Genomic DNA, 143772 nt, shown 5'->3' with positions numbered 1-143772 from the left:
CTAGTTGGGAACTAGGTTAAGTTCAAGGTGGGTTAGCTGGAGCTAAACACTTGGCACAAATGAAGTTCTAGTGGGACTAGGCAAACCTAGTTCGGAATTAGGTTAAGTCTAACGTTGGTTAGCTAGGAGCTAAACACATGGCATAAGTGAAGTCATAGCGGGACTAGACAAATCTAGTTAGGAACTAGGTAAAGTCTAAGGTGGGTTAGCTGGGAGCTAAACCCTTGGCACAAGTGAAGTACTAGTGAGACTAGACAAACCTAGTTGGCAACTAGGTTAAGTCCAATGCGACTATACCTAGGAGCTAAACACTTGATACAAGTGAAGTCCTAGTGGGACTAGGCAAACCTAGTTGGGAAATATGTTAAGTTTAAGGTGGATTAGCTGAGAGCTAAACACTTAGCATGAGAGAAGTCGTAGTTGGGAACTAGGCAATGAAAAGTCCCAACAAATCATGAAAGGCCTTGGGTTGGGCAAAGGAACCCTAAAACTAGGATTATAGTTGGGCAATCGATTCGGTAATCGACTGATCCATATCAAATCGATTGAGAGTTTTTCCTCGCAAAATAGACGGATTCTAGATCGATTAGGTAATCAATTAAGACAAAAGCCAATCGATCTGATCGATTAGAAGATGTTATTCACGAAATAGAAGCGTTCTGGATTGATTAGGTAATCGATCTAGCCTGAAGCCAATCAATTGGGAGAAACTCGCGAGCGAATAGTAGCTTCCTAGATTGATCGGGTAATCGATTGAGAAGGTTCTTCTTTGCAAGTAGAAGCACTCTTAATCGATTAAGAAGTTGCTTAATCTATCATGGTCATGGCTTAATCGATTGGGAGATTTCGTGAGAGAAGAGTAGGCTTCTGAATCGATTAGGTGATCAATTAAGAAGCTGCTTAATTGATTAAGGCTATGACTTAATCGATTGAGGAAGAGGGGAAAAGAGTTGTTGTGAGGTTTAGATGACTGGATTTGATTTGATCTAGCGTGGAAATCGATTGGGGGTAAAGTCAATCAATTGGGAACCCTAAATCAGTGCGATATAAAGGATTTCGTAAAAATTCAAATCACTCTTCTTCTTTTCCAGTTCTTGAGGTTTTGGAAGAGAAGTGTTATTGCATTTTCCAAGCATCAAGAGGCAGTCCAAATGCAACAAGAGATCAAGAGCAAGGTTTTCATTATTGTATTTACTTCCTTATTCGTGTTGTATCGTTGTTGCATTCTCTCATTGTATTTCTTATGTTGAGATTGTACGAGACTTCTCCTCCAAAAAGGAGATTTTCATAGTGCATCTGTGAGTGAGGAAAGGGAACCCTTGGATTAGTCATCTCAAGGAAGTGAAGATTAAGTAAAATCCAATGAGTTAGCATTGCTTTAAGTTTCTACTATAACAAATCATCCACAAAGCGATCGGAGCTAATCATCCACTCCCAAAGTATCCTAACTAGAAGTAGTCCTGTAAAACATTTGCTCGAGGAAGATGTGCCAATATCTAAATGGGATTGCATTGAGAAAATATTCCACATGTTGGTTTGGTGTTGATATATATATACATATATATATATATATAGAGAGAGAGAGTCAGTATTCAAAACTATCAAGGACAGATCCTCTGGTTCGTAAATTGCGGAACAAAGGATGGTTCATTTTTTTAGACCCTTGATTTGGATGGACCCCACCTATTTAAAGATGAGATCCATCCAAATACGACCTGAGGTTTACCCTGTCATGCACCTATGGCCTGTATACCTGCATAAATCTCCCTCCATATCCGTATGGCCGGCACTAGGAGGGCTGTTAAGGTAGCGAATCTACCTTTTTAAAAATTCATAAATATCATCATCTAATATTATCACAACTCAAATAATCACAACTATTTCTAAATATTCAAAATAATTTTAAAGTTATAATTTTATCTCAAAGTTGTGTAATTTCAAAACTTATAATAATAAATCAACAAATAAACAATATTAACGTGATATATGAGTTAAAATTGAACTAAATCAAATAGATTAAATTCTCACTCGAGACTACCGTAAATCAAACATATATAATGAACCGTAATTAATCAAACTTAATTAATTAATTTTCAATATCAATAAATAATTATTTATCAATTTTTACTCTAAATTGATTGTTGTACCTACGACAATCTCTTTGAATGAGAACATCGAAAGATTTAAAAATAAGAAAAACTATGATTCACATTAGTCTAGGCAATACCAGAGTTGTCAGTTCTCACCTTTGGCTCTCCAACAGTGGATGACAGAAGATGGCGGAATTAGCAATGCTTGTTGTGATAAAAAAACAAACAACAATATTTGTTGTTTGTTGGAACATAAGGGAGAAGAAATGAAATAGAAAGCTACTAAGATAGAAATATGAAGGAAGGAGAACCTTTTATTTTCCTCTTTGCTTATGGCCTCAGCTAGTTTTGACGGGCTTCGACGATGACTCTGACTAGCTCTAGCGCTTGTTGTTGGGTTCTGTTGTTGACGGAGAAAAGAAGACTGTAACTAGGACCGCTACTATTGATAAGAGGAGAGGGAAAAGATGCAGACCGCTACTATTGATAAGAGGAGAGGGAAAAGATGCAGTTTAGTGGTTAAATAAGAAAGAGCAGGAGGGAAGAAGAAGAAGAAGAAGAAGAAGAAGAAGAGAAGAGAAGAGAAGGGCATGTCAGGTGAAGCTGCCGAAGGTGAAAGAGGGCGACATGTAGCGGTGGGAGCTAGGTACTTGGAGGCAAAAAAAAAACAAGAAGAAGAAGAAATTGAAGATTTTTTTAAAATACCCTTAATTCATTTTAAATCAATAGAATCAGTTTAACTTATCATTTAGTTCATAGCCAAATCAATTCCGATTTGAATCAATGTACTCTTTATCTCTAAATCTACCCGTTGGATTTAATTCACACCTAATCCAATTTAAATTTAACACTGTCATTTTATGTAATGGCATAGTTAGGATCTTCAACTGTCTTGTGTTATTGTTGTTATGTGACTGTGCTTTCTATGGTGTGCTGCTCTTTGACGTGTCGAACAACAAATAAAAAAAAATCTTTTTTGAATTTGGACTCAATATATTAGTCTAAAAATTGTTCGGCTATTGGATTTGAGCTCAATATATAAACCTAAAAATTGTTGGATGCTGAGTTGCACCGGACTAAAAGCATAAAAATTATTAGACCGCTGGATTTGAGCTCAATATATAAGCTTAAAAATTATTAGGTGGCTACGCTGCACTTGGCTGGAGCTCGGTGAAGCCCAGCCCTAGATACATCATTGATTTCATGTTCAATAATTCAATACATCTATATTTTATTTATTTATTTTTTATTCAAGATCTTTTATAGTATTTAATTATTTACCGAAATCAAAAACTAATAATTTTTTTTTTTTGAAAAAGTAGGTGGGCCTGGAGCCCACCCTAGCCAAAGGATGGCTCCACCCTTATATATAACCTACGAACCTTCCGCTATGAACTTATGCAATATCAATTTTTTTAATTATTTGTTTTAATTTGCATTTTAGTCATTTAGGGTTTTACCTTTAGGTGTTGAGTTATGATATTAAATATAAAAAATTTGAAAATTTTTTAGGTCCACACGAGGTGTGTGACATAAGGTCATATTTCAGTGACTGAGACGACTAAGGGCATCTGTTCTAAGCACCTCGAGTCATCTCAGTCATGAAAATGGGTTGGGTTATAGCGTGCGTGAGTGCGTGTGTGTGTTCCGGGCGTCCACGACGAATGACCACTGTGGGCACCTCGTCTACGGTGAACAAGCATCGTGGTCACCTCTCACAATGTGTGAAACGCTATCTTTGTTATTTATTTTTTTACGCTCCTAGTTATGCTAATAAGCTTTTGCCTTTAGGGTTTAGAGATTATGTTATAGTATTAATTATAGAAGTTGAGAAATGGACGAAATAAAAGAGGACTTGGAAAAGAAATTTCATGGGATTTCTTAAGAGCATCTCGTCGTATTTAAACCTTCTCTATCTTACCGTAGCATAACATCTCCTTATATGGGAGAACTCACTGAGCTGTCCTGAGGAGCCAAGGTCATTCGCTATCGACAAATTAGAGTATATTGAAAGTATTTTAAATAGTATTGATAAAGTCTATTTTCAATGTTTAGAATTGATTGAGCATACCATACCGAACTCATGTTGGACACAAACAATCTGTTGTCGGAGATTTTAGGGACTTAGCTGAATTTAAAATTACACAGAATTTAAATTCAACTTACAGTTGAGTTGACCTGAGCAGATGATCTCAGGCTGCCAGCAGAGGCTGGTTTTTATCCAAGTTCCATTCTCACAGTGACTGAGTGAGCAGAGCGTCCGAGCAGTGAGGTCGGTCGGACGAGGCAGACAGGCCGAGCAGGAGTGGTCGGTCGGACGAGACAGACAGGCAGAGCAGGAGAGGCCAGTTGGACGAGGCAGATTGGCTGAGTAGTGTAGACAGGTCGGGCTATCAGAGAGGCTGACCGGGTCGAGCAGATAGACTGGGCGACAGACAGGCTGGTCAAAGCAGATAGGTCGGCCGGGTCAAGCAGACGGGTCGAGCTGTCAAAGAGGTCACCCGGGTCAAGCGAACAGGTCGGACTGTCGGCCGGGTCAAGCAGACAGGTCGGACTGTTGGCCGGGTCAAGCAGGCAGGCTGAGTGAAGCAGATAGGTCGGCCTGTCAGAGAGATTGGTCGACCGGGCGAGCTGACAGACTGGGCAAAGATCCCGAACGGGCAGAGAAGTCTGTCGGTCGGATGAAGAGACCGACCAGGCGAGTTGACCGAGGCCTGCGAGTCGCAGTTTCCTTGAAACAGATTCACCCACCTCCGGCTGTGCTTCGAGGCTTACAAGGGTCATCTGTTTCCCAGGATACAACGGTCGACCGTGAATCCGACCAAGCACAGGTGGTCACGACGAGCTGAGTGGTACCCGAATGCTAAGACAAGTACTCTGCCGAGCAGGAGTTGCACGACAGAGGAGGAGGGAGAAAAATGGAGAGCCTTTCCTTTGCTTGTTGTGTCTTTTGCCTATGATCGGAGCTGCATCCATTTCACAGCAGCAAAAGATCTACGTGGCAAAATGTTAGGTGTTCCATTTGGGCAAATTTTTGCCCTGACCGATCCAGCATTCGTGTGCGCAGGTCGAGCTTGAGTCAACTTAGTTTAGTGCAAATCCGGGCCCTGTATTTGTACCCCCCCTGCGCACCCACGCGTGAGAGAGAGCCTCTCCCCATGCATTTGTTCACAACCTCAATGTATGTCAATCAATATAAACCAACAAAATTATCTTGAAACTTCCAATGTGGGACTAAAGTCTCATTCACAATGGAGCCTCTTTTCTCTTCCATTTCTTCTCCATTCACTTATTCAACAATCCCTCACATGAATGGATATAGGGTAAGTGATAGCATTCAACAATTGAATCAAGTATAGGATAGACAAGTTTTACTCTTTGAACCTTCCCTTGTGATTATTTGGTTGCTTACTGGCTGATAGTAGACACGATGTCCTTGAACTATATTGTCGTCTGTGTAAGCAGTGACAAATCTCACCCAAGACTCTCCCTGATACAACTCAGTTCTCATGAGTGTGTTCGTTTTTGGCCATGAACACGCCTGGTTCTGTGAGAAGCTCTAAGAATTGTGCCTCCAATTCTCTTCGAAGTAGCCCCACTTCTTTCTCATATAGGTGATCCCTTAAGAGTTGCCATTTACTCTTTTTGATCATTAAAAGTCCATTGGCTTACCCTGGTCTAGTCACTGTTTCATTGGGCTATCCCCCTACAGTGTATCTAGTCAATGCAGATTAGTTGTCCCTTTGAACCTAGTTCTTGGGATCTCCAGTCAGCATAGGTTGGGTGTCCTCTACACTGATCGCTTACAACGACATCAAGCTCATTCCTCTTGATGAGCTTGCAACTAACTCTCGATTTAATCCCTTGGTTAGCGGATCCGCTAGGTTATCTTTTGACTTCACATAGTCAACAGTGATAACTCCCGTTGAGAGTAGTTGTCTAATGGTATTATCTCTACGACGTATATATCTAGACTTACCATTATACAGATGACTTTGTGCCCGACCAATTGCTGATTGACTATCACAATGTATGCAAATCGCTGGCACAGGTTTCGGCCATTGTGGAATATCTTCTAAGAATTACCGTAGCCATTCAGCCTCTTCACCACATTTGTCAAGAGCTACAAACTCAGATTCCATCGTGGATCTAGTTATTACGGTTTCCTTAGAAGATTTCGAGGAAATGGCTGCACCTGCTAGAGTGAAGACATATCCACTTATAGACTTAGAGTATTTTATATCAGATATCCAACTTGCATAGCTGTATCTTTATTCACAGCAGGATATCTTGTATAGTATAGTCCATATTCACGAGTATACCTCAAGTACCTCAGTACTCTTGTTATCCCTTTCCAGTGCTCAACATTGGGATTATTCGTGTATCTACTCAGTTTGCTAACTACGTAGGCCAAGTCTGGTCGTGTACAGCTCATCAAGTACATCAGACTTCCAATCACTCGAGAGTACTCTATCTGCGAGATACTTTCGCCTCGATTTTTTGATAGATGTTGACTCATATCTATCGGCGTTCGTGCCAACGCAGTATCACCCTTGGTGAATTTCTCAAGAATATTGTCCACATAATGTGACTAACTAAGAACAAGTCCTTCTGTCGTTCTAAGAATTTTGATTCCTAAAATCATATCAGTTAGGCCCATGTCTTTCATGTCAAATCTTGAGTTCAACATATCTTTAGTAGATTTGATTATCTTATCATTACTCCAAATGATAAGTATGTCATCTACATAGAGGCATAAGATGACATAGTCACTTTCTGTGGCTCTCATGTAGACATATTTATCACATTCATTGATCTTGAATCCATATTCCTTCATGGCATTATCGAATTTCTCATACCATTGTTTTGGTGCTTGTTTCAAGCCATATAATGACTTCACCAATCTACAGATCTTATTTTTCTGTCCTGACACAGAAATCCCCTCAGGTTGGTTCATGTAGATTTCCTCTTCTAAATTTCCGTTTAGAAAGGTTGTTTTTACATCCATTTGATGTATTTCAAGATTCCATAGAGCGGCAATAGCCAACAATACTCTAATGAAAGTTATTCTCGACACCGGAGAGTATGTATCGAAGTAATCAAGGTCTTCTCGTTGTCGGTATCCTTTGATTACTAATCTGGCCTTGTATTTATCGATTGTGCCATCTGAATTCATTTTCTTCTTGAAGATCTACTTGCAACCTAGTGGTTTACTTCTCGGAGGAAGATCCACAAGTTCCCAAGTGTGATTTTGCAAGATAGATTTTATCTCAGATGCAATTGCCTCTTTCCTGTGATGTCCATCAGAAGAACCTACAGCTTCTGAGTAACTTCGGGGCTCACTCTCCAACATGAAAGTGATAAAATCCAATTCATAGAATTTTTCTACCTGAGCTCTTTTGCTCGGTCTAGGCTCAATCTCCACGGGGTCCTCGTCATCATCATCTTCTTCTTCGCATTGTGTTTCGTTTGCCCATTTTGAGGAGCTAGCATCCTCTCGGGTCTTATACGAAAATATATGCTCGAAGAACGAGGCATTTCTCGATTTGATTATTGAGTTCTTATGTATCTTTGGTATGTGTGACTCATACACACAAAATCTATACATAGTGTTGTTTTGTCCATATCCAATAAATATGCAATCAACAGTCTTTGGTCCTATCTTAATCCTTTTCGGATCAGACACCAATACTATGGCAAGACACCCTCACATTCGTAAATATTTGTACGACAATTGTCTTCCATTCCGCAACTCATAAGGGCTCTTATCTATTTTCTTCCGGGACACCTTATTTAAAAGGTAATTAGCTGTTAACATAGCTTCCCCCCACATGGACTCTGGTAATCCAAAGCTCAATAGAAGAGCATTCATCATCTCCTTTAGAGTTTGATTTTTTCGCTCAGCAACTCCGTTTTGCTGAGGAGTATAAGGAGCTGTTGTTTCGTGTCTGATCCCATGTTCAGCACACAACTCAGCGAACGGTGACACATATTCACCGCCTCGATCACTTCGAACCACCTTAATTTTCCTATTAAGTTGGTTTTCAACCTCATTCTTATAGAGAGCAAATTTCTCTATAGCTTTATCCTTACTTTTGAGAAGATACATATAGCAAAATTTTGTGTTATCATCTACAAAAGTGATGAAGTATTTATTACCATCACGTGTTGGCATACCTTTTAGGTCACACGCATCAGTGTGATTAGGTCAAGTGATTCATTACTTCTTTCAATATGTTAAAAGGATGACCTTGTCATTTTCACTTCAACACAAATCTCACACTTGTGTTTTGGGTCAAGGTGGAATGTAGGTATGCTTTGCATATTAATTAATCTACGCAATACATCGTAGTTAACATGTCCTAGTCTACCATGCCACAAATACGAAGACTCAAGCATATAAGTGGAAGAGCTTTCAGTTTTATTTATCTTAGGCCTAATCACGATTATATTGAGCTTAAACAATCCATCAGATATATAGCCCCTTCCTACAAACACTCCATTCTTGGACAATACAACTTTGTCCGACTCAAAGATAATGTGAAAGTCATGCTTGCTTAACTGTTATCAGGACACTAGATTCTTTCGAATCTCCGGAACATAAAGCACATTGTTCAGAGTGAGATTCTTGCCTGAGGTCATCTTCAGCACCACCTTTCCTTGGCCCATGATGTCCGAGGTTGCTGAGTTCCCCATGAATAGTTTGTCTCCTGTGACTTCTTCGAAGTTGTGGAGCAGCTCCTTGTTGCAGCACACATGTCTGGTGGCTCCAATATCTATCCACCATTGCCGCGGATTTGAATCGATCAAGTTCAACTCAGAGACCACAACGCAGAGGTCGTCCATTTCTGGTCCCTCATTCAGGTTGGCCTCTTGCTTCTTCTTCGACTTTCTACACTCCGAAGATTTGTGACACACTTTGTCACAGTTGAAGCACTTCCCAGATAACTTCTTCTTGCTGATGCCTCCTCTGGGTCTTATCTTGGAAGACTTGGGGTTCTTCTGTTTCGAGCTTTGACCATGCTCGACCACGTTGGCTTTCACAGTAGCCTGAAAGACCAGTTTCCTCTCTAAACTCTTGTTGTCTTCTTCTATGTGAAGTCGAACAATGAGTTCCTCCACATTCATCTCCTTCCGCTTGTGCTTCAGGTAGTTCTTAAAGTCCTTCCAGCCGGGAGGCAACTTCTCAATGATAGCAACCATCTAGAAGGTTTCACTCAGAAACATCCCTTCTAAGTGGATCTCATGCAAGATCACTGGACTTGGCTGATCACCGTCTTGGAGTCAACCATCTTGTAGTCCAGGAATCAACCCACGATAAACTTTTTTGCCCCTGCATCCTCCGTCTTGTATTTCTTGTCCAGGGACTCCCATAACTCCTTAGTCGTTCTCTTCATGCTATACACAACATACAGCGAGTCGGTAAGGCAGTTGAGGATGTAATTTCGGCAAAGGAACTCAGAATGAGTTCATGCCTTTACTGTACTGATGGTCTGTGCATTAGCATCCTCAGCTTGCTTGGGAGGGTCCTCGGTCAAGAACCGAGCCAGATTGAGCATGGTCAAGTAGAAGAGCATCCTTCTGCTGCCACCTCTTGAAGTTCAGTCCACTAAACTTCTCTGGCTTTTCCTCGTGGTTCATTGGCACAGTTCCAATCAGGGCGGAGGGGGCCTACACGTGTTGAGTCTGTTGCACCTCAACATTTCATTCCGTGGTCATCTCAACAGAATCGAGTCTGTTTCAAGATTGCTGGACACAAATAATCTGTTGCCGGAGATTTTAGGGACTTAGCTGAATTTAAAATTATACAGAATTTAAATTCAACTTACAGTTGAGTTGACCTGAGCAGATGATCTCAGGCTGCCAGCAGGGGCTGGTTTTTATTCAAGTTCCAATCTCACAGTGACTGAGTGAGCAGAGCGTCCGAGCAGTGAGGCCGGTCGGACGAGGCAGACTGACCGAGTAGTGCAGACAGGTCGGGTTGTTAGAGAGGCTGGCCGAGTCGAGTAGACAGACCGGGCGGCAGACAGGCTGGTCGAAGCAGATAGGTCAGCTAGGTCGAGCAGACAGGTCGGGCTGAAAGAGAGACTGGCCAACCGGGCGAGCTGACAAACCGGGCGAAGATCCTGAACGGGCAGAGAAGTCTGTCGGTCGGATGAAGAGACCGACCGGGCGAGCTGACCGAGGCCTGCAAGTCGTAGTTTCCTTGAAACAGATTCGCCCACCTCCGGCTGTGCTTCGAGACTTACAAGGGTCGTCTGTTTCCCAAGATACAACGGTCGACCGTGAATCCGACCAAGCACTGGTGGTCACGGCGAGCTGAGTGGTATCCGAATGCTACGACAACCACTCCGCCGAGCAAGAGCTGCACGACAGAGGAGGAGGGAGAAAAATGGAGAGTCTTTGCTTTGCTTGCTGTGTCTTCTGCCTATGATCGGAGCCTCTTTATATAGGAGCTCGAATCAATGGCCAGAGTTAATGATCTTAATGGTCATTATTAGTCGAGCAGTAAAACGACCACCGTTTCACTCATTATTATTCGACCGGTTTTATTCTGCATTAATCCCAAATTTAATGCATCCGTTTCACAACGGGCGAGCTGACAGACCGGGCGAAGATCCTGAACGGGCAGAGAAGTTTGTCGGTCGGATGAAGAGACCGACCGGGCGAGCTGACCGAGGCCTGCAAGTCGTAGTTTCCTTGAAACAGATTCACCCACCTCCGACTGTGCTTCGAGGCTTACAAGAGTCGTCTGTTTCCCAGGATACAACGGTCGACCGTGAATTCGACCAAGCACTGGTGGTCATGGCGAGCTGAGTGGTATCCGAATGCTACGACAAGCACTCCGCCGAGCAGGAGGGAAAAAAATGGAGAGTCTTTGCTTTGCTTGTTGTGTCTTCTGCCTATGATCGGAGCCTCTTTATATAGGAGCTCGAATCAATGGACAGAGTTAATATCTTAATGGTCATTATTAGTCAAGCAGTGAAACGACCACCGTTTCACTCATTATTACTCGACCGGTTTTATTCCGCATTAATCTCGAATTTAATGCATCCGTTTCACAAACGTGAAAGATTCAACTTGATTCAATGCAAATCCGGGCCCTAGATTTGCACCCCACCTGCGTGAGAGAAAGTCTCTTCCCATGCATTTGTTCACAACCTCAATGTATGTGAATCAATATAAACCAACAAAATTATCTTGAAACTTCCAATGTGGGACTAAAGTACCATTCACAATGAAACCTCTTTCCTCTTCCATTTCTTCTGCATTCACTTATTCAACAACTCAAACTACTTAGCCTATTCATTTTATTATTTTTAGTCCTACCGAATTTAAACTACTTAGCCATCAAATATTCATTTTAGCCGCTATTCATTTTGAGCCATACCAAACTCAAACTACTTAACCTATGAATTTGGACTCAAACTACTTAGCCTATGGACGCCTATTCATTTTATTATTTTTAGTCCTACCGAATTCAAACTACTTAGCCATCAAATATTCATTTTAGCCGCCTATTCATTTTGAGCCATACCAAACTCAAACTACTTAACCTATGATTTTGGACTCAAACTACTTAGCCTATGGATTTGATTCATTTAATGTGGGGAATTTGGTACCTTTGTTTATCAAGTGTCTAATTTTATTGGTTGGGTTTTAAGGTTCATTTAATCATGTTGTGGACTTATTCTTATTCCCTTCCAAAGTAGTATAATGAATCTATTCCTCTTTAAGGATGGACGTTACATCTTTTTTGTAATTGTGGTCATGCCTTTCTTACTCTTTAAGGATGAGCGTTCTTAGACAGTTTAACTATAATTAGTTTGTTGGATGAGCATTCTTAGACAACTTTTTATGAGTTTTTGATTTCTTTGATAAAATCTCTCATCATGGGTTCCATTTTAGAGGCTTCAACCGTGCTATTTGATTTTATCACTTCACTTCATTATAAGATTATGTATAATCTCAATAGAGGATCCTTCTATTAAATAACATTTTATCATGCTACATTTATTAAACAGTATTTTATCATGCTACATTTTGAAATGTACAGTGGCCTCTAGTCGGATTACTTGGTTGGCAAAAACTATTTTTTTTTATCCACTCGGGGTGGCTAAAATAACTCTTTCCTTCTACCGATCCCAGTTCGGCTACTATTACCTTGCCTTCGAAAATGCGATTAAATAAAGAGCGGTTATGTGCTAAATCGATGAAACTCCCACAAAGAAATTTCCAAATCTAACTCATATCAATATGTTTATCCCAACTAGGAGTTGTTCCAAATAGACATGGAAAAAGAGTAAGCCAAGACTTTCACAAGAAAGCTGGACTTGGTGAGTCAAACTAAAACCCCCTTGCAGCTACTACCAAAGGTCTATTGTGTCCACAAAGGCTATTTTCTGGCTTCGAATAGCTCTTTCTTGTGCAATTTAAGAAGGGCTGCTAGACCTTTTTAAGACAAAGCACATATCGGTCTAACTCTCAAGAAAGTATATATATATATATATATATATAGCCTGAAACTTATTCTATCTATTTTTTTTTTTTAAATATCAATATTTTAACTATTGCTAATTTAGTTCTAGTGCTATTTCTGGTATTATTATAGCTCTCTATCTATTACATTACTATTGCAAATTTGTTATGCATTTATCTTCAAAAGCGGAAAAAACTAAAAGATAACTTTGTTCTCGCCACCAGCAGAAGGTATCTTATGTTGCACAATTACCATAACCTTATATTGAGATTTCGGTATATTAAAATTTTGATATGATTTCAATATATAATTTTTTATTGAAATTTTCGGTACAATATACGATTTCGTATGAAAAATTTGGTATGTCATATCAAACTAGTCTTAATGAAGACAAGAACAAAAGCATAGAGAGTGCGGATTGCGGGCGAACACAAATAAGCTAATCCTAAGAAGACAATTTTGTTATTAAATTATTTATATTAGAATTTAAATATGTTATTTGAAATTATATGAATGTTACAGGCTAAAAGGTGAATTTATACACCCAAAGCTCAAGGAAAGAATCCAAGTTTTAGTAGCAAGTCAAAAAAACAAGAGTATAAGCCTACTTATACGGTCATTTGCAACTCTTGCAGAGGGTATATTTTATTTGTTATTACATTTCTTTTATGCTCAGTATATAAACAATAATGAATTGTTATAATTTTACTGTTTTTAAAGTCTTCAAATCTAAGAGAGAGAGTTTCGATGTTATTATGATATTTCTTAGCTTGTCCAGACTTTTGGTGATGGTCTTACAAATATTTCAAAAGTGTTTGCCTTTATTTTTGTTCAATGGAATTACATCAATATATGATTTAATTTGTTTCGAAATCTCAAACTTAGAAGGTATGTTGTGAGATTAAAGCCAAGAATATTCTTGTAATATATATTTTTCCCTTTCAATTTTCTACTGTTTTCTTCTCCACTCTTATGAAAACTTACTTCTTTTATTATGTATAAGCAACGGTTTATGTTGAAAAGCCCACTCTTTTTTTTTTTTTTAAATCTATTTTTATTTATGTATTGTGTGCACTATTACTATGATATTTAGTTATTTTTACATTTAAATTTAACGTAAAAAAAATTATTTTATCTATTTTAAAAAAAAATACACCAATATTTTAACTATTAAAAATTAAGTTCTAGTATTATTTCTAAGATTATGATAGCTATATCTATTACATTTCTATTGAAAGATATCCTTGTTATCGCAAAAGGTATATTATGTCATATAATAATATAACTTTATATTGAGATTTTGGTATATTAAAATTTTAGTATAATATCGATATATAATTTTTATAGTAAAATTTTTAGTATGATATATAATTTCATATAAAAATAATTTTGATATATCATACCGAATAACCTAATGAAGATAAGAACAAAAGCACAAAGAGTTATGATGAAGACAAAGAAGTTAATCCTAGAAGTTGATTTTGTTACTTAAATTATTTATATTAGAACTTAAATATGTTTTTTAAAATTATATGAATGCAGGTTAATAGGAAAATTTATACATCTAAAGGTTGGGGAAAGAAACCAAGCTTTCATTGTAAGTAAAACAAGCAAGAGGGTAAGTCTACTTATACCATTTGCAGCTCTTGCAGAAGGTAAGTTTTATTTATTATTACATATTTTTTATGCTCAGTCTATAAATAATAATCAATTATCATAATTTAGTTGCTTTTAAAGTCTTCATACCTAAGGGAAGATTTTCGATGTCATTTAAATTTCTTGTACGCACTTTTAGTGATTGTCGTACAAAAATTCCATATTTCTGGGATTATTGTAACTTTATCTATTATATTATTATTGAAAATTTGTTTGTACATTTATCTTGAGAAAGAACTGAAAGATAGCTTTGTTCTTGCTAAGGTATATTATGTCTTATAGTCATCATAACTTTATATTGAAATTACATTAGCAACTGTCAAACAGTATTTTTATGTTTTTTTCATTCTCAAACTTAGAATAAAATGGATTTTTATTTTATTTGAATATTGTTTCACTAATGAATTGTGATGGATCCACATGGGTTGTTGAAGATGTAAGCTTGCACTTGTGTTATTTGGGGCGGTTGCGCTTATTGTTGGATTTAATCTCTTAAGTCGGGCTTAATTATAATTTATATAAGCGAATACAATTCGAACTCGTTAAAAAGTGATCTAACTTATATTTATTGGATTATTGGATACGAGTTTAATGTGTAGAACCCTTTAATCGGATTTGTTATCATCTATAAACTGATAACAGATCGAAGTGGCTATATAAGGAAGATGCCCCCAAGGATTTAGGGTATCTTTAAGACGTCTCTTTGTTCCCCATTGACGAAGAGGATTCGACACCGTCACCCCTAATCCCCTTAGAAAATCTTCTCCCCTTTGTAATCACGTGATTTTAAAAAACTTGTCTTTTTCTTCTTTTAAAAATAAAGTTCGCGCAGTGAAAAAAAATAGAAACAAGAAAGCATAAGAACTCAAGCGGTTTTACTTGGTTCGGAGCCTTCGGTTACTTCTACTCCAAGATCTAGGTCTCACAGACCTATCAATAAGTAATCCACTAATGACTTCTTCCGGAACCATCGAAAGAGGGTCTCGAGTATAAAAAGATGAGAATAAGTGTAACAAGCTACACTTTCCTTTTAAACAATATTTAAGTACAAAATCAAACTTATGTTACCCAACACTTATAGATGATTGGATTAGACTCGGTGCTGGTCTACTCCTCAGTAGTAGTCGGGCGCAGCAGCGTCATAGCAGAATAGCAGCACGATTGGAGCTTTGAACGGATGCGCAAAGGCCTATAGAAGAGTTGTGAAGGAGTTATGTTGAAGCATTGGGTGAGTTACCAAGTATCCTGTCCTCCATGACTTATTTAATTTTTCTCTCATATATCATTATGTATCCTATCAATCTTCAACTACTTAATTTTTTTTTAGATATTTTCTAAATATATTATCTAAATATCAAATTTTAAATTTGAATCTAATCGGGCTCAGTTAAATTGATCAATTTTAATTCAGGAATAATTGCATGTATACTCTCCCAACAAATGATTTGGAAAAATAATGCTCCGGAAAAGTGAGCCCACCACGAGTGGCCCAAAAAATAGGGACCGGATCCTTTGGTCCCCTTGTCATGGTCCGCTTCTGGACCGGAACAAGGAGATTGGTAGAAAATAATGGTCCCTATCTGTTAATAGGGCTGTAAATGAGCCGAGCCAAGTCAAGATTTGAGGTGTTCAAGCTTGTTTGATAAGATAACCGAGCCGAGTCGAGCCGAGCTTAAAATGAACTAAACTTTTGAAATGAGTGTTCAAGCTTGGCTTGATTTATTTTTTATGAGATTGGGCTTGTTTGAAGCTTGGCTTGAGTTTGGTTCGTTTAGATGTTATCAAGCTCTCAATTCAAGCTTGGCTTGAGCTTGGTTCGAGCTTGGCTTGAGCTTGGTTCATTTAGATGTTATCAAGCTCTCAATTCAAGCTTGTTTGAAACTTTTAATTCTTTGGTTATTAAGATTGGTAATTTAAATTTATTTATTTATTTTATTTTATTTTATTATTTATTTAGCAAATTGAAAAGAGTTTTATTAATAAATATGGTTCGTGAACATTGTTCACGAACGTTGTTCACGAACGTTAACGAGCTGAACGCATATGTGTTCAAGCTTGTTTGTTTAGCTTAACGAGTTGTTCAAGCTTGTTTGCTTAATTAATCTTATGTATATTGAACGAACATAAACAAGCTCTTATCAAGTCGAACACCAAATTTGTTCATGAACACTTGATTTATTTACAGCCCTATCTGTTAATAGGTAGAGGTTAATTGTCCTCCACCAATATAAAGACTGGACCATAAATTAATTCAACGTTTATGGACAAGAAGATCCCCCCTCCTCCAAATGTACCCATTGTTATTCCCGTGACGTGACCAGCGGTGAACGCAGTGCCATGTGACTATATCATTTTATCTGCTCTTATCTTGTCTCGTCTCTTTTGCATCGCTTTTCTATTATACAGTTCGCTTCGGCCATGTCTTTCCTTGTAAGTTCTGTAACTTTTTTTCGTCTCTTCAATCATCCAAAAATTTATTGTTGTTCCTCATTTTATCTGCAACAATTTGACGTCTTTTTAAAGATTTCTCCTTCATCTACCATCCAAATGATTTTTAATTGAATAGAGAAAAACCTCTTTGACAAATCGGTGTTTGATCTCTCCCCATTTAGTGCCTAAACTCTGACCTTTTTTATTTTACATCAAGGTCAATGTTTCTACAGAATCTCCTAGCGCACAGCGGTTGAAATTACAATTTTAATTGATTGAATGTGACTTGCCCTTATCTCAATGAAATTTCGAACTATCATACTATACGAATATCAGACTGTGCCCGGGGTGCTTCTGCTCCTTTTGTTAATATATATAAAAGCTCACAGGAGTTTGTACGAGAAAGATCATTCAGAGCATGCTTTTCAGCAATTTTAATTCAGCGTAAGTTTCCTTATTCACATAAAGGTTATTGTTTAGAGTTTCACAATTTAAAAAAAAAATAATAGCACTCACAAAAAGGACATTATAATGTGCTATATTTGACTCATTCGAACACAAAAAAGGGTAGTCTGGTGTATGAAGCTCTCGCTATGTGAGATTCTGGGGAAAGATCCATTGTATGCAGTCTTAAATACTTACTTTTTGCAAGAGATTATTTTCAGGATTTGAACCCGTGACATTTTGGTCATAAAATAATAACTTTACCGTGGAAAAAAATCATTGACCAATTTACCTTGACTTTCTTCACAAAGTGAAGAGATTCTTCAAATGTGATAGGTTTCCATCTTGACAATAATGAGTTGAAATACAAAACAAAATTGGATTCCCTTGTAAACCCAAGTGATGCGGTGAATAAGGTGTTGGGTGCTACTTGGAATTCCGTTCTGCTTTTCTTATATAAAAATTTGTACAAGCACAAAACTTTCCTAACAACCTATGTGTTCCTCATGAGTTAAACTTGAATTGGAAACGGAACTTAACATTTTTACTTCAAGTTCAACTCATGTGTTCTTCAGTAGTTAAAACTTAGATTGCAAACGATACTTAACATTATTAATTCAAGTTCATCCCATGTTACAGAAGTTGATTAAATATCTATTTCAAGGATTGACTTCCAGGTTAAATATGGCGAGACACTCGGCCTTCTTGGGTATGAGATCATCCACCACTTTCTAAACAAAACCTTTCAAAAAAATTAGATATTTAAACTTCTTACAATAACCCTAGGTTTAACTACAGAAACCTCAATAAAAGCACAATATTAAAACACTAAATCGAAACACAAAAAACGAAACACGAAATCGCTAGCCTCTTATGTTGGTATTTCAAGATTCATACAAAGAAAAACTAGTTTCGCTGTGAAATTAAGAACTAATTATACCTTTCTTTGTAAACAAAGACCTCTTGATCTTCTGCTGTATTCCTCTCCTCCTCTTGGACGTCGTGTGGACGACGATCTACCAAGATGAAATCCACTCGAACCACTTCTTCTCCTCCAAGAAATTCCGGCCACCAAGGAATGCCAAAATAGGAAACTTTCTTCTCTTCTTCTTCCTCTCAAGCAATCGGTCACCAAGTGCTCCTTCTTTTCTTTTAAGTTTTGGCCACCAAGAAGAGATGAGTGCCGACCTTAGTGTAGGTGCAGCGGAGGCCGACAAGAGGGGGGGTGAATTGCTGAAAAACAAAAAATAAACTATACCCTCCTCGTGCTTTCAACTCAATTAGTACAATAGTAAATAAAGCAGTAAAGTAATAAAGCAGTAAACAGAAAAGAAACAGGAATTTAACCTGATTACAACCAAGGAGATTGTTAATCCAGGACAATGAGAAGCGCACTAAAAAGAATCTCCTTTACTGAAGGCGGAGAAGCCTTTTACACTTTGGAAGCTTAGAACTATTGCTAGGAATGACTACACAATTGATTGCTTGAGTTGTTGTTTAATTCCTAACTCCAGGGGCCTTTAAATAGCCTCTGAAAATTCTATCCCGAGGGTCCAAGGCGCCTCCAACAAGGTCCAAGGCGCCTCCAGCTCGGTGAGTGGATAGAATTCTATCCGGTGCTCGAACGGTCATTCTGACCTAGCTCAAGGCGCCTTCAACAAGCAATGAAGGTGCCTTCAATGTTGAAGGCGCCTTCAATGCATGTTTAAGGTGCCTTCAAGTTCCTTCTACAGTAACTTCCTGCTACAGTAATTTCCAGCCTCTTTTGACTCCTTTTCTTCTTCGCTTTGGCTTCCGAAGCTCCGTTCTTTTGGGTGATTGCGGCCAACCGAAATAGGGCTCACTCGAACCCAATTCCCGGCCTTCTCCTCGAGCAGTCTTCCTCCCCGGCTTAACATCCCTCGAACGCCGTGCACGTTCTTCTCGTCCACCGGTGTACTCTTCCGCAGCTCTCTCGTCCTTCGGACGCACCGAGCCCGTCGGCTCCCTTCCCGTGCCGTCCTTCTCACTAGCTGCATCTTTCGCTCGACTTCCTGCGCTCCTAAGCTCCTGCACACTCAGACACAGGGATCAAACACAAAGCAGGACCTAACCAACTTGGTTGATCACATCAAAACACCATGGGGTCCAACAATCTCCCCCTTTTTGATGTGCATCAACCCAAGTTCAAGTTAGGGAAAGAATAGACATAAAAAGTAATTTTAAAGAAAAATTACTAAACTAACCAGTTAAGCATAACTTTTACAATAAATAAAATTGCAACACATTTAAAAAAGGTTAAAATTTAATTTTCCTAACTCCCCTTTCCTAACTCCCCCTAAACTTGTACCTTTCTCTCCCCCTTTGATCACAGCAAAAATGGGGTAATACAAATGATTTTTACTATTTTTCAGAGAAAGAAAAAAAAAATTCTAAGGATACAAAGAATTTCTAAGTAAACTAAATTTTTGGAATTTTCTAAAGAAAAATTTACAAGTCAAAAAGCAAATTAAGTTTTTAGAATTTTTCAGGAAAAAATTTCTAAGTTGGAATTTTCAAAAAAAAAGTTTCTAAGTAAAAGTAATTTTTTTTTGTTTATTTTATAATTTAAAAAAAATGTTTGATAACCTTTTAAAGCATTATTTAATTCTAGTTTAAATGCTTTTTTTAGAAAGTTTAATTAAACCTTTCATTTCTATATTTGGCTTCTAGTTGGTGGCGATGCACTAGACCTTCTTGGTTATTGGAGCAACAACCACCTTCTAGTAAAAGACGCATAAGGAAAATCAATGTTTAATTTTCTCTCTTGAAGCTTTTAATTTTAAAAGATTAATTTAACACAGATTTTGGAACCTAATAAAGGTTCCTTCCTACAGGGTTATTCAAAAATCTAGGGGGTACATAGTTTCTTGGTACTTTTCTAAGTTGACCCTGATGGTTTCTAATGTACCAATTTAATTTTCCATAAATTCTAATTTTTGAATTCGAAAATTTCTTTAAGCATGCATCATTTTTCAATTTCATTTTTTAATTTTATATTTTCTAATTTCAAAATTTCATTTTCCTTTTCAAATTTATCTAACTCTTTAGAAAGTGCTTTAATAAATTTAAAAGACTGAGTCGGGGTTAGATTGCGTACCTTACTTACCTGACTCGATGATGCTCCCCCTTCACGGCTGCTTTCTTCTTCTGATGTTCCTCCCCCTTCATCGATGCTCATCTCTGAGCTAGACGTTTCTTCTAGCTGATGGTTGGCCATCAGTGCTAGTCCCGAGAATTCTTCGACTTCTGATTCGGAGGACGACGAATCATCCCACGTGGCCTTTAGGTTGTGTTTGGGTCGAGCTGACTTCTTGCTCCTTTCCTTATCCTTCTGTTTGCTCTTCAATTTTGGGCAGTCCTCCTTGATGTGCCCTTCTTCGTTACAATTGTAGCAACGGACTATTCTTCTCTTTTGATGACGTTTACTTGACTGCGATCTAAATTTGTTTGATTTAAAAAACTTATTAAAACGTCTTACCATTAATGCATCTTCGTTTTCGTCGATCGTCGCTTCGGAGTCAGGATCGTCCTTTTCAGCTCGTAGGGCAATGTTGAGGTTCGACTTCTCTACTAGAGTTTCTGCAAGTCGAGATTCGTGAAGTTCGAAGGTTGAAAACAATTGTTCTAATGTACTTACCTCGAAGTCCTTAGAGATGTAGTAAGCATCTACTAAGGAGGCCCACTCAGGAGTTCTCGGGAAGGCGTTGAGCGCGTATCGGATTGAGTCCCTGTTCGTTACTTCTTCTCCAAGATTGTTGAGTTGAGTGATCATCTCTTTGATCCTCGCTTGGAGTTGCGCTACCTTCTCGCTTTGGTTCATTCGGAGGTTCGTCAACTGGGTCCGGAGGATGTCGCGCCTTGCTAGCTTTGCTTCGGAGGTACCTTCGTGAAGCTCCAAGAATTTTTCCCAAAGATCTTTCGCAGAGTCGTAGCTTCCGATCCGATTTACCTCCTGAGGCGGCAGAACGCTGAGCAGGTGGAACTCAGCTTTTCCGTTGGCGACGAAATTTGCTTGCTCCTTTTTTGTCCAAGTGTTTTCCTCCTTATCTTTTGGAACTGCATAGCCATATTTTATTATTAAAAGAATGTCAAATTCGGTTTTAAAAAATACCTCCATTTTGCGCTTCCATGTGGCGAAGTCTCCGTCGAACTTCGGGGGATGGATGTTCGCTCCGGCCATCGTCTTGATCGTAGTGCTTCAGTTGACGGTTAGTCCTTCTGAGGCGATCAGGCTCTGATACCAATTGTAGATGCAGCGGAGGCCGGCAAGAGGGGGGTGAATTGCTGAAAAACAAAAAATAAACTATACCCTCCTCGTGCTTTCAACTCAATTAGTGCAATAGTAAATAAATCAGTAAAGTAATAAAGCAGTAAATAGAAAAGAAACAGGAATTTAACCTGGTTACAACCAAGGAGGTTGTTAATCCAGGGCAATGAGAAGCGCACTAAAAAGAATCTCCTTTACTGAAGGCGGAGAAGTCTTTTACACTTTGGAAGCTTAGAACTATTACTAGGAATGGCTACACAATTGATTACTTGAGTTGTTGTTTAATTCCTAGCTCCAGGGGCCTTTAAATAGCCTCTGGAAATTCTATCCCGAGGGTCCAAGGCGCCTCCAACAAGGTCCAAGGCGCCTCCTTCTCGGTGAGTGGATAGAATTCTATCTGGTGCTCGAACGATCATTCTGACCTGGCTCAAGGCGCCTTCAACAAGCAATGAAGGCGCCTTCAATGTTGAAGGCGCCTTCAATGCATGTTTAAGGCGCCTTCAAGTTCCTGCTACAGTAACTTCCTGCTACAGTAATTTCCAACCTCTGTTAACTCCTTTTCTTCTTCGCTTTGGCTTCCGAAGCTCCGTTCTTTTGGGTGATTGCGGCCAACCGAAATAGGGCTCACCCGAACCCAATTCCCTGCCTTCTGCTCGAGCAGTCTTCCTCCCTGGCTTAACATCCCTCGAACGCCACGCACGTTCTTCTCGCCCACCGGTGTACTCTTCCGCAGCTCTCTCGTCCTTCGGACGCACCGAGCCCGTCGGCTCCCTTCCCGTGTCGTCCTTCTCGCTAGCTGCGTCTTTCGCTCAACTTCCTGCGCTCCTGCACACTCAGACACAGGGATCAAACACAAAGCAGGACCTAACCAACTTGGTTGATCACATCAAAACACCACGGGGCCCAACACTTAGAAAGAATAAAGGGAGAGAAGAATATGTGTGCCGTCGGCCTTAGGGAAGAAAACAAGGTGAATGGGAGAAGATGAGAGAGCCGACCACATAAGGAGAAGAAGAGGAATAGGTACGAGCCCTAAGGGAGCCAGGGAATTATGGAGATGTATGTCCCATAAGGCACCTTCTACCTTTCTTTTATAATCCTTGTTCATGACAAAAAAGAAAATTTTAATAATAATTAAAATCTCTCTCTTTTAAATTTCCTATTGTGATGGCTACAAAAGGAAAGTTTTAAAATTAATCTCTCTCTTTTAAACATTGTAGATAGGGGGTAGCCCGGTGCACGAAGCTCCCACCATGCGGGGTCCCGGGGAAAGATCCATTGTACGCAGCCTTATCCTGCTTTTTGCAAGAGGCTGTTTCCAGGATTTGAACCCGTGACCTTATGGTCACATGGCAACAACTTTACCGTTGCGCCAAGATTCCCCTTCCTTTTAAACATTACAGATGACTACAAAAAAGGAAAGATTAAAATTAAAATTTCTCTTTTAAATCATGGTTACAAAAAAAGGAAAATTTTATCAAAATTAAAATATCTCTTTTAAACATTATAGATGACTACAAAAAAGGAAATATTTTAATAAAATTAAAATATCTCTTTTAATCCTTTGTAGATAACTATAAAAGGAAAGATTTTAAAATTTAAAACTCTCTTTTAAAACCATGTGGATGACTATAAAAGGAAAAATTTTAACAAATGAAATCTCTCTTTTTAACTCTATGTGGTCGGCCCCTTGCTTGGACACTAAGCAAGGCTTGGCCGGCCACTACTTGGGCTCCAAGCTAATACTTGGCCGGCCCCCTTGCACCAAGCAAGGATGTGTCCGACCGATTACTTGGGTAAGAAGTGGACTTGGTGGATATAAGGCTTTATAGAGGCTACAACATGGACCGAGAGGAGGAATTGGTTTTAGTCTCCCGATGAGCTTGAGCTTCCTGTGTTCGACCCGAACACCCAACTCAAGTTCATCAATAATAACTCATACCACTAAAAAGTTATTATTGAACTACCTCACCAATCTCATATTACATTATGGGCTCCTTCTTATCATGAGTGTGTTAGTCTCCCTGTGTTTAAGATATCGAATGTCTATTAATTAAATGAGTTACTGACAACTCACTTAATTAATATCTAGTTCCAAGAGTAGTACCACTCAACTTTATTGTCATGTTGAACTAAGTTCACCTGCAGGGTTTACATGACAATCCTTATAAGCTTCTCAAGGGGACATCATCAACCTAGATTACTAGGACACAGTTTCCTTCTATAATCAACAACACACCATATAAATAATATTATTTCTCAACTTATCGGGCCTATTGATTTAACGAAATAAATCTCATCCATTGATAAATTAAAGAAATAAATACTAAGTATATGTGCTTGTTATTATATCAGGATTAAGAGTACGTACATCCATAATAACAGAGGTTCTGTTCTTTTATGTAGTCAGTATAAAAAGAAATAACCTCAAATGATCCTGTTCAATACACACATAGTGTACTAGTGTAATTTTATAGTCAAGACAAACTAATACCAAATTACACTACAACCATTCTAATATTTTGTCCCAATCCATCTTGGTCGTGAGCTACTATTTATAATTTATAAGGAACTGACAACATGATCTTCTGTGTGACACCACACACAATGTTATCTACAATATAAATTAAATGGACAACTGCATTTAACTAAATGCAGACATTTGACCAATGTGATTTTTATTTCAAAATAAATGTTCATACAAAAAGCTAGGCTTTTAGTATACATCCTAACATAAGGTAGGGTCTTAGAGTGGGGTTAAAGTAAAGAAAGACGGTTGATGTGGTGATCAAAGTCAAGAAAGAGTTAACACTCAGGCTAGCATGGTTGCATGACTTAGCGGAGTAGTTCAGCCAACCGGACCTTTTAACCGATTGGATCATGAGTCCCCTCGGCTCGATGGAATCTCGAGTCATCTTAGTATAATTCGGAATTGAGTCCTTGAGGAGGTCGAGTCCTCAAAGGCGTCAAGTCCTTAGGATGGTAAACACTCCTTGTCCGACCCGACCTCGTGCGAGAGTGAGGTCCGACCAAACGTTAGAAGAGACTTGGCCAGCCTACCATCAAAGCGTACTAGTGGTCCATCAACCCAACGGCCTAATTTTTTTTTTTAAACATTTTATGTAACTATTGTTAGAGCATCAAGGGAATATGTCATGTGCAATCCATACTGATATGGTGATAAAGATGAGCCCTCCAAAAAGTGGGTCAAAGTAGGAAAGACCAACAGACATGGAGGTCAAAGTCAAACGGTAAAAGTCACATAGTCGGACGAACCTGAAACTGCTGACTATGCAAGGTTGGTTGAGCGGTCCTTGCAAACGGCCTCACAACGCCGATCGGATGTGAAGGGCAAAGAATGGACCACCCGAGCGGTCATCCTTCGTAATTCGCAAATGAAGTTTGGAGCTAAGTACTAATTTACCTGGTTCACCACCCTAGCCGATCGAACTTATGGGCCGATCGAACCTGGGAGCCGATCAGACATACTACGCCTCCTTAGTAAAATGAGGGTCAAGTAAAGAACGAGTTCTTGATTGCATTCTGTAAGGCCGAGCAGGCAATATCCCAACTAAGTGGTGGCCGGTCGGCCTACAGCTGGACCTACATACTCTTTTGGAAGTTTGTCTAAAAAAAGACAGAGAATATCCTACCATCAAATTGTCCTTTAGAAGTTTCTAGACTGTCAAAACATAGAGATTTGCGTTATCGTTTAATGAAAGGTGTTAAGAGTATTTTATAGCACGTCCTTTCTTAGGAAAACTTGAGAAAATGTGTTAATACTTTGAGATACATGCATAATGCAATAAGGACACTATAAAAGGGGTATTCCTTCTACAGGCGAAAGTATGCAATGCTACATTTTGACACACGCTCTTTACTACAGTATTCTTTGACTGTTCTCTTATCTTAATCGGATCATTGATTTGAGTGTCGGAGGGTCAATGTCGAGGACCCCTTCCCTAGCTTAACACTAACTCTCGCTGTATTGCAAGACAACGTAGAGTTTTCATTTAGTCAACAACAAAGTCGCGTCGCCAGCTCATCAGCTTCACCGATTTAGAACAAGATCACGTACGGTGGAAGGTTCCACCCTGTAAACACAGAGGTGGTGGACATAATTCGAGAAAGACCGCAATGTGCCAGATTGGTTGGTCCTATTCTAGAAATGCATCGATCTTTGTATAGAGAGGAAAGGAGTACTATATAAGGGATCTCCTCCTACAGGTACAGATAAACTTCGCTATCAGAGTTTACTGTTCTTCATTCTCTTTTTCAGCTCTCTGTCTAACTTTAGCATCGATATGCTTGCGTCAAGACCCCTTCCTAGTCCGGTGACTAACATTTTCTTCTCTCAATTCTTCTTTTTGACACACAGGATCGATCGTAGCACCAAGTTCCTCCTTCTCGGAGTCTTCACGCAGTCAACATCAAAGCCACCTAGTTAATACGCCTTCTTCCTCGATATCAGACAGGATCACCAAACTTCATCTCAAACAGATAGCTGCTGCAATAGAAAAAAAAAATTTGACAAAATTGATCATCACCCAACACTAGAAGGATCAAAGAACGAAAGGCCCGATCAAATTTGACCAGAGCAGACGAGAGAACATGCATACTCGATCATCAACAATTTCAACTTCATTGGGGCTCATCAAGAGTTTAATTCTTGGACAAAGAACGAGTAGGCATTATTCACTTTCTCTTGAAAAGAGCTCACATTCAATCCATTAAAATTGTCATTTCAACAGCTGTACACTAGGAGATTCCAATGGTGCTATTTACAAACTCTAGTTTGCTCTTCAAGTTGTCTGCATGAACGTTTGCATCTTCCAACAATTCAGACGTCTGACGGGATAGCGGTGAGTTCTCCTTGTCATCTTCCCTAAAACAATAAGAAGATTTATTCAGAGTAAATATCTTATCATACTGCTTATAACGAAAAACTGCAGCAATGTAACAAAGAGGGATATGTCAAATGATAAATGAAAGCACCAAGGCTAGTGGCTTGAACCTTGATTGCTGCAGTGTCGACGAACCGAGTGTCTCGAGAACAGGTATTGGATCTGTTAGTCTAGTTTTGATTGAACGGCATTGGATTCTTTCAACCTCAATTTCACCAACAGAATTCTTAGTTTTATCGTTGCAATGGTGATCCAACAACACTTGAAACTGAACCTATGCAGCCATATGCAATGTTTCAATGAAGATATGTCAAGTATGGTATATCAAGAATATGAAACTATCCAGTAGTGGATTTACCTGAGACTTTGTCCATAGAGGAAACGGTGCCTCATGCACATGCAACTCAAATTCAGATATGTACGAGTGATGAGCTTCCTTCGCAATCAGCATGGGATTAAAATCTGTCCCAACAGAAGAAGGATACACACTGGTTCCTCTCTTCATCCCTTTTCGTGAAAATTTACCATACTCTCTATCACCATGCTCACCAAATATATCAGAGTCGTCGCATCTATCTCTCATGTTTTTCTTATGACGAATGTCCCATTTCTGAAGTGCATCGACAACTAAATCAGCATCAGGTTCTGCTGATAGTTTGGTGTCAAAATCCTCCTTGCTTTTGGGACGTAATCCATATTGTATAATGGATCCGGAAAAGTACACGAGCAGGTAGTGCTTTGTCCGCAGTGAGCTGATATTATTATGAAGACGAGTTGCTTTGCAATGGTGGAAAACAGAAGCAATGGCCCCAAGTGTTGGATTAACCTTTCCTGTAGCAGATGCTGCAACACAGCTAACAGCATTCTTTAATCCAGGATTTCCATTCTTTATTCTGCTTACAGCTGATAATGTTACAGGGCTTCCACATAAAGAGGGGTTCTGTTCACAAAACTTTGAAGATAAAGAGACAGACTGTTTTGTTTTCGTTGCCAGAGATATTCCACTGCTGGAATTTGCAAAATCCCTCCTAGTGAACCTAATATTTGCAGCTCCTGAAGAACCAGTCGCAAATAGGTGACTAGTTCCCCTCGATGAGCTGATCATGATCCAGTTGCTGTCATCACTAAAACTGATGTCTTGTATAACCTAATGTAAAAAGGTGCATGAACTCAAGAAATCAAATTCAGCATATGCAATGAAGAGAAGAAGGCGATAACAATGTTTCACTACCGCATTAGTAATGCCTCGCCGTAACTTGTAGAGATGGATGCAAACTCCATTAGCATATGACTCCCCTGAGCTTGCATGCAGAGTAGGTATCACACGGAACACATTGATATTATGTCCATGAATGGAAGCAGTCGCTAGCAAAGTCCCACTGGGATCAAAGGATAATGCAGAAATAGGACTCCTATGTGCCATGAACTGCACTATCACTGATTTAGAAACAATATCACGAACTATAACCTGTTTGATTCAAATGAAAGAAAACACAAATTACACACTATTTCAGTGTGTCTTTCGATATGAACAATCATAAAGGATTCAAACTGAAAGAACATTCAAACAGAACCATACCATCCCACCCTGTTCCACCTCTGCAGGATCCCTATGCAGGTCGTCATCCCTTTCTAAGTAGGAGTTTCCATTCACTGTTGGAATGTTATTCACACCCATTAATTCTAAGTAATACTTGGAAACTGTTCTGTATCCAATATCTCCGAGAGTCACCAAACCAGCGGCGAGCATCTTACTAGATTCTCTTGCAAAATTTGTAACCGGACTATCATCTGAATAAGCTACTGTGGCAGGATTAATATCTTGATGGCTAATATGGCAATCACTTGAATTCGCAATTGGAGTTCCACTATGAGCTAACCATCTGGTTCCAACTGCAATTGGTCCATATCCTACAGTTCCAGCACCAAGACGATCTGAAACCACATGATGAGTAAGGATACTATATTCTGTCTCCAGAGTGAGAGCATTTAAACAATGGATCTGCATGTAAAATTGATGCTTAATAAACCTCTTGATTGAAAATAACAAAAGTTAAGGTGATCATCCCTACCTGTGAAGCTTGAGAAACAACAATAATTCGAGGACTGCACCTGACAGAGAAAATGGTTGATCTGAACTTCAAGGTATGGACGTACTCATGGGTCCTCAGGGAATAGAAGTGAACAAAAGTCAGCAAGAAACTGTCATTGCTCGGTTCCTGACCAAAACCACCAGCATAACCATTGAAAGGTGGATCATACCCATCATAATTGTTAGAATTTGCAGAAACATTTGAATTTCCGACTACAATCAGCAACGGCCGGTGATCTGCAAACTTATCGATTATCCCCTTAGATTCAATTGGATTCTTTTGCATTTGCAGAAAGGTTGCAGAAACATCATATCTTGATACTAACTGACTTATGTCATCTGAATGCTCAACATCCCAAACCTGGAAACCCGACCTGTAACCTAGCAAGAGAATTTGCCTGATATCACCTTCACACTCCAGTTTGTCAAAACCAGCCCAAAGCACCTATGTTATGAGCAATAAAATCTTAGTACAGACATATTCAATCAAATAAATATGCAGCATAGGTCAGATGGGAAATTGACTCATTATTTTGGGCATCAATTAATGGCACTCCAATTCCAATGTGGAACTAGTCAGGCCTTACAATGTAGGCTATGATATCTCTTCCTCAGAAACCAATTTTGAGCTGAGTATATTCACTTTTGTCTCTTTTTTTTTCCAAAAAATGAAGATTAACAGGTTAAAAAGTCTGTATGTGTTTACCTGATCATGAGCAGAGTGATCTTGAGAGTTGGCTATCGAAGAGACGATGGATGCCCCAGTCTTGCAGACACTGGATGCAAGATTGGAAGCACCAGAAGACACAATTTTCGACAAAGACCGAACTGAAAATGACCCATTGCTTCTGCCATTTTGGTGATCCCTTAGCATACTTTCAGGCGATCAAGAACCCAGATGCTCCAGCCTTGCAATAGCTTCCTATCACAACCAAAGCTGATCCTTTCTTCCCTTTTTTAGTCAACAAGAAACAACACGCTAACCGCAACTAGTGCACAAGACCTTCATGTTTTCCTCAAAAGAGAATCATATAATCAATTGAAAGGAATCAAGACCGTGTCTTTAATTTATACACAAACATGATTCCCGTGCGGAAAAGGGGAAGCCTGCTAAAAAAAACGCAGCTTTCTCTGAATCACCGGAAGCGATCGCCTGAAACACTGCAGGCGAATGGAAGGGAAATGGAAATCTTATCTTTCTTCTTAAGGCGAGACGAGGAAGACGAAGAGGCGGAGAAAGAATCGCTTCGTAAACACATAACCAAACATAATGAGCTGCACGCTCACGTCTCCCTCCTGACTACCGCTCCTATTTAATTTCAATTAAATTAATTACTATGATAGAAACTTATTAAGAATAATATTCCTCATACGTCTAAAACGGGCGATGCTAATGAAAATACTACTTTTCAACAAATGGGAATAAATTAAAAGTAAAATGAGTTATTGGTGCACCTTGTTCTTTTGATCTCGAGAAACAAAACAGCGTCTTTTTCTGTGCGTTGAATTGTTGGTTTTTTAGTGCCGTAGTGAATTGCTGACCTTGGGAAGATAAATAGGCAGGAATCGGAAGGTTGACTCAGAGATGTCGTCACCGTGTCGAGAACGTGAAGATTAAGGAGGTGGATTTTTGGAATCTACTCCGAGATTCGTTCGCACTCCGCTAGGATTGGCATTGTGCCAACCACCGACAATGCATCCGCCGTTCAGGGCTTGGTGTCCGTCATCGCCGATCATCACGGCAGGCATATCAGGGGAATATTTCTTTATGCGACACGGAAATAGAAGGAAAAAAAATCTTATCAAAAAAGTATTTATATGGAATATTTTTATATCTTTCCTTGTCATCCTTCATTGAAAAACAAACAATCTTATCAAGAATTAAATGAAAAATCATTATAATTCCTGAATATTATATTTGAAAGTGTTAATTCGGAAAAACTCTGTCGTGGAGGTGACGCTGCCAGGCCATTATGTCTCTCTTGCCTTTTAACTGCTCACTGCAAGCTAACTGCCCACAAAATGCTCAAAAGGTTGATGTTTGTCTTATAAATAGGAGTGGGTAAAAGTTGGATTAAATCGATCCAATTTAAATTTTTGATTTGGTTTATTCATAAATTTGATTTTTTTTTTCAAAAAATTGATTAATTTGGTTCAGATTTAAATTTAATTTTTTTTTTATTTATTGAAAATTCGGCTCGGTTCGGTTCGATTTGTTTGAAAAAAAAAAAAATTGGTTCAGTTCGATTCGGCTAATTTAGTTCGATATGATTCGGTTAGATTCAATTTTAATCGAATACTCATCCCTAATTACAAATTTATTGGCTTTCAAATAGTTGTTGGATTGATATGGACAATTCAGAAACAAAGACTTAATTATTTGTCAGTCGCTCAAAGGACCTTAAATCTTTTACCAACAGAAGTTGCATCACTGACCTAAAATGGTTGATTTGCTTGATTAGAAATCTTTGGAGTCCTGATCTATTTTTTTAAGATCAATCCATAATTGACACTCAAAGCAAGTCGAGTCTCAAAATTGTACAGTAATCAGATGAAAAAAAATATTAGAAGCCTTGTTTATTGTTTTCCCAAATAAGAAAAAAATGAGATACTCTGGTTTTCCTCCTTTTTTCTATTTTGAAGCTGGAAGATAAAACTGTCTGTGAAACTTTGCTTTGCTTTACGATCATTTCCATGGTTTCAGAATTGAGAACGCAATTAGAGCAGCAACTAATATAAAGATGATTATAACTATTATCATGCACTTTCTTGATTTCTTTGAAAGGTTTTTCGCAATCCGCAGAGCATCTGTACCAGATTGCACGTGGTTCATCGCGTTGGATACCTGTAGAGTTGGCATTGTGATTATATAAACAGTGTGCCAAGATCAGGATGATACAAAAACTAATTCTATCCATGGCCTGAATAAATGAAGACAAACCTGAGACTCAATGTTATCTAGGATCTCTCCCTGTGCCTCCACCAATACAGCCATGTCCATAAACACCTATGTGCCAAAAGAAAACGAAAAGAAAAAAGAAGAAATCTTATGGGCAGCTTATTTGAATTTTCTGCAATTTATTCGTTTATTCTGAAACAATTACCTGATGCAAATCTAGTAGTTTTTTCTCTATCTCCTTCACAGCATCATGCCTCTCTTGGATCTCCTCTATTGTGCCAATTACCTGGAGAACAAATTCATAATATTCTGAACAACTAAAAAACTTACCTGTAAGTTAATGTTCTTGTTCATAGTTAGTACTCAATAGAGAACTCAACATACTTGCCCTCTTCCCATTTCTTGAATTGCCTTCTGAAATATTTGCTCACTATTTCCGGTTTCAATTAGGTGATCAATCACCTACATAGGCATGAGAAGCTCAGTCTAAGTCTATATATCCAGCATGATTATTTTCCAATAGCATATAGCGATGATGCTTACCTCGTCAGTTGGTCGAGTTCCAGTTACTGCCAAATTTAGAAAAATTCAGAAATATTAAATCTATGTATGTACTTTTGTCGGAAAAGAAGAAAGAATGAAACCTGTGAACACCCCTCTTTCAACAGCCTCTCTATAGTCATTCTGGATAGTTTGCCTCAAAATCTGCTAGAAATTACTTTAATCAAATATTCTACACACTAGTAGCCAACCTCAAATTGTATGTTAATACAAGTACCTGGAAGTCATTCATTATATCCTTCAATTTCTTCTTAAGTGCACTGGAGTTGGACATCAATGATTACAATGAGAGAAAACATTAGTCATGGATTTTTATTTTCATATCTAAAACACATCAATTTAAGTTGTGTGTATAAATATCATCATATGCATCTTGTTAAAACATACTTAGTCAATGCCATCCTCGATCGATCTACACCGGTTCCCTTTTCACATCCGGGCTTATTTCTGTTGGTTAAGTTCTAGAGAATGGAACCAATAAGATTGTTATCATAATCTTTTCAAATGATGCTTGTAAAGACAGATGACACAGAGCTATCTGCATCAATAATTTTTTAAAGAATAATACATCTCTGTCGATATCTTGTAATTTGTGTTTTATTTTGTGGGCAATCTTTCCAACTTCATTGACATCCTTCTCCATTTGCTGTTTAATCTCTGAAAGAGTAAGTTTAATTCATAGCTGATCTGTAGTTGATAACAAACAATTAGATATATAAATAAACTTGCTCGCTACCTTTCATCGCAAATGCTCTAGTGGCACCCTTGGACTTTTCATTTGATTCCTGGTTCATTTGATTGATTAATATTAGTTAACAAGTCTTTCTTTTACTGATGAATACATTATACAGCAATTTTAATTACTGAAACACAGGGTGATATTACAGTTACTGAAACCATAAAGACCTGATGGTTTTACCTGAAGCTTGTGAAGATGATTGGAGATCTTGTCTATCATCTTCTCAATTTCTGATACCTAATAATAAAAAAGAACAAGCAAGATGACAAAAAAGTTGGAAATAAATACATAGAAACTCAATTGTAGTATTTATAGATATCAAAATACCTCTTTTTTGAAAAAGGAAGAAAAATCTCAAAACCCAAGTTTAGTGTTTTAAATAATTATTACCTGATCAAAAAAATCATCCATTCCATAATCTGGTGCACTTTTGAGTTTACCAGACTGGTTTCCTAGCTCAATATCGCTCTCCATGAGAGAGTCCTTTCTGAAGGAGTCCTCCTTCAGTTTCAATGAAAGATAATGAAGCACCAAAAACTAATGCAAACATTTTTTTAGCTAGCTCTAAAAGGGGAAAACGAAGGTCTTCTTCTCTATAAGAAAGAGATGAGTACCTTGAGAAGGTCATTCATTTTATGATTTTCAGCTGAAACGATCAAAAAAGAAGGAAAACAATTGAAGGATGTCCTTTATAAAGAGGATGATATAATGCTGGCCTAAGAATGAGCATGAATGGAAGAAGACAAAGGATCAAGCTTGCCATGGCGTTGAAATACATTGCTTAGACTTTGTGATCTTCGCCAACTGAGAAGTGACAAGTTTCTTAGGATCAAGAGTTTTTTATTTGTAGACATTTGAATGCTTCTGAAAATAGTACTCGGAGCTGGCACAACACAAAAAACATGATAGCATTGTGAACAGAGAAAGCAAAAGACAACTCCTGCAAATGGATTAGGTGCAATACGACATTATCGTTGGTAGAAAAAGGCTATACACTGCAGGAAACATCCAAGAATCCTTATGCCAGCTACTGGAATTTTCACATCCGCTACTATACAGTCTGGCCTATGAATGACCTTGATCTTATCGTTGGAGAAGAATGTAAAGAGTTTTGTTTTTGGCAGTTCAGTGTATTCTCACATGACTTATTTTAATGTAAAATTTAGTTTTAAATTTAATTAGATGAGTATGCTATTAATTTACAGAGTTCATTCTATCATAAAACGATTAGGCATTTAAAAGAAAAAAAAAGAAGCCATCTTCTTAATATTTAGATAAATCATTGTATTTATCTGAGAGATATTGATAGCATTCTAATTTCAATAAGTATTTTACATGACTCAGCAAATGATACTTCGATTTAAACACACTTGCTCAATTGAGGACTGATGACATAAGTTTAATTTATAACGGTGAGTTATTATCAATTTGGCCATAAGAGTTTTAATTATGATAAATTCTATAAACTAATAAATCAAATCTCTTTATTTGGATCACTCGTGAAAGTTTTAAAATAGTTACTTTTCAATAATTACTAAGGCTTCTATTTTCTGAAAATAAAAAAAAAATATTACATAAAAATAATCAAATACTTTTTTATCTTTCGTCTCTTCTAATTTGAAATTACAATTGGAAAAGCGAAATTACGAAACTACTTGTGCAAGTATTGTTTAATATTAACTTTTTTTTAAGTATTAAATACTATGGGTAGATTATACATCATACTATTTTATTACGAATATGTCCTCTTTATTAATTAATTAATTAATTTAAAGATTTATTCGTAATTTCTAGAAACGTATCAATGGATCTAGAGTTCCACATTCAGCTGTTGTGTATTATTTAAAAATTTTCTCATTAATCAATCAATGATCTAAAATTTGAGACTCAGTTACTGTATTATTAGAATTTTTCTCATTAATCATTTAAAAATCTAAATTTTTTTGTAAGTCCACATCTTAGAATTGATAACACTGAAGAATAAAGAAGCTTCTATAGATATCTTGGGTCGGCGATGTTAGAAATTAAAGTACACTTTTCTCGACTTTTTGGCTAAGATTAAGTATGATACTTTTCTAGGATTCTCGAACGTCACCCTAGCATTGTACTATTGTATGGGTTTGACACATTCTTACTCAATTTACTATATATTATAAAAAATTAAATTAATTTTATATGAATAAGAGTTTGTTATTCGTACACGTTAATGTATTATATTATACACACAAGTAAGGACGAAGCCACATATAACTTTGGTATTAAGGGGGAAGCCATGTATAAATTTAGTGGGAGCTATGTATAAATTTAGTGGGATAGTTATCCCACCTCAATTTTTTATTTCTTTCCTAGGATCCATTGCCCATATATATATATATATATATATATATATATATATATATATATATATATATATATATATATATATATATATATATATATATATATATATATATATATTATTCCTATTTTATTTCGGACCGCCCTCGTGGCAAAGTCCGCGTCACGAGCTGAGAAAACGCGAAAACGTTGCCACTATTCCACTTAAGCCCTAACGCGCATTCCTCCTCGACTTTCTTCTCTTCCCGCTGCCGCCGCCGCCCTCAGCTTCTCTCCCTCGCGTCGCGGGTTTTGCCCTAACGCGCCAAGTTCTGTGAGGTTTCCTTCTCGTCGAGCCGCCGCCCTCTACTGATCCTCCCTCGCGGCTGCTGCTCTCGGCCTTGCGTCGAGAAGACTTCGACGCCCCACTTGCCGCAGCCATCCTCGTCCAGCAGCTGTCGGCCTATCTAGGGTTTCCGTCTCTCAACGCAACCAATTTCTTTGCAGGTACAACCAGCAGCTGTCTCAAATCACAGATTCTGCAATTATGTTATCGTTTCTCATTTAAATTATTGTAGCAGTGTCCGCACCAGATTGATACTCCACTTTAATTGAACTTGAAGTTTTGTTCCTCTAAGCTGAATCTGTGATTTGTTATGTTATATTTTGCAATATACAGTTTTTCTGTTGAACTGTGGCCAAGTCTTCATGTTTTGTAAAGTTGAGTTAAAGCAAATTTAAGTTGAACACAATAATCCATCGACAGATGCTCATCATCGTCCAACTCGAACCTTAGATTTCTTCAATCATTCAGAGGCTCATGCAATCAGCGCTAGCTAGCAAAGTGATTTATTTTCTATGGCCTACTACACATCACGATAGATTGATTGATTGCTGTCTGAGAAGCTGAGGAAGTGCGATAAGTAGCAGTAGCATTACTAATGATCATGTCATTTCAAGCACTGAAGGTCAACTTAAATGGTTGCCTCTCTGTTTCAAGTGGATTGAATATCTTTATATTTTGTTTGAATTTAATTTACTCTTTGTTTCTACAAGAGAGCAGAGGTGTATATATATACAGTCTCAATTTGTTTAAGTTTGACATCAGTTGACAAGTTGTTTAGCTAACAGAGTTTTCACTAATCTTTGAGATACAATACAAGTCTTTCTATAGTTATATTCTTGTAGCGCTTTAAGTTGCAATCAATTCTTTGGAATGCTCCAGATATTGTCACTTGAATACCATCTATATTTTTCATTACTTATGCAAACTGCTATTGTTTAACTTAATTTTGTGAAATTTTAATTTTAGGTTGTTATTGAATGGCATCATCAAGTAACAGTACCATCAACCAAACGCAATATGAAACTGTACGTTGTAGGGATTGCGGATTAATAGCATTTGTGCTAGTCTCTAGATCGATCAAGAACCCAGGAAGACTATATTATGGATGTAGGCAGCATGGATGGTTAAAGTGGGTGAGGTCCGATACTGGACTAAATGTAGACACCAATGATATACATTGTAGGATGTTGCCAAGAGCGGAGTCAAGATTTGGAAGTGAACACATTGTTTATCCTGGACGTAATATGAGAAATTGGAATGTACCACTTATGGTTTGGATATTAGTCATAGTCAATTTATTTCTTTTGGCTATATACTTGTTTTGTTTGTTGGTTGGTCTAGTTAAGTAGTGCTAGTGTTGTAATGTGATAAAGAAATGTAATGATGGATGATGACATTTGAATATTTTTTTTTTAATTTTTGGATGGATTTTGTAAGTTGTAATGAATCAATTGTTTTGAGTAGTTCTATACATATTTACTTTTTTGAATTGTTGTACTCCGTCTTTGATGCTACATATTTAGTTATGAATTGCTCTATATAATTTTAGCTCTAAATGGGCTGCCAAATTGGATTGGTCTTTGTTCTTAAAATGAGCAGAACATTATGCTGCAGTTGGTTGTAGCAATTATCTAAACTTTTTTGAATTGTTGTATTCTGTCTTTGATGCTATATATTTAGTTATGAATTGCTCTATACAATTTTAGCTCTAAATGGGTTGTCTGGTCTCTGTTCTTAAAATGAGCAGAACATATGCTGCAGTTGGTTGCAGCAATTATCTTAACTTTTTTGAATTGTTGTATTCTGTCTTTGATGCTACATATTTAGTTATGAATTGCTCTATACAATTTTAGCTCTAAATGGGCTGTCGATTTGGATTGGTCTCTGTTCTTAAAATGAGCAGAACATTATGCTCCAGCTGGTTGCAGCAATTATCTAAACTTTTGGTCTTTTCCTTTTACATGGATGGGAAATACTTCTGCTTCTGATTGCTTTTGATTCGCAGTTGTTTTTATTTCTCAAAACATGATAAATTATATAATTGATGTCTGATCGGTCGTGAAGACCGATCAGGGTATGGCCTGATCGGTGTGCAGACCGATCAGGGCTTAATGAGTTGTTTTTATTTCTCAAAACATGATAAATTATATAATTGATGTCTGATCGGTCGTGAAGACTGATCAGGGTATGGCCTGATCGGTCTGCAGACCGATCAGGGCTTAATGAGTTGTTTTTATTTCTCAAAACATGATAAATTATATAATTGATGTCTGATCGGTCGTGAAGACCGATCAGGGTATGGCCTGATCGGTCTGCAGACCGATTAGGGCTTAATGAGTGCGGTTCCTCGCACTCCCACCTGATCGGTCCCAAGACCGATCAGGATATGGCCTGATCGGTCCTACAGACCGATCAGAGTGCATATGGATCGGTCCACAGACCGATCCCCTGCCTTTTTCCTTCTCGCGACATCATCCCGATCAGATTACACTCAGTAGGCTACTGAGTGTTTCCTGATCGGTCTACAGACCGATCAGATTACACTCAGTGTGCTACTGAGTGTTTCCTGATAGGTCACCAGACCGATCAGTAAACCTAGTTTCACCAGATCGGTCTGTGCACCGATCAGACAATCAAAGTCTCACTGGATCGGTCTGTTGACCGATCCAACGCCTATGTGATAATAGGATTGATCCTGAGAACGAGCTACCGAGCCCTCTCTGACTTCGTCCGGTCCAGAGAACGAGCTACCGAGCCCTCTCTGACCTAGTCCGGAGAACGAGCTACCGAGTCCTCTAAGTGTATTATAAGACAGTAATAAAGAAATAAAGGACAAACAAGACATGCAAGTGAACAGCATATTAATAGCCGATAGAAAATGAAGCATAATAAAGAGCAAGCAAATATAAAACTGAGTAGCATAAATACATGAGTAGCTACCGAGCCCTCTCTGCTAGATTGAAGCTTATTGATGAAACTATTACTAGTTTCAGCCTGTGCTACATCTAAAAAAAAAAGAATAGAAATGACTAATAGTGTACAGATATATCTCAGTGTCATCTTATGTGCAAGGCACATACAAGAAATCAATGAGAGATATAGGCAGAATTAAAGAAAAAATATGTAGCATCAAAGACACATCAAACACAATGCCATAAGAGTTGTCAGGATTTTCATTTCCATGAACTGCATCCAGCATCCACAAGTAAATAGTTTTGGATGTCAGATAATACATAAATTAGGAATACAACTCCTACTCAATTACCAAAGTACATAGTTTTTGATGTCAGATAATACATCCATTAGGAATACAGTTCCTACTCAATTACCAAACTGTCATCTTCTGTGCCTCTTACAAACTTTTTCAAGCACTTGAACACCACGCTGAAAAGAGTAAGCGAATAGTTTCCAACCAAGATATCCACGCAGCAAAATATCAGCCTAATTGGATAAACAATATAAACAGTATATGAATGATAAAAAATATGATACCACAACATAAAATAAAAATTAAAGCAGTATGTGAATCAGATTAACAATATAAGAAATAAATAATATGACATCCATGTAGTTAAATTTGTTTGATCTATAAAATTAAGAAGTTGATCTTTGTGAGGTTATTTTATGCAATAATATGATGTTTAGGATTGTAAAATATAACAAAATATATCATTCACTACTCTTCTAATTGTTTGTGTACATTTTGTGTACTGTGCTACAATCACATAATCACTCAAAGCTATGAAATCTGGTTTATGCGCACAGCAAGTAAAAAACTAGCAAGTATCAAATCTCAAAATTTTAAACCCACACTAAAATACCTATTTGTATTTTCTTTAATTCTCAAAGGATGATAAACATTCTCTACACAGAGTACTTTTCAATAAAGTGCAGAGCAATGTATACTAATATCATAACACTAAACATATAATAAACACAATAAACCAATCAAACATACCAACAAAGCAAATAGATGAATACCAACCATAGTTAACATCCTAATGCATGTTATTAGAACCTGTAACAATAAAAGTAATTATTAATTCCATTTTCTCAATAAAACACTATAATTCAACAGAATTTTTTTTGTCATACCAGATATAGATGCCAAATCTGGTTCATATATATCGTCAACGCTGTTGTGACAATTATCTTGAGTTGACCTGATAATTAACACATTGTCATATTTATAAAATATAATAAAATTAATCTGTTCTTGCAATTTGTTCCTATAATATAATTGCAGAATTAATCGACACTTACCCTTGCTGTAAATTTGGACAATTACGCTTGTCATGTGACACTCCTCGATGCCCACATCCATGACATAGCCTGGAATTTGAGGTTGATTTCTCCTTCGCTGATTTCAATCTCTTCCCACATCCCTTTGTTCTAACTAAAGAAGGATCAATAATACCAATACCCTCATCCATGGATTTATTCCTTTGACTTCTATCACTACATGCTCTACTAATGTTCAACTCTTGAATTTTATTATAGATACAATCAAATTGTTCATCCAAAAAGGTTGTCCCCTCGTTAGTCAAAGATGCATCATCAATTAATACTGAAGCTTTATAGGATAACCTTGAATGTCTCGACATCAAAAACCTTTCTGGATCTGGATCATCGATGACATTTTGCTCACCCAAACCATATACTGCTCCAACTTTTGCATCTCTTGTCCATCGCTTAAGTATATATGTATCGGGCAAATGAAACACTTGGTTGATACGAAAAAAAGCTAACATATGCCTGCATGGAATGCCCTCGAACTCGAATTTTGTGCAACTACACGATATGTAATCTCTTTGTTTATCATGCGTGAGCACCCTTGATTTGGAGGAAGAAAAACTTTGAAATTTCATCACATGGTAAACCACTGAATCAACACCTGTAAATGCATGTTGCACGTAATAACCATGACTCTCGGTCATCTCACTTTGAAATTCAAGCCATTTCTTTTTTGTGTACACCTTAACCATTTGAGTTTCCATTGGCCAGTTTGTATTAATCTTAGGATGCTCATTCATATCAATATGGTCTGCAACCAACTCATTATGTCTTTGGTGTCTTAGTGCTCTATTAAAACGGGTGATAAAATCCATCAATGAGTTCTTATTTGAGACATATCTCTTGAAAAATGCATGTGAGCCTTCGGATCTTTGACTACTTGACATTCCAGCACAAAATATATGGCTAAAATATATTGGCACCCATCTGTGTCGCAGTTCATACATCAAAGACAACCAATCATTATTCCCTAAGTTAGCACACTTGATAGCTTCTTCCCATGACTTTTCAAAATCATCAGGTGTTGTAGAATTTGCAATGACATTCTTTATGTTTTGATAGTGGTTTCGGAAAGTCAAAGGGTCCAATTTATCTGGGAATTTATTCAATATATGCCACAAACAATATCGATGTACTGTTTGAGGGAAAATCTATGCAATAGCTTTTGTCATAGCAGGATCCTGATCAGTGATGATAATGTTTGGTGCACCCTTTGGCATAGCTTCTAAGAACTTTGTAAGCAACCAAGCAAATGAATCAGTTTTCTCATCACTAAGAAATGCACAGCCAAAAAGAATTGTTTGATGATGATGATTAACTCCTACAAATGGTGCCAAAATCAAGTCATATCTGTTGGTGTTATATGTTGTATCAAATACCACTACATCACCAAATACACTGTATGCTCTTCTTGATACATGATCAGCCCAAAAGCACCTACTAAATCTGTTATCTGAATCAGTCTGGTAATCAAAGAAAAAAGCCGAATTCTTCTCTTGCTCAGATGTAAAAAACTCGATGAGTGTTTCAGCATCAATACCCTTTTGTTCATCCCTTAGATTTCTTTCAAAGTTTCTAATATCTCTTTCTGTGCAACCTACACCCTCAGGTCCTCCATACTCTATCTCTAATAATCTCATTTGTTGACAAGTTGGCACATTTGCCTCTGAAAATTGTTGAGTTAAAGCTTTCTTTGCAGCAGAAACATTACGATGTGAGCGTAGCAAATGCACCTTTGATGGAGTTGCAAGTGGATGATTATGGGTTTCTACAAAATTACTGACAACCCAATTAGGTCCAGTTTGTTTCTTGACAAATGCAATATTTGACTTACATCCCGTTCTAACTGACCCACGTGCTCTTTCCCTTGTCAGTTGATCAACTTTTGCATGTTTATTCCACCGCATTAGATCTGTATGCCCTTCTTTAAAGCATACAATTTGTTTCCATGTTACTTCATTTGTTATTTTATTTTTCTTGCTCGTGTGCATCCTTGAACTAAATCCGGCTTCTCTTGCGTATTGGTTGTAGAATGAATATGCATCCTCTAGTGATGAGAATTCCATTCCAATTTGTGGTTTTCGATCTTCTGAAACTTGGGGAATGTATTCCTGATCATCAACTCTAATTTCTTCCATTTCTAGGCGCCATCACATTATAATTGACAAAATATAATTAGATAAAAACCATAATTAAAACCTCATTATTATTTACATAAGTAATGGAAAATATATATGGTATTCAAGTGACAATATATGGAGCATTCTAAAGTTTTGATTGCAACTTAAAGCACTACAGAAACCATAAATAAACAATTAGGTGCAGACTTCTTTATAATATCACGCATAAGGGTAGTGTGAAGCTAACTAATTTAGTAGACATTATAGGAGAATGTCTAGTTATAATTCCTATGCCTGTTGAGTTATTTGGCCAATGTGACTAAGAACAGAAATGTTACATCAAAACAGAAACCATCAAAACTTATAAAAACATTGATCATGCACACTGATATTGTTAATTGATCTTATAAATTCTTCCCATTTGATAATTCCTATGCCTGTTAAATTCAACAGAAAAACTGTATATTGCAAAATATAACATAACAAATCACAGATTCAGCTTAGAGGAACAAAACTTCAAGTTCAATTAAAGTGGAGTATCAATCTGGTGCGGACACTGCTACAATAATTTAAATGAGAAACGATAACATAATTGCAGAATCTGTGATTTGAGACAGCTGCTGGTTGTACCTGCAAAGAAATTGGTTGCGTTGAGAGACGGAAACCCTAGATAGGCCGACAGCTGCTGGACGAGGATGGCTGCGGCAAGTGGGGCGTCGAAGTCTTCTCGACGCAAGGCCGAGAGCAGCAGCCGCGAGGGAGGATCAGTAGAGGGCGGCGGCCGAGAGCAGCACCCGCGAGGGAGGATCAGTAGAGGGCGGCGGCCGAGAGCAGCACCCGCGAGGGAGGATCAGTAGAGGGCGGCGGCTCGACGAGAAGGAAACCTCACAGAACTTGGCGCGTTAGGGCAAAACCCGCGACGCGAGGGAGAGAAGCTGAGGGCGACGGCGGCGGCGGCGAGAAGAAAGGCCACGGCGAGAAGAAAGGCGAGGGCAAAACCAACGACGCAGAGGGAGAGGAATTGAGCGCGGCGGCAGCGGGAAGAGAAGAAAGTCGAGGAGGAATGCGCGTTAGGGCTTAAGTGGAATAGTGGCAACGTTTTCGCGTTTTCTCAGCTCGTGACGCGGACTTTGCCACGAGGGCGGTCCGCACAGTTCCGCAAGTTTTGTTCCGCAGCGGAACAAAACTGTATATATATATATATATATATATATATATATAATAAAAAAAAAAATGGTGTGAGACGTGTACAAATCGTAATGACGTTAAAATAACAGTTTGCTTCTCGTCCTTGTGCCAATTTTGAAGCCATGTTGTTGCTGCAGTTATCCACCCACCTTCCTCTCTCTGCCCCCCAAAAGTTCTTTCCAAACCAGTGTAGAATTCTGTATAAAGATCTTTGAATATAAACTCTTCGCATTGCTCGCACAAGAAACACAATAATAGACCATCCCTAAAGAAGCACAATGCGAACCAGGGTGAGAGGGCTATTCAGAGGGTTCAAGCATATATCAAAGATCTTTGGTAAATACCTTCACTTCTTTGTTCTTTTTTTAAAAAAAAAAAGAAAAAAAACTTTTATGTTTTATTTTTTCTTCTTCTTCTTGTCCGGTAGTTGTTAAGGAAGATGAAATGGAGATCGGGCATCCAACAGATGTCAAACATGTCGCACATATTGGCTGGGATAGAGACTCTGTCCATTCTCCAAGTTGGGTATGAAAAATAGATATTCCAATCTGAGTTCTGAATGTGATCATGATCTTTGCCGTGATGAAATGCAGATGAAAAGGTTCGATTCCCCGTCGGATTTCTCTTCTCCCAGCAATGTTGGGCAATCTAGGAGATCATCTTTGGCTTCTCGAGGTACATTCTTCAATCATTCATCGTCAGCAGCTAGCAGAAGATTGCAATATGACTGAAAGTGTCGTACGTGTATTACGTTGTGCCAGGATTGGATCGACCGAGAAGCATTCAAACATCGTTTCGATCAACTAGTAGCTCTGAAACCGACGACAATTCTACGACTCCAAAGAAGATGAAGAGGAGAAGACACAGAGCTGCATCCTCCTCGTCTTCATTAACACATGCACATTCGAAAAGGTCTTCAAGACTGAAAGCTCCATATGTAGCTTCATTGGGAGATGATCATGAAGCACAAGACCAGCTTCGTGGAGTTTAAATGGTCATTGGATTCTGAATGCAAATATATTTGCGTGAAAGCTCATATCATACGTACAATTTCGACAGCAATTTCTTCAATAATTCCTTTTTCTGACAGCAATTTAGACGGTTGATGTGTGCTAACGCTTGTGTATCTATATTTGCTTTGGAGCCAGGCAGCCAGCATTAGGAGATCATTAATGTAAATGTAATGGATCTATATTTTTTAGGATTTTATTATAAATAATTATAAACTTTAATTGATTGAATAATTTGATAGATAATAAATGAGTCTCCTAATTTTATAATAAAATGAAAAATAGCCTTTATTATAAAAGTGTGGTAGTTGATTAATTTTTGCCCTGTTATTAAAATATAGACATATAAATCATAAATCATAAATCATAGTAATAGTTGACATTCAAATGGGATAAATTTGATTCTATTAGTAAGGGTAGTATCTGAATCCCACTTATTAGTTGCCATGTGTATACCAATTAATAATTGATATGATTTATTCAAATTTTAATATTTTTAAAAATAGTAAATTATACCCAAAACTATTATATCAAAAATATGATGTGATATTCATAAAATAAAATCCCTTAAGTCATTTATATATCAAATTCTATTTATCTGTAGGAAACAAGGTTAGCATATAATGATTAAAGGAGTAATATACATCAAATATCCATAGACAAGATTAATATGCATGCATCAAATATCCATAAATTCATAGGCACAATTAGAGAGTCCATAGGCTTGCTAACCATCCAAAGTGAAGGTTTATCCTACAGGTAGTCTACTAACATGGACAAAGGAATTAAACAAAGCCCTCTATTCTTCAGCAATGAATATTTTTCATTTGTCCCCTCAGTCAAATTGAACTCTTCTTCAGCTTCTTTCAGCCTCTCGTCATTCATGACCTAAAACACCAACTCATTTAAATCGAACTAGAAAAGACATCTAAATTACCTATTTAATTTGAAAATTGGAGGAGAAAAAAACCTGAGGTATGCCTTTGTGAAGAAGGCTCTGATAATCCTTCTTGGTTGGATTAGTAGTCAAGAAACTCTCAGTAATCTGTTTGAAGATTAAAAGAATATATATTTCTTACATAAAAATGATTATAATCCTAGTAAATAAATAGTCAAATTTAGGTTCTATAACCTTGGGGCTATTAACAGGTGAGCTAGCAGTGTCTTCCAAAGAATCATCATCCATTATTAATCTTTTCCTCCTCTTAGGAATCAGTTTTGTGTAGTCCTCTGGCACATCAACTTTAGCAGACGGTTGTTGCTGCCGTGCAAGAAAAGTGGATGGAGCAGCATCATAAATGGTGGAGAGGGTGACAACACTGGAGCAGTTGCACCCAGAAGCTTCTGCTGCAACTTGTGATTTCTCCTCTGATGCCATGAAGTCCTCCAAGTACATGGTCCAGCCGCTCTCCTCTGAGCCATCCATGGAGCAGGAGAAGGAGTTGCTCATAGATGAGTTGATTGATTCCTCCATATCTCGTATGGTGGAAGTTGAATGGCCTTGTGGAATTGATTTATATGTATCAAAAAGGAAGACAAGACAGAGATATTGAAAGAGTAAAAGCTGGGTAGCTTGAAAACAAAAAGTTGGATTGTGACGGGAAGAAGAGAAATCATGGATGGCTGGGCATCACCGCACTGTCAGAATCATTCTTTTTTCCTTATATTTAACACACAATCTATCATTATTGATTACTGCTGATTGATTCTCAACAGTTTTTACAGTTATTTCCAGGGCTTAGTTGGCTGCACGTCTTCTAAAATCTAGATAAACTTCTATAGAAAAAACCATCAACATCACACTTATAATTGGAATTCATTTATAAGATTTTCTCCATGATTTCCTTCTAGATCTGCTTTTTTTTTCCAAAAATAAAGAGAAGGTTCTTATAAATCATCAATAATGCACCTGCAGGCCTGCCCACAAACTACAAAACTTTTCCTAAAATAAAATTCTCTGTTCCACTTCTTTTCCGATTGACTTGATACCATAGAAATAAAGAATGCAGGTAGATAAAATTTGATAGTGAAACATCAACTGTTCTTGTTTTTTAGTTTCAGTTTCAGACCCTCATAATCTTAGCCTTGAATGATCAATGATCCTCCATGATACTGAAAGGTGCTATGGACATGGAGGTGGGTCTTCCCACATGGGGTCTGCAATTAGATTGCAACCAACAAATGCTCGTGAACCGGTTGACACAACTTGATGCCCTATGTACGCCCCTACAACGATGGATTCTGAGCCTACTACACAATTTATTCTGAAAAGGACCTCTATGCTTTTGGTGAGCGCGAACCCCACACTCCCATGTTCCTCTACCCATCAGCATTCATGCACTCAAGAAATTTTGCGCCGGTGTTTTACAAAATTCTTGTCTGATTCATGAAAAGTTTTATGATTTTTCATTGTGGGTGTTGAAGATTGAGGTGGCCCTAGCTAATAAAAGGGAAACTGTGCATGAGTGTAGTAACTATCGTTGATTATTGGAGAACAAAAAACCAGAGGATGCATTTATGGCGACCTAGAATCCGATAGCTTGTCACCATGATGGAACTTGTCGACAGCGTCGCTTCTTTTTTTTCCTTATCTGCGGAAGATTGGATCAGACCTCCTTACACAGTGAATTATCATAAACAATAGTATTTCCCATCTTGACATGGATAGTGAGGTGAGGTATTAGGAGGATGTGGTCTGCTTCACTTTCTAATGAAAAAAAGGAATCAATTGAATTTGGATTTTTAAATTTATCGCTGATTTAGATATTTTTTTTATTGGAATCTCAGTAGCTTTTAACTTGATAGGCGCTTAATCGGTTCATTGTTTTATCTTCAGTTTCTTTTTTACTTCATTAATTTTATCTTAGTTCTGGATCATACATGCCCAATGACTGGAATTTGATGATGTTATATACTCGAATTGCTTCTGCTTAGGTAAGCATGTTTGTCACGCTGAATAATAATTATCAGATTATTAGGATAAAAAAATATAGCACATCAAAACTTTGGTGTTATCCTTTATCATGCATGACGATAGATTCATAGAAGTTAGAAGATAAATTAATTTCCCTTTAATTTTATAGCAGTGGTGCAGATGTATGTGGACCTACATATTCTATAATTCTTAAAATACTATTCAATTCCAGTTTAGATTAGTTCTTACCTAACATTTACAATATTTATCATGGGTTGTATGCCATGAAGCCAATGTGTGTGCGGATAAACTAGCAAAATACAATTTAATCCAATTGTTATAATTGTTTTTTGGATGAAACTCCTCGAGAGCATAAGCCTTTTCTTTGCTCCATGATTCAAGTTCTAAGACTCAAAAGCCTAGCAATGCACTTGATATATGTAGCAAATCAATCAAAATGCAGAAAACAATTGTAGATGCAAAACATCCCATCCCATCTCACTATTCCACATCATTCAGCTCATCTTCCCTGCTCGAGAAGGAATAGCTTTCTTGGTGAATATGATCATCTAATTCTGACTCTTTCTCTTCAAGATGTCTAGTATCTTCCACTATCACAGAGCTGGCAATTGGTTCAGCTTCAGGTGTTGTTGGTTCTTCAGGGCCATTGGTCCTTGGATTAGCCAGGTACTCGAGAGCAATGACCACATCACTGATGAGAGGCCTTATGCTTGCCTCCTCTTGCAGGCACATTGCAGCCACAGCAAGAGCTTGATACAGGCCCTTTATGGGGTACTTCCCCTCCAGCCGAGGATCAGCCACTGCCACGAATTTCCTCTTGTCCTTGAACAGTGGCTCTGCCTGTGCACATGCCAATACAAAGGCCTGATCATCAAGTACTGAGATCAAGTTGAAACAACAGGACTAGTAGACGTACCCAATGGACCAAGTTCTGCTCACGCGTCGGTTTGGTCGTGTCGATAGCTCTCCTTCCAGTAATCAGCTCCAAGAATACAACTCCAAAACTGTACACATCCGACATCGTTGTTAACTGGCCTGTCAATGCATACTCCGGAGCACAATACCCATAGGTCCCCATCACTCTGGTGGACACATGAGTCTTGTCTCCGGTCGGACCAAGCTTAGCAAGGCCGAAGTCGGACAACTTTGGGTTGTAGTCGTCGTCGAGAAGGATGTTCGATGCCTTAAAATCTCTGTAAATCACTGGTGGGTTTGCAATCTCGTGCAAGTATTGCAGTCCTTTGGCTGCACCAGCTGCAATTTTCATCCTTGTGAGCCAGTCCAATGGCTTACTATCTGGTGCCAAATCTGGAAGTTTCATAAACCAAGAGAAAGATATGAAATAGGAGATTTCAAGGCATGGAATCTGAATTTGAAATGGGATATAATACAGCACAAACCTAGTAGATGATCCTCCAATGAACCTAACGGCATGCACTCATACACTAAGATCCTTTGTTCTCCATCAGCACAGTAGCCAAGCAACTTAACAAGGTTTGGATGGTGTAACAAGCTCAGCATGAAGACCTCAACCAGGAATTCCCTGTTGCCTTGGAATCCATTTCTGTCAAGTTGCTTCACTGCTACAATCTGAGATGGCAATTGTGAATTTGAGTCACTCAAAAGCTATGAATCTTGTGCAAAATTATGAAGAGGTTTTGAAGTTGGCGTTACTTCGTTGCTGCCTTTGAGTTGCCCTTTGTACACCCTCCCAAATCCACCTTCACCCAGTAGGTTTTCCGAGTCGAAGTTCTTCGTGGCAGCTGCCATTTCGCGAAATGTGAAGACACGGGCGGCGATCTTCTCACTGCCTATGCGTAGCATCTCGGCTGCAAGTTTTTGCCTCCCGTCATCTGTGATGATCAGAGAATATCTTCGCATAAATATATGTACATACTTGAAAATTAATGGAAATTAGGACTTGCCTGATTTGAATGACATCTTGTTAACCAGAGAAACCAGATTGTGCCCTTTTCTCAGCGCCTTCTTCTTCCTCCAAAATCTCTTTTTCCTCAACGTCGTCCTCTCCTCCATCGTTGGCTTCTTCATCTCATCCTTTGACAAGCACAAACAATCCGCCATTCTTTTGTTTCCTTCCTTTCGACCTCGACTAACTTAGCGACCTCACCAACCTTAAAGCTCTCGAGAAGCTGATCGATATCCCCACTCAGGAAAAAGAAAGAATAGGAGAAATGACCAAAAAATAAATACGATATCTTGGATATGATGGAGACATGGTTTTTGGAATGATGGTTGGGAGATGGATTGAGCTACGTTTTGCACCAAGAGATGAATTGAAAGGGAGAAATATAATTAAGTTGATGCAAATTTGAACTCTGATGGCATTATGCCAAACAATCTCAGCACTCCGTCCGTTAAAAGAATCAGAGTTTGTGTGTGTGTGTTTTATATTTATATCTGAGAGTGGTGCCCAACACATGCGATGCAAAGGCCAGAGCAGGAACTTCATGAGCAGCACTTCTAGATCATGCAAGGGTGTAAGATATTACATGAGATCGTCTTTGAATCGAAAAAAGTTCAACTAACTGAAATCCAAACAAGTTCAAGTACCTGATCGGTATTATAAAATGAGAGGTAATTGTCTCTTACTGGGGAAAACACTTGAATTAAAGTGGGACTTCTTTTTAGAAAAGGAAAAACAACTATGGTAGGAGGGACAATTGCGGTTGATGGATGAGGCACTGTCCCGATTCCGCGTTTGATGGATGAAGCGAGGACAATTGTGACTACTTGAGTCGCTTAACTTCTCGTTCCTTCTCGTGTTTCACTTCTTGGATGAATCGTCTTCTTGCTTGCGTCTTTGAACCAATTTGTCACATTGTTTCCAGCTACACTAAGGATGAGAAGTCAAGCGTCTTTGCACCGTGATCCTGCCCGAAAGCATGGCCGAGAAACGGCCGCTCCTAACCGAAAGACTCTTCATTGTCGTACGTGTCATAAGGAGCATCAACAATCGAGCAAGTGAAAGGACAGCCAGGATCTGGACCGTAATTTGCGGTCTAAGGATGAATCATTATATCCATTGTCACACCCACGATCGGGACCGATCGGGGTTGATATCGATATTGCTTTCAACTCAAAGTTTGAAGGCAATAAGTCTTAGTAGTATAGTAATTATCACATAAAATTAATTTTTATATACTTAATACAAAAGTATATTTTCACTACTTAACAAATTAAATTATATCCTCCTAACTAAATTAAGAAATTCGTAGCTGCAATATATTTCTAGTCCTCAGCTTGTTCTCTATCCTCGTTTTCATTCTCGACGCCCCTTTCATCTTTATTTGTAATGGGTTGTAAGGGGGTGAGTGATTTGGGAATCACTCAGCAAGTGGGGATACCACACAAATACTAAAATTCTTGAGAGACAATAGTAAAATAACAGAATTTAGACACAGATGTTCGCGTTGACACTTAAATTGGATCATGTTTCGCATGACTTAACTGATATTAGCCCTCTAGAATTATCTCTCCTAGAGGAGAGGTCGGAGATCAAAAATATCACAAAAGTCAAAAATCAGATGTCAGACATGTTCAGAATACGTATTCCTATCATTTAGTTCATGATCAACCTAGTACCTAAAATTACGAAAATAACAAAAATCAATAATCAGAAATGTTCAGAAGTAAAACAAATTAATTACAGGGAATAAAAGACCATTGCCTTAAAAAAATTACAGAATTTACGTAATAGGTCTACTTACCCTTTACTTTGAAGTTGCTATAGTGATGATCTCTTCTTCCTTGCACAACACGAATCTACCGAGGTTCCCGTCTTCTCTTACAATCCAACCTTCCCTCCGATAGTGTGAGGTTATTTATAATGGTGGGGGTGAAAATTTAGTCCTCCACTAACCCCACTACTTCCACCTTCCATTATTCCATCACTCCATTGTAGTGGTGGGGGTGAGGATTTCATTCTCTACTAATTTCATTATTTTCACCTTCCATTATTTGGTCGGTCTTTACATTGATGATGATGGATCTCATCTATTTAATAGGTGGGATCCATCCTTATCAAATTTGTATGGTTCAAACAGTAAATTACGGTCAAGAGGATATATGCTGATGAAAGGATGCCGGCGTAGATCCCTTTTGATAGATTTACTATTTATTTATCACATTTCCAAAAAATAGGACAGGACATAAAGATGCTAATAATATCAAATAATGTATTGGATGGTAGCTTTGTCAATTTACTAAGGGTTTACAGGGTGAAATCCTTTTGATTAAAAATATCTGTATGATTTTGATATAATGGGATGCCTTTTTTATTTTTACCTTATTTATTAATATCTAAATATTTAACTAGTTATTTAACGTTAATCAATATGAATCATGAAATATTTAAGAAGTAATAAATAAATATAAAGATTTTAATTAAAAGAGAAAAATCAGTTACAATATGATCGGATTGTATTCAGTTATAAATTTTGACTCGTTTGTTAAATGAGTTGGCTTCCAATTCAAATAAAATGGATCTTGAGTTAACAAAGATATATAAGATCGATTTATAACCCATCAATTTAAATTGTTCTATCAATGAACGGTTGACTAAGAATGTTAAAAAAAATTACTATGTCAACTAAAAAAATGTCTTATGCTTTAAGAAAGAATAGTAATGCAAAGGAAGGAATCCAAAGGTAACATGACAATTATTAATATATTATAATCAAGGAAAAAGTATAAACTGAAACTTTCCAGGAGAAGCAAGGAAAAAAAATCAGTTTGACGTTTATGAGAAGCTTCACGCGTCTAAAAAGCATCTATATAAAGCTATCAATTTAGATTATCGTACTAAAAGCAAACCGTTTGATGTGTGTAGATAGCCATACCGATATTTATCTCATGTGGCACAGGATAAGTTCAACTTGATGAAATTCAATTATAATTTCATTTTTTGGCTGGATTAAAAGATGGTAGCGTAGAATTGGAGATGCATTCATAGCTTTTGTAAATTACAGCTTAGAGCTACATATCCAAAACAGAGCAAAACTCTGAATAAAGAAATGAGATGAGTATAAGACGTACGGGATATATGCTACTTAAAATGCTCAATTGTACAACAAATCTTCCCAGTTCAATATCAATACCTGAAGTGGTATATGCATACTTCTGTTCAACAGGGCCTTTCGAGAATATATTCTTCATAATTATAGTTGCTTTTTTCAGAGACCTTTACCAAACGTATTAATCAGCATGAATTGGCTAAACGTACCAACAATTAAAGTTGCAAGGCACGTATTAATCAAGAAAAGAAAACAAAGAGCAATAAATTACTGGTAAAAATGTTCATATTGTGATGGATTGTGCATCCAATTGTGTTTCGGATGGTTTTGAGTTCCACTGCATAGTTTTTATGTGTTCAACTTAGTGATCAGTATTCCACTAAATTTAAAAAAAAAAATCTAAACACTAAAAAGTTTATATGTATCTTTGCACTATATTTCTTCCTGATTTATACATATTCACAAAACACTTGCTAAAATGGAGAAAACGATGAGCCACATATAATCACACAACAGATCTCATTCTACTCCGCTACTTCCGGTATGCTCTGTAGCTTCGGCCTCCAATGCCTCTCGACCTCGCCTAAGCCGGCGAGAACTTGCAGCAGCGGCAAGCCCTCCGCCTCCACCTGCTTCAGCAGCTCCTCCAGTTGCTTCTTGCTGATCTTGATCCTGATCTCCGTCGACTTCGCCGCGGCATTCACCTGCTCCTCAATGTCAACTGTCGCCGCTCCCTCTTGATGCTTTCTTGAGAGCTTGCGCGTCGCGAATCCCCAGTCGTCGTCGCCGTCGCCGTCGTCTACCCACGTCACCGGCTTCTGCAAACCGATGCAATTGCCCATCTCTCAATTCTTTTTCGTTTCGTGTTCTCCGGGGCTCGAACTGAATGGACAGCGTCTGAAGGGATAAGAACGACGGAAAGGCGGTGAATTTATAGGCGAAATAGCAGTGGGCGGAGAAGGTAAGAGAAGGTGGGGGGCGCCATCGGAAATGGTCAAACTGATCGGGAAATGGAAGGACCAAACAGAGGACTGGGTCGTCGAGCGCCAAGTCAGCGTCGACGGACGAATAGGCAGTCGGGGGCCCGCGGCGCGGAAACCGACCGACAAGGTGTGAACGGGCCGCGGGAAGGAATCTAGTGGTTGGATCGTTAAATGGCCCATGTGAACGGGAAATTTGAGCGGTATCTAAATTATTATTGTTACTAATAATGATCGATGAAGACTTCCTTCCTAATCACGCGCTCCGTATGTTGCGTCGTCGCTTTCCTGTTTGCTTTCGAAACGGAGTTGGATTTTTGTTGGTTCGATTAAGATCCAACGGGGCTGAGTTGGATGTCATCATGTTTTTATTTAATTTTCTATTTTTATTAGGTTGAAAAAAATCAATTAAATTTGCCGAATAACGTTTTTGCCATTGAACCGATTCTACCAGGATATTTAAATTGCGCATTTCATATTTAAAAAGAAAGAGGCATACTTTTTAATAATTTTAAAAAGTAATTGTTCTCTTTTAAATTTAATAAATAATTTCCTTTTCTCCCCACGCCATCTTTAATTTATCTGCCGAAATCAAGTTGACAGTAAGTCAATACGAAGAACAACACTCTACGGAAGAAAGTATTTTTTTTATCATTGATTTTGTCCGAGAGGAGATCGATATTAGAGATATGATGTTTCTACTGATTTCTTATGATCTGAACTTTACTCCCGCCTATAATATAAGTAGTGTCAGTGTCGAGTCAGGGAAAGAGTCTCCGGCGATGACCTTCCGACACTTAAGTCAGTCTCCAGTGAAGCAAGAAGTAACGAGACATGTAGCGCAACAGTAAAAATCGCATATAAAACATACGAGCACGAATCCTCTAGTCCGTAAATTACGGACCAGGGGATGATCCACTTTTTTAGAACTTTGATTTGGATGGACCCCACCTACTTAAAAGTGGGATTCATCCAAATCAAGAGTCCTCATGTAGTGTACCATCTCATGGTCCGCAATTTGCGGACCAGAGGATCCCTACTGGAAGCATACCTCCGCGGATGCTTAGACCCCCCTTTATATAGAGCCCCGAAAGCGCGCGTGTATGCTTCCCCCAGGCGAGCACGCATTACAAAGCTTCTCCTGAAAAGATATGTCAGTAAAATGTCCCTGACACAGTACCTTAACGGGCCGAGCATATCTCTGAAGTGATAATGAAAGCTCTTGTCGTATGATCTTCTATCTGACCATGCCGCCTGTTAGCGGCACTAGCTCCCAAAAGGATATCAAAAGATATCCTGCTGTGTTTGTTGCTTGGACAAGCGAAGTGGTTGCTCGGCCGGAATTCTGCTATTCTTGCGCTGTTTACTGTCACGCTGTGCGGGATATTCGTTCAACTGAAAGTTCACTGTCGCGTCGAGCGTACTAGCCACTCGGCTGAAAGTCCACTGTCCAAGTGTCGTCTGTTGTCGGGCCGAGCGGGATAGTCGCTCGACAGGAAGCCCACTGTCCATATGCTCTATTGCTAGGCCGAGTGGGATAGTCGCTCAACACGCAGTTCACTGTCGACGTGTTCATCTGATGTCGAGTCTGCTGTTAAGCAAAGCGAAGGAGCCGTTCGGCTCAGCTTCTGCACGTCCCTTGAGCGTCTGTTTGATTATTTCATATGTCGAAGACGATCAGTCGATGCTTGAGCCCCAGTCGGAGTATGCCTTGTCCGACCAACTAACACCATCCACCTATTGATCATCTTGACTTTGACCTCCACCGTGATAACAGGATGGGACCCTCATCATCACCGCATCACAGATATATCTAGTCTTACCCTCAATTAATTCCGAAGACTGACAATTACTTTTGTATGTTCATTGGGAAAATTTGAAAGTCTTATGGGTCATGGTGTCATGATAAGATATTTAAATTATCACTAATTTAAACTCTAGCTATGACCTATTTATATATAAGAATTTTTTTCTCTGGTGAAAGGCGTAATCAAAAAATACTACTAGACTTCTGCATTGGGAAAAATTTAGAAAGAAGCATGAACGATAGGTTTTTTATTTCCGTAAAAGTAAAATATAATAAAATTGGAATAATTTAGCACTGTAGCTGGGATTTTATTAATTATTGAATAATTAATTTCAGAGACGGATAGCCTTCCTCCTTATATCTATCCTTCTAAATTTAGAAGAGCAATAGATTTTTCGTCCCACTGTAAGAAAATGCAATATAGTACATTTGTAATTGGGATTTAAAATGCTTAGGTAAATTATTGAATAATTTGTCATTGTAGCTAGGAATTTTATAATGCAGTTATACAGGTACATCTGCGCACTGAGATTTGAAATGTTCGAGTAAATTACCGAATAATTTGTCACTACCAGAGAGGTCAATGGAAGAAAGTATTGGCTCCTTGTAGAGGATCATAAAACCGACCATATAACTCTTTCTTCGAAATGGTACGATAGTTAAAGTATAAAATATTATTATATGAAATTTTAGCGTCGAAATTTGACGCATTCAAATACTCTCTTATATCTTGACCATTTACACTAATGATTAATAGTCATCTATTATTTATCTCTTTTATATTGATTTAGGGATAGATTGAAATGAATATAGGATAAATAAATCATCTTTTTATCCGATAAAGCTGACCATATAGAATCATTGGGATTGAGAGGGTAGATTCTATCTTATAGTACCGTATGAAAGAAAGTATTGGATGTCTGTCAAATAGCTTAATAGGGGGCCGCACTGAATCTGTCGTGATAAGTAAGTTGTCGGATCTAGGTCAAGTTCAGAAATGAAAAATGTTTTTCTTATATCATGCTAAATAAGAGGAAAATTATAAGTTTTGATATTTATTCTAAAGAACGCCATGATTTTATATATTGTCGACAGGTTTTTATATAATGTTTTACCTTGAACAAATATCACGCTGTGATGATGTTTAATGGTGAAGGTGTCAAGATGGTGATACGGAGAATATGGGAGGGTCTTTTAGTGGGGTCCAAGAGGTGGCTCGGATCGATGACTCCTTTTCTATCGGTCGTATCGATCGGATGATTTTCTATGAGTTCAATTTTGGACTTGGACTAGACTCACTCCGACTCTGCTCCCCCTCTCTTAATTACTCTATCGATCGGATAATTCTCTATAAGTTTTATTTTAGGCTCGGACAGGACTCACTTAGGGCTTTGCTCCCCCTCTCCCGGTCGGCCCTACCAATCAAACGGCTTTCTATGAGTCTCATTCCTGGTTCGAACTGGGCTCGCTCGGGACTGTGCTCCCCCTCTCTCAATTGGCTCTGCCGATTAGACAGGTCTCCATGAGTCTCATTCATGATTTGAGACTCGCTTGGGGCTCTACTCCCCCTCTCCCGATCGACCCTACCGATCGGACAACTCTCTATGAGCTTCATTCATTTCCGGTTCGGATCAGACTCGATTGGGCTCTACTCCCCCTCTCCCGATCGACCCTATCGATCTAACGGCTCTCTATGAGCAACATTCCTGACTCAGACCCAACTCGCTTGGGGCTCTACTCCTCCTCTCCTGATCGGCTTTGCCAATCGACGACTCTATGAGCCTCATTCCCAGCTTGGACGGAACTCACTTGAGACTCTACTCCCTCTCTCCCGATCGACCCTACCAATCGAATGACTCTCTATGAGCCTCATTCCCGGCTCAGATCGGACTTGCTCGGGGCTCTACTCTCTCTCTCTTGATCGGCTTTGCCGGTTGGACAACTCTCTAAGAGCCTCATTCTCGGCTAGGACCGGGCTCGGTCGGGGCTCTGCTCCCCCTCTCCAAATTGCTCTGCCGGTCAGACAACTCTCTATGAGCTCCATTTCTGGTTCGGACCGGACTCGCTCGAGGCTCCGTTCCCCCTCTCCAAGTCAGTCAAATGGCTCTCTATAAGCCTCATTCCCAATTCAGATCGGACTCACTCGGACTGTGCTCCCCCTCTCTCATCAGCCCTGCCGATCGGACGACTTTCTATGAGCCCCATTCTCGGTTCGAACGGACTTGCTCGGGGGCTATGCTCCCCCTCTCCCGATCGATGGACGACTTTCTATGAGCCTCATTCCCGGCTTGGATCGGACTTGATTGGGGTTCTGCTCCCCCTCTCCCGATCGGCCTTATCGATGGGACGACTCTCTATGAGCCTCATTCCCTACTCGGACTGAACTCGTTCAGGGCTCTACTCCCCCTCTCCTGATCGACTTTACTGATCAGATGACTCCCTGTGAGCCTCATTCCCTGTTCGGATGGGACTCGCACGGGGCTCTACTCCCCCTCTCCCGATCGGCCCTACCAATCAGATGGCTCTCTATGAGCCTCATTCCTGGCTCAAGCCGGACTCGCTCGGGGCTCTGCTCTCTCTCTCTCTCCCGATTGACTTTGTCGATTGGACAACTCTATGTGAGTCTCATTCTCAGTTAGGACTTGACTCGCTTGAGGCTCTACTCCCCCTCTCCCGATCAGCCTTGTCGATCGGACGACTCTCTATGAGCCCCATTCCTAACTTGGACCGAACTTACTCGGGGCTTTGCTCACTCTCTCATGATTGGCCATGCTGATCAAATGACTCTCTATGAGCCTCATTCTCAGATTGGACCGGACTCACTTGTAGCTCTGCTCCCCCTCTCTCGATCAGCCCAATCGATCGGACAGGTTATAAAGGGATCAACATGGGCTTGTTAAATCCCCCATGAAATTCTATCCCCTTTGGGGGTTGTTGCTACAACCCATTTAGGTTACATATATAAATAGACTCTATGAGAAGCACATCTTTTACCTAACGCCCCAACAGCTCAAATAACCCTTAGTCCTAAAACCTATTTTTCGCCATTAATACAATACGTGGGTTTGTTAGAGTGAGAAAATCATATCAATATGCATATATGCAATATATGACACATACTCTCCCCACGCCTATGATGTGACTGCTACATACTGTATAACATGGTGATAGGACAAAATGACTTATAGCAAGATAATGCCTTATTAAATGCGGAGGTTTTGAGAGACATTATAAAAGGGGTCCTTAGCTGGTGTAGGTACGCGCAAATATCTACATACTTGTCTTTATTTGTTTGTTTTTGCCTCACTACTGTTTCTTACTTGATCGTCAGAGTAGTTGTGTCAATGACCCTTCCCTGATTTGCTTACTAATGATATTTTTCTCTTTTTTATCGATTGTCCGTAGATCATGGAGGTTCCATAGGCAAATGTTTCATAGAGTTCTCAGAACAAGTCAACTTTCACGCCAGATCACGAATAGCCCATCATTGGACCCTTCTAGACAGGATCAGGTGGCATGATTAATGCTAATTAATGATGAATCGATCACTAGAAAATAAGCAAAGGGCTCTACGATTTTTGAGAATCTGTCAAATTACAAAAAGCTTAATAAAAAAACTTGAATTAAATTTTTTCTCACGGAGTCCCTAATTAATGATTAAAATTATACTTTTTATTTCTTTTATATAAATATATATTTTTTTAATAATATGGTTAGTAAATTATTTTTTTAAAAATTAAATGCATTCATAAATTAAAAAATATACAAATAATTATAATTAAATTAACTAAATATTAAATAAAATTTTAAAAATTAATTAAACTAAAAATCTAAGTTAATTAATATATTAATTATAAATTATAAATTAAATTAAAGATCATATAATTAATTAAAATATTAAATAAAAATTATATATAAATATTAAATAAAAAATAATAAACAAAAATATGTAATTTGTAATGTACTTAAAAAAAAAATTGTATAGAGATTTTTAAATTGCGGAGAGAATAGTAAAATTTTATATTTTTTTAGATGACATTTGATGTGGCAGGAACTAAAAAAAAAAAAAATCTCAGAGCTCAGATGCCCGAAGAAGCTTCCTTCGACTTGATTAGTGATCTCAGAACAACGATAATTTCCATTAACGCTGGCTTCCATGAGGCACGCACGAATTCAACACACCAGTTCAAGCTTATTCTGCGACACCAAGAAGATAGAAATAGATATTGATGTGGATACATCATGATCGCCGTCGAATCAGTAATGCTCGAAATTGAGTTTTTTTTTTTGGTTTTGATTGGATCAAAGTGGAGTTGACTTTTTATCAAGATTGCCCATATAATTTTAAACGTTTTCAAAACAAACCGCCATGTACAAGGACGGGAGGATCCTTGAACCAGCCAAAATGACATTCCATTTGTGTTTCCTGAAAAATGATCGAAGGCACGCATGCCGGCCACCTCCGTCGAGGCGAGTTGAAGAGCGAGCTGGTGCAGCATGCCGGCCACCTTCGTGTTGACACTGTAGGCAAAGGTAATTTATGGGCTGCTCCGCACCGAGCTGCAAATTTAGCTCAAAATTTAAGTTCTATTAACTGATAAGTTGTATTCATAAAAGTTAAATAACTAGAAAAAATGATTTAATAAATCATGTGAAAAAACACACCACTGCAATGGGTGTCAAAAAGATAGCAACGCATGAAAGAAATGATCTTCAAAATAGTAGATTTAGGCCTCAGGCGTTTGCCATAGGTGGAACTTCACAGAAAGGGAAGGAACACTGATGGTCTCTATCTGATGATAAACCCTTGAAGAATGTTTCATGTGCAGAAATTATTTGATTGAAAATTCAAATTACATATTGTTGCAGTTGTATACACCCTAAATATTTGTCCACAACACTTCCATAAAGAGAATAAACATTCTATGACAAGCTGAAAACAGAGACATACTACAAGATCAAAGAGTTCGTTACTGAGTAATACTTGGCAGTATAGCATGATCAATGTCATATGTTTGGAACTTGGAACCAATACCGATCCAAAACAAAACTGAAAGCTCTTCGATCTTTCTTGACTATGGCAGCAATGCAGAGAAATCTTTCAGTGCCCCGGACTCTTGGATTTCTCCACCAGAACAATCCTTCCATTCCACTCAGATTGATCAAGAGCGCGTATTGCAGCATCGGCATCTTCATCCTTTTCCAAGGATAAAAATCCAAAGCCACGAGAATCCCCGGATCTGTACATTTAGCTATAAATTTTAGAAGCAGAAATATGGAGAGAAAAATGGAGCGGAAAGAGAGATCAACTGAAAAAGGTATGAAGTTTGGAATTCAAATTTATCAAAAATTAAACAAATATGTACTGCCACAATTACAACCTAACGGAAACATTTGCAAGACAAAAATCAAAGAAAACTTAACAAATAACCTAATTTCACTCAGAATCGAAGAATTGATACAGTTTAATTGATAGAGTCAATTGCATAAAAGACAATAGGAGGATCAATGATTTAAATTAATACAGTCAGTGGGACTGAAATTTTTCAGCAAGTTGCTTATAGGTTCCTCTGACAATTTGCTAATCGCGAATTGTTACTTGGAAGAGGGAAGTAGGAGACCAAGGAAATAGTGTAAGTGAGAAACCAGAGTTATATTATCTCTCTTCCAGCGACCTCCATTTTTCTTATTTACTTGGATGAACCATAATGAAGTAATGCTACTTAATTTGCTATGTTGATCAGAGGTTCTTCTGCCTGTTTTAGGCAAATGAAAAATGTGAAGGAATAAAATTTCTCTTAACCCTTTCTTCCCAAGTAAAAAATGGATCTTGTTCTATTTCCATTCATTCCTTTCCTTCCAACACAAACTGTATGCAAGTGACTAAATAGAATTAGAGTTTGTAAACCATTAAAAAAAGTGAACCTTGTAATCTGACTTCCTAATCATCTGGCAGCGATACATTGATTTGCCTACACAGTATAACACAGTGTCTAAAATAAATTTTTAAAAAATCTTGACTTTTAGCATCATTTAGGATCAACAAACGAAACTGAATCTTAAGGGCAACAGTTCATCCATGAAAAGAAAGCATCAATTAGGCGGTCCATACACCCTACCTCAAAAGCTGTCTGAATGAAAAAAATGATACCAATCAGTAAAGAGAATGTTTGCAATCACTGGAGTATGACAACTAAAAGGTTTGAGAAGTAAAACAATTAAGGAAGCTATTCCAAGGAATGAAGAACAATCTAATGAGGATCACCAAATAAAACAACACCAGTCACCTACACCAAATGGAAGATAAGCCTTTTAGATATTTGATATAGAATGTTAGTTCTGCTATTACTCTGTAATTAGTTGTAGATGTAGAATTTTTGGCAAGCAGGCATAGCCTAATGAATGTGGGTACAAAGAAGGAATTTGCTAGTTTTTGACAGTCACATATAGATCAGGATAGAGTTGGAATTTCATTGTATAGAATTATGCTGGATAGGGAAAGGGGGCAAGCATGTGTATATTTATGAACAAAAATTTACGTCATATCATTCTTTTTTGAGAGGAACTGAAGCAGTGGTCATACAATGATACAAATAGGTCATTTAATAATAGAAAATATCAAGTAATGACACTAAATTCAAGCATAAATTGTACACTACAGGAACAGGGAAATCTAACCCAGGCAAACAATAGTAGCTGTCTTGTATGTTTCACTATCAACAGAAAAGAAAAGGATGATCTTAGTAGCTAGTTGGGAACATAATGACATCAAGCAATCTCTAGAAATGAACTAAATAACCTCAACTTAAACAGGTAGTCTATATTACTCATCCTCCAAATATATAAATGTTTGATATTTCAGATAAAATTGACTGATAAAGTTGAATACTCAGGTAATATAATAAATAGGCCAAATTGAGCCAGTTCATGTGATCCATTAGCACAACACTACAACAGCATAAAAATACCATGGCAGTGAGTAATTACAAGTAATGAGGTGTTCATTGAATTATAAAATTCACCTTTTATCCCGAACAATCCGAACATCTGTTACACGTCCATACCTAGAAAATTTCTTTTCCAAATCTCTTTCAGTGGTAACATAGCTAAAACCTGCAACAAATAAATTCCTCCCGGGCTTACCCACTCCAGTGTTGCGGTTAGTTGGTGGTGACCATGGCCTTTTGGATGACCAATGACGAGAATGATTACTAGGTGGAGGAGATCTATACCTTGGAGAATGCCGTCTCCTATTCAATAAAGAAATAAATAACTAATTACTAAATAATAAACCTATAATTATAATTCAACAAGGTGGGAAATTAATGAAATCATAATTAATAGGAAAAGAATGAATGGTCAAAATGTAGAAAAGCTTCTAAAGTCTTGTGTGATTGTCATATCCCTGTAAGGCAATTTTTTTTTCTTACAAAACTGTGGCATTGTTTGCCATACTTTATGTGTCAAAGTGTTAAATTGTTGGGAAATAATACGTGCAAAAATTAAATATAAGAGTGATGAATATGCTAAGATGGATGCATGGGATTAAAATTAAGAACAATTTATTTTGGGAAACAAAATAATTTCGAGAGCAATTTTGCAACCATAATAGTTGATAAAATGATGAAAAATAGGTTCAGATGGTGTGAATATGTTCAAAGATAATTGATATATTTCATAGTTAGAATGGAATTTATTATTAGAGTTGAAGAGGGGGTAAAGTGCAACCAAAGACAACATTGTAAAGCAAAACTATTTCCTCGATATAAATAGTACAGGTGATATTACTTGCTTAATGGAGGGGTAAGATTTATGTAGACACCCTAAATTACAATGATGTTGAATAAGCCTTTGAGTAGAATACAGAAGAGTGACAAAGATCCAATCTGCCTTGATTAATCATTAAGTTCAATACTGACTAGCACAATCAAAAAGATTGCGGGAAAAAAGCAATCAGCAACTGAAGAATAAATTTTTTAAATACCATTTTATCAGTCCATTACAAGTTGAGGCATGCTAATCCAACCGGACTTAAATTATAATAAAAGTTGTTTTCTCATAGTTTTCACCACTCTATAACTTGCTACTCTAACTATGAACCTTTATAAGGAATGCACATTTACATAGATGCTTCAACTAAAATTGAAAAACAAACTCACCTTGGAGACCTTCTATGATGATCCCTTGAATAGGGAGATCTGGAGCGAGATCTACCATGGTGATCTCTCCTGTATCCAGAAGCAGAAGTATCTTTCCGCCTAACAGGTGACCGAGATGTTGGCCTCTCCTTCCTATGTGGAGATTCCCGGCTTCGAGGTGAAGCTGATGTCCTTTTTCTTGGAGAAGAATCTCTGTGATGAGCTTCTTTATATGTTGCTCTTCCTCGAGAAGATTTAAGTCTTGGAGGAGGAGATACACTATCTTGAGAATCTCTCTTTCGCTTCACAGAGTGCTTTTCAGAAGGTGTATGTTTGGGGGAACGAGCTAATTTTTGCTCATTGACCTTGGTTGGTAGGTGCTCTCCTACTGCCAATGGATTGGGGTTGGCAGATTTTTCTGTATGGACAGATAATTCCCTCTCTACTGAAGATGGTTGTGAGCTTCTATCAGTTGGCAGAGATTGCACGACAAAACTATCGCTAAGGGGTTCTCTGTCATCCAAGTTTGCAACACCAACTATATGATCATCTTCTTTCTCAGCCATACTGTTACAGGCATTTCCACCTTTGATTACATCATTATCAAACTCAGGCTTTTCAGATTGAGAGTTGAAATCATTCTCAATAGGCAAATGAGATGAATCTACTACTGTCCTTTCGTCTTTCACTATTTGATCAGCCTCAACATCATGAAGATCACCAGAATGACTGTTATCACTAGCTCCTTGTTCCTCATCATGGCATTCATGATCCCCAACATTTGAGGTCCGTTCCTCAAAGCTATGACTATTCTTTTCAACATTTTCATTAGAAACGCACTCAACTTGTGAATGGTCATCAGACTCAAATGGCAAATGATGCTCACCTGGTTCTTCATTTTTGTTTATGTGAGATGATGAATTTGCCAAGTTTGGTATGGAAGTAGGTGATTGCAGTCCTTCACTAACAACAGCAACAGGAAGTACAGGGGAACTAAGCTTCTCTTGATCTGCAAAAGCTTGCATCCCTTCTTGTTCTCCATCAGCTTCATTAAAACTGTTCACCTTCTCTTCGTCTTTATTTCCATATGAGCTATCATTCAACTCCTCTTTGAATGGGACCCCATCCTCAATGTTAAGAGAATCCACATCCATTCTTCCCAGTATGTGTGCTGAGAAGATAAATGGGTTACAAGATATTTTACCAAAATGAAAACACAAAAAGAGATTATATGATTGTCTCTAAGTTTCAGTACACAAACAGAATGCTTCAGATAGAGAAGAACAAAATCTAAGAAAAATAGGCAAAAGTAAACAAGTATTTAAGATATACAGAAGTGTTTTACGTAACAGACTAAAGTCCACAAGTGAACAAGTAGATTCCACTTTTTATTAGAATCAAATACAAATTCAAAAAAATCAGACCCTCACTATTCTTTTAGTGTATGAACGAAAAGTCCCAAAAATTATAGTCTGACTTTCCAAAGCAAGGAAAGAGAAATTAAATACACACACATACAAATGTGTAAAGATCTTATGAAACCATGGCTCTTAGTTTGGCCGGCTGCAATAAATCATGTCAAACCTCAACTAAAAAAACATAGTATAGTTGTTGTAACATCAAAATATACTTTTTAAGATATGGTTAAAATAAAGGTTAACATTGCATCTCTATCCAATCATTCAAAAAATAAGAGACCATTGCATTAAGAGTTTGGGTCAAACACTACTAAAGGATAGAGATGCTATTATGCCCCAAACTCGTACTTTGACTATGGGTAAACAACTATAAGTAGCAGATCATGGCATCATGCAACCAAAACAAAAGATCGTCCATCCATTCAGTGAAGATATTCACAAATTCTTTCCATTCTAAAATTATGGAAAACTTAAACTGGAAAAATATGTACCAATTGTTAACATACTTGGAATAATTTCCCTAGAAAACAATCAGGTATGCTGGTAGGAACAGGGGGAAAAACTACAAACCAGTTGAACGAACTGACCATCCAAAATTACAAGCAAAACCGATCGCTACACGAAAAAGGAACAAAGCCATTTGCCCAACACGCAATATAATGTAACTTGCCCTCACTTGCAGCGAATCAACCCAATTGATAAAGCAAACAAAATGCCTCCAAAAAAAAATATACAATCAGGATGCCAAGAGTACAAATAACAAAAATGATCAAAAGGAAGCCTCCGATGCTTAAAATGGCGAACCAAATCGCAAGCTAGATTCAAAAATGGGGTGAAGTGCCATGAAAGTTCTCTACAAAACACAGAGAAATGGTACCCTCGATCGATCGTCTGGTAATTGAGATCGCTTTGGGGATTTCCAAATACCTCGACTCCAAACGCCAAAAGCCGCTGCTCCAGAAGAGGGAGAGGAATGGCGTAAAATTAAGAAAAAAAAGGCAGCGAGACAACATGGGGGATCCAGACACCACCACTAGAAACGATGGACCTTTAACTCGCCCACCATCTAACGGCCACCACTTTCCATCTAGGAGATCTCCTGAAGGTAACGTATGGCCTACCCACTCACAGAGAGTGACGGTATCTTGTGAAAACTAATTTGGGCTTTCTCTAGCTCATGCACCTTCGTCAAAGGGCCGGGCCGGGCCGGGCCGCAAACGAGGTGTGCAAATGAAACTTTCTCTGTACGTAAGAAATATTTTATAAAAAAATTTAATTGATTTTATAACCTAATATATATATATATATATATATATATATATATATATATATATATATATATATATATATATATATATATATAATTTTACTGTTATTTTTTCTTCTTTTTTAGCAATACAATAGTAATTGTTGCGTGTAAATGAGGAAATAGATAATTATCTTTTAGATATCTATTTTATTTTATTTTATTTTTTCATATTTTTTCTTGGAGGAAATTCAAGCATTTTTTTTATCTAAAACATAAATTTTATCATAGGAATATTAACAAGCTGTTAATGAATATTTGTTCACGAATCGAATCCAATGATTTCTAGAAAGACCCGAAACCGCTCCGATAAAGATATTTTTTAATTGTACATTAACCATATTTCAAATTAAAATCCAATGGTTTCTAGAAAGTCCCGTGACACGTTACGGACCCGACGCCCGTTCGAAGTTGCAACCTATAAAATCCCACCCCTCGACTTTCCGCTCGCCCACTCACACTCGAGGCAGATCGATCGGCGTATGGAGATTGAAGAGGAAGTCGCAGAGACGGTGGAGGAGTCGCAGGTCAATCTCCTATCGGAGCATTATTTTCTCTGTTCATCATTGGATCATTTGATTTCTTCTCGGACAATGGATTTATCTTTCGATGCATATGCTTTTTGGTCGCGTTTTGGATCGAGATCGTAGGAAAACCCCAACATATCATTTGATTCAGTTTTCTGGGACAATGCGATCAGGATATGCTACCGGGGAATCCTAATCGTATGGTTATTTAACCTTATTGTTCCAACCTATAAAATCTCACCACTAGCCTTCCCGCTCGCTCACTCACACTCGAGGGCAGATCGATCGGCGTATGGGGATGGAAGAGGAAGTCGCAGACGGTGGAGGAGTCGCAGGTCAATCTCCTATCGGTGCAGTATTTTCTCTGTTCATCATAGGATCATTCGATTTCTTCTAGGACGTCGCGAAAACCCCAACATATCCTCTGTTTCAGTTTTCTGGGAAAATGCGATCAGGATATGCTACCGATGAATCATAATATTATGTTTATAAACCCTTTTTTTTGTTTGTTTTAACACATCAATCCCTTTCGTACATGAAGACCTTCCATGAAGTTTAATATTTGGTGTTTTATCAACACACTTACCTGAACAAATTTGAATGTTTTTATTTTGCTGTATTCGCTAAAGTACATTTTATGCAGGTCTATATGGCTTGCGTCGTACATGGACGTCGGTGAGCAATTAATTTAACATGTTTGGTGGTTTCCGTATATTTGACATGGCGATGGGCCCATTATCAATATCAATGAACGATTACATGTAGTTGTTTTCATCATCATAAAGTCGTGTTCTCTAATTAGGGTTTGCTATTTGATCTCAGCTCTCCATGAGCAACATTCAACACTAGATCGCTAGTGATGTGTGGATCATTTTTGTTTATGCAACTCATACTTCATTTCATGGTTAATTTATTTAAAATAATTTCTGATTTTTTTTTGTGTCACTCTGTATTTTATGACGCTTGTACCAGTATTCTTGAAGGACCATTATATTAAAAAAACTTAGTTGTTTTTTAATAAGTTGATATCCACCTCGTTGTTTTGTAATCATTGGTTCATATTCTTATTTAGGCCTCTTGAATTAGATAATGTTACAGGGTCACTACAAGGATTTAGTATCACTGCTACCTTTTGTTGGATGCATGTACCAAGTTTGGAAGATTTTAATAAACATTTATACTGATGCTGATTATGGAGGCTGGATCATGTAGATATTTCAGTTTTGTTATGTGATGAAAGGCTCATTTTCAACTTTAACTGAAAATGAGTAGGTTTATTGGTCAAACATACCATCTGCCATCAGTTGTTGAGAGTCTACCAAATGACATTATGTCCCGCTTATGGCTAGAATTTATTGAAATCTTAAACACATTAATCAACTTTTTTTCTCTACAAATGTATCTACTATAGGTGGATTATTATTTTTTGAAGTAGGATGGAGAAATATTTCTGCCTTGTCAAATTCAGATATATTGGCAACATATGATTCTGGTGAACCTTGCTACTTGTTTTCTAATCCTTCCTTGGTTGCATATTTGCATTCCATTTGAAGACTATGGTTTTGGCATGTCAATGGACTCTTTGTCTGGAGTTCTATCCCATAGTTTATGCTCTGGTTTTTGTGTTTTGATATTGTGTCTGCTCTATTCGGCACATTTGTCTTGCTGAAAATGTACCCTGTACTGTGTTATCTCATTTTTTATTTTTGAAACTGCTTGATTTGGTACTCTTCAGTGTTCATGAGTACTCCAGCCATCTGGAATAATTATTCTTCTCTATTGATGACTTACATTGTCTTGTTTTAAGAGTTGGAGTGGCATATTATGATTCATGCACAAACCAACTTTTTGTTGTTGAGTTCTGGGAAGATGGGAGTGGAGATTTTCCTCTGGTTGACCTAGGTAAGTGGTTTTTTTTTGTTCTTGCCACTGAAAGCATGCAAGTTATTCCTACCTGATAACTTCCTTGCTTTGTTGCTGATCTAGTGAAGTATCAGGCAAAACCGTTGGTCATATATGCAAGTACTAAGACGGATGAACCATTCTTTGGTGCTTTACAAAGAACTGGTATGTAGATGAAAATAAACAATTAAAATTTACTCCACTCGTTTTTACTGGAACTGCTCGACATTCTACAGTTTCTAACTTAACCTTTGAGGTGAAGCTTGTACGAAGTTCAATTTTTAGCTATGAGCAAGCATGGCACAGGTACGCATATTCCCAAACAGTTATGAAGAAGTATGCTATTTGTTTCTCGGTCTTGCTTTCGATCTAATTCATCTGTCGTAGAACATGTTTATGCACTATTCTACACCTATGCCCTTACAAATTGTTCCATATCACTATTTTGAAATCCCTTAATCCTTTATATGGTCTGTAGTTGGAGAGTTGCTCAACACTTTTTTTAGTGTTGTCTTGATTGAAAATTTTCAGCATGACTAGAATTCTCCATTTCAACCTTTTTGGCTGGGTTAGATGAATTTTCTAATATTTGAAAGATCAATATTAGTTCTTCAACTCTCCACTTTTGCAGCCATTTCATAAATCATAATATTCAATCTGCTAACTCATTATAGAATCATTGAGGTTGACAAATGGGGTGGTGAATAGTGATTTTCAAAATTAATTGGATCAAGTTAAAATACGCAATGGAAAATAAAAGACGCAAGTAATAAAACAAGAGCTAAGTGACATGCGTGTTTAATGTGGTATGAAACCTTCAGGTTCTTATCCCACGATCTATTAATCCATTAGGTGGATCGTTCCTCGAAAATGTCATTATCTTTTCTCCTTTCTAAAATAAACTTAGAGGCGGAGAAACCTTTCTATAACAAATATTTGACACAATATTAAATAATAAGTAAAGCACAATAACCAAATATAAATAAATCTAGACATGCTATATAGATAATTAAATAAATAAACAAGATTACTAAACTATTGCTTCATTGCCTAGAGAAAAGCTTTCTAGACGAACATAATGTAGCTTTTGAGTGTATCGAGCTCTTGTAAAATGAATTATGAGAGATGGACTTGATGAATGAATGAATTCTGATGTTCACTATCGAGGGCCTTTTATACTAGTTTTAGGGTTGCCCGAAATCATTTTTCGGTCAACTGATCCACAATTTATCCGGTGTTTGTTCATCGGCAATTATGTGATTTCTAATCGCACGGAACTATTTGTAGTCAACCAAAAGCCTTCCATGCCATTTTTCAATCCAGATTTGTTCTACTAGTTAGCTTATGGTTGCCCGAACGTATCCACATCAATTGATTGAATTCTATCATCTGCCACATCATCTCATCAAAGTTTATCCTCTACCATGTTAACATTTGATTGAGTTTGTGCTCATTCAAACGTCTGGTCATCCAAACTTAACTTGTGGCCGCTCAATCTTATGGTCAAAAAAGCTTTTTAGTCTCCTAAAAAGCTATATATATCAGTCACACATACGAAGCATGACTCGTTTGTTAATGAGGTACTTAACCAAACTTATCTTAGAAAGACAAGTGTTACTCACACATACTTTTATACATACACGCACACACACACACACACAGACACATACAAAGCATGACTCGTTTGTTAATGAGGTACTTAACCAAACTTATCTTAGAAAGACAAGTGTTACTCACACATACTTTTATATACACATACTTTTATATATATATAAAAGTATGTGTGAGTAACACTTGTCTTTCTAAGATAAGTTTGGTTAAGTACCTCATTAACAAACGAGTCATGGTTAGTATGTGTGACTCATTGGGACTTCTCCAATCAATTATTATTAGTTTTTTTGTTATACATCAAAATCTTGGTTTAATAAGTTGGTGCTCCTTGCACTAATGATCTCCCCTTTTTATAAATTATTTTTTTTAACAATTTTCAAAATAATTTTGCAAAACATTTTTTCATGATTTACAATTTTTTTTAAAAACAAATTTTCAAAATATATTTTAAAATTTTCTGAGTAATATTTGAAAACAATTTTTCAAAACATTTCTGAAAATGATTTTATAAATCATTTTTGAAATTTTTGAAAGTAATTTTTCAAAACACATGTAGAAAATTTTCCATATAGTTTTGAAAGATATTTTTGAAAATTTTCAAAGTAATTTTAAAAATATTTTCAAAATAATTTTTCAAAACAATTTCAGATAATTTTTGAAATAAATTTTCAAAATATTTTGGAATAAATTTCTCAAAGCAATTTTCTAAATAATTTTTTAAAATTATTTTCCAAAATTTACAAAGTTTTTTTTTGAAAAACAATTTTCACAAAATTTCAAAAATAAATTTTTAAAAATTTTCCTGTAGTTTTTTAAAACAATTTTTGAAATTTTTTGAAATAATTTTAAAAATAATTTAAAATATTTTAGAAAAGTTGCAAAGTAATTTTTGAAAATTTTACATGTAGTTTTTAAAAATAGTTTTTGAAAATTTTTTAAAGGGTTTTTCAAAAAAATTAAAACATTTTTTAAATGATTTTCAAAAAATTTAAAACATTTTTTAAATGATTTTCAAAAAATTTCAAAGTAATTTTGGAAAATTTTAAAATAATTTTCAAAATATATATAAGTATGTGGTAACCAATACTTAACATCGAGTCTTGCTAACCCATCTGAACTTTCTCCGCCAGATGTTGGTTCATCAACCTATCTGGAATCTCTGCTAAAAATCTAGTTTGTCAACCAATTTGGACTTTCCTTGCCAAATGTTTGGTTCGTCGACCATCCATACTTCATCTATTATATATCTAGTCCATCGACCCATCTTGACTTTCCATACCAAATGTTTAGTCCGTCGACCATCTGGATTTCACACCAAGACTTTTTTTGCTTGGCGCTCGATCTCTTTGTCCCATTGGGATTTCTCCTGTTAACTTTATCTGCACATTTGACACATTCTACATCTAGTGCCTAGCTTTAAACTCTTTGTTATATATCAAAATACGGATTTGATCTTGCACGAACACTTATGAGGGTTGTATCTTGTTGGGGGTTCATTTTTTCTGTTTTTTTTTTAAATTTAGATGTTAAACCATACATTTAATGCTAATGTTGTTTCTGTATGCCCTGGTAGATAGATAGATATAGTAATATTTCATAGTACAATTTTGTCTGATTCTTTGTAATTCAAAGGTATCTTGTCGGTTCATTCCTTTTGCTTTCTTCTTGTTTTCTTTTCGAATTTGGATGCTAAAACAGACATTTAATGATAATGTTGTTACTGTATGCCCTGATATATATAGTTATAGTTCACACAATTTTGTCTGATTTTTTGTAATTCATAGGTATTTTGTTTGTTCATTCTTTCTGCTTTCTTCTTGTTTTATTTTCTAATTTGGATGCTTAACCTGACATTTGATGCTAATGTTGCTACTGTATACCCTGATGTTGGATATAGTTATATTTCATAATACGGTTTTGTCTGATTTTTTGTGATTCATAGGTTATCCTTTTTTTCCATATTTGAATGGACAGCAGGATAGGTGCAGCCTTGTTTTGTTTTATCTTAATTTGAGATTGCAGATTGGTTTATCTGAGAGTTGCTGGCATGGATGATGGCCTTAGCATCAAAGAAAGAATATGCTTTGTAAGAACCCTAATGACATGCAACTTTCCATGTGAGGAATATCTAATCAGGGTAGCAATCATGTTTTAAATGGTACATTAGGGAATTTCTGTTCCTATTCTTTGAAGATGCTAATCAAGAAGCTTATTCGTCATTGGAAGATTGCTATATCTATGAGAGCTATGGTTCATATATGTTGGCTCTTGCTATCTAAAAACATTGGTTGAAAATTGGATTTTCATTACCAGGTGTATTTATAGTACTATATCTTAGGCAACTCATTTCGTGCACTAGTGGAGATGCAAGGCAGGAGAAAGAATGGATAAGATAATTGCTAATATATTCTAGTTTTATAGAGGCCCAGTCTCTCTTGCAGATGTCTACATGCTAGGCTCGTAGTAGAATTTCAAAATTTATTACTGTTGTTTTTTTGCTAAAATAATGGGCGGCATGAACAGATAGTTCCCACGTCAAATCAATTTAATAACAAAGTCAACTGAGGAGCATACATCATGCACAGCAAAATTTGCAGCACAACTAACTCCTCTCTTGCTAACAAACTCCTCCGATACTGCCTATGCAGAAACAGAACTTAAGATCAGCTGGCATGAATAAGTTTCTCGAGCTGCCTAACTTACAAGAGGACTTTATGGCTTTACCTATGAGTCTCTCCACTCCCTCTTGTGGATAACCCAGCACCTTTCAGAAGCCACGACAATTTCAATTGTACTCGATCTATCTTACAAAAAAAAACTCTTTACATTTGCTTCCTTTTGATCTATTCTCTTAAGACATCACCAAATTCATAATCCCTCAATTTTTCTCTTGGCCATTCACTCCATCCTTCCAGTTTCTAGACAATCTTGAGATCATTTGAACAATGTTTCCCCATATTTGTTCCCACATGCTTTCTTTAAGATATTATTTGTACATTTCTGCAATGCCCTTTTTACTGAAATATGATATTTCTTTTCCTCTGTTACATTCAGGTAGTATGATTCCAAATGAAATTTTTGGTCGTGCTCACTAATATCTTGCAGATTTAATATATTCTTCTGTGTTGATTGCTTCAAAGAATTGTTAATTTTTGTTGTTAATCATCTGGAGAATTTTGTTTTCTTATTTGTAGCTTAACTCCATGATGGACCTTGGGAGTGAGGTTCAAGTTCGTGCTGGTGGGGGTCTTCTTGCCATACTAGAGAATGAGAGGCTTGTAGATACATTTCAGCAGAATGAATGTGGTTACTCATCAATAATTATTGATTGTGTGTCTCAAATCTCATTTTATCCTTCTTATTTAAGATTTACATTGTTACACTTATATATTATCCAATGCCTACAATCCTTTCTGTTGTTAAGGCAATTATTCTGCTTTCTGTGTTCAATTTTCGCAACCAAGGAAAATATGACCGTCATTTCTTACATCAAAACACAGAAACAAATTTCTCAAACTTGATGCAGCTGCTCATGATGCATTGCAAATTTTTCAAATTGACAAGCACCCAAGTCACATGGGAATCGGTAGAGCAAAGGAAGGGTAGACACTTTGCTTGTCAAATTCATATAGTAGATATTTTCTTTAGATAATTTACTTCTCTGGTGCAGGTTTTCAGTTTTCGGAATGTTTAATAAGGTATGAGAAGTCTGTTACTTTAGAAATCCAGAATCTTAACTAATGTTATTTTTCTATTCAGTGTGTTACACCAATGGGAAGGCGTCTTTTGAGGCAAGTCCACGAAATCTACTGTCAGAATATTATAATAAGCATCTGAAATAAAATCTAAAAGCTCTGACAATGCTCTATTGTTTGCATTAGGGCATGGTTCTTGAGGCCTATTCTTGACCTTGACATTTTGAACAATCGCCTGGATACAGTATCCTTCCTTTTACAAGTTTGGCATTTTTATTAGCTTCACCACACGTCACATGTTCCGGTAACTGTATTTCATCAAATGGATAAGATATCATTTTTTCTTTGCTGCGAGGAAGTGATGTCTGCATTGCATGAGACACTGAAGACTGTAAGAGATGTTCCCCACATGCTTAAGGTGGATTTTAGTGCCATGCCATTAGGCATGTGCTTGATCTGTGATTGTTATCGTATTTGAGATTATATTTCATGTTCTTACTCTGACCCTAAAGAAGAGCAGGGTTCTGCATTGAAAAAATCCATGTGTGATCTCTGTTAGTTGGCAAATCAGTCATAAAGTCAACATTAAAGACTGTTGTTTAAAAATTGTTTTCTTGTGTGTTTCCTTTTCCCCTCACCTGTTTTTAGGTATGGGGTGATCCTGTTGCATCCTAGAATTCTGGTTAAGCATGAAAGATGAAGTGTTCCTTGATTATTGCAAATGGATTTTAATATGCATGCCCTTGATGATTAAAATGGTCAGCTATCCTAGAGACGGTTGGTTTTCTTTTGATGGAAAAGGATGCTTAGCAGGGATCTTAATTTTAGTGACATCGCTTATCAAAGATTAGCTTTCAGTTCTTGTGATTCTGCTTTACTTTAAGTAACTTTTTGAAAAATCAGCATATACCAATTCATCAAAATTTACACCGATTGTTACTGCTTTTATCACATGTTAGGTCTTTAATCTTGCTGATACCCATAGGTTTTCTAATCCCTCCCATTATTCTACATTCTCTCCAAGTGACAATACGCTGTTTTACATGTCAAAGCTATTAGCTGAAATGAGTGCATGGAATTGATGTTTACACTAAATGACAATATTTAATTGTGCAAAATGTGACTGTTTTGTCTTTCTTTTATGAAGAAATTCAACTCACCTAGCTCTTCATTCACAACCACTGACTGGAATGCATTTTTAAAGGTAACATAATTTTTTTTTCATTATGCTAATTATTTACTTTTTATTCAATTGTTAACTGAAAATTACACGTTATAAATTTTCTATGTTGGACTTCATAAATTTTTTTTTTATCAAGAACTACTTGCATAGTGGAAATGGTTTCTTCAATTAAATTCCTTTGATGGATTTCAAGTGTCTACAAGAAGTGACCAATAGCCAATTACTTATTTTTAATAGTATAATATGGGTACTAGGCAAATATTCAGTATGAGATATTTACTAGGTGATATTTTTAAGTAGATTGATTGTTCATGGAAGTGCTTAATTACAAATGACATGATGTGCTCGACCAAGGAGTTTAATTCATGATCATCCAAATAATTCATTACAAAGGGTGCAAGGGTATTAAATAGGGGCGCAACAGGAAAAATCCAAACCCAAAAGTTTCATAGAAAAATTGAATTAATTTTGTTGGTTTAACTCAGGCCTATATTTTAGGGTTATGAGTTTTTGGTTATTCTAGATTCCAGGACCAAAGAATATCTAAATTATTCTTTATATCCGTATGAGATAAGATATATAATTTCAAGTGTCAATATCAATTTGAAGGTCAAAACATATTGTTTGTACTTGCAGTAAACATATGTGGTTTTGGTTGAGATGGACTTATATGTACAAGCCATGGTTTCAATTGATATTGATCGTCATAATCAATATGTACTGATCCGGCGGTAAGAATGGGGGACCCACAGATGGGGTCCCGTCCGAGCGGAACCAGAGATTAACCAGCCAAAGGTTTGGGTTTCCGACGCCAAAGCAGGAGAACCGGATAGAATGGCCGAGTGGAGGTGTTCGCTCGGCCGGAATCGTGGCGAGGGAACAGTGGTTAGCCGAGCGGCCTATTCGCTCGGCTCGGGATATGGTATGTCAGCAAAGGCATGATGATTAGACTGTACGCAAGAGGGCACTATTAAAGGCCCCACCATCACGTCACGGAAAGGTTGATACAGTAGCAGTATGGTCTTATGGATGCCCTTCTGACAGGCCCACACCTAGGCATGGTCGAAAGCAGGTGATTGCTTCGATTGGTGTGCCCAGGCTCCTTCGAGAGGTCTATATAAGGCCTCCACTTCTTCAACCGGAGGTTCGCTGGAGCACTCGAGGATCCAGCAGGGAGCGCCACATCCCCAGCGTCCGTTGACTCCTGGTTCGGACAGGATCAAGTGATCCGGCGGTAAGAATGGGGGACCCACAGATGGGGTCCCGTCCGAGCGGAACCAGAGATTACCCAGCCAAAGGTTTGGATTTCCGACGCCAAAGCAGGAGAACCGGAGCCGAGTGGCCGAGTGTCCGCTCGTAGAGATAGAATCGGCCGAGGTGTCCGCTCGGCCGGAATCGGCGAGGAGCGATGGTTAAGCGGCTGTTCCTTCGGCTCGGGATATGGTATGTCAGCAAATGTACGCAAGAGGGCACTATTAAAGGCCCCACCATCACGTCACGGAAAGGTTGATCTGATGCGATGTGGTCTTATGGATGCCTTCCGCGAGCCCACAGCGTAGTGAAAGCGGTGATTGCTTGATTGGTGTGCCGAGCTCCTTGAGAGGTCTATAAGGCCTCCACTTCTTCAACCGGAGGAGTCTACATTTTCTAAGCCACTTTCTTATTCCTTCGCCTAACTTGGGCCGGGACACCCCCGGCACCCCGGCTCGGTTTTGTTGCAGTTCGCGAGCACTCGAGGATCCAGCAGGGAGCGCCACCCCCGTCTGACTCTGGTTGGACAGGATCAATTTGGCGCCGTCTGTGGGAGCGCTCCTGCCGGCGAAGCAATGGACGGCGGGCGACCTCACGTGGCGCTCTCCCGGGAGAAACTCGGCCTTTCTTGAGGCAAGAGCGGCTAAGCTCGTGGAGCAACGAAGCGAAGGCTCAGCTGAGCGGATATCCGGCCCGGGAGGAACGAGGCATTAAAAATGGGGGTCCGACCGGAATTCAAGTGGGAGCAACGCCTGCCCCGATATCGGTCCGACGAGGAAGCCTTGATGAGTTTCGACAAGTATATATATTCTTCTCACTCCACGGGTATTCGGGAGTCAAGAAATTGGGTCAGATCCCCTGCTGGTCGGCAGGTCAGTTCTTCAATTATTTCTGTTGCTCATAAATTTGTAGTTTCTTGAGTAAAAAATCCCGTGCCGCTCGGCTGGGAGTAAATAAACCGAGCCCCGAGCTCGATGGGAAGCCCGTGCCGCTCGGCCGGGAGTATGTTAGTCGAGCCCAAGGTTCGATGGGAAGCCCGTGCCGCTCGGCCGGGAGTATGTTAGTCGAGCCCGAGGCTCGATAGGAAAACCCCGTGCCGCTCGGCCGGGAGTAAATAAACCGAGCCAAAGGCTCGATGGGAAGCCTGTGCCGCTCGGCCAGGATCATATTAACCGAGCCCCGAGCTCGATGGGAAGACCCCGTGCCGCTCGGCCGGGAGTATGTGAGCAAAGGCTCGATGGGAAGAGCCCGTGCCGCTCGGTGGGTGTGATAGCCGGCAGGCTCGATGGGAAGACCCCGTGCCGCTCGGTAGGGTGTGTGCGAGCCAAGGCTCGATGGGGCTAGCCTGGCTCGGTAGGAGTATAAGTCGAGCCAAGGCTCGGGACCAAGGCCCGTGCCGCTCGTGGGAGGTAATTATCAGGCAGGCTCGATGGAGGCCCCGAGCTCGGTGGGAGTATAGTATCCGAAGGCCCGTCTTGCTCGGTAGGAGTAAATTATCAGCCAGCTCGGCGGCAAGGCCCAGAGCTCGGTAGGAGGTATAGTATCAAGGCCCCGTGCCGCTCGGTAGGAGGTATCAGAGCCAAGCTCGGACGAAGGCCCAAGTGCTCGCCAGAAGGTATAGTATCCGAGGCCCGTGCTTGCTCGGCGGTAATTATCGAGACCGGCTCGACGAGGCCCAGCTGCTCGGTAGGTATAGTATCCGAAGGCCCGTCTTGCTCGTAGGAGGTAAATTATCCGAGCCAAGCGATCGACGGCGAAGGCCATGCTCGGTAGGAGGTATATTATGAGCCAAAGGCTCGATTCAAGACCACTGCCGTTCGGCGGTAACGTTATCCAATGGGCTTAAAAGCTCGACGAGCTCCGTCGTTAAAGATCGAGCCGGCCCGGCGGCTATAAATATCCGGCGAGCTCCGTCGTTAAAGATCGAGAGCCGTACCGGCGTCTATAAATATCCGCGCCGACGAGCCCGTCGTTAAAAATCGAGGGACGGTCCGGCGTCTATAAACCCTCGTAGAAACCGGGAGACGGTCCGCGTCTATAAACCCTCCGGGGAAACCGGGAGACGGCGTCATAAATCCCGGCGAAGACCGGCGTTAAACCCGGCGATGAGCCCGTCGTTAAAAATCGAGGGACGGTCCGGCGTCTATAAACCTACCGAGAAACCGGGAGACGGTCCGGTCTATAAACCCTCCGACGGGAAACCGGCGAGCCCGACATTATAAATCGACCGACGAGCACCGTCGTTAAAGATCGAGAGCCGCGCCAGACGGGAATAGCACACGAGCCTCGTCGTTAAAGATCGAGAGCCGACCGGCTATAAATATCCGCCGACGAGCTCGGTCGTTAAAGATCGAGAGGCGGTCCGGCGCTATAAACCCGGAAACCGGGAGACGGTCCGGCATCTATAAACCCTCGTGGAAACCGAGAGGGCGTCTATAAATCCGAGCAAAGATCGACAAGCTCCGACGTTAAAAATCGAGAGCGAGCGTCTATAAAACCGAGCCGCCGAGCACCATCGTTAAAAATCGAGAGTCGGTCCGGCGACTATAAATACCCCGGGCGGACGAGCGAATATCAGAGAATAAGAAACCGCGGAAACCACAAGTATTAAAACGTTTAGGCCCGCTCGGGCGTTGGTCCTTCGATACTTGGCGTTTGTTGACTTCACACAGGCTAGATACGTGCAGAGCGAGTAGGCCCTCCCGCTCGGACTTTGTTTAATGGGTTAAGCTGATCGGCCGCGTAACGGAGAACACTTAGAGCATGACTGACTCTAAACATAAACGTCAAGCAAACAGAAGAATATTATGGATAATGATCAGGAAGACACAAGCAAAGACATAATTGCATTAAAGGGAAAGCATGCCGGACGGCAAGTACAAAAAGTTGCGCTGGGCGTAAGAAACGCAAAAACATGATAGAGACGAGGAACACTCTTCACTCGGGGTCTTCGAAGTTGAAGAAACCGTCCGGAATGTCGTCTATCATGGCCGCCAGATCGGAGGCGGGAATGTGCATTTCCGCAGGAAGGTGGCCACCCTTCTTCAAGTAGGCCATAGTGACCTTAACGGCCTCGGCAAAGGTTGAAGAGACGCTGCCGCCAAATCTCGTGCCGAACCTCTCCGAGCGGAGGTAATCTTGACGTGCAGCAGCCAGACGACTCGGCTCCCCTTCCTTGTACTTTCTGAGCGCCGCTCGGGAGGCAATCAGTGAATCTTGAAGAACTTTCTGGTCCACCTCCGCTTTAGTGCGTTCAGCTGAGCGCCCATCCGTTCGGCGATTAGTTGGGCTTCGGCTCCTTAGATCGCGATCTGGGCTCGGACTTCAACTTTCATCTTGTCCGGATCGCGATCGCCCGCTTCTTCCATCTTGGCGCGCACGTCTTCGTCGCTTCTTCACCAAGCCTTGTCGAGCCACCTCTGTGGCAGTCGGCGACGTTCTTGTTCGGCCTCATGAGCTTGTTTCTCCGCTCGTAGATGGACCCCGAGACTTGAGTTTTCCATGAGACCCTCCATCGGCGGTGGTGGCTAGTGGCGATTGCTCACCCAATCTTGTAAGGAAATAATAAAATCAGGAACCGACCTACCGATAGCTGCTGCGTGTGGTTATCGCCGATGCTTGGGCGTCGTGAGGCCACCGAATCTGGCATCCTCGAAAGTTTGGCGGCGGACCCGTCAGGTTATTTCGTGAGCGGGGCTTGATGGCGATCGGCGAACAATAAATATTCCTCGATGGGAATCGAAGGGTAGTCTTGATGGTTGGGTGGCCGGCCGGCACTTCCTCGGCCGCAGTCGCCTCCCCTATGGTTGAAGTTTCGCCCAACCGTCGTAGCGACGACGAGTCCGTGGAGGAGAGCCAGAGGGCTGTGCGGTGGGCGAGGCCACGGGGGTCCTGATCTGCGACGGCGTGCTATCTGGAGAAGCGATCTCGATCGGCGCTGTGGTTCGCCCTCTGGGGTCGTGGAAGGTGGAGCCTCTTCGACGTTCCGCGAACTTCCATGGTGAATCCGGCACTGGGGACTCCGCTCGGGTGAGCGGAGAAACAGGATCCGCCTCAACCTCCGGTTGAGCGGATTGGGTAACTTTCTGTTCTGGTAATGCATCCCCCTCTCCTGCGTCTGGGCGGTCAGGATAAGACCCGCTCGGCGAGTTCTTTTGTAGCACTCAATTTCCACGGCCTTGATTTCGGATGATCGGTAGCCTTGGGCGCTTGCACTTCAGTGCGGTGGAAGAAATTAAAATCGTTAGACAAAAAAGGAAGGGAGTAAAGAGTCCTTACCCACGCGGTATTGGCCCGAACAGGAGATAATCCAAAATGTACAACACCCCTTGAGAAGCAATCGGTCGATTTTGTCATCGACCGGAAGCAATTTGCGTGAAGGTAGGCGATCGTTCAATTTGAGCTCATTTGGGTCGGCACAGTGGTCTGCCATTTGGTTCGGAATGCTGGCCGCTCGGGAAGTCGTATATAGAAGAAGAACTCCCTCCAGTGCTTGTTGGAGGTCGGCATGTTCTCAAAAAATTTGAAGCCTATTCTACTTTGGAAAATAAAAGTACCCAACTCGGATTGTTTGGGGTAGAAGAAGTAGTGGAATATTTTGGGGTCAAGTGGGATACTGTGCAGCCTAAAGAGGACGACCACCCCGCTCAGTAGCCTAAAGGAATTCGGCACAAGTTGGCCGAGCGGGATGCGGAAATAATTACAAACTTCCAAAATAAATGGATGGGTAGGAAATCTAAGGCCACCCTGGAATTGGTCCAGAAAAAAACAAATGGTACCGATCGGCGGGTTATGGGGCCGGTCGGTCGGGCCGGCTACAACTATTTCATGGTCGTTCGGGATCCCGTAGGTCCTAACAACGCGCCGGGCGCGCTCCTCATCGAACCTACTCTCCATACTCATATACCACGGACCGTGAACCTCGGTAGCGGGTGCGAAGTGCTCGATGACTAAAGAAGGAAGGAAGCCTAGCAATACTGGAAACAAGGGGCGAGAGAGAAGAAGCTTCTGAGGGAAGATCAAAGGAAAGAATCCCGGAACTCGAAACCGGAAAGCAAGCTTGAGGTGTCGGAGTAAGCTAGCAGGCGGCTGACCGGGAGGGCAGTGATGAAGCAGTGCGGCGTGAAGGCGAAGCGAGGGCTTTATACAACGAGACCACTCGACCTCGTCCGGTCGGGATGCAGGGCAGAGGCAGGTCGTCATCTAGCCGCTCATTTCAAAACAAAGGCGTCCATCGTGCGGGCGTCACCACCAATGAGGCGGCCACGTGGCGCTCGTCACCGAGCGCGATTAATGCGCCCGTACATGCGTGCTTGGCAATGAAAAGACTTGCGCGATTTTGAGAGGATTTAGACAAGCAAACATCCGTTGGGCCGGGAGACGGTCCGGCGGCTAAATTTGGCATGAGGGCCGAGCGGCTCAAGGGATATCAGGCGATAAGCACCCGCTCGGACACACAGTCCGGTCGGTCGGACTCGCCTCCTTCGACTAGACTTGAAGGGGAAGTGATGATCCGTGGTAAGAATGGGGATCCGGATGGGGTCCGTCCGCGGAACGAGATTACCCGACCAAGGTTTGGGTTTCGGCGCTCGGCAGAGGATAGAATGGCCGAGCGGAGGTGTCCGCTCGGCCGGAATCGTGGCGAGGGAACAGTGGTTAGTCAAGCGGCCTATTCGCTCGGCTCGGGATATGGTATGTCAGCAAAGGCATGATGATTAGACTGTACGCAAGAGGGCACTATTAAAGGCCCCACCATCACGTCACGGAAAGGTTGATACAGTAGCAGTATGGTCTTATGGATGCCCTTCTGACAGGCCCACACCTAGGCATGGTCGAAAGCAGGTGATTGCTTCGATTGGTGTGCCCAGGCTCCTTCGAGAGGTCTATATAAGGCCTCCACTTCTTCAACCGGAGGTACGCAAGTCTACATTTTCTAAGCCACTTTCTTATTCCTTCGCCTAACTTGAGCGTCGGAGGGCCGTCGCTGGGACACCCCCCCCCGGCTCGGTTTTGTTGCAGGTTCGCCGGAGCACTCGAGGATCCAGCAGGGAGCGCCACATCCCCAGCGTCCGTTGACTCCTGGTTCGGACAGGATCATGTACCATTGTAGCCATTGACTGATTTTGATATAATGTCAAGTGTCAACTCTTCCTAAGAGCTGTGGATCTAATCTGATTAAGACACTAATCTATGCTCTCATTCAAGGACAACACATATTTTAGTATTAATAAAATATTATCATTAATCCTGACACTTTATTTTTGTAATTTGTTACTCTAAAACTAATTTAATTGACCTTCTAAGTTTTAATTTCTATATTCTTGTTCTTGGAGGTAAACAAGCTAAATGGAAGGAATTATTTGATTAAAACTTTCTAAATTAACTACCCTTCGAAGTGTGCCAAGTGTTGGTACAACATAGTACTATCCAGCACAAAACCAACTTCCTGCAGAGAATGATGCTTCAATAAGTTGATATTGTATATCTTAATAAACTTGATGGTTATGACCATCTTGCCAAGCTGAGGAATTAGTTTGAAAATAAAGGGTAAATTCTTGGGGGCATTTTAATAACAATGAAAATCTTCGGGCATTTTGCAGCTACATCTATTGTTGCAAAATCAATAGGTTAGATAAGAACAAATATGATAGAAAAACTAATAATCTAAGATTTGGAACATGGAATATAGGAACTCTCACTGGTAAATCAATGGAGGTAGTAGATATGATGATTAGGAGAAAAATTAGTATTTTGTGTGTACAAGAGACAAAATGGACAGACGAGAAGGCAAAGATGATAGAGAACTCGGGTTTTAAGTTATGGTACACTGGAAAGAGTAAAGCAAGAAATGGAGTGGGTATCATTGTAGATAGTTTGTTAAAGGATAAAGTTGTAGGAGTAGTTAGAAAAGGGGATAGAAGTATAGCCCTTAAGATAATAGTGGCAAAAGAAACTATGAACATAATTAGCGTATATGCACCACAAGTAGGATTAGATGAAGCTACCAAATCAAGGTTTTGGGAGGACTTAGATGAAATATTACAAAATATTCCACCAAATGAAATGATTTTAATAGGAGGTGATCTAAATGGGCATGTCGGAGTGAAAAATGAGGAATATGAGAGAGTACATGGGAGTTATGGGTTTGGAACGAGTAATGAGGAAGGGAAAACTATATTAGATTTTGCGATAGCATGTGACCTTATATTAGCTAATACGTTTTTTAAAAAAAGAGAAGAACACTTCGTCACATTCAAAAGTGGGAATAATAAATCGCAAATTGACTTTCTTATGGTTAGGAAGAAGGATAGAAAGATTTGTAAAGATTGCAAAGTCATCCCTGGAGAAAGCTTAACTACCCAACATAGGGTAGTAGTGTTGGATATACGCCTCAAACATAGTATCAATAGAAAGAAAATATATACAATTCCTAGAATTAAGTGGTGGAAGTTAAAGGATGGGAAACAAAATATATTTAAGGAGAAGGTAGAAATACAAACATTAGGTGAAATATACGATGACTCTAATACAACATGGGATAAGATGATATCAAAGTTGAAAATAGTAGCTAAGAGTGTACTCGGTGAGTCAAACGGATATGCACGACAATAGAAGCTATACATCTTGAAAAATATCGGGAGCAAAAACAAAATCTACACATGGTATTCATTGACTTAGAAAAAGCTTATGATAGAGTCCCAAGAAAAATTATATGGAGAATTTTAGAAAGGAGAGGTGTTAGCGTAACATATATTGAACTAATTAAAGATATGTATGAGGATGTAACAACCAGAGTAAAGACTTCAGGCGGAGTAACTGAAGCATTTCCAATAAAGATAGGGTTACATCAAGGATCAACCCTAAGTCCCTATCTTTTTACACTAATTATGGACGAACTCACTGCGCACATTCAAGACACAGTACCGTGGTGCATGTTGTTTGTAGATGATATTATTTTGGTAGATGAGACACGTGAAGGAGTAAATGTTAAGATAGAATCTTGGAGGGAAACACTAGAAGGGAAAGGTTTTAAGCTTAATAGATTAAAGACAAAATATATGGAATTTAAGTTTAGCAATATTAGAAGTAATGAAACAATTGTTAAGATAGGAGAGGACGAGTTGCCCGGAACCGAGAGATTTAAACATTTAGGATCATTTTTACAAAATGATGGAGGGATTGAGAGAGATGTCTTACATAGAATACAAGCAGAATGGGTGAAATGAAGGGGAGCGTCGGGTGTTTTATGTGACCGTAAAATACCTCTTAAACTTAAAGGTAAGTTCTATAAAATCGCAGTTAGACCTGCTATGTTATATGAAGCTGAATGTTGGGCTATGACTCGAGCACATGAGCAGAAGATGAGAGTTGCAGAGATAAGGATGTTAGGGTGGATGTGTGGACATACAAAGATGGACAAAATAAGAAATGAGAGCATTAGAGAGAAAGTCGGAGTTGCATCTATTGAGGACAAACTTCAAGAGACACGTTTAAGATGGTATGGACATGTACTTAGATGACCAATAAATGCTCCAGTTAGGCGATGTGAAACTATGATAAACATGCATATCAAACGAGGAAGAGGAAGATCAAAAAAGACTTGGTTAACAACAATAAAACAAGATAAAATTTATTTAAATATAGATGATGATATAATAGGAGATAGAGCTCAATGGCGTAAAAGAATTCATACAGCCGACCCCACCTAGTGGGAAAAGGCTTGGTTGTTGTTGTTGTGGGGGTGAGAAGCAAAATTAAAATGCTACCTTTTCATATAGGTGCCTGTAGCTGCTATATGTTGCTACTTTCTTTTGAGGCTAGTTTCCAGCTACATTCGAAATATTTCAACTTTTTGTATGTATATCTATGCTTTATATTTGAAGCCTGAATAGCTTTTCCATCTTCAAAGCCTTTTCTAATTCTCATCATATCATTCATAGGAACTTATGTCTTTTCTCTCAATTTGAATGATTACTCCATACTTGCAATTCTTTTAATCAGATTTTTTTAGCATTCATCGTTATATTGCAGAGCATTTGTTCTCTGTTGCACATAAACAAGATTTTTGAAGTAGGTATTTCTGAGTATCTTCAGGAGAAATTGACATACTTGAAAATAGATTTAATGGATAAGGTATGGATACCTAAGAGATAAGGTTTAAGAAGTTGATACTGTTTCTTTAATTATTTAATTAGAAACTAAAGACTTTTTCTATTTTGTAAATTCTTCTAGGCAAGCTCTTGCATTACACTGGAACTGGTTTACATCTATGATCTGGTTTGAGTCTCTGTTTCTACAACTAACATTTTTTATCCTTAAGTTCCTTGTTATGATTTTACTGGCATATCTTTTGTTATCTAAAACATAGATTCATAACATATATTTTGAAGTTTGTCATGATTTTCCTGTTATAATATTCTGAAATGTCTGCTATTCCTGCACTCCTCTTATCTCCATCTTCTAGTTTTGTTGAAGAGAAATTATAAGCCATTGTTACAAGATCTTTTTGTTATCTTAAACAGATATTATTATTATTTTAGAAGTTAGTGAAATTTTTCTGAAACTTAAGTATTTAATTAATAAGTGGCATGTGGGACTAGTTTTTTTTTTTTTTTAAAAAAAAAAATCCAGAGTACTTATGGTAGTATAGTGTACAATTGTATGAAGAGAAAAAGAACATACATCTTTTCATCTTCTACATAATTTACAAAGAGTCCAACTATAATAGGAAGATGCAGGAAACACTAGAAAAGGAAGGTCACAAAGAAAAGGAAAATAAAAATCTCTCTCAATCACAGATTGACCTATCCTTTCCTGCTGTGTCACTTCCCTAATCTATCAAATCAAACAAATCAAATCAAAATATTCTTTAATACTTTCAACACTCCCCCTCAAGTTGGTGCAAAGATATCTATCATGCCCAACTTGTTGACTTGAAATTCAAACGTCTGTTTCAACAAGCCCTTGGTCAACACAACTGCTACTTGCTGTGAAGTTAGCACAAATGGAATACTAATTATTCCCTCATCGAGTTTTTCCTTTATAAAGTGTTGGTCAATCTCAACATGCTTTGTTCTGTCATGTTGAACTGGATTTTAGTGCCATGCCATTAGGCATGTGCTTGATCTGTGATTGTTATCGTATTTGAGATTATATTTCATGTTCTTACTCTGACCCTAAAGAAGAGCAGGGTTCTGCATTGAAAAAATCAGTCATAAAGTCAACATTAAAGACTGTTGTTTAAAAATTGTTTTCTTGTGTGTTTCCTTTTCCCTTCACCTGTTTTTAGGTATGGGGTGATCCTGTTGCATCCTAGAATTCTGGTTAAGCATAAAAGATGAAGTGTTCCTTGATTATTGCAAATGGATTTTAATATGCATGCCCTTGATGATTAAAATGGTCAGCTATCCTAGAGACGGTTGGTTATCTTTTGATGGAAAAGGATGCTTAGCAGGGATCTTAATTTTAGTGAAATCGCTTGTCAAAGATTAGCTTTCAGTGCTTGTGATTCTGCTTTACTTTAAGTAACTTTTTGAAAAATCAGCATATACCAATTCATCAAAATTTACACCGATTGTTACTGCTTTTATCACACGTTAGGTCTTTAATCTTGCAGATACCCATAGCTTTTCTAATCCCTCCCATTATTCTACATTCTCTCCAAGTGACAATACGCTGTTTTACATGTCAAAGCTATTAGCTGAAATGAGTGCATGGAGTTGATGTTTACAGTAAATGACAATATTTAATTGTGCAAAATGTGACTGTTTTGTCTTTCTTTTATGAAGAAATTCAACTCACCTAGCTCTTCATTCACAACCACTGACTGGAATGCATTTTTAAAGGTAACATAATTTTTTTTTTCATTATGCTAATTATTTACTTTTTATTCAATTGTTACTGAAAATTACACGTTATAAATTTTCTATGTTGGACTTCATAATTTTTTTTTTATCAAGAACTACTTGCATAGTGGAAATGGTTTCTTCAATTAAATTCCTTTGATGGATTTGAAGTGTCTACAAGAAGTGACCAATAGGCAATCACTTATTTTTAATAGTATAATATGGGTACTAGGCAAATATTCAGTATGAGATATTTACTAGGTGATATTTTTAAGTAGATTGATTGTTCATGGAAGTGCTTAATTACAAATGACATGATGTGCACGACCAAGGAGTTTAATTCATGATCATCCAAATAATTCATTACAAAGGGTGCAAGGGTATTAAATAGGGGCGCAACAGGAAAAATCCAAACCCAAAAGTTTCATAGAAAAATTGAATTAATTTTGTTGGTTTAACTCGGGCCTATATTTTAGGGTTATGAGTTTTTAGTTATTCTAGATTCCAGGACCAAAGAATTTCTAAATTATTCTTTATATCCGTATGAGATAAGATATATAATTTCAAGTGTCAATATCAATTTGCAGGTCAAAACATATTGTTTGTACTTGCAGTAAACATATGTGGTTTTGGTTGAGATAGACTTATATGTACAAGCCATGGTTTCAATTGATATTGATCGTCATAATCAATATGTACCATTGTAGCCGTTGACTGATTTTGATATAATGTCAAGTGTCAACTCTTCCTAAGAGCTGTGGATCTAATCTCATTAAGACACTAATCTATGCTCTCATTCAAGGACACCACTTATTTTAGTATTAATAAAATATTATCATTAATCCTGACACTTTATTTTTGTAATTTGTTACTCTAAAACTAGGTAAACAAGCTAAATGGAAGGAATTATTTGATTAAAACTTTCTAAATTAACTACCCTTCGAAGTGTGCCAAGTGTTGGTACAACATAGTACTATCCAGCACAAAACCAACTTCCTGCTGAGAATGATGCTTCAATAAGTTGATATTGTATATCTTAATAAACTTGATGGTTATGACCATCTTGCCAAGCTGAGGAATTAGTTTGAAAATAAAGGGTAAATTCTCGGAGGCATTTTAATAACAATGAAAATCTTTGGGCATTTTGCAGCTACATCTATTGTTGCAAAATCAAAATTTATTGGTGGTAGTGATAAATTTTTTTGTTGTTGTGGGGTGTGGGGGTGAGAAGCAAAATTAAAATGCTGCCTTTTCATATAGGTGCCTGTAGCTGCTATATGTTGCTACTTTCTTTTGAGGCTAGTTTCCAGCTACATTCGAAATATTTCAACTTTTTGTATGTATATCTATGCTTTATATTTGAAGCCTGAATAGTTTTTCCATCTTCAAAGCCTTTTCTAATTCTCATCATATCATTCATAGGAACTTATGTCTTTTCTCTCAATTTGAATGATTACTCCATACTTGCAATTCTTTTAATCAGATTTTTTTAGCATTCATCGTTATACTGCAGAGCATTTGTTCTCTGTTGCACATAAACAAGATTTTTGAAGTAGGTATTTCTGAGTATCTTCAGGAGAAATTGACATACTTGAAAATAGATTTAATGGATAAGGTATGGATACCTAAGAGATAAGGTTTAAGAAATTGACACTGTTTCTTTAATTATTTAATTAGAAACTAAAGACTTTTTCTAATTTGTAAATTCTTCTAGGCAAGCTCTTGCATTACACTGGAACTGGTTTACGTCTATGATCTGGTTTGACTCTCTGTTTCTACAACTAACATTTTTTATACTTAAGTTCCTTGTTATGATTTTACTGGCATATCTTTTGTTATCTAAAACATAGATTCATAGCATATATTTTGAAGTTTGCCATGATTTTCCTGTTATAATATTCTGAAATGTCTGCTATTCCTGCACTCCTCTTATCTCCATCTTCTAGTTTTGTTGAAGAGAAATTATAAGCCATTGTTACAAGATCTTTTTGTTATCTTAAACAGATATTATTATTATTTTAGAAGTTAGTGAAATTTTTCCGAAACTTAAGTATTTAATTAATAAGTGGCATGTGGGACTTGTTTTTTTCTTTTTTTTTTTTTAAAAATCCAGAGTACTTTTGGTAGTAGAGTGTAGAATTCTATGAAGAGAAAAAGAACATACATCTTTTCATCTTCTACATAATTTACAAAGAATCCAACTATAATAGGAGGATGCAGGAAACACTAGAAAAGGAAGGTTACAAAGAAAAGGAAAATAAAATCTCTCTCAATCACAGATGGACCTATCCTTTCCTTCTGTGTCACTTCCCTAATCTATCAAATCGTATCAAATCAAAACAAATCAAATCAGAATATTCTTTAATACTTTCAACACTCCCCCTCAAGTTGGTGCAAAGATATCTATCATGCCCAACTTGTTGACTTGAAATTCAAATGCCTGTTTCAACAAGCCCTTGGTCAACACAACTGCTACTTGCTGTGAAGTTGGCACAAATGAAATACTAATTATTCCCTCATCGAGTTTTACCTTTATAAAGTGTCGGTCAATCTCAACATGCTTTGTTCTGTCATGTTGAACTGGATTTTGAGCAATGTTGATTGATGCCTTATTATCACAGTACAACTTCATAGGAAGGTTAATTGCCTTAGTAAGATCTCCTAGGACCTTCTTAATCCAAAGAACCTCACAAACACTTGAGCCATAGATCTAAACTCTGCCTCAACACTGCTTCTACCAACTACACTTTGTTTCTTGCTTCTCCAAGAAACTAAATTGCCCCAAAGAAATGTGCAGTACCTGAAGTTGACCTCCTATCAATGAATGATCCTGCACAGTCAACGTCAGGATACACCTCAATCCCTCTCTTGTCATTTTTTCTAAAGAAGAGTCCTTTTCTTGGAGTCCCTCTCAAATATCGGAGAATTCGATATGCAGCTTCAAGGTGCTTTTTAAATGGAGAGTGCATAAATTGACTCACCATACTCATAGCAAAGGCAATATCAGGACGTGTGTGTGACAAGTAAATCAACCTTCCAACTAGTCTTTGGTACCTTCCTACATTTGCAGGAGTTCCATGTTTGACTTCTCCAAGCTTAACATTAACATCTATTAGAGTTTCTGATGGTTTGCAGCCACTCATTCTAGTTTCTTTTAAAAGATCCATAATATACTTCCGTTGTGAAACCACAATGCCCTTCTTGGATCTTTCAACTTTCATTCCAAGAAAATATTTTAGCTGGCCCAAGTCTTTAATCTCGAACTCTTTGGCTAAGCTTTGCTTCAATTTGCTCATTTCTTCAGCATCATCGTCAATATTATGTCGTCCACGTAGACAATCAACACTGAAATCTTGTTCTTGGTGGATTTTTTTAGTAAATAGAGTATGATCAGGTTGACCATGAGTATATCCACCTTTAACAAACCTTGTCAACCTGTCAAACCAAGCTCTGAGGACTGTTTGAGTCCATATATAGACCTTCTCAGCTTGCACACCTTACTTCCAAATTTCTCAATGAATTTGGGTGGAGGTTCCATATAAACTTCCTCTTCTAGATTCCCATTTAAGAATGCATTCTTCACATCTAGCTAATTCACTGGCCAATCAAGGTTAGCAGCTATAGATAGAAGTATTCATACCGTGCTTAACTTAGCAACTGGAGAAAAAGTTTCATAGTAGTCTACTCCATAAGTCTAAGTCAACCCTTTAGCTACCAAGCGGGCCTTGTACCTCTCCAAGAATCCATCTGACTTGTATTTTACAATAAATACTCACTTACAACTAACAACTGTCTTCCCATTAGGTAGGTCCACTTTCTCCCAAGTAGAATTCTTCTCTAAAGCTCTCATCAGCTCAAAATAGCTTCTCTCCCCTCGGGAACATTTAGGGCTTCCTGGATGCTGTTAGGAATGGATACACTAGACAATTGTGAAATAAATGTACAATAGGAAGGTGAAATATTTTCATAAGATACAATTTGACAGTGGATATTTTGTACAAGATCTAACACCTTTCTTAAGAGCAATGGGAAGATCTAGTTGACTAGAAGAGTTAGACTCAGAGTTACTGGGAAGATCAAGACCTTGTGAATCATGGATTTCATGATCGAACCTTTGATTAGATTCTTGGTGATGCTAGGGACTAGGGCCTTCCTTTTTCTTTGAATAGACAAGACCTTTAAATCGTTTCACATCCATTTCTATTGTTTCAGCTTGTTCATTTTGAGATGGCATTATCACAGAGTGTTCTTGTTTGTCGTTAGATTCAATATTTTTCACATTTTCTACTCCATTTGCTTTTAGTGATTAGGCATCATTAGGAACAAGTGCAAATGTTAAGTCAGACTTATCAACACATTCATCTTCATTAGTTTTGTTCTCCCCCTGAAGATGAGAGTTCTGGTATGAAGTTCCTTCAAGGAAGGTGACATCCATAGAGAAATAACTTTTTCGAAACTGGATCAAAACATTTGTAACCCTTTTGATTGGTGGGCTATCCCAAAAATTGCATTTATGTGCTTTTGGATCAAGTTTTGATTTTTTGGATCAAAATTATGAGCAAATGCAACACTTCCAAAGATTTTCAAAGGGATGTTTGTCACTAACCGAGAATCGGGAAAGCATTTTGTGAAAACCTGGGTTGGAGTTTTAAATGCCAAATTTTGTGTTGACATTCGATTAATCAAATAGGTTGTTGTCAAAACTGCTTCCCCCCAAAGATATTTAGGGAACTTTTGGTTTTTCTTTCGGCAACCCCATTTTGTTGAGGTGTATAATTACATGAACTTTGGTGCACAATTCCTTTCTAAGCAAAAAAAATTCCCCAACACATTGTTAAAGAATTCCGTTCTATTATCACTTCAAAAAATTTTAATCTAAGTCTGAAATTGAGTTTGAACCATGTTACATAAAATTTTAAACATCATTGTAGCCTCATATTTTTCTTTTAGCAAAAAAAACCCATGTGACCCTAGTGTGATCATCAATGAAAGTAATGTACCAACGTTTTCCAGAAAGGGTGGCCACTCTAGAAGGACCTCAAATAATACTGTGAATCATAGCAAAAGGTGCTGATTTTTTTTATATGGCTGGGAATCCTGGGATTGAAAAACAGATCGATGATGTTTTGCTAATTCACATGACTCACATTGAAAAATTGATTGCTCCAATCTATAATGCCATAATAAGTTTTAAATATTGAAAACTAGGATGCCCCAATCTATAATGCCATAACAAAAATTCACTATTATTTGGAACAGAAATAGAGCTGAAACAAGTTTTATGGTCTTGCCTTCCAATAATTGATCCTTCATTAAGGAGGTAAAGCCCACCATCCTGTTTAGCATCCCCAATCATCTTCCCCGAGATTAAACCCTGAAATTCACAACGCGAGGAACAAAAATTAGCTCTACAATTATGATCATGGGTGAAGTTGCTGATGGATAGAAGATTGTATGAAAGGGTAGGAACATGTAGAACATCTTTCAATGTTATAGTTTGAGAAATAGGTACCGGTCATTTTCCTACAACAGTAGCAGAGGAACAATCTACAATTTTGACCTTTTTATTCCCTGCACTTGTGTATATGAAGAGAAATATTGCGAAATACCAATCATATGATCAGTGACACCTGAATCTAAGATCCAGAAGCCATGAGATTTTCTACATGCAATGGTATCGATGGGAACAATACCTGACTTAGCAAGGGAAGATGAAGAGTTAGAATTTCCAAGGATTGGGATTTGAATAGTTTTTGTAAGTTCTCCATTTGTTCCTTAGTGAAGGGAAAAGATTCTGAGGAAGATTTCTACTTTGGATATGAATGGTTCACATGAAGGGCATGACTTTCTCCCCCTAACTTGTTACTCACACCAAGGCCTTTGCTTTCCTTGTCTATTTCCTTCAAATTCTGCACCACGAACTGCAAGAGCGGACCCCTCCATTTCTGGTTTTGATTCATGAACGCTTTTTATCATCACATGTCTTCTTGCTTCTTCTCTACGTACTTCTGAAAAAATTTCTCTAAGAGGGGGCAAGCGCTTTTGTCCTAAGATACACCCTCAAACCTTATCAAGTTCTTTGTTCAAACTTCAAACCAGCCAGAAACGCAAATACCCAACCTCTTTCTATCTTCTTCTTGTCGCGAGTAGTATTGCTTGGATTTTCACAATCTTCTTCAGATAGATCCAACTCCTACCAAACAATCGTCATCTCATTATAATAAGTTGTTACTTCATGATCTCCTTGCTCCATTTTCCATAGTCCTGCATTCAATTCAAACAATTGAGAATGATTGTCCAAATCCGAATAAGTTTCTCTAATAGCTTCCCACACATCTCGAGTTGTGGGTAGGAATATAAATGACTCTCCAATCACAGGATCCATAGAGTTGATAACTAAGTAGTGACCATAGAAATTTGAGACCGGCACGGCTCGAATTTTGGATCCATTGTGGTTGGGGGTTTGATTTCACCATTCAAATATCCAAGTTTTCCTTTGTCGTCTATTGCCAACCTCACTGTTTGAGACCACTCAAGGTAATTTTTTCTATTCGGTTTATGAAGGGTAATCTGGAGAGAGCGAGTAGAGTTGTCAGGAAGAAAACCAGCCATCGGTTGGGCATTTGCCTCCAAAGGCATCACCTCACTCCTAGTATCCGAAGATGTTGAGCCAGAGCCAACCATGATTGCCTTAAAATTCATACTTATGCCCTATCGCTCTGATACCATGTAGAATTGTATGAAGAGAAAAAGAACATACATACTTTCATCTTCTACATAATTTACAAAGAGTCCAACTAAAATAGGAGGATGTAGGAAACACTAGAAAAGGAAGGTAAAAAAAAAGGAAAATAAAAATCTCTCTCAATCACAGATTGACCTATCCTTTCCTTCTATGTTCCTTCCCTAATCTATCAAATCATATCAAATCAAAACAAATCAAATCAGAATATTCTTTAATACTATCAACATAGTGTTGTGTGAAATGGTTTATTAGTTTTTTTTGGATGAGATGGACAACTATTTATCTCACAAACCTTATTGGAGCTTATTGCTGACCTTCATAACTCTACATGAAAATGATATTTTTAAGCTAAAACTCAATAAACCAAGATATTATTACAAAAGGTTGGAATGAACTCAATATGTAGAAATTAGTATAAATATAGAAGAAAACAATTGTAAAGAGAAGGATTGTAAATGAACTAATGTCCGTTAATAAGCTTTGTGTTCGGTTTGATAAGTGCATGTTTATGCCAAAAAGTCTATAAAACAAACAAGTTTAAATGTAATGAGCAGTTCATTTTGAAACATTCATGAACATGAACAAACTTATTTGTTAGCTTGTCTCAATCTTAATTGAAATACCTGGACACCTAAGCTCTTTTTTTTTTCTAAATCTTAATTATAAATTTATTTCTCTATTTTTTATTCAAATATATAAAAATATAATGATCCATAAATTTTTTACAATCTTAAATTGTATACTAATACATTAAAAATAAGACAATAATATAAGTTTTAGGTATTAGATCAATGTTTTATCTAACGTTATTTATTGAGCTCGATAGAAAGATTGAGCTTGGCTTAACCTTGAAAATATCTTTAATCAGCAAACTTGAGCAAGCTAAAAAATAAAATGATAAACTTAAATACAATTCGTCTTAGATCATTTACACCCCTAGTATAGAGAACAACTGTAGGGCCAATTGTTGATACAGATATCTAAAGAACTTGTTTATCATATATAGGAACAAACCAACTAACACGAAACTTGAATAGCTACAACTTTGAAAAAAATACTCTTTTGTGAAATCCACATGTGCACCATTCAGAAATCCTATTTATTATCATAGAAATACTTGAGATGAAAACATTCATCAGGATCATTTCCTTCACTAATGTGAATGTCCTTTGAATTGAAGATTGGGCATTCACATTAAGCTTATTAAATGTTTTTCCATTTTATTAAATGTTTCTTATTAAATGTTTTTCCATTTTATCTTTTTTCCATCAGTTTTAGATATTCTTCTGTATTTTATTAGAGCAATTTATTTCCAGGTCCTTTAAATGCTATATTTCAGATAAATTGTTTTTTTTTTCCATTGTAGCTTTTCCTTCAGTTTTCACCAAACTTTATTTTGTTAGATATTCTTCTGTTAAATTACGTTTATTTTTATCAAAAGAACAACTGAAATGTCTTATTAATTTCTTGTTGGTTTATTCTAATAAGCTGTTTTTTAAATCTTTTTTTAAAGATAATTTGTTTATCTGGTCATCGCATGACCAATCATGTTATTATCATGTTTTACTGTTTCTCTTGAGATATTAACTTATTTTTCCCTACTTATTGTTGCATGTTCTTGTATGCAGATAATGGGTGTTATTGATGTTAAGCGCTGCAAGAAGGGATATGAGACACTAGTGAAGGAAGGACTTTGCGACGAAGTTGAGTCAAATTCAGTCTCTAGCGAATTGAATATAAATCTAATTTTTTTTTCTTCTTTCATATATCATTTATTGTTTCTAAACTAGGAAACTCTTAGAGTAAAGTTGGGAATAAATATATGTACACTACTTCCTATGCATACACTTCTCTTTAATCTTGTAGCTTCAATGATAGTTGGATGAGCTGAGAACGGTTTATGAGGGCCTACCTGATTTCCTGGAGCAAGTAGAAGCTTTCTTTCCAATTACATTGTTCAAGTTGGACTACATTTTCTTGGCTATTATGCTGTGGTTATATTTGAGAATACTTTTTCAGGTATCAGCATATGAGAGTGCTTCCCTTCCAGTTCAGTATGGGTGGAAAAAGGATCCCTGTATAATCTATGTGCATCAAATAGGTTAGTTGTTGTCAATACTATAATTAACTCCGATGGTTTTCTCCATCATCAATAAACTTAGTGTAAAATTTTAGGAGAAGACTTGAACTCTCTTTTTTAATGTTTACATCTTCAACTTTTAAGAGATCATCATATTCCAAATTATAGCACTAGATAAATTCCACTTTTTAATGTTTCACAAGTTTTCATTTGCTAGGATATTTGATGTGCATTTTTGATGAGAAGCTTAGCGATGAAACATTGGGTAAACTCGAAGGTTTTGAATTTGCTGTAAGTTGTTTACAATTCTCAACTTGGTTTCAAAATAAATGCCAGCTGACATGAAACTTTTTCAGTTTTCTGAAGATGGAGACATCAAGAAGTTCTTTTATCATACACCAAAGACTAAAGAATTGGACAACCTTCTTGGTGATATTTTTCATAAAATTCTCGGTATGAATGCTCCATCTAAAACAAGGAGGTTTCTTGTAGCTCCTTTTTTCTGAGGGATGATTCTTTTTGAGGTAGAAGTTGCTAGAAGCTCTAAAATAACAAGATTTCTTTAAGAATGATTAAACTGATGCATTATTTGCCATCTACAATACTGGGTTTTAAAAGTCAAGCCGATTTCCTTTTTTAGCAAATAAAAAAATCTGGTTACTGGGTATTACAATCACTATCAGTAAAAGAAAAAATTTTATATAAGTTCAACTTTTATTTAGTGGGTCTTAAGAGTTGTTCAATGTTGGATATTTTATTTATAGTATTACGTTAGTAACTGTTGTTCCTTAAGATCAGTGCCAATATAATATTTTTACCCTCTCAACATTGTATTATATCATATAACGGTTAGCAAAAAAACCAACATACTCTGCCCTATCCATAAAAGTCTATCAGAAAAGGTTTAAAAATTTTCAGGATTTTTCAGCTTCCAAATCAAGTTTCAAGCATCGGAAATGTTGCATCTTGGAGTTCAGGTCAAGTGTTCAAGATATAAAACCCCCCAAAATATCTTTCTCCCATTCTATCTCAAGATGATATACTGCTAGTTTTTATCTCATCAGCTTTCATTCCTATTATGTGCATAATTTATGTTCAAATTAGTTAATTTTCTTTCATTTTCAAACATCTACACCCACTCTCTTGTAGTAAAATGATTTACAAGTTAGTCTTCTGGCGTTTCTATCCTCTGATTAGGTGACTGGAACCATAATCTCACTTATATTTGCAACACTTTTCTTCTTTGGTTTCAATTTCAAGAAGATAAAATTAGTCTTTGTCCTTTTTCAGTATCCTCTTTATCTCCAATGTATATAAGGTTTTACATAAGTCTCCTCTATGACATCTGTCTCTCAGAATAATATCAGCCTGTACTCGGTCTCATATTAACTCTTTTTTCTCACAAGCAGATGTTGGAACTCCTAATCTATAATTTTCATTCTATGATCTTGCGTGTTACTCATGTTGAATCGTTGGGATGGTGATCCTATGTCATTTACATTTTTTTAAATTATGTTAGAGCTATAGAAACTGTCATTGAAATCTGTTCATCTATTTCATTGAACATGTTTCCCTGCATTCTTAGTTATTTTGAGTAGTACACCAAGAACAGTTATTAGTTGTAATTTTATTGTTTCATTCTGTATCTATTTTACTCTTTTTTTCTATTTTGGTTTGCTAAATCGTCTATTAAATATCATGGTTTGCTTTGTCTGACTTGTGAGAAAAGATAACACTAAGTTTGTGCAGATATGGAGAGAGCAATTATTAGGGATTTGATATCTCGATTACTTAATTTTGTTCCCCAGCTAATCAAGGCAGTGGGCTTTGCAGCAGAGCTTGATTGGTGATCTCTCTTACACTTGGATGTTAGCTGCATTTTGACTGACTGATTTTAGTTGATTTTCCTCACTTATTACTCCTTTTATAACTGTATGCTATCCTCTGAATTCTTCATCAGCATTTTGTCGTTGGCAATGATTGCTCGTCAAAACAATTATGTGCGCCCCATCTTGACCCAGGATACGATTCTTGACATAAGGAATGGCAGGTATGTTTTTCACATGGTAAAGAATTTGTAGTTTAAAGTTGTTTACCTTGATACATTAGTAATCTTATTAGTGGGTAACATATCGTTAAAAAGGAACTCAAGTTATTATTATAATTTTACTTGATTTTTCAGGCATGTTTTACAGGAGATGACTGTTGATACCTTTGTCCCAAATGACACAAGAATACTTAATGAGGGTGACACCAGGAATTCATCTTAACTCTGAATTATGATTAAATTTATATCAGAGGCTTTATGTTTCTTTTTCAGGGAGAATAAATATCATAACTGGTCCTAATTATTCAGGAAAAAGCATTTATGTCAAGCAGGTGAAACCCTGTGATCATTTTTATTCATAATTGATGAATTTTACCATGATAATATATGAGTATAGCAGAGGGTTGCATTCGTTCTCTTTTTTTTTAAACATTGATCTACTGTTGGGAGCATCTATTATAGTATTACACTAATATTAGCAAGTATTGTTCTGAGCCAACCAGCTTAGTCGGTAAGAGTATACAAGTTATTGCCAAGGTAGCCTTCACGCGAACGTGAGTACTTGAGCAATCGCATATTTATGCTTGAAAAAAAAACACCAACAATTGCTTCACTTTTATGTTTGTTCAATTATAAAGTGATTCTTGTTCAATCTTTTTTACTGCTGAATGTTGATACCTGAAATATTTAACTGTACAAGGTTGCATCTATATGATAACTATCATATAGTTACATATGGGACTCGAGAAATCCTAGACCTAGCTAGTACCAATGTGGAACTAAATGCTCTGGACCTAAATAACCTTTTGACTCTAATACTATTAACAGTGTTTTTTTTTTTGGATTTACCAATGAAAAAGGGTTCTTACTGGATTGATATAATTTACAATTCTCATTTTTTTCCCTTTTCTTTTGAATAAACATAGCTGATTGTTAGTGTATATTTCAACTAAAATTTTATAAATCTTGGTTCAATTAAAGCTAAAATAATAAAAAATAACCTATCTAAATTTTGTCAAAAAAATATCCTAGGTATTTTTTATTCTGTTTTAGTAATTCTGTTGCTAGATAGGTTTGACACAATTTCCTATCAATTTTCACTTTATTCAACTTACATATTGAAATATCAATATAGCATTCTTCTGGCTAATATCCTTCCACTAAAATCTTGTGTTTTATTACTTGTTTGTAATTTAGCATGCATATCAACTGTATCAATAAAGTAAATACTTTAATATTTGATATTGTATGAATTTTCTCATATATAAATGAAATTTTATTGTAGGTGGCGTTATTGGTTTTCCTTTCTCACATTGGAAGTTTTGTGCCAGCTGATTCTGCAACTATTGGGATTACTGATAGGTTGAACATTAGGAATATCATTTTGCTTAAGTTATATAGTAATTAGGCTATTTTATCAATTTACTCTTTCAAGAAAAAGGAAGCAAAAAAAAACAGAGGCATTAGGTCTATTACGAATTTTCTTCCCATCTTTTTTTTTCCCCTTTAGCAGAATCTTTTGTGCTATGGGAAACAAGCCTATGACTCCTGAGCAATCAACGTTCATGATTGACCTCCATCAAGTGGGGATGATGCTTAGGTAAAATTTTTAATATTTTTTCAGGTACACATGATAATGTTAACACTTTTGTCTGGCATGTATGCTCTAAAGCATGGCTTCCGGTCTTTACAGACAAGCAACATCTCACTCCTTATGTTTAATGGATGAATTTGGCAAGGGCACTCTCACAGAAGGTTTGGCATTACTAGGAGCCGCAGCATTTGTTACTCCATTCAATTTGAGCAGACAAACGGGCTTATATTCTTTCTTCTTGCTTGCTAAATCATTTCTAGATGGAATTGGGTTGCTTGCAGCAGCTATTCATCATTTTGTGGACTATGAGAACCCACCGAAGGTAATGACTACATATTCTGCTCTTTTATGTAATCTTTTGGATATTTTTAGAAATATTTTAGCAATCTAGGTAAATGGTTTATTTCCCTATTATGATGGCTACCTTGTCTATATTGTGTATATAAACATGTAATAGGTCAGTCATGTTCAACTGAGAAAGAAATTAAAAGGAAAACAAATAATTCAAAATGATAACCTACTTGCCTAATAAATTTCTTTTTGTTGATATAAAGATGGTCTCTGCAAGATCTTGGCGTCCTTTCGGTTAGGAATCTTGGTAAAAACAGGGGAAACAAGAAGCTCTTGTATGGGAATAAAAGTAGCAAGCGCCTTTTCCTTTTCTGAGTTCAGTATAACCGTAGACAATGTGGCTTCAAAAGAGAACATTTTATAAAAAATGATTTCTTTCTAGTTGAAATTAATTTTTAGCCTCATATGCCCAAAATGCTAGTCTGTTTTAACCTCCCAACTAAATGTTATTAAGAAGTTTAAAATTGCAAAATTTTGTTAATATATGCACTATGTTGCATAGTTGCCATTGCTCTTGCTACTTTGTTATCATGCAAATCTGGTAAATCAGGAAAGTATCACTATCAAAACCATGTCAAAATGAGCTTGCATATGGTATTTTAAAAACATTTGCATTTCAATGTGAAACTCACTAGCCAAGCGGGACAAAATTAGCAGCTCCATTTATAAGCACATGCAATGAAATCTATTGATTGCTTAACATTTAATGAATCTACTATAATAATTGACAGGCATGTTCCTTTAGATGGTGATCCATTCCATGCAATATAAATCTGGCATAATTTAGACTATTAATTTTCAAAAATGTTTCTCTCAATCTTAGCTATTTCAATCATTTGATATTGATCATTTACGTTCTCCCCCACTTATCTCCCCTTCTCTCCGACTGTAGATTATAACATTTCAATTAATTCATCTATATTCTTCAGGTTCTCTTATGTACACATTTGACAGAGATGTTTGACAAGAGTTGCTTACCCAAGGTTTAAACAATCTTGTTCAAAGAGTTTATTTATATTGTAATATCTGAAATATGCAATTTAAAAAAATCTTGCAGTCTGAAAATATTAAATTCTACACAATGAGTGTATTACGACCTGATAGCAACTGTAGCTGTACAAGCACTGAAGACATCATTTTCCTGTACAGGTATATATTCATGGCTGGTTTTTCTTGCCTATTCTATTCTACAGCTTATATTGATTTCTTTTTTGTTGTAATTGGTTTTCTCTATCAAGGCTTATACCTGGACAAGCACCATTAAGCTATGGTATGGCTATTTGATTTTTTTTTCTTTTCAAGAAAAAAATTATTATGAGTGAAATCTGGTTATCTTAGCCATCAAATTTCTACTTCATTCCATAGTAACAAGATTCAATCAATATTGCAGGACTACACTGTGCAAGTCTTGCAGGTATGCTTCAAAAGAACCTCATATTTTGATTTTGTTTTTTCTTTTATGTCTAGGATGCAAAGCATATTATTTTAAGATGAAGGAGACTCACAAGTACAATAAGCATTTTACTGAGAGCAACTTCAAATTTTCTTGGCAAGTCCTGCTTAAACATAATTCTAGACTTCAACTCCTGTTTTATACACATTACAATACCACTACCATTTTTTGTGCACTATATCTTTAGGTGTAGGACAATATTGGTCCCTATTCTGGATGATAAAGATTCAAGATTGCACTAGGCCTTGATTTCAGCCAACATAAGTGCATAAACCTTATGAGCATTGATCGACTGGATAGAATCCATGCAACTGATCTCAAATGGTTGGGATTAACACACTTGTTGATTGTTAAGTGGTAAACTAGGGCTCTCTATCAGATTTGGGCATTCTACTTTATCCTAGTAGGTTGCTACATTTACACTAACTAGGTGCCTCTACTACATAAAATCAACACACAATATGCAATCTAAAAAATTCACTGTGGCTGCCCTGCACTCATGCAAGGATTTCACTAATCTTGACATAGCATAGGTTTGAAATATCTTATGACAAATTAGATGGGTCACTTTGGTCAGTGATTCCAAGTTTAACAAGAAAAAAATGGTGATCTAATTATTTTAATTCCTATTGATACTCTAATCATCATCAAACCCCATTTGTCCTAATTAGTTGGGGTGGGTTAATTCTCGCTCTTTTATTTGGAAATCTAGTCCAAACACATTATCACTAGATATCTTTCGTATTCTGGTTTCAGATCCACAATTATGGATAGAACTATAATGTCGTCCTACTATGATCCACAGTTATTCTGGTTTGGTACGATCCAAATCCTAAACCTGTATACCATATACTGTACCAAAAAATATAGTATAAAAAAATTCATACAGATGCCATACTGAAATTTCAGTTTATAGAAATCTCGGTATATTGAATTTTCAGTATATAATAAATTCCATACCGTTTATATTAAAATTTCAATATCGGTACGGTATTCGTAGTATACCGATACTAAATCTTATACTGATATCGAAAAATTCAATATAGTATAATATCGTACTAAAATTTTTAGTATACTAATAATATCAGTATGATTCGGTATATTTCGGTACTGTATGTGCGATATACTAAATTTTTGGTATTTTTTCCCCACTCCTATTGATAGGCATGCTTATGAAGATCATAATTTCGACCTTAGGATCATAGGATTCTACTTAAATTTCTCTAGATGATCCAAGTCCCTGTGGAATTTGAACTGAATTTGAATTTCACTATTCTATGCTCCAATTTTTTTTTTAGAAAAAAAAAACAATATAGGCGGGCAGATAGTTCCCTCAGAAAATGCATTAGAAGCAAGCCAAAATAAGACACAATAGTCCAGATATGAATCAAAGCTTATAGCAACAGATATTTAAACTGGTTAACTAAACACAAAACTAATGTAGGAATGACCATATCACTAGAATCAAGCACAACCAAAGACTATTTTTAAGCTAGGACCAGAAGAAAGATCAAAAGAATTTGCAGCCAGTAACCACACACCGCTCCTCTAAAAGGGCTAAGAGTAAGTTAAATGGCTCGAAGAAGTCACAATGAGAACTCTGTGGTCCAACCTTACGTTCTTAGTTAGGATCTCAAACCTAAAACCTTGCTCGAAAGATTATTTACCAGTCCCTAATCTCTGACTAAAGTTATTTTCTTAATCAATCTAATCAAAATATTGGTTTTAGATCTATGGCTCCCATGAGCTGGATCAGAAAATAGTGCAATTCTCAGATCAACCATTATGGCTACTATTTACCTTATGGCATTATGTTTACTAGTGATGTTACCTATTCTATTTCATGGTGATCAAAGCACAATGTTCCTTTCTCAGCCCTATTCTAACACCTAAGGATTATCATCATTGTCAGGCAATGGTAGTCCCAATTATTTAGGTTTGGTACATGATTTTTTTCCGCTGCAGGCCATTCAAAACATAAGTTCCTCCTCGGAGTAGAATTTTGCTGTAAATATGACCCCTATTTCTCTGTTTGCTATTTAAGAGTAAAATTGTATTGACTTGTTAATAAGCGATTTCTCTGCATTATTTTTTCCAATTCCTCTTAACAATTATCTACTCCACGTCCTTTTCTATTTTTAAAAGAAACGTCCATGCCATATTCTTTAGCTCTATATCATTTCTGGATGTCTGCATGTCATTGATACCACACTTTAGGAATACCTGACGAGGTGGTACAAAGAGCAGCTGATATTCTAGAGATGGTCAAGTATAAAAGGCCAATTGATCGTTTTGTGAATCAGAGATTATCAGCTACAGACCAGCAATACAAGGTGAGAATTAACTGGGATGAAGAACATGCATTATCCATAACTGAATATTTCATGAACAAATGTAGTTATCACCTTTTAACTTATCCATCATTTCATGAAACTGAAGAATGGAGTAAAAAATGTCAATTCAATTTTCTATCCCAACATCATAATCGCAGGATGCGGTGGCGAAGATGCTGGCTTTCGATGCTCACAGAGGTGATCTAAATGCATTTTTTGATGATATATTTCCTTTGGAGTGCAGCATTTCTGTGGATGCATGTAAGTATTCTTAGCGTAAATATATCTTATGTCATCACGTATTCTTTCCATATGTGAGTTCTTTGACATCAGCAGCAGCAAACTTATTGCTATAGTCTAAAGTCTTATAACAAAAAGAGGACGCATTGATCTCTAATATCTACAGCGGATTGCACAGCATCTCAAAGTGCGGGCACAGCTTTAATGGGTTAAAATTTTGCATCAGTATTGTCACTTCATCACCCCTATAGTTCGTTCCTGTGCACAATCTTTATGACATCGTAAATTAATGCTAACTGATGACAACCCCTCATAAAAAATTCTGCCAATAAACAGCATGGTGAAGTTTCCCTAACATATAGCAACCCCATCATAACTGGATTTTCATCTCTTAGACATTTAAAAAATTTCAAATCTGCAACAACGTTTAGGTTCTAGTGTCAAATATGACATCCATTTAATTTTCATCTAGCCATCGTTTAGTTGATGTGGCATTAGCGTGGTAGAACATTAGTTCACCCACTCCGATCTATATAATCTGTTAATTTCGACCAAGTTTCATCCTCTTCTGCCATAAGGAATCTAACCTTTTTTTTGTCAGTGTGCTTTCCCTTACACTTCACCATCATGCCCTATGTCTCTTCCCCACCTCCATTTCTTGATTTCACATCATCATTGAGGATACTTATGCGGTGCTTCCATCATTGTTGTCTAGCTTCATCATCACCTACGGAATGTCGGATAGATAGGAGACTTGGAGTTCTTGTAGGTCAAGCTAAAGGAGATTCTATGGTCCTTAACTACACCTACAACTTCGCTTTAACCCTTGAGGATTTCATCCACTGCCAATGCAGTCTCCTGTCATCATTGATTCCATCATTGATTGGGCTGTCTTGAGAAATCTTTTTCTTATGTTTGCTTAAGCTTCTCTCAGGCATTGCTGAGATCAACTACATCCACATAAGTTTTCCGTGCTTTCACGTCATCAAATGAATGCCACCATTGAGATCAATAGTGCAATCACATTGGTGGCGTCTTGTAGTCCTTAAATAGATCATCAATGTCACCACTTATGTTGCTCGCCATTCTGCTACACCACACTGGTGATTGACTTTGCCATTATCCATAGTTACAACTTCGGAGATGGGAAGTCTACTGATGTCCTACTTGTGGAAGGGTGAAGTAGTGAAATTGCCTCCTGATATTGAAGTGGGTGTGACTCAAGGCTCGAGCATGGGGCACACACTTGCGGTGGTAACATCAATGCCACTAAGTTCTTGTTAGTGTTGAGGTCATCACGGTGCCTATTGCTGTGACCAATTTGGGACAAGAGTAGAGGGTCTTAGCTTAGATTCGGGTTACGTATTTAGGAATTTTTTTGAAATTATTTATAATTAATTCGAGTTTCCAACATTTAATCACAATGGACAAATGACATAGGTCTAGATGGTAATGTGGCTGGATAAAAATCAAATGGATGAGAAATTTGACATTAAAATTTAAATGTTATAGTATATTCAAAAAATTTAAAAATACTGAGTTATAAATATGGCAGATCATTAATTAACTCCTTATTCTTTGCGCAATTTGGACTACCAAAATCCCGCTTTCCAGGACATAATTATTCCACTTGATATGTATAGTGCGGGTTGGATTTAGACGGTCCAAATCCAATAAAGACACCTAGGCTCGAAAGCTTAGAATATGATAATTCCAGATAAAGCATTATTTTTAAGGTAATCGGTTTGATTCTATAGAAGCTTTTCATCGGTTATCAGTATAAATCGAAAAACATATCCGATGATTAATCTAGAAGTTCAGTATCTTTTCGTTTCATTTCTTATTTAGAGAATTTTTTTTTACAAATACATCATAACTGGGGATCGAATTACGAATATCTGAATGATAATTTAGAATTACGAATATCTGAATGATAATTTAGATATCCTATAGTGACGCTATAAATCCGGGGATTAAAAATTTAGAATATAGCAACTAGGAAGCTGGCCGATGCTGATGGGCTTAGTATGATTGATCACATGGCAATCACATTCCTTGATGTACCGTGTGTGCGATTAGGATGGTGGACGGTCACCAAATGCTCACCCATCCAATGGCCCAATGCCATTTTTCTGAAGCTAACTCTTTATTTAAATTTCGTCATCCTAGAATATTTATACTGAACATTTTCTACCGAATATTTGTATTGTCACCTTACTGCGAATCACTTGGATGTAACTAGAGCCAGACAACACCTACAAGTTAAAAGCTGGTGCGAGGATCAAACAGGAGATCTTAGTGGAGCCACAGAGCAAGACTAGTGTAGTGGGTCGACAGTGGACATTAGCCAATCCCAATCACGTCATTATTTCTATATTTAATCTAAATGCCGTCCCTATCAACCTAATTGATTAGTACGCAGACGGCATCAGAGCAGACACTCTATTGCAGAAAGAATCAAACGTTCCTTTCCCCCAATCCCAGGCATCCTATTACTAATCCCAGATCCCAATAACATGCATGAAGCTAGCTAGCTAGCTCTTAGCTGGGTTGTTTTAGTTGCGTTTTTTAAAATGGGAATAAAAGGACAAGGATTCTTCTTAGAAAAAGATGGCACTGGTAAACTGGACTGTAACATGTGTCAGATTGTGTTACCGCCCCGTGCGAGTCAGGGTGGATATCCAGTTAATTCGATCTATAAGTTAATTAAAAATTAATTTACTATTGACTAATTCGAAAATCAAAATTTTATTTAAATTGAATTAACTAAATCAATTATTTCGATTAATATTAAATTAACTGAATTTATTTAAAATAATAATAAAAATATACAAAATTAATATTAAATTAACTAAATTAATCCTCATCCCTAAGCGTAAGAAAGCTCAATTAAATTTCATTTAGGTTTTTCTGGAATATTTTGGATCAGTGTGGTTGTATCATTTTGTTTACAATTTTTTAGTTGATATTGGGTATTCAATTTACGTTGATTAATTTTAAAGATAATCAATCTAGACCTATAGTTATTAGAATAAATCAGAAAGTATACCGTGTCCATTAGTCTAACATTTTTAGATCAATTATCAATTAAGAAAAAAAATCATTTGTTAATTTGTCAAAGTTGAAACTTGATCCTTAGATGTCTGTGTAATAAGAAAGCATCATGCGGCACAATTGTCCTGGGACCCTTTTGTTTACAATTGCATAGTGAAGACCCTTTTGTTTACAATTGCATAGTGAAGAAGTAGAGCATCTTGTTTATATTTGGTTTCAAACCCTCATTTTCTTTGATCATGCGAGTAATCTTTCAATATTTCAATATTGGGTACAAAAATATTTATCTTTTTCCTTTATTTTTTAAATTTAAAAAATATTTAAATTTGCTCTTGTCTATTGATAATTTGTATAAGTTTATTTTTAAAATATCGATTGTTTGGTTTATCGCATTATAAATATAATTAAATACGTATGAGTTAAATCACATATTAATTTAGACTATAAATTGGCTTTTAAATCAACTTGCAATATGATTATTTACCGAAAGTTGGCTTGTTCAGATTAGTTGGCATCTAAATTAATCATTTCAGAAGTACTCACATCTAATGGTTCATGATATAGGAGTTTTGTGTCCCCTCGGATGGGTCTAGTGGCTAGCGTATGAGATGTTACCACTCGGATGGGTCTAGTGGCTAGCGCATGAGGTGTTACCACAATGAGGTCTAGGGTTCGAATCTCGTCAAAACCGAGGTAAATACCTCTCTTATGTGCTAGTCACTATTCCAAAGGCTAGTAGCCGCCCGTGATTTACCTCTTCCGTGTTGACCTTGGGACGGGTTGGCGGAGGCGCTGAGGGCGAGCGTATTCGCCTTTTGCCACAATGATATAGGAGTTTTCTGTCCCCTCGGATGGGTTTAGTGGTTAGCGCATGAGGTGTTGTCACAATGAGGTCTGGGGTTCGAATCTCGGTAAAGCCGAGATAAATACCTCCCTTATGTGTTAGGCACTATTCCAAAGGCTAGTAGCCGCCTGTGATTTACCTCCTCCGTGTTGACCTTGGGACGGGTTGGCGGGGGCGCTGGGGGCGAGCGTATTCGCCTTTTGCCATAATAATATAGGAGTTTTCTATGTCCCCTTGGGATGGTCTAGTGGTTAGCACATGAGTTGTCACCATGAGGTCTGGGGTTTGAATCTTGGCAAAGTCGAGATAAATATCTCTCTTATATGCTAGTCACTATTCCAAAGGCTAGTAGTCGTCCGTGATTTATCTCCTCCGTGTTTGTCCTAGGACGGGTTGGTGGAGACACTAAGGGCGAGCATATTCACCTTTTGCCACCATGATATAGGAGTTTTCTTGCTCGTGTAATGGTAAGCACACCTTGGAGCTTCTCATCCACCTAGGGTTCATGTAGATTCTCATGTTTGAACACCTTTGAACACCTAGGGTAAGCACACTGATCCTGTCCGTAAGTCGGGGCGATGGATGCTCGCGATGTGGCGCTCCTGTTGACCGTATGTAGACTCCAATCGAAGGGATTTGTAACCACAACTACGTCAGTACCGAGCCATGGAAGAGATCCCTGGCATTGGCCCTACGACGCTCAAGTCAGTTGCCGGTGGTATGGAAGCAATGGAGCAAAGGAACAGTGTAGCAACAGTAATGTGCACGTACCTTCGGCGAAGCTTGGACCCCCTTTATATAGAATCCCTATAGCGCGCGTGCACACATCCCAAGATGTGCATGCTTCTCGAAGCTTTCCCTGAAAAGATGTATCAGTAAAATGTCTCTGACACAATACCTTAATGAACCGAGCATATCTCTGAAGTGACAGTAGAAGCTTCTGCCATACGATCTTCTGTCTGAACCAGTCGTCGACTATGCCGTCTGTCAGCGGCGCATGCTTCCAAAAAGATAATATCCAGCTAGCAGTGTCTTTTACTGGGCCGAGCGAGATAGCCGCTCGGCTCGGGTTCTCACTTTCTGCTCGGATGAGTATACTATCTGGCTGAGCGAGAAGGTCGCTCGACCCGCGCTCCCACCGTCCTGGTCCATGAGTCACTTATCTAACCGAGCAGGAAAGTCGCTCGGCCACCCTTCTGTTTCTGTGTAGCTCGGTCGTAAATCCGCTCCGTTCTTATAGCTCTATATAAGGTCGAGCGGGGAAGCCGCTCGGCGTGCCCTTACAGATACCTAGTCTTTCTGAGCGTCGGAAGTTCGGAATCCCGCCGAGCTGTTATAATGTCGGATCAGGTCTTCATTATCCTAATCGGGCGAGAGGGCTACCCGAGCGGCCAATGATATAGGGGTGTTTGACCACCTTGACTCTGAACTCTACCGTGGCACAAACCTTCCGCGGGATGGTCCCCTCCTTATCATCGCATCACACACCTTTGAACACCATTGGACCATTGTGTGTACTTTTATTTATGCTTCGGATTTTTCTTAATAGCGATAGAAAATTTTCGTTCAGTTAAATTGGTATATATATATATATATATATATATATATATATATATATATATATTAGTTTTTTTTCAGAATTTAGATGTGTTTGATTAATGAAAAATGGTCTATTAGTGAATTTGACATGATTTTAATTCAAAAATGATTTATTTATTTGAATTCTTTTACATTTAAGACAGTTATTTTTGTGGATCTCCAACTTAACGCTGGGCAAACCTAAAAGTTTACCCATTCGACTTTGCGTGAAACTAGGTTTAGGTGATTAACGGGAAGAAGACTATTGAGGACAATTCGTTAAAAACCAATTATTGAGGGTCAGTTACAAAAAACGGTTCTGCTATATTGCCCTAACACATTAAACATACCAATTATGATTGTTCACCTGTGCATGAATGAAATGATGCCGTATTGTTTTGGTTGTAATGCCTGTTTATTGCACAATAATGAGCCGTGGACCATTTATATCAATCCTTCTGAGCATATCCTCATCATGTAGAATCAGTCTGGATTTGTCTGAAAATCGTAAAAATAGTTAAGTTGGGGATATAGTTACTGTATTAATTGGATGTAGATCTTGTTCCGCTCTGTAATCACAAGAAACGTCATTACAGAGTCAAGGAAGGGGTCTCTGTCAGTCATCGGAAAGAGAAAAAAGACAGAGCAACAGTAGACATAGGTGTGAATAGCAAATAATGTATATATCTATTAGTGTATAGATCACCTTTATATAATACCTTGGTGAACGATGTGTACGTTTCTCAAGGTGTGAGCACGTTCTCCAATTAGTTATGGGTCAGGAAAGTATCTCTTACACAATATCTTAATAGGACATGCATATCTCTGACAAAACAGTAGAAGTTTTCGTCGTACAACCTGTCTGTTGACCATGCCGTATGTCAGCAGTACTATCTCCCAAAAGAATATTGAGAAATACGACAATGATCCCGCTGTTCGGCCAAGCAGGATGACCGATCGACAAGGACTCCTCCGATCGGTCGGCCTCTGCTGTTCTTCGTTATGGTGACAGGGTATAGTAGCTTGTTATCGCCCGCTAGAACTAACGCTTCGGTCGTCCCAACGGTCATCTACTTCGTGACGAGCGCCTCATAATCTTGGATGTACGGGCGTTCTCCTTAGACCAGCTCTTTATCGGTCGGAAGATTTACGCCCGATCGACCACTATCATAGAGCTCTGCTCGACCTCCTTTTGGTGAGTCCGTTGATCCTTTGACGTTGACCTCCTTCACTTTTACCTCTGCATTAATTACTATCTCCATCCTTTAACCAATACTTAATGAACCCCTCTTTATCATCACATCAAGTCTATATGGCAATGAATACTTAACCTGTAGCAATCAAATTAGATTAAAAAATATATATGCACTCCTCTTAAATAATAATTAGACTGGATAATTTAGTTTTGACTCTAAAGCACGCGTATTCTATACTGTCATTATACTAAACTTTTAAAATAATACTAGGCACATTCCTCACACTTAACAATATGCTATTTTATCATAAATAAATATAGATGGACACACAAGAAGATGCTTATCTATCTGTTCCTTGGTATGATAAATGCAATTTAAATATCAACTGTGAGGCGCAAAAAAAGAGTAATATCAAATGAGAAGTTGATGAATCCCAACATTCCATGGGCCCGCGAGGTAGATGCAATGGATTGGTCTTGCTATTAATAAATAAGACATCATACTACCTGGAATAAGGACATGAGCCAAGGAAGATGTTAGAAGAGTCCATTAAACTATCTGTCAAGGCACACTACTAATTAATATATACACAACAGGGAATGATGACTACTACTGATGTATGGTATGATGACTGGTTCTGTTTGTGGTCCCGTTGGCCCCTCATTTGTCATCCTTGATCTAAGACATTGAGTTGATGCCAAATTAGAAAATTAATTAATTCAGTTTAATGTGTTCGAGGAGGTGTAATGATGAAGCCTAGTGTTAGCAAGGAGGTGACATGAAATGAGTTTAAGGAGCATTTGAGTATTGTTTTTTTCCTTGTTTTAAAAATATGAAAGCTGATTCGTAGATTGCAATTGTAATATTGACTCACTTTTCTTTGTTAACAGAGTGCCTCATCCACTTGTGGCAAGCGAGAATCTCATTGTGCTGCAAGGAATATCCCTTTTTACAAAACACTTCTCAATTTTCTTTTCCATAAATGATATGGGTAAAATTCTTTGTTTGATCCAACTTCTCACTCTTGCGGATGGTTGTCATGTGCACTGTGCTGTGAGTGCACTACGGTTCATTGTGAAAAATACAGTTCCAACTGGAGATAAGTAGCTACTGATTCTTAAGTTTTCCGTTTATATAATATGTTGAATATGAGTAATTATTGTATTTGAAAATATACAGATTAACTAATTAATTCTAAAATAAAATATGCCCAAAATAGCTCACTTAATTAGGTAAATGCTAAATTTTCCGTATTCGCATGTAACTGATGGCACACTTTATTAGAGAATTTTTTTTTATTAGAGAATATTTCTTTAATTTATTTATTTATTTGGTTCTTAATATTTTAAGTGTTTTTTCTATTTTACACTTGTAATGGTATTATATTTTGTGCACATTATTAATAAATTGTATGTATTTCAACTCTCAACATGATGTCAAAGCGCTAAGCTTAATGACAATGTTACTTCTCTCCGCAAACCCTAATTGCGCATTGTCGTAGCTGCCTCTCACGACGTCACCCACCAGCTGCCTCCCACGAAAGCTCTTGATTTGGTTTTCAGTTTTGTGGTTCTCCACATCAATGATCAGACACCGTTAAACTTACCACATCCAATTACTCTGTCTAGTGTTTATATTTCACATCTCTATTTGGGTACGACTTACTAGGATTTGTTGATGGCTCGTATACCTGTCCCTCTCGCAAATAATGCCTACAGATGCAACACTTCTTCAAGTGAATCCCGATCATATTCTTTGGCTATGTTAGGATCAACTTCTCCTCAACGCTATTGTTGGATCGATGTCTCTTACTCTTGTGTAGTTTATTTCTACATCCATTTCATCTAGAGATGAGTGGTAAATGCTAGAGAGAACCTACATTGCTCCCTCAAGTAGTAGGATTATGACTCATCGTCAAAATCTTATCAGATCTATCACTGATTATATGCAAGATATCAAAAGAGATATTGATGCTCTTGTGCTTATGAATGCCAAAAGTTGACTTTGATGAGCTCTCTATTTGTGTCCTGAATGGTTTTAGTCAACACTACTTTAATATCTCACATACCTTGCATGTTCATGATATCCCTGTCACCTTTGATGAGCTCTTTGAGTAGCTTCTTAGCTATGAGGTCCAATTAAAAATCTCGACACCATTTTCATATTCGGCTCTAGTGACTGTTCTTGTGGCTCCAACATGGAATTCACATACCTAATATTCAAACTCTCATGGCAATCACCAACAGACTTCTAATTCAAAATTTATACAGTCGTAGGCGTGGCTTAAGATTCTAACGATGTCCTATCAATTGTACATGCTTGCCCCAGTGTTGCCTATGCGCCCGCCTACGTGATCGGTTGTGTTTGGTCCTAATAACTATCTTGGGCATTGTCAGATCTATGGTGTTATAAGTCACTCTGCTCGCTAGTGCGGTCATATGATTGTCTCGATGCTAGCCTTGCTTCCATCAACTTCGTCACGTGCTCTGCATCCTGTGTACAATGCACTGTTTGCTCACACTATCATTCATTTTGCCCCTCCATCTTATCCTCATGAGTGGGTGGTTGACTCTGGCACCTCCCATTGTGTTACCATTCATCTCGCCACTCTTCGTTGCATAAGTCTTACTCTGGGAACAATAATATTATTATTGGTGATGATTCTGGACTACATATTATCCACACTAGTTCTTTTTTTTCCACTCCATATTTACCTTTAATTTTCTCCAATATTTTATATGTGTTAGCTATGTCAAAAACTTGATTTTTGTCGCTATGCTTTGAGCTATTAATCTCATTACATTTTTTTATTTTATTCATATTTTCAGGTGTTGGATCATCGTACGAGAGCAACACTGATCAACTAAGTTTGTAGAAATGGTGCCTATTATTGGTTGAAATCTGCGTCTAAGCTATCGCTTACTTCCGTCCTTTTTACGTATGCCTCATTGTCTATGTCCTTATGACATAGTCTTTTAGGTTATCTGTTAGGTATTTTGTGACCGATTTTGTTTTCCTTGGGTCTTTTCATTTCCTATGGATATTTTATCTACTTATTCTTGCACTTCGTGTAATATTAATAAAAGTCATAAGATGATTTTCATAAATCTAGTATTTTGTATCATGCTCCTTTGGATATTATCTTTTCTGATGTATGGATGTCTCCTATTTCGTCATTTGATGGGCTAAGATATTATATTATCTTCGTTGATCATTTTATAAATTATATATGACTTTATTCTTTATGCAAAAAATTGAATGTATACTCTACTTTTATTGCATTTAAAACTCTTATTGAAAATCGGTTCTCAATGACTATCAAAACACTCTTCATTGACAATAAAGGTGAATTCTTAGTAATCCGGTGGTAAGGGAAGGGGGCCCATCCAGCAGGAGGTCAAGGTGGTCAACGCCCTACAGGTGCCCGGTCGGCGAATTACCCTTCGATCCGCTGGAGGAGAGCCGACCCGACTTCTCGACAGCTCAGCTCGACGTCAAGCTTCCGACGCTCTTAAAGCAAGACGGGAGAGGATAATGGACGAGCGGGCATTCTGCTCAGTTGACGGTAGACGAAACATCGGCTCGGCAGTCAAAGCGCACTCGCCCGATAGGGTGAGCTCAGCCTAGCTAAGGTGGCCTCCGCTTAGCCCGAGGAGGGTTGTTGGTCGAACGGCCTGTCCGCCCGGCCCGATAAAGGATAAAGGGAGCAAGTATCAATATCTTCCTAGGGACCAGTGCCGTCTGCAGGGGGCATGGTTAGCAGTAGAGAATCGTACAATGAAAGCTTTCACTGTCACGTCAGAGATATGTTCATACTGTTGAGGTATGGGGACAGACACGCTTTTCTGACAGGCACATTCCATGTATGCTTTGAGGATCGTGCACGTCTCGGGGAGTGTGCACGTGCCCCTGACAAGCCCTATATAAGTGCCTTCAGACTCCAACGGAGGTATGCGCTATTCATCACTGTAGCTATAGTTCTCATCATTCTACTTCGATTTCTTGCTGTGGGAGGCTGACTTGAGCGTCGGAGGGTCATCGGCGGGAACGCCTTCCCGGCTCGGTTTTGTGCTTGCAGGTTCTCGCCGAAGGTCTACGTCACGCACAAGGTTAAACGAAGTCAGCGAGAGTGCCACGTCCCCAGCGACCGTCGACTCAGCACTCGGACAGGATCAAATTGACGTCGTCTGTGAGAACGCACCTGAATCCGAGCCGAGAAGATGGAGGAGGCTGGATGTTCACACACTATGACGCTCTCTCTAGAAGAACTCGACGCGCTCATCCAGGCGCGAGCGGCAAAAATAGTGGAGCAGCGGCAGAAGGCATAAGCCGAGCAGCTTGTGCAGCAGGCCACCTCGGCATTCGGTGGTCGAGCGGCGTTGGAAGATCGACCGGAGTAGTTTTCTACCTAGGCGCAAAATAAGGGGCAGACAGCCACGCCAGGAGAAGCGCCGCCTGCCCCAATTCCATTTCATCGGACTCTATTCCAGACTCCCTCCGAGCTCGCCCAGGCCAACCAAGGATCATCCGATGAAGCTCCCGCTCTAGACATCAAGAAGGGCAAAGCACCTCGGATTGAGTCATCTCCTGAGCGGATCAATCGATAGTTCTCTGAGGCGATCCTGCAAGACCCGCTCCCGAAGCACTACGCCCCTCTGGCGATCAGAGACTATAGCGGTATAACTGACCCGGACGACCACCTCGGTAAGTTCGATAACGTCGCTACTCTACATCAATACACTAACGGAGTTAAGTGCCGGGTCTTTCTCACCACCCTGTCCGGCTTGGCGAAACGATGGTTCCGAAGGTTGCCGGACGGATCGATTCGGAGTTTTAAGGACTTCCGAACGGCGTTCCTCCACCACTTCGCAAGTAGCAGGCGCTATCAGAAGACGAGCGTCAGCCTATTCTCCATAAAGCAGGGGCCCAGAGAGACTCTCCGAGCCTACATCCAACGATTCAACCAGGCGACCATGGATATCCTGATAGTCTCATCCGAGACCATGATGCACGTCTTTACCCAAGGACTGACCAATGGGGATTTCTTCCGTTCGCTCATCCGGAAGTCGCCTCGCGATTATGATCATATGCTAAAAATGGCAAGCGAGTACATCAACGTGGAGGCCCAAGCGGCCAGAAGGAAAGAGATGCCTACTGACCCACCAGCGCCAACCGAGCGGAGGCAGCCAGTTAGTCAACCACCGAGAGGGCCTCGAGCCAAGGGGATAAGGTCATATCAAGAAGCTAGACCACGCGCCGTTCAACATGTGACATCCGAACGACCGAAGGCAAGGGGAAAGGTATGGACTCTATGTTTTGTTCCCTACACCAGTCGGCTAGCCACAACACCCGCGATTGTCGAGGGTTCGCCCTAGTTGTCTCGCCGACGCTAAGAAACTATCACCGCCGATTGCCCTCGCCCAACCAGCGGCATCGACACCAGGACGTCAGGCGACAAGAAGTTAGGCGATCATCCGAGCGGCCACATCACGGTGATCAACCCTGGACCTCTCACGAGCGAGCTAGACCATCCGCACGGGAGGAAGAAAACAGAAGCAACGTCTCTCGGGGGGAGATCAATATCATAGCAGGGGGCCCACCAGCGGAGATTCTAATCGGGCCCGGAAGTCGCACGCCCGGCAGCTAAGGATCCACGCTGTAGGCTGTAGCGAAAAGAAGGCGAACGGGCCCGAGATTAGCTTTGGTCCGAGGGACCTCGAGGGAGTCGAAATACCGCATGACGACGCTCTCATTATCAAAGCGGTAATAGTCAATTACACTATTCATCACATATTTATTGACACAGGCAACTTGGAAGACCGTCGAGCGACAACGTTAAACGCTAGAGTCGAACCGGCGGCTATAAATACCCGGCCTGAAGATCGTCAAGCGGCGATGTTAAATGCCAGAGCTGAACCGGCGGCTATAAATACTCGACCTGAAGACCGTCGAGCGGCGACGTTAAATGCCACAGCCGAACCGACGGCTATAAATATTCGGTCTGAAGACCGTCGAGCGGCGATGTTAACCGCCAGAGTCGAACCAGCGAATATATATACGCGGGCTGAAGACCGTCGAGCGGCGACGTTAAATGCCAGAGCCGAACCGGCGGCTATAAATATCCAGCCTGAAGACCGTCGAGCGGCGATGTTAAACGCCAGAGCCGAATCGACGGCTATAAATACCCGGTCTGAAGACTGTCAAGCGACGACGTTAAACGCCAGAGTCGAATCGGTGGTTATAAATACCCGGCCTGAAAACCATCGAGCGGCGACGTTAAACGCCAGAGCGGCAGCTATAAATATCCGGCCTGAAGACCGTCGAGCGGCAGCGTTAAACGCCAGAGCCGAACCGGCGGCTATAAATACCTGACCTGAAGACCGTCGAGCGGTAACGTTAAACGCCAGAGCCGAACCGGCGGCTATAAATACCCAGCCTGAAGATCGTCGAGCGACGACGTTAAACGACAGAGCTGAACCGGCGGCTATAAATATCGGCCTGAAGACCGTCGAGCGGCGACGTTAAACGCTAGAGCCGAACCGGCGGCTATAATTATACGGCCTGAAGACCGTCGAGCTGCGACGTTAAACGTCAGAGTTGAACCGACGGCTATAAATACCCGGCCTAAAGACCGTCTTGCGGCGACGTTAAACGCCAGAGCCGAACTGATGGCTATAAATCCCCGGCCTAAAGACTGTCGAGCGGCGACGTTAAACGCCAGAGTCGACACGACGACTATAAATACTCGCGCGGGAGACCGTCGAGCGGCGACGTTAAAACCCGGCCTTGGAAAATAATCCAACGCCTACGTTAATGGAAGTCGAGCGGCTATTCTAAACCCTGAAGGTATGATCCTAGGCGAATACTTCAATGAGGGCATGGGTTCCACAGCCGAATGGAACTATGCATCCGAATACTTGGTAAAGCAAGCAACACATAAAGGAAGACGCAAAATGATTTCATTAATAGGCGCTACCGAATGGCAGGATTACACTAAGACTCCACAAAAAACTCTACTGACCACTCACTCACTCAATATATTCAAACGCCTCATTAGGGATACCCTCCAGGAGTTGGACTCGGTTAACATCCCGGTCGGAAAAACCTTCAGGGAGGTGGTCATTCGCCTGCAGTTGGGCAAGAGTGGCAGTAATGGCCAGCTCGAACGAACGTATAATATGGTCTGTTGCCTTCTCCAGAAAAGGCTCCGAGTGAAGGTATTGATGCTTCATGGCGACAAAGCGAGCCGGCTCAGCTTCCTGATAAGTCTTCAAAGCAGCATGCGACGCCATCAGCTCATCTTCAAGGCGCTTCACATGGCCCTGTAGTTCAGTCTCTTTAGCCGAGCGGCTCTCCCGCTCGGCGACCAGGAAGTCCTCCGCCTCCTTCAGCTTCTCGGCCAGTTGCCTAGCTTGCTTGTTCTTTTCTTCTAGGTCGTCGACCGCTGCTTCCTCGTGGAGGCTAGCTCCAACTTCCTATCATAGGTCTTCAGCTGTGCCTCTATTTAACCCAACCCGCTGGCCTGCTCGAGCGATTTATGCTGCTCCTTAGACATGAGTCGTTGAGACCTCTCCAGATCGGCCTTCAGACGACCAACCGACGGACCCTGAGAAGAAGAAGCTTCCCCGGAGAGTTTGAGCTTCTTCAGCTCGTCCTCCACCTGCGCCAGCCACTGGCACATGACGATGCTCTCCTCCCAGTACTGCAAACAAACATTAGTGTCGATCGGAGACAATACACAAAGTGATAGCTAAGAGAACTAACCACCGTGGACATCTCCAAATGATTGTCTGCCAGCGCGCCCGGGGATTGCAGAGCCGCTCGCGTCCTCGCCTCTTCCCATACGCGGCCGAGCCGATCCTGGATGTAGACATGATGTTGGGGAGGTTCGGCCTGGTCGCCTGGCGCGCGAAGGTCTTCGGTTGGCAGACGAAGGGTGGCGGTGACGAATCATCTCCCACACGACGTTGATTGGGCAGAGGCGGATGGGCCGGAGGAGTGGGCAGTGCGAACAGGATGAATGGATGAGCGAGTTATCCTCCTCCCAGCCGGAGGAAGGGAGGTAAGTGGCTGCACGGGAAGTGGCTCCTGCAGCTCAGTCAATGAGGGGGTTCGATCGGAGGATGTGGCCTTCACTGTGGTAGGGGTTGTGGATGGGATGCCTCCCGCGGAAGTTTGCACGACCGATGTGGCAGACCGGGAGGGCACCTCGGCTTGGTGTCTCTTGCGGGTGAGCGGCACATCGTTACTCGAGGACCCTGATCCCTCAGCTCGAATGACATGGGGCACCTCTTGGCCCACCCCTGGGTCAGTAGTACCGCCCACGCTTGGTGTTTGTTCGGCGGTCCCCAGTCGTGACCTCCTGCAAGTCGACCGGGATCAAGCCGAGCCGGTCCATCTCCTTGGCTGTAGCTACCTCAATTTCGGCCTGCTTGGCCTTCATTATACTGCCAGCTCGGGCTCGCATCATAATGTCAGCTGCAAAAGAAAAACAGAATCAGTTAGACTCAAAGGAGGAAGGTTCAAGATATTTTTTACCTAAGCTGTTCGGGAGCTTCACTCGGCTTGGACTCAACCCGAAGATGTACATTACCCCCTCTTGAAGCAATTTGTGGATATCAAACTTCAGACCGGCCAACATGTTAGCGGCATGGAGGTAATTTGGCTGGGTCTTGTACCTCTTCAGTTCGGGAGTAGATTTCAAAGCCGTTTGCCATCGGGTGCGGAAGCAAGGCCGCTCGGGGAATTTGATGTAGAAGAAGTACTCCTTCCAGTGCTTGTTGGAGGAGGACATCCTATCAAAAAACACTAAGCCGATCCTGGATTGGAAGAGATATGTGCCCAGCTCGGATTGTTTGGGATAGTAAAAGTAGTGGAAGATCTGAGGGGTTAGTGGGATGTTGTGCACTATGAACAACACCACCACGCCTCATAGCAGGCGGAAAGAATTAGGAACGAGCTGGCCAAGCGGGATGCGGAAAAAATTGTAGACTTCGGCTATGAAGGGATGGATAGGGAATTGGAGACCGGCCACGAACTGGTCTCGAAAGAAACAAACAGTGCCGGTCGACGGGTTGTGTGGCCGATCAGACGGTTCGGCCAGGACAAGCTCATGGTTGGACGGGAGGTCGAAGACATTTATAAGATGTGTCGCGTCGGCGGCATCAAACTTGGTCGCGATGGTGGTATACCAGGGACCAGGGGCCGAGTCGACTGGCTGAGAGTGTTGGTGCAACCTTAGGTCAAGGTTGACCTGGTTGACCCGACTCGAGTTGACCTGACTCGAGTTGTATTTTGATGTTTGACGAGAATAGAAAAGTTGTATCTTGATGTTTGACAAGAATACAAACTTGGGAGATTGTGGGTGCAACCTTCGGTCAAGGTTGACCTGGTTGACCCGACTTGAGTTGACTTGATTCAGAAAAGTCCAAGCATGGAGACTTGGCACGGAAAAGTCCAAGCAGGGAGCTTGGCACAGGAAAAGTCCAAGTATGGAGACTTGGCACGGAAAAGTCCAAGCAGGGAGCTTGGCACGAGAGAAGTCCAAGTGTGGAAGCTTGGCATGGGAAGTCGGAGAGGGCTCGGTAGCTCGTTCTCCGGACTAGGTCAGAGAGGGCTCGGGAGCTCGTTCTCTGGATCGGACGAAGTCGGAGAGGGCTCGGTAGCTCGTTCTCCGGACTAGGTCAGAGAGGGCTCGGGAGCTCGTTCTCTGGACCGAACGAAGTCGGAGAGGGCTCGGTAGCTCGTTCTCTGGACTAGGTCAGAGAGGGCTCGGGAGCTCGTTCTCTGGACCAGACGTGGAAGTCGGAGAGGGCTCGGTAGCTCGTTCTCCGGACAAAGTCAGAGAGGGCTCGGGAGCTCGTTCTCTGGACCGGACGAAGTCAGAGAGGGCTCGGTAGCTCGTTCTCCGGACTAGGTCAGAGAGGGTTCGGTAGCTCGTTCTCTAGACCGGGAAGACTTTAGGGTTTAGGGCTGGGAAGCTCTAAGGCATTGGATAGGTCTGGTGACCGATCCAGTGATACTCTGATTGTCTGGATCGGTCTGGTGACCGATCAGTAACCAAACAGAATGTTTCTGTGGGTTAACTTATCGGTCTGTAGACCGATCAGGAAGCGATGGACTTCAGAGAGCGATAGGAGGGGATCGGTCTGTGGACCGATCCACCTATAGTCTGATCGGTCCACAGACCGATCAGACTTCGAAGCCAACTCTCTGTGAGAGTTGGTTGATCGGTCTGAGGACCGATCAGCCTAAGGCCTGATCGGTCCACAGACCAATCCGGGACCTCTTGGACCGATCAGGATGGAGCCTGATCGGTCCAGGTCTAGCCGTTGAGACACAACGGCTAGATTTCTCTCTGTGTCTTCTTTGTCTTCTTCGCAGGTTCATATAAGAGGGTTTCTACAGGGAAGGGTTCGGAGCTCTGGCTGCCTCTCTTTTCTTACTGCAATCAGAGCTTTGCTGAGCTCTCATTTTCTTGAAGCTTCGTGGAAGCTTCCTTCGGCTGGTTCCTGCTGTTGTAGGTGTTTCGTGAAGTTGCTGCTTCATCCAGTCAACGAGAAGGCAAGCTGTGTTTTTACATTCTTACTGCCTTTGTATTGTGCTGTATCTTTGTACTCCTATCTTGCTGTTGCAAGAAGTTTGTGGCGAGGTTTCTCCACCCAGAAGGAGTTTCTATTAGCCGGTTTTCCGGGGTCTCATCCACCGACGGATTGATAGGCTTCGTCCACCTTACGGACACACCGAGGAGTAGGAGTTTCATCTCCGAACCTCGTTACATCGTCGAGTTTAAGGTTTGCTATTCTTTGTTTCATTTCTACATTGTATTTCCGCTGCGCTAACCAAAATTGTAGGAAGAAACGCGAATTTGGGGTCGGCTATTCACACCCCCCTCTCTAGCCTCGACCGCCGATCCTAACAAGTGGTATCAGAGCAAGGTTGCTCTTCGTCGGATTAACACCCGGGGGAGCACAAGCCAGAGAATGGATCTACTTGGAGAAGACATCACGATTCCACCCTTCTACGATCGCGACGACTTCGCGTATTGGAAGGTAAGAATGAAGTATTTTCTTATGACTAACCTAGTGAATTGGAATTGTGTACGAGTAGGTTTTACTCCTCCGGTGGATAAAAAGGGAGAACCTCTCGAGAAGAAGAAGTGGACGAAGGAACAAATCCACCAATCCACAATCAACGACGAGGTAACGAAAATCCTTGAATTTTCATTACCTAATGATATCTTGTGTAAGTTAGGTAGATACAACGATGCCAAGGAGTTGTGGAACAACTTGGCTAAGTTTCATGAGGAGAGCTCCAATTCAAGTCATGAAGAGGAGTCAAGTGAGCTAAGTAGCTCACATCATGGAGGTATGGAATTAGAAGTTGAGGGCTACTCAACATCTAAGGAAGAAGAGGAGGAGAGTTCTTCATCAAGATTGGTGCAAGAAGAAGCCTCTACCTCTGGAAGGGATGAAGAAGAAAGCATATAACCATCCTCAACCCTAGGTAACTCAAGCAATTTACTTTCAAGTAAATTACATATAATGTGCTTTGAGTGTAGGGAATTTGGGCATTACAAGAGTAAATGTCCAAAGAGGATTAGGAAGACTCCACCGGCGCCAAAGGTCAAGGAAGCCGGAGTCCCGATACGCAAGGGCAAGGAGCACGTGGTGTGTTTCCAATGCAAGCAAAGGGGACACTATAGGAACCAGTGTCCGAGGGGGAGGCAACCTCACAAGGACAAGAACAAGAGACCAAGCACATCAATAGGGGGAGCTAAGGCAAACCCTAAGGTAACCTTTAAGGCACATTCTTGCAATTTGAATAAGACACATGTTAATAGTAGTTTTGTTGCAATTGTCAATAAAGATAGGCATGATAACAATAGAAATCAATACATGTGCTTAGGTGCCAAACATGTTAGCCTAGGTAAGGACAATTCTAGAAATGTTAACCCTAGAATTAACTCATCTAAGGCTAAGGAGAACCTAGGTAGAAATCCCAAAACAACTAGACATATGCCTAGGAATACCTCAAAGATAAATGACAAATTAAAACTTGAGGTATTAGAAAAGGAAAATCAAGTCTTGAGGTCAAGACTTGACAATTTAGAAAAGGCTCTTAAGAATTTAGAGAAGTCAACTCTAGGGTCTAAGGGTCAAAAACCAAAGCTCAAGGACATGAGAGGTTTGTGTCACAAACCTAAGTCTCAAGTAGTCAAGCCCACTTATCATGATGTTCCATTTGATTATGGAACAAGACTTAGGGCTAGGAAGACCATCACCAAGGTCACAAGGGGAGTCACCCCTAGAGTTGATCTTGATGAGTCTCAAATGACCAAGGCTTTAAAGCCTAGGAGGGTCATTAGGAGGGTTGCTAGGGAAGTCATCCCTAGTGAATATTTAGTGAATCCGATGAGCTCAAATAGGTATTGGGTTCCTAGGAGCGTGATTCCATCACGCTAGATGAATTAGGGTGTGCCAACCTTAATTGAATAGGTAGTTAACCTAATCATGGAAAAGGTGGCACTTTAGGAATGTTCAAGGTGTAATCAAGCCTTGAAAATGAGATTAAGAAATTATTCCTAAGGTGATTAGCATGTGCCAACCATATTCGAGGAATTCTCTAGGGTCAATCTAATTGGCACATAGTGATATAAAAATCTTTAGTATATGATCTTAGGTCTATTACACTTAGGAATATGAAATTTATGGCAAAATGATCAAAATTATCAAAAATGGCAACTAAGGCTAGAATTAGGTATTTTCTATACCTTTATATATTATTTGCCATGTATTGTTTGCCATATGTCATGTCATGACATCATATTTAATTTATTATCATTTGAAATGTCATGATAATACTTAGGTTAGCTATATGTCATGCCTTATTTAAGTTTCATACTTTATGCCATGACATCATGACATTGGCACATGTTTTTACTTATGATATCATTATATGCCATGTCATCATCTTTTGTATTTATAATCAATTAATTTGATTTAAGGACAAAAATACAATTTGATATGGAAATCAAATTGTTGTTTAGAAAATGCATGAGAACTTAGATTAAGATGACCTAAACCATATCTCACATCAAAATTGACTTGGATGTGTTTGATACACCTTAGATGTGTGTGAGATATTAGGATCATGAGTTAAGATCAAGGTGCATAGTTCTTGTACCTATATGAGCCTAATTCAAAATGGAGGATCATAGGGAAAACTTGTGTACAAGTCATGTACATTTAGCCCTAAGATTATGGTCCTAAATTGAATGGTTTAAAATCATTTCAAAATTGATTTGAAAAACCTTGATGAAGCTTTTCTAGTGATAGCATTCATCATTGAGCAAGTTGATACAAAGATGGATTAACCTTGAGCTATTTCAAAGTTTTTTGAACTTTGCATCAAGATTTAAAAATGGATGTTATTTTCATAGAAAACTATTTTTCTATGATAATATATGTTATGAGGAATGTATCTTCAAAATTTTAAAATTTTTGAAATTTTCTGTAATTTTGTAGGGGTTTCTGAATTTCAGGAGGAAGAAATTCAGAAATCAGAAATCAGACATGTGTGACCGATCAGGAGGTTCCCTGATCGGTCTAGGGGATGCTGGATCGGTCACTGGACCGATCCAGTTTCTGAAATTTACTGTCTGAAATTTCTGAAATTTCAGCTGATTAGATTGGTGATTTCTAAAGGGTTAAAACTCTCCAAGACATTGTTGGTGCAATGGTCAAAGGGGAGTTGACCTTTAGGGGGAGTTTTACCTATTGGTCAAGCGGGAGTTGACTTTTAGGGGGAGTTTTTACTCGATTTCTGAAGATGAGTGATATGAGATTATCACTATGTTGATTGTTGTGTTTAGTATCAAGGGGGAAATTAAGGGTTTCAATGAAAGGTATGGGACTTTCATTAGTAAGAAACTCTTGACCTTTATTCACTCTTTTTGATGTGTGTCAAAAAGGGGGAGAATGTTTAGAAAATGTTCAAGGAAGAACATTGGAGTTTGGGGAGAATGTTCAAGAAAGAACAGTGGAGAACTATTGGAAAACCTAAGTTAGGTTATCGGGTTAACCTAATTTGATTATGGTTTTTGTCAAACATCAAAAAGGGGGAGATTGTTGGTGCAATCTTAGGTCAAGGTTGACCTGGTTGACCCGACTCGAGTTGACCTGACTCGAGTTGTATTTTGATGTTTGACGAGAATAGAAAAGTTGTATCTTGATGTTTGACAAGTATACAAACTTGGGAGATTGTGGGTGCAACCTTCGGTCAAGGTTGACCTGGTTGACCCGACTTGAGTTGACTTGATTCAGAAAAGTCCAAGCATGGAGACTTGGCACGGAAAAGTCCAAACAGGGAGCTTGGCACGGGAAAAGTCCAAGTATGGAGACTTGGCACGGAAAAGTCCAAGCAGGGAGCTTGGCACGAGAGAAGTCCAAGTGTGGAAGCTTGGCATGGGAAGTCGGAGAGGGTTCGGTAGCTCGTTCTCCGGACTAGGTCAGAGAGGGCTCGGGAGCTCGTTCTCTGGATCGGACGAAGTCGGAGAGGGCTCGGTAGCTCGTTCTCCGGACTAGGTCAGAGAGGGCTCGGGAGCTCGTTCTCTGGACCGGACGAAGTCGGAGAGGGCTCGGTAGCTCGTTCTCTGGACTAGGTCAGAGAGGGCTCGGGAGCTCGTTCTCTGGACCGGACGTGGAAGTCAGAGAGGGCTCGGTAGCTCGTTCTCCGGACTAAGTTAGAGAGGGCTCGGGAGCTCGTTCTCTGGACCAGACGAAGTCGGAGAGGGCTCGGTAGCTCGTTCTCCGGACTAGGTCAGAGAGGGTTCGGTAGCTCGTTCTTTAGACCAGGAAGGCTTTAGGGTTTAGGGCTGGGAAGCTCTAAGGCATTGGATCGGTCTGGTGACCGATCCAGTGATACTCTGATTGTCTGGATCGGTCTGGTGACCGATCAGTAACCAAACAGAATGTTTCTGTGGGTTAACTGATCGGTCTGTATACCGATCAGGAAGCGATGGACTTCAGAGAGCGATAGGAGGGGATCGGTCTGTGGACCGATCCACCTATAGTCTGATCGGTCCACAGACCGATCAGACTTCGAAGCCAACTCTCTGTGAGAGTTGGTTGATCGGTCTGGGGATCGATCAGCCTAAGGCCTGATCGATCCACAGACCGATCCGGGACCTCTTGGACCGATCAGGATGGAGCCTGATCGGTCCAGGTCTAGCCGTTGAGACACAACGACTAGATTTCTCTCTGTGTCTTCTTTGTCTTCTTCGCAGGTTCATATAAGAGGGTTTCTACAGGGAAGGGTTCGGAGCTCTGGCTGCCTCTCTTTTCTTTCTGATCTTACTGCAATCAGAGCTTTGCTGAGCTCTCATTTTCCTGAAGCTTCGTGGAAGCTTCCTTCGGCTGGTTCCTGCTGTTGTAGGTGTTTCGTGAAGTTGCTACTTCATCCAGTCGACGAGAAGGCAAGCTGTGTTTTTACATTCTTACTGCCTTTGTATTGTGTTGTATCTTTGTACTCCTATCTTGCTGTTGCAAGAAGTTTGTGGCGAGGTTTCTCCACCCAGAAGGAGTTTCTATTAGCCGGTTTTCCGGGGTCTCATCCACCGACGGATTGATAGGCTTCGTCCACCTTACGGACATGCCGAGGAGTAGGAGTTTCATCTCCGAACCTCGTTACATCGTCGAGTTTAAGGTTTGCTATTCTTTGTTTCATTTCTACATTGTATTTCCGCTACGCTAACTAAAATTGTAGGAAGAAACGTGAATTTGGGGTCGGCTATTCACACCCCCCCCCCCTCTCTAGCCTCGACCGTCGATCCTAACAGAGAGGAGCTGGCCATAGCCGGAAAACACAGGCGGAAGGATTGGCTAAAGGAGTCGATGGAAGGATAAGGCTGGATTGGCAACGAGTTCGATAAACAGAATTGACGAAATATCAAAGGGCGATGACAACCAAAGGAAAAGAAGCGGAAGTTATAGCTTACAGGAAAATGAAGCGCTGGAAAAGAAAGCTAAGAGGCGCTGGAGCAATGGAGGCAAACGAAGTCGTCGAAGCACTGGAGGCAAGCGAAGTCGCCAGAGTAAACGAGGGAGAAGCGGAAACAGAGTGCCGAGGAAGCGGCGACGCCAAAGCTTTATAAAGATGGGCATGACCGAGCTAAGCCGTCCGATCTAGGGCACAGGGATCAAAGTGCACATCTGGTCGTTGAATTTAAACCGCCAAACGTCACATCGGCAGTTGCCACCTCGGACGTGCTGCGACTGTGCTAGCGACACATGACGTCCCCCCACAGGTCAGCATTTAATGGGTGTGTGCTTCGCCTTAATGGAAGTGATCTGCACGTATCACGAGGAGATTCGGACGACGTCAGCAGTAGCCAATCGGCCCGCTCGACAACGGTGAGGAAAAATATCCAAAATGATCCAAGTACAAAGGCACGAAGCACCGACCGGGGAGAAGGGTCCGTTAGGGGAGAGGAGCCCATTCAACATTAACCAAACAGGATTTGGCCTGCCCATTAGTCGACCGGCCACCTCGCGCCAGACTGTTGGTCGAGTCAGTCGGACTTTCAGCCTCCTTCGATTAGATTTGAAGGGAAGACATGTGATCCGGTGGTAAGGGAAGGGGGCCCATCCAGCAGGAGGTCAAGGTGGTCAACGGCCTACAGGTGCTCGGTCGGTGAATTACCCCTCGATCAGTTGGAGGAGAGCCGACCTGGCTTCTCGACAGCTCGGCTCGACGGGAGAGGATAACGGACGAGCAGGCATTTCGCTCGGCCGACGGTAGACGAAACATCGGCTCAGCAGTCAAAGCGCACTCGCCCGATAGGGTGAGCTCAGCCCAGCTAAGGTGGCCTCCGCTCAGCCCGAGGAGGGTGTTTGGCCGAATGACCCGTCCACCCGGCCCGGTAAAGGACAAATGGAGCAAGTATCGATATCTTCCTAGGGACCAGTGTCGTCTGCAGGGGGCATGGTTAGTAGCAGAGAATCGTACGGTGGAAGCTTCCACTGTCATGTCAGACATATGCTCGTGCTGTTGAGGTATGGGGACAGACACGCTTTTCTGACATGCCCATTCCAGGTATGCTTTGAGGGTCATGCACGTCTCGGGGAGCTTGCACGCGCCCCTAAGAAGCCCTATAAAAGGGCCTTCAGACTCCAACGGCGGTATACGTTATTCATCACTGTAGCTACAGTTCTTATCATTCTACTTCGATTTCTTGTTGCCGGAAGCTGACTTGAGCGTTGGAGGGTCATCGCCGGGAACCGCTTCCCTGCTCGGTTTTGTGCTTGCAGGTTCTCACCGAAGGTCTACGTCACGCACAGGGCTACGCGGAGTCAACGAGAGCGCCACGTCCCCAACGACTGTCGACTGAGCACTCGGACAGGATCACTTAGCTCTTAGCTCCTTTCTTACTGTTCATGGTATCAATCACCTGCCACCCTTCGTACACTCCTAAACACAATGGATTTTTTAAACTTCGTCATCGTTATATAGCTAAAATTGGTCTCACTCTATTGCACAAAGTATCTATTCCATTCACTTTCTGCCATTATACTTTTGCTACGACAGTCTATTTGATTAATCGTATGCCTAAGGTCGGTCATTCCCACGTGTCCTTTTGAGTCATTCCCACATGTCCTTTTGAAAAATTATTCACCACCATCCCTGATCTTTTGAAGCTTCGTGTCTGCGAGTGTTTGTGCGTTCCGTGGTTGCGCCCCACTCCTACCACAATCTTGATCACAAGTCAACTTCCTGTATCTTTCTCAGCTATTCTCTCATTCAGAGTGTCTTCCTATATCTTTCTTAGTTATTCTCTCACTTAGAGTGTTTTCCTGTGCTATGATCTCACTTTCAAAAAAGTTTTTGTATCTCGTCATGATAAGTTTGTGGAGAATATTTTTCCATTTGTTGTCACCTCCTTCTCGGGTTCCACAGTAATAGACACTGACTCTAAGCTCTCTGCCACACCAGTCCTCTCATGGGACTCTCCGGCACCAGCGTCGCAACCTACCACTAATCGTACCGCCGATTGTTGTCAGGCTATCCACGCTGACTATGGAGACCGACCTGTTGGGACCTTGACGTCCGCTAGAGGGGGGGTGAATAGCGTCTCACCCAAATCCAATGCAAACTCGCTCCAAAAAGGTCATCTACAAATCCAACCCAAAGTATATCCTTCATATTAGTCTTTTACAACCCTATGAATTATCTTTTATCATGCAGGCACTCAAAGATCCGAATTGGGTAAAGGCCACGCACGACAAGTATGATTCTCTTCTTCATAATCAGACCTGGACTCTTATTCCACTTTCGTTGGACCAGAATCTTCTAGGTAACCAATGGGTGTTTCAAATTTAACATAAATTCGATGACTCTATTGATCGGTATAAGACTCACCTTGTTGCTAAGGATTTTCATCAGCGTCTTGGTGTTGACTTTCATGATATATTCAACCTTGTTATTAATCTAGTAACCATTCACGTTGTTCTTAGTCTGACTATGAATCAGGGGTGGTGTCTTCACCAACTTAATATCAACAATGTGTTTCTCAATTGTTGTCTTACAGAGGAGGTTTATATGGCGCAACCTTCGAGTATGCGTAGTGCTGAATTTCCAGATCATGTGTGTTGCCTGCATAAGGCGCTTTATGGTCTAAAGCATGCTTCCATGCGCATGATATTTGGAGCTTCGTGCTTTCTTGGTCTCTCTTGACTTTATCGTCTCCCAAACTGATACCTCCTTATTTGTTTATCATTGGGATAATACTGTTATCTATTTCCTTATATATGTTGATGATATAATCATTACAGGTAGTGATATTTCTTTTGTTGATGACATAGTATGTCAACTTAACACAAAATTTGTAACTAAGGATCTTGAGGCTCTTTCCTTCTTCTGTGGGATTGAGATTCGCCCAACCTCAGATGGTCTTCTTTTGTCTCAGCAGAAATAAGTCGTTGATCTTTTCTCCCAACACAATATGCTTGACTCCAAGGCAGTCTCCACTCCTATTGCTACTGACTCTCATCTTACTCTGCATGATATGTTTTCGTCCTTTAATGCGATTAAGTTTTGATAGGTGGCTGAAGGTTTATAACATGGTGGAAAAAGATGAATACGCTCACCCCAGTGCTCTCACCAATCCGTCACAGGGACAACACAAAGGAGGTAAATCACGGGTGGCTACTAACCTTTGGAATAATGACTAGCACATAAGGGAGACATTTATCTCGGTTTTGTCGAGATTTAAACCCTAGACCTTATGGTGACAACACCTCATGTGCTAGCCACTAGACTGTCCCACAACATCTCTGTATACAAGGCGACTTAAAGCATAGGTCATTAAGGCCTATTCCTAGAGCCCCTATTATATTGGGGCCTACAAATTTTACATATATATACCTATATAAATCAAATATGAATATTAATTTAAAAACATATGAGTTTGGATATTAAATATTTAAAATTATGGCTAAAATAAATTTTAGTCGAGATTTATTTTCATCAGTAATTTTAATTTTTTACTAGCTAAACTATATTTGGTCAAAAATTTTAAATTTTTTATAGATTAAATCTAGATCATTTTTATTTTTTTTACTCGTGTTAGATTTAATTGATAATTTTAATTTTTTTACTATTAAAATTAGATTTAGTTTATAATTTATTTTAATTTTTTTATTAAAATTTAATTAGTAATTTTTACTGATAAAAATTTAATTTATTAATTAAAATTAAATTTTTTTAATAAATTTAAAATATTTATTGGTTATACTTAATTAATATTTTTTTTTAGAAAAATACTTTTGAAAGTCAAAGCATATTTAATATTGTAGTATTATTTCTTTCTTAAAATTTATTTTTCTTTCATTTTTTTAATAATTCACCGTCGATAATTTCTTGCTAAATATTTTTGGTTGAATAAAATTTATTAATAATTTATCAAAGTTAAAATTGATAAAAAGACAATTTAGTTCACGAAGTTTCCGTCAATATGAGATTACGAGGAAGAGTCTATTATACGTAGTGACTATATCTAGTACTCAAACATATTTCCTCTAGGTCACACAATAATTTTACCGATGTGTCAAGACTTTCCTTCCTCGAAGTTAAAAATGATTGATATTTTTTTAAAAAAAAATATAATTAAAATGTATATTAATAGTATTACAATAATTTATTACTTGTTTCTAAATTAGTTAATATAAAATATATTTTTTATTTTTAAAATTTTTCTAATAATAAGAAAGTGAGGTTTGACATAAGATAAAGTTATTGCTACGTGGCCTAGTTGGTCACTCTTCCAATTGTATAAATAATCGTGACAATATATGAAACTTCCCTTCTAAATTTTACTAATAAAAATAAATGTCGCCCCCGAGACATGGTTGACTTGGCTAATACAAGGTAGATATTGTTACAATGGGCAAGGTGTCGAATCTCGGTAAAGCCAAGAAAAATGCTTTCCCGTAGTGGTCAACTGCAGCTTTCCGATTTATCTCCTCACAGATGGTCATAGGATCGGTCGTGTTGGGCTGCTAGGTGGCAAATTTCACCTTTTACTATAACTAATAAAATTAAATGTTTCTAATAATATTTATTTTAAAAAAATATTAAATTCTTTTTTCTGCCTAGAGCATCAAGAATGGTTGAGACGACCCTGTCTGTATAACCCATCTTGGTATTCCCTTTGCAGTCAACAAACTCTTATAGTTTATACACACCCCTTTAGAGACAGAGACGCACTGGGGCATTGTGAAGTATTGTTTCAGTATCTCAATGGTACTAGGGATATTGATATTCATATTTTTACGGATACACCTCTCATCATTCATGTCTTCTCCAATACGGACTGGGCAGGGATCCAGATGATCAGTATTCTACAGGCGCGTTTATTATTTTTCTGAATACTAATCCGATTTTCTGAAAATCTACCAAGTAACACACGGTTGCACGCTCTTCAACTGAGGCTGAATATCGTGTTATTGCTTCTGCGGCATTAGAACTTCAATAGATTAAGTCACTTCTCTAACAGAACTGATTCTTCCAGTTATCACGTTTGACATGCTCTTTACTGATAATTTGGATGCCACTATTTTTCAGCTAACCCTATTTTTCATTTTCGGATGAAGTATTTGGCTACTAATTATCATTTTGTTTATGATATATAGTGTAGTTTTCCAAATTATGAGTTACTCATATTCCTACTGCTAATCAGTTGGTTAATACACTAACCAAGTCACTTTCTCGACATTGATTGTTAGCTATTTGTAGCAAGATTGACATTATCTCTAGGGCACTATCCTGAGAGGGTTATTAGAGAATATTTTCTTTATTAAAGAATATTTTCTTAGTTTTATTTATTTATTTATTAGTATTTTAGATTTTTCCTATTTTATATTTGTTATGATATTTATATACCCTACCTATTATTAATAAAGCATGTGTATTTCGACTCTCACCCCACTTCAGCGATGTTATAGTGCGGGCGGTACAAGTTCTCAATAGCTCTTTCTAAATTTGTCGTAATATAGTTTAGTTTATTAGAAGTGTAAGCAATTTATGAGGTACTACATTGATTTGATTAGACACTACTTGTCATGCCTCGAGCACAATTTGCTGTAATGGCTTTATCACCGTCTGCTATGCACATAAACATTCATTCCATAGGACATCTAAACCCTCAATCCATGATTAATATCACCAAATGAGTAAACCATCATGATATATCACGACTATGTAGTCCTCAATTTAAGTTCTATATAAATCAGTCCAGTTCCACTAATGGTGCGCCTCATGTGAATCCTCACGTCTTCTACCACCAACTCCAAGTGTTCGTGTCTATACAAATAATTACACCCTCTCAAACATGCATATTTAGCAAAAATAACGTTGAGGAACGGAATAAAAGAACCACTGAGATCTTTGTCGTTGTTTAATATTGTAATTCTAATTCTATTGTCCCAGACATTAATTCTATATATTTCCCTGCACACGCCAATTGGGCGTATTCTCTCTTTCTATATGTTTCTCTTCATGGATTTGCCATCTTTCCATGTGCATGCTGTGCGTCGGCTGTTCCACGTCTAGTGGGAATCTCCGGTCGGCGGTGGGCCACTCTAGCTTTGACCCAAATCCTTGTCCTTGAACATATATATATATATTTTCAAATTGGTGACTGAATTCGCATTTAATCTCCTGATGAACTAGTTAAAAGAATTAAGAGCGTACAGTTTGTTTAATATATATATACACAGAGCAGGAGTACCAGTTTGGGTAAGATTTGATGCTTATAATACTAGTTTTTTGTCAGAGGAGGGAATAATTGCTATGAATGGCGATGAGATTTCTCGGGAGACTAGAGAATCCCTTTGAGGTTTGTTCCTCATCCCACAATAACGTGATGATGCCCTTTCTTTATCGATCTCTTTGAATTAATGGAGATTGATTAATCAGGAGCAGTAGCAGGGAGAGAGAGAGGGAGACGTGAGCTGCCCACATGGTGAACCCGTCTCCTGTCTCGTTAAAGCACCAGCACGCCTGGTCCTAATGGCAGCAACTCCACCCAGAGAGAGATATATATGATCTCCATGCATCTCTCATCTCATGGTGGTCTCGCCCACTAGCCCCAACCCCACATGCTGCTGCGTCTTGTCGCTTTCTCTCTACCCATTCATATTTCTTTTCTCTTCTTTTCTTTTGCGTTTCTCAAAAGAAATGAACAACAATTCCATCCCGTTAATTTGAACAGCCAGCCAGCCAGCGATCTGTGAATCGATTAAGCAGGACAAAAATTCAAAGCCGAACTCGTAAAGAAAAAGGAGCAGAGAGAGATAAAGTGAATTCAGGAAGAAGAAGAAGAAGTGGCATGCAGTTGCAGGCCGCGGCAGAGCATCAGTGCCAACGATTCTTCTCCTCGCTCGCCTCGATTCTCACGCTCGTCGCTCTTCCTGCGCCACCTCGGGATTCCTCCCCCCTCTCTCTCTCTCTGCGCCTTCCACTACTTCTTATACGCGCTGTTTCCTTCGCTTCCCACTGCTCCATTCGTACAGCAGTAGAAGAGCAGAGGGGAGGAGGAGGATGGAGTGGGATGGAGGAGAGAGGTTGGGCGTGAGTTCTTCCGGGAAGAAGTGGCCACAGGTAGGTTTGGTACTATTTTTCCCACCAATGCGCCAGGCATCTGCGCCCTGCTCTCTCTCTCTCTCTATCTCTCAATCCATCGCTGTCTCTGTCACATCAGTCAATAATTCTGCGTGCTTGTTTTTGTTGGCTAGCCCTTGTCACGGAACCTTCCCCTGCTTCCATTCTCATAATTCACTTCCTCAGCCCTAATAGTAATACTGAAGAACGCGCTCTCTCTCTCTCCTCTGCAGCTCCTTGATTTGCTCCATTTTCTACTCGTGGGGCAGGGGTGAGGGGGCCGCTGGGCGGCGGGACCCGCCTTTTGCAACTTGATTTGCTCCATTTTCTGTGCAGATGAAGGACGCACTCCTTGTTGCTGCAGCGAACGCTAACAACAACAGCAGCAGCAAGAACAAAAACAACAACAACGGTACAACCGCTACCGCCACCGGCAGCGCTGGCACGCATAATAATAATAAGGTGAGCGATTCGATGATGGAGAAAGGGCCGTCGCCGGCGACGGCAGGGAAGGTGGAGGCGCTGCGGTGTCCTCGGTGCGACTCCGCCAACACCAAGTTCTGTTACTACAACAACTACAGCCTCGCGCAGCCGCGCCACTTCTGCAAGGCCTGCAAGCGCTACTGGACCCGCGGTGGCACCCTCCGCAACGTCCCCGTCGGCGGCGGGTGCCGCAAGAATAAGCGCACCTCCAAGAAACAGCACCCCTCCGCCGCCGCTGGCGTCGGGAATCTCCCTCGCCCTCTTCTGCTTCCGCCGCCGGACCACCATCCGTTAATATCTACTAATTCGCTCCCCGCGGCCGCGCGCAGACCGGGCGCCGCCTCCGACTCCGCCGCTACGATCTACGCCAACCACGCGCTGCAGATGGCCTCGTTTCCGCTCCTCTTGGACGGCCTCGCCGACGCGTCCTACTCCGCCGCCGCCGATTTGCTGCAGCATCTCGGCCTCGGAGTCCCCTCCGCCAATCAAGATCTCGGCTTTCATCCACTTCCGCCGGTGAATTCCATCCTCAACGACGACAATCAACTAATCGGATCGTCTTTGCTTCCTTCTACATCTTTCCTCGCGTCAAGCGTCAAGCATCCAATGAAGCAATTAGAGGATCAATTCGATCAAACTCTATTCCCATTCGACGGCAGCGCTGATCAGTTGGAGGCCTCGGCGCTGATGAACGGAGGCATCGCCGGCATGATGAAGGAAGTCAAATTGGAATCGCAAAGCAACAATGTGATCGACAACAGCTTCTCCCAGAATTGGCAGAATACCATTATTCCCTCCGATATCAATTCCTTTGATAATTTCATTCCACCGCCGGCCGCCATGTACTGGAACTCCACCACCGGCGGCGGCGGCATCAGTTGGTCGGATTTCAACACAAACTGCAGCTCATCGATCGCTCCTCTTATCTAATTCCTAGTTAGCATCATCCCTCAACTTAAAGTAAGATAACTGGCTTCTTCATCCTCTTTAGCGTTCTTAAATTAAGATCAATTACGTAAGTATATATGGATCGGAGAGTTCCTGTCGGTCTGCAAGCAAATTAAGGTCTCATCAACAAGCCCCTTGTGTTTTTAAATCATCGCGGCACCAACCGGACTGATTTAATTTGCTCCGAGAGGAACATCGGATCCATTTGGCAATTAATTGCAATCAAATTCCAATCGCACTGGGAATTGATTAAAGAAGAGGATCAGCTGCAGCTCTGGCACGTATGTATATAAATAGCAGGGATTATGGTCTACTGGTGTGGTTGGCTTTTAAATTCTTCATCAGTTCATATTACTATCTAATATTTGATCTGCTGAAGATATATATATCTATATATATGGATGCCATTTAACAATTGATTCCTTTTTTTCACTTCCATTTCTTTGAAGAGCTTGCAGAAATTAAGGAGTTGGTATAATTTTCTTGGAGTTGGTGTGTTTACTTGTTTTGATTATATTTTTCTTTCCTGGACTGTATTAATTGATATATCAATGTACTGATCGATCAAGAGTGGGCTTGTTTGCTTCCTTCTCAAGGTTATTTTTGTTCACAGCTATTCAAGTGTCTTTAATTTCATGCAGTGTGTGGAATTATTGTTCCAAGATTCAATTAAGTTGCTTTAGCTGCCTTTTCACCAATATTTTTGCATTTTATCAGTTGAGTATTTAGGTGGGAAATTAAAGGAATTAAAGGACTGGGCAGGCATGGCTTGTGTCTCCTTCATGTAGAAGGTGATCATAAACTTGGCAGGCATGTGTTTCAACTTTTGTTCAGGATTTGCTAGTTTTAATTATTTCATTGAGAACTCTTTTTTGCTCTTAAGTTGTAGCTTAGGAAAGAGGTCCAACACAAACACATGATGCTTTTTCCTCATGTAATATAGCAATTGGAATTATGTAGCTTGCTTTGGACTAGAATAGTACACATTCTCTCACTCACCATGATTTTTATGCATAAGCAAAATATGTTAAAGATTAAAGTTTTGATCCAGAAAATTATGGAGAAAAGTTATGTTATGGTAATGTTCAAATTAATTTCATGTGTGTATGGGCTAAATTAAGACAAATAAGTGATGTTCTGGCCTCTTATTTTGTGATATTCTAAGATTGAAGAGATGGGAAACAAAAGGTCGATTCATTTGTGAGTGATGGAACTTTCTTTTGTTTTATTGAGAAAATAATAAACAAGACATGTACATGTACATGTACAATAAATTATAGAAAGATTTAAATCTAATTGTGTTTTTGTTTTTTTTAATGATATATAGAGAGAGACAATATATATGAATAGTATGGAGAATGTTTTTGTTCTTGATAGCTAAGTTTTTGGCAGGAGAAAAGATCATATAGTCAAATCTTAACATGATGCCAAAAACATGTCATGAATTTATTAAACAATCTGTCTCATTTGATGGTGTTTTTCTACTAGCCTGTCTTTTCCATTATTCAATCTTTGGTTGTATATATTATTTGTTTTCATCTTAAAAAAAACTGCAAAAGCCTCCTCTGATTCACTTTGTCCTTCATAATTTCCTCATAGATTTTTGTTCAAGGTAAAAATCATCATCAAGTCCAATTGGTCTCAACTATTTGTTCTCGAATATAAGAATTTTGTACATCTTCATTTTGCTTTATGCAGAGTTATGTCATGAGGAATATTCATGTCAATTAAACTGCTTTTTTATATTACATATTTTTTATATGGCCCTTATCCCTTACATCTTCCACTAACTTATTTAACTTGCTCTTCTATTTGTAAAATATATATACATTTGAGCAAACAAATTTTATCAGTTGGAGCTTGTTTATAGATATCAACATTTTTATTCATTTTTTACTATGTTAACATTCTAATTTAAAGTTATAGTAATTCATAAAAGTAGAGTGGATTATCTTTATTGAGAAAAAAGTCACTAGTGACACTTTCTCGCACTAAAAATCATGAAAAGAAATTTTACCATCTTGCATAAATTTAGAAGAAAATAGATAAAGTTAACACAAACACAAGAGATTTGTGTTGCTAATGACAATGGAGTAGGCTTATGGAAGGAAGAGAAGAATTTATTATTTTATAATTTGAGATTAAGGGTACCACTTCACTGTCAATAGTGGATGAAGAAATTAAATATTAAAAATGCTCCAACTCAGGACAAAAGAAAGAACAAATTTTGCTAACCACAAAGAGATATTCAAGTGTATCTCCTCTCATCTTTATCCCCAACTACTCTTGATGCAAAATGATAATATCTCTACTTCATATGATTACTTTAGCTCAATAAACTAATCCATAAAAAATGGTTTTTTACTTCCTTAATGAAGCATCTTTTAATTTGCAAAGTTCAATTGAATGACTTAAGCAATGATATTTTGTATCTTGAACTCCTAGATAGTACCAAATAAGACTCCTAATTCTCCTCTAGATCATAATATTAGTCAAAAAAATATATCTTAATAACATTATTATGATAATTTATACTCAGAGATATATTGAATAAACAATGTTTTAATTTGTCGGTAATATGTTCTTCTGCTCTGACAGCATAGATATATTGGAGCAGCTTTATAGTAGTAGCATCTGCCATTTTATATCGTCAGTGGCTAGTGCATCTACTGAGTGACCTCGATACGTGCATGCGATATGATTGCAGCTCAGGACACTGTTGCATGGGAAAAGTAACCATGGGAGTTGCTCAATAGTTTGTATGATATGATGATTAAAGTACTCACAGTCTCGTAATTAATTAATTCATTACCTTCCTATAAATTTATACACCCGTAATATCGGTGATATGACGAATAAAATAGTACTCCGGAAGTTGAATTGGAGTTTGTAAGGTCAATTGACATGACGGTTAAAATTAGAAAGAGGTCAACAGTCGATGATAAACACATTATCCGGATTTCTCTCATGAATAGGAGACAAGGCCAATCAACTAATTCCGAGTGGATTTATCCGATTAGATATTTCATCCGCATGGATCCTAAGTCCTGTAAGTTTAGGAGAACCCGAGTATTTCTGATCTGATCAGATCTTCTGGACCTATTATTCAATTGGACTCCTTGTCCGGTCGGAGATCAAGTCCTTTAGTTGATCGGATCTTTTGTCTGAGCAACTCTCGAGTCCTCTTGGTGGGATTGGAACCCGAGTCTTCTTGGTTCGATCGGATCTTCTAGATATACTATTCGATCGGGTTGTTTGTCCGATCGGATGCCGAGTCCTCTATGTACCTAATCTTGGGTAGTCAATCGGACCCGTTCAAGAGAGATGTTAGATCGGACAGTAGATTGGACTCGTTCAACTCAATGTTAAAGTGTTATAATTAATAGTCCCTCAGTTTAATGACCTACTATTTCTTTTTGACATTTTACGTAATTGTTGTCAGGATATTCCTTGTGTTGTTCGTAAGCTGGAAGTTTTGACCCCGCAAGCTCAGAGATGATGGATTCAATTTAGGAAAGACGGTAAAATGTCAAAATAATTGATCTTATTTTAAAATTGTATTACTATTTGTATAGAGAAAAAATATTACTATATCAAAAGTCTCCACTTACCGACGTAGATAAACTTCGTTATCAAAATTTACTATTCATCGCTACTATTTTTCATTCTTTTCTTCAGCTCCCTGTCTAATTTGAGAGTCACTTGGATCTCTCCCAATTGTTATGAGCTGCATGCAGCTTTGTTTCTTCAGCTTTTGGGCTCGCCCAATTCTTCATTGCGGATAAGAGATACACCACTGTGGCAGCCCAATTGAGATCCAAGACCAGTCGATTGAACACCAATTCGGCCCTAAAACCTCAGGTCAGCCCTAAAATTCCACATGCAGTTCAACAGACCAATCAATTTCAATCGACATGATGAGGTTTTTCTTGCATCAATCTTTATATCACAAACATATAACAGCAATGGAGAAGATCATGTACATCATGGAAGCATAAGCATAATGCCACTCTCATAGCCAATAAAAAAACTTCCGTAAAATACCTGATTAATCATTTTTTTTTAATAAAGAGTTTGTAGCGAGTTTGTAATCTTCCATTACACGTCATAGTCATGCATCACTGACCACTCATCCTTGCACCTAACCCAACTCACCGGAATTTTATTAAAGTTAGTAGAACTGTAGAAGAGCTGTTCATTTGTTTTTTGTTTTGTTTTGATAAAAATGAATCAATTCAATTTGTAATAAATATTTAATTGTTAAAAGGTAATAAAAAAACTATTAATGTCGCTAACTATCCCATCCCAACATTCCATGATTCCAATCTCAAGTCCATCTCCAAAAAGCTCATGCATGCATATATAGCTTAGATAATCAACTGACAAAAGTTCTGCAATCTCAGAGAAGATCAAATTAGAACTGAAAACTTCTCACCAGATTCCAAATCCATGCAACCACAACAACAGCATTTTGAAGTACCAAGTACTTCGGATTAAGATCTAATTTATCAGATTCTGTCTATAGAACAAGAAATAGGTACAAGGATTCAAGTAATCTGAGGACCACTTAAAGAACCCATGATCGGATCTAGTGCATGCATGAGAAATCAAGATGATTATGGAGGAGGAGGTTGAGGAGGGGAGCTTGCCATGTTGAAGAACATGCTGGCGTTCGATTGGTGTCTGATCTGATTTTGCTCTGCTGCGTTGCTCTGCTGCTGTAGTTGTTGGAGCACGAGCAGGTTTTGGTGGCGCAGCGCTAGGGACAACCGCGGCTGCTGCACCAACCGCTGCATGCTGATCCCGTCCAAGGGATTGAGCCCCGGAGGCGCCACGCCGCCGCGAGGAATCTGAAAAGCAGGGAACTCGTTCCCTCCGCCGCCGCCGTAGAAGTACGACGGCAGCGGTGGGAGGGACGCGCCGATACCGGCGGCCGCAGCGACGGCCGGAGCGGCGTGCGGCATCGGCGGCTGTGCGGGAAGTTTCATCGCGTCGGCGGCGACAGAGGAAGACGACGGGGAGAGGTTTCTGTTCTTGCGGTGGCTCTTCTTGGAGCTGCCGCCGCCCTCGGGGACGTTGCGGAGGGTGCCGCCGCGCGTCCAGTGGCGCTTGCAGGTCCGGCAGTAGTACCGCGGCTGCGAGGTGTTGTAGTTGTTGTAGTAGCAGAACTTGGTGTCGCCGGAGCCGCACCGCGCGCACGGCACCTGCGGCTGCGGCGGCGGCGGCGCCCGCTGCCGCTTCTGCTGCTGTTCCTCCTCCTCCTCCATCTCCTAATCAATCCTCCCAAAGGGATCCGATTAATGCGGATCGATAGGTTTGCGAGGGGAGATCAATACTCTACGACCTGAAAACTAACTAAATCGAGAATTGGATTCGGATATATGTGATAATAGACCAGCAAATCTCTTCCCAGATATCAATATAATCTCTCCGCGCATGCATGTAACAGAACAATTAATCATGCACGAAAGAATTGAGGAGGAAATGAAGGAAGAAGGGGATGAGACTGGAGAGGAAAAGGTGAGGATCGGAGGAGGGTGAGGAAGGCATGCATGAGGCTGTTAGGAATTAAAAGGTGACAAGGGAAGCAGTTGTGGGGATTGTTGCTGATTGGGGTCCGCCTCGGGGCTTGATCAGCTAATGCTAATAATGGGCGAAAGGGGACAAAAGCCAGTGAGATGTAGATAGGAGAAATAGAGGGGCGGCGTCAATAAGACAGAGGAAAAGGAGGAAGAGAAGGGGGCGAGCGTGAACGGGGTGAGGGGAGGAGGTTGCAATCGGAATTGTGTAAGAAGCTGCTGCAGCGGCCTGTGCAGGCAGCGGGCTTATGCTCACGTACTACACTGCGCTGCATCGATAACAGGACGGGAGGAAGTGTCTTTTGCAAGTAGTGCAATACAAGTGTCATTCACTCTGAAAAAAGTTTTTTTTTAAAAAAAATAAAATTATCCAACCACGTAAATAAAATTTCAGAATATTTAAATTAGGGGTGACAATTCGATTTGATTCCGAATTGACGAGTTCAAATTGACAGATTCACGGGTTGGCAAATAACAACCTGAACCTAACTTATTATTAATTTAAGTCAAACTATTCAACCAGGACTTGATCTGTTTATTTGCACTTGACTCGAACCGGACATATTTGACCTGAACCTGACCAATTTGACCTGAACCCGGCCCGTTTGACAAATTTGATCCGTTTGATCCAAACATGATCCGAATTCAATAAAAAAATTTTGTATATTAAATTAAAAAATTAAAAATTACATTTATGTACGCACATTAAAAATTCATATCATAAAATCATAAATGATAAAACCATATCAATATTGGAACCAATAGCACATCTCTATAGTTAGGATTAAGCAAATTAAATGTAAATCACATCCAAACTCCATATTCCAAATATTACTATCAAATATAATTATAAATCAAATCACAGTCAAACTCCAAACTATAATATCAAATCATAAATGAAATGAAGTCAAATCTGCAAATAATGTAAACCATTAAAATTACAAACTAAATATATCTTTGAGAAATATAATCCCTCGTAATCCAAAGTCCAAATTCCAAATGTCACTGTCAAATATAAAGTAATAAAGTTTTCATAATTTTAGTTAACAAAATATCTAAAATATTTTTACAAGATGAAGAGCCTTTGAATAGGAGAGGATCAACAATTCTAACATTAAACCTCTGAACAAAATATATTCTTCTATTCACTGTGGCAATTCAAAGTAGCAAAGTTAATTATCCAAATAGAATAACATTACAACGTCAAATTCTAGAAAAATTTTTTTTATGAAATAAACTTATGATGCAAAGATTAATAAAAAGACATTGACTCACCAATTATCTAATCACCCAATATTTGAATTTGCACCTTCCATCAAAGTAGATTTCACTTCACCTTTGTTGAGATCCAAAGCCATAATATCTTGAGTTACATCTTCCAATTTGACCGGAGATATATCTACACGAAAAAGAAAGAAAAAAATTACATTACAAATACAACTTTAGATTAAAAAAATTATAACTCTGGAAAATTTACCGTTTTCTCCAAAGGGCCAATCTCTACTGCATATTAAGGCTTTAACAACTTGTGGAGACATTGAACTACGATATTGGTCAAGAATTCTACCACCAAGACTAAAAGCCGATTTAGATGCAACTGTTGAAATTGGAACAACAAGAACATCCCTAGCTAATTTAGCTAACTCTGGATATCTGAATTGTTGAGATCTCCAAAACTCAAGTACATTAATTGAAGATGTTCTTTTACTTCTTGGTTCATCTAAATATATCTCCAATTGACTTTTTTGAGCATCGACAGCAAACTCAAAATCCTCAAATTCATCCAATTCCTAGCATATCAAGACAATAAAATATTATATTTGATAAAAATAATTCAAAACGTTCAAAATTTCATCATTCTAAAATTACTATTAACATTAAAAACTTAATATATACCTTGAAAACATTTGAAGATTCTTTATTAATAATGTAAATATATCTGTATCTCAAATAGTTGTCTATAAAATAGACGAAATATTTGAAACAACCTCTTGCCTGGATAGTCAAAAGTCTTCACAAATCATAATGAACTTATTCCTATGTATCTTTGGCTCCATACCCCTTATACTTAAAAGCTTCTCGGTTATTTTTCCTTCCAAGTAAGACTCGCAGGTTGGAAAGATTTCCACTACCAATGAACCCAAAAGTTCATCAGCTACCAATGAATCCTACTCAAGTTAATATAACCTTAGCCTTAGATGCCAAAGATATAAATGGTTCATTTCCGAAGGTTGCTTTCTCTTAAAATTAGAAGATGTGTTACTAATTTCCATTTGTTGCATCATGGGAGTTATTGGATTTATAAATTGTCAACCAACGTACCAGAATAGATAACTTCCTTCTTTCTCTTAAAAGAGGCAAAATATCAAGTTCTTTGAATAGTTTAGAAACTGAAAACAAGTTCTTTCTAAACTTAGTACGTAAAAACAATTTCTAAAATCCATATTTTATTCCTATCAGAGGATAAGCATCTCCCACTGCAATAGCTACCACTTTTTGCAGTAGTGCCCATGTAGACGGTGATTTACCTTTCATATAGTTATCGAGTTTCCTGGAACCCCTGCAATGAATTGCAGACATGATCAGTGGCTCCTGTATCTACACACCATGTACTGGTAGATAATATCACTAAACATGTATGAATAAAATACACCTATCTTGTTCTTAATTCTAAGAAGATAGTCTACCTTAATGTCCAAGTCCTATTTCCAATCATTACAATTGGGACTACTAAGTCTTTTCTTTAGTATAACAACTAGGGAATTGACAAACTTTTTAAATCCTAAGAGTCACAAAAATATTTGGTCAAGATCAACTCCTTAAAATTCCCATGAATTTTGTATGCCACGATAGTGTGGACGTATACAAAATCAAAGAGGAGATTTTATCCATTAATTTTATTATCTCATCAACTTTACTTTATGACGAATAAAATTAATAGTTGATCTTTCTTTGATCAAATATTTGGTCAAAACTTTTAAATTTAAAATAACATTGATTCCTCAAATAATATTATTTAAATTCACCAACACCTCAGACACCGTGAATTTTGCATGCCACGATAGTGTGGATGTATACAAAATTAACATTTGTAAGAGAAGGGGTTTACCCATTAATTATCTTGTCAATAAATCTTTATGACAAATAAAATTACCTCAAACACCGTGAATTTTGTATGTCACGATAGTGTGGACGTATATAAAATCAAACATTTGTAAAAGGAGTTTTTAATTTTATTATCTTGTCAACCTATTTATTTGACAAATTAATAGTTGGTTTTCTTCGGTCACACAAATAATAGCAGTGACTCCGATGGGGAGGATACTATTAGACGTGCCTAAGTGTATACCATTACTTGACACTAAGTCCATTAATAAGATTGTGCCCCTTCCGATGGGGAAGATCACACGCTCTTAATTAACTTCCTATAGTCATCCAAAATGGAAGTTTAATCTAGTGATCTGCAAACAAGCTCATCCGATATGGAGGAAGGCACTCAGAGCCAACGCGCAAGCTTGTTGCATCACTTATAAACCAGTAATGGAGACCGTGGAATTTATTTAAAAATAAATCTCTCTCCCACTTAGTTATTTAAAGTGAGGAA

General features: G+C 39.0%; 10 protein-coding genes across 15 annotated transcripts; 3 read left to right on the top strand and 7 right to left on the bottom strand.

The window, feature by feature from the left end:
* Positions 1-25594: 25594 nt before the first annotated feature.
* On the bottom strand, positions 25595-29945 carry LOC122027954 (autophagy-related protein 18f-like). Its single transcript, XM_042586968.1, has 9 exons — positions 29840-29945; positions 29091-29693; positions 28365-28829; positions 27872-28294; positions 27524-27760; positions 26651-27439; positions 26403-26566; positions 26008-26273; positions 25595-25895 (listed from the first exon to the last, which is right to left on the bottom strand). Exons 2-8 carry the CDS (start codon positions 29256-29258, stop codon positions 26147-26149), a joined length of 2373 nt encoding a protein of 790 aa, XP_042442902.1. The 5' UTR covers positions 29259-29693; positions 29840-29945; the 3' UTR covers positions 25595-25895; positions 26008-26146.
* Positions 29946-30853: 908 nt separating this feature from the next.
* Positions 30854-33416, bottom strand: LOC122027376 (syntaxin-132-like). Of its 2 annotated transcripts, none has more exons than XM_042586325.1 (13): positions 33198-33416; positions 32974-33084; positions 32764-32820; positions 32581-32629; positions 32413-32501; positions 32232-32305; positions 32062-32104; positions 31928-31988; positions 31827-31852; positions 31668-31745; positions 31489-31569; positions 31326-31391; positions 30854-31229 (listed from the first exon to the last, which is right to left on the bottom strand). In XM_042586325.1, the coding sequence occupies exons 1-13, from the start codon at positions 33213-33215 to the stop codon at positions 31071-31073; spliced, it is 912 nt and encodes a 303-aa protein (XP_042442259.1). In that variant the 5' UTR covers positions 33216-33416; the 3' UTR covers positions 30854-31070. The 2 variants fall into 2 exon arrangements, with proteins under 2 accessions (XP_042442259.1, XP_042442260.1); XM_042586326.1 differs by having other exon boundaries at positions 32974-33081.
* An 8937-nt stretch (positions 33417-42353) lies between these two features.
* LOC122028019 (CRIB domain-containing protein RIC9-like) lies at positions 42354-43837 on the top strand. The gene is made up of 4 exons (XM_042587035.1): positions 42354-42468; positions 43274-43371; positions 43440-43521; positions 43608-43837. The coding sequence occupies exons 1-4, from the start codon at positions 42354-42356 to the stop codon at positions 43835-43837; spliced, it is 525 nt and encodes a 174-aa protein (XP_042442969.1).
* A 640-nt stretch (positions 43838-44477) lies between these two features.
* Positions 44478-45398, bottom strand: LOC122027638 (vascular-related unknown protein 1-like). Its single transcript, XM_042586633.1, has 3 exons — positions 44989-45398; positions 44827-44901; positions 44478-44744 (listed from the first exon to the last, which is right to left on the bottom strand). Exons 1-3 carry the CDS (start codon positions 45328-45330, stop codon positions 44610-44612), a joined length of 552 nt encoding a protein of 183 aa, XP_042442567.1. The 5' UTR covers positions 45331-45398; the 3' UTR covers positions 44478-44609.
* Positions 45399-47128: 1730 nt separating this feature from the next.
* On the bottom strand, positions 47129-50595 carry LOC122026280 (probable serine/threonine-protein kinase PBL23). Its single transcript, XM_042584948.1, has 6 exons — positions 50520-50595; positions 48717-50394; positions 48466-48644; positions 48192-48381; positions 47708-48099; positions 47129-47631 (listed from the first exon to the last, which is right to left on the bottom strand). The coding sequence occupies exons 2-6, from the start codon at positions 48871-48873 to the stop codon at positions 47272-47274; spliced, it is 1278 nt and encodes a 425-aa protein (XP_042440882.1). The 5' UTR covers positions 48874-50394; positions 50520-50595; the 3' UTR covers positions 47129-47271.
* Positions 50596-52348: 1753 nt separating this feature from the next.
* Positions 52349-52666, bottom strand: LOC122028016. Its single transcript, XM_042587033.1, has one exon. The coding sequence runs from the start codon at positions 52664-52666 to the stop codon at positions 52349-52351; it is 318 nt and encodes a 105-aa protein (XP_042442967.1).
* A 6769-nt stretch (positions 52667-59435) lies between these two features.
* LOC122027061 (serine/arginine repetitive matrix protein 1-like) lies at positions 59436-65246 on the bottom strand. Its single transcript, XM_042585871.1, has 4 exons — positions 65045-65246; positions 62771-63920; positions 61634-61861; positions 59436-59851 (listed from the first exon to the last, which is right to left on the bottom strand). The coding sequence occupies exons 1-4, from the start codon at positions 65178-65180 to the stop codon at positions 59713-59715; spliced, it is 1653 nt and encodes a 550-aa protein (XP_042441805.1). The 5' UTR covers positions 65181-65246; the 3' UTR covers positions 59436-59712.
* A 682-nt stretch (positions 65247-65928) lies between these two features.
* On the top strand, positions 65929-103624 carry LOC122028127 (DNA mismatch repair protein MSH5). Of its 5 annotated transcripts, none has more exons than XM_042587143.1 (34): positions 65929-66000; positions 66644-66675; positions 67808-67902; positions 67987-68067; positions 68139-68208; positions 71536-71599; positions 72708-72889; positions 73014-73115; positions 73184-73211; positions 73273-73304; positions 73395-73452; positions 73540-73626; positions 74356-74412; positions 84673-84774; positions 88201-88245; positions 94860-94934; positions 95110-95160; positions 95251-95332; positions 95529-95602; positions 95668-95764; positions 97061-97157; positions 97272-97361; positions 97494-97558; positions 97632-97690; positions 98644-98720; positions 98872-98958; positions 99052-99113; positions 99213-99274; positions 100233-100286; positions 100361-100452; positions 100542-100573; positions 100694-100717; positions 102974-103089; positions 103248-103624. In XM_042587143.1, exons 1-34 carry the CDS (start codon positions 65956-65958, stop codon positions 103362-103364), a joined length of 2493 nt encoding a protein of 830 aa, XP_042443077.1. In that variant the 5' UTR covers positions 65929-65955; the 3' UTR covers positions 103365-103624. The 5 variants fall into 5 exon arrangements, with proteins under 5 accessions (XP_042443077.1, XP_042443072.1, XP_042443076.1 ...); XM_042587138.1 differs by lacking the exon at positions 88201-88245 and adding an exon at positions 84874-84918 and having other exon boundaries at positions 72708-72862; positions 103248-103623; XM_042587142.1 differs by lacking the exons at positions 66644-66675; positions 88201-88245 and adding an exon at positions 84874-84918 and having other exon boundaries at positions 65940-66000; positions 72708-72862; positions 103248-103622.
* A 28749-nt stretch (positions 103625-132373) lies between these two features.
* On the top strand, positions 132374-135184 carry LOC122027029 (dof zinc finger protein DOF1.4-like). Its single transcript, XM_042585827.1, has 2 exons — positions 132374-133158; positions 133495-135184. Exons 1-2 carry the CDS (start codon positions 133099-133101, stop codon positions 134569-134571), a joined length of 1137 nt encoding a protein of 378 aa, XP_042441761.1. The 5' UTR covers positions 132374-133098; the 3' UTR covers positions 134572-135184.
* A 4021-nt stretch (positions 135185-139205) lies between these two features.
* Positions 139206-139856, bottom strand: LOC122028015 (dof zinc finger protein PBF-like). The gene has a single exon (XM_042587032.1). It carries the CDS (start codon positions 139854-139856, stop codon positions 139206-139208), a length of 651 nt encoding a protein of 216 aa, XP_042442966.1.
* Between the last annotated feature and the right edge of the window lie 3916 nt (positions 139857-143772).

Source organism: Zingiber officinale, chromosome 10A (assembly GCF_018446385.1).
Source record: "Zingiber officinale cultivar Zhangliang chromosome 10A, Zo_v1.1, whole genome shotgun sequence".
Classification (NCBI taxonomy): Eukaryota; Viridiplantae; Streptophyta; class Magnoliopsida; order Zingiberales; family Zingiberaceae; genus Zingiber; species Zingiber officinale.
This window is presented reverse-complemented; position numbering and strand designations above follow the sequence as displayed.

Bases quoted from the DNA above. Each gene is read 5' to 3' on its own strand.
- LOC122028127 (XM_042587143.1), top strand. From the start codon at position 65,956: ATGGAGATTGAAGAGGAAGTCGCAGAGACGGTGGAGGAGTCGCAG. The intron at 73,453-73,539 runs GTATCCTTCCTT...CAAATGGATAAG, and splicing joins TGAACAATCGCCTGGATACA to ATATCATTTTTTCTTTGCTG. The intron at 103,090-103,247 runs GTGAGAATTAAC...TCATAATCGCAG, and splicing joins CTACAGACCAGCAATACAAG to GATGCGGTGGCGAAGATGCT.
- LOC122027638 (XM_042586633.1), bottom strand. From the start codon at position 45,330: ATGGAGGAATCAATCAACTCATCTATGAGCAACTCCTTCTCCTGCTCC. The intron at 44,902-44,988 runs GTTATAGAACCT...ATCTTCAAACAG, and splicing joins CACCTGTTAATAGCCCCAAG to ATTACTGAGAGTTTCTTGAC. The intron at 44,745-44,826 runs GTTTTTTTCTCC...TTGGTGTTTTAG, and splicing joins TTCACAAAGGCATACCTCAG to GTCATGAATGACGAGAGGCT.
- LOC122027061 (XM_042585871.1), bottom strand. From the start codon at position 65,180: ATGTTGTCTCGCTGCCTTTTTTTTCTTAATTTTACGCCATTCCTCTCC. The intron at 61,862-62,770 runs GTGAGTTTGTTT...TTTATTGAATAG, and splicing joins CATCATAGAAGGTCTCCAAG to GAGACGGCATTCTCCAAGGT. The intron at 59,852-61,633 runs GTGAATTTTATA...CTAAATGTACAG, and splicing joins CGGATTGTTCGGGATAAAAG to ATCCGGGGATTCTCGTGGCT.
- LOC122027029 (XM_042585827.1), top strand. From the start codon at position 133,099: ATGGAGTGGGATGGAGGAGAGAGGTTGGGCGTGAGTTCTTCCGGGAAG. The intron at 133,159-133,494 runs GTAGGTTTGGTA...TTTTCTGTGCAG, and splicing joins CCGGGAAGAAGTGGCCACAG to ATGAAGGACGCACTCCTTGT.
- LOC122027376 (XM_042586325.1), bottom strand. The intron at 32,630-32,763 runs GTAAAACCATCA...CAAATGAACCAG, and splicing joins ATCATCTTCACAAGCTTCAG to GAATCAAATGAAAAGTCCAA. The intron at 32,306-32,412 runs GTATTATTCTTT...TCCATTCTCTAG, and splicing joins TACAAGATATCGACAGAGAT to AACTTAACCAACAGAAATAA.
- LOC122028019 (XM_042587035.1), top strand. From the start codon at position 42,354: ATGGCTGCGGCAAGTGGGGCGTCGAAGTCTTCTCGACGCAAGGCCGAG. The intron at 42,469-43,273 runs GTAGAGGGCGGC...CTTGTCCGGTAG, and splicing joins GCACCCGCGAGGGAGGATCA to TTGTTAAGGAAGATGAAATG. The intron at 43,372-43,439 runs GTATGAAAAATA...GATGAAATGCAG, and splicing joins CTGTCCATTCTCCAAGTTGG to ATGAAAAGGTTCGATTCCCC.
- LOC122027954 (XM_042586968.1), bottom strand. From the start codon at position 29,258: ATGCTAAGGGATCACCAAAATGGCAGAAGCAATGGGTCATTTTCAGTT. The intron at 28,830-29,090 runs GTAAACACATAC...CTCATAACATAG, and splicing joins ATCACTCTGCTCATGATCAG to GTGCTTTGGGCTGGTTTTGA. The intron at 28,295-28,364 runs GTAGGGATGATC...TTTTACATGCAG, and splicing joins TTGTTTCTCAAGCTTCACAG to ATCCATTGTTTAAATGCTCT.
- LOC122028015 (XM_042587032.1), bottom strand. From the start codon at position 139,856: ATGGAGGAGGAGGAGGAACAGCAGCAGAAGCGGCAGCGGGCGCCGCCG.
- LOC122028016 (XM_042587033.1), bottom strand. From the start codon at position 52,666: ATGGGCAATTGCATCGGTTTGCAGAAGCCGGTGACGTGGGTAGACGAC.
- LOC122026280 (XM_042584948.1), bottom strand. From the start codon at position 48,873: ATGGCGGATTGTTTGTGCTTGTCAAAGGATGAGATGAAGAAGCCAACG. The intron at 48,100-48,191 runs GTTTGTGCTGTA...TGAAACTTCCAG, and splicing joins ATTGGAGGATCATCTACTAG to ATTTGGCACCAGATAGTAAG. The intron at 47,632-47,707 runs GTACGTCTACTA...GCATGTGCACAG, and splicing joins AGCAGAACTTGGTCCATTGG to GCAGAGCCACTGTTCAAGGA.